Source organism: Sus scrofa, chromosome X (genome assembly GCF_054392235.1).
Source record: "Sus scrofa isolate SSC_HxYL_T2T_F1_AM1 chromosome X, Sscrofa_HxYL_maternal_Yorkshire_Landrace_v2.0, whole genome shotgun sequence".
Classification (NCBI taxonomy): domain Eukaryota; kingdom Metazoa; phylum Chordata; class Mammalia; order Artiodactyla; family Suidae; genus Sus; species Sus scrofa.
Window position 1 is genome coordinate 3,373,384 of NC_139401.1, and position 109,323 is coordinate 3,482,706.

Genomic DNA, 109,323 nt, shown 5'->3' on the forward strand with positions numbered 1-109,323 from the left:
AACCTGACTAGTATCCATGAGGACACAGGTTCGATCCCCGGCCTTGCTGAGTGGGTTAAGGATCTGGCATTGCTTAAGCTGCTTGGATGAGGCTTGGATCCCGCCTGGCTGTGGCTGTGGTGTAGACCTGCAGCTGCAGCTCTGATTCGACCCCTAGCCTGGGAACTTCATTGTGCCGTGGGTTCTGCCCTAAAAAGCAAGAAGATTAAAAAAAAAAAAAAAAAAAAAAAAGGTAATATTGACTTCTCTTCAAAGTCCAGAGGATGAGTTATAGGGGGCACCTTCGTGCTTTGGGGTGGTCCCCACTGGATACCCCAGATGGGGGCTTGCTCAGCAGACAGTGCATCCCCCGGTTCTGGAGGCTGGAGTCCGAGACCCAGGTGTGGGCAGGCTGGTCCCTCCCCTGTGTCCTCAGATCCGTGCAGAGACCTTTATATCTTTTCTTACAAGGACCCTAAACCCATCACGGGGCCCCACCCTCATGACCTCACGTAGCCCTCATCACCTCCCAAAGACCCCACATCCCAACATCATCCCCTGGGGGTTCCGGCTTCACCACACAAATTGGGGGCGGGGAGTGACACACACATTCAGCCCCCTAGCTCTTGGCAACGTTCCCAGCATCCCCTGGAGTTGACCCCACAGCAGTCCTGGGCCTCTGCCTGCCCCCCACCCAGCCCCGCTCTTCGTTCCTCTCCTCCTGTTCCCTCCCTCCCCAGCCTTTAAAATCAGCAGGGGGCCGTGACCCTCACCACAAGCCTATCTGATCAAGGTGAGGGCAGAAGCTCCCAAGCGCCCCAGGGCCCCCTGCGTCTCCCTCAACACCACGCAACCCTGAACTGCAATGGTCTCCTCCTCTGCGACCAGCGATTCGGTCCTTATAGCCCGACCCTGGCTCAGAACAGGTGCACACCAAATGTTTGTTGAATGAATGCATGAGCTCCTCTGATATCCCATCCTCAGAGCAAGGCGGAAGCTCAAGACTTTATCATCCTGGTGTGTCCATGCCCTTGTTACCCGGCTCAGGTAGAAGGCAGGTGAAACGTGCGTCCCTGACACCAACCTCCCTGCCCACAAACCCAAGTGAGGTCCCAGGACCTGGCGTGGCTCTTTATAGGGAACAGAGTCTGCTCCTTGCAGAAGTGGAGATTACGCCTGGGTCTAGGCCCTGATCTTTGCAAGGACCCAACCTCCCTGCCCAGACTGATGGCCCCGCCACCCACACACCTAAGTGAGGTCCCGGGACACCACATGACTCTAAGGGTACAGGATCTGAACTTGCAGAAGCAGAGATTAAAGTGGGGCCCTGCGCTGCCCTTGGCCGTGGCCCAACCCTGGGGCCGGTGCCGCCCTGCAGGAGGGTTGCTGGGGAGGACCCGGGTGGGGGTGGCGGGGAGTGTCCGCCTGCGCGCAGGGCTGGCGCCTGTCATCTTGCTGCGCCTCCCTCGCCCGCGGGGAGCGGAGCTGCCAAGCAGGTGTGCCGGCTTCCCCAAGCCCCGGATGCTCATTGGCGCTGGGCGGCCGCCTGTTGCCCCATCATCCTGGGAGCCGGCTCCCCGGGACGGCCTTGGGCGTGCAGGCACTCGCCCCACGGGGCTCGCGGCTCTGGGGGTTGGAACTGGGCGCGGAGCCCGTTGGACTCCGGAAAGAGCGCGCAGTTTGGTGCACACTTTCCGCCTGGAGACGTTGCGGGGCGGGACGGCAGAAGTCAGAGCATCGGCGGGATCCTCCGAGGCCGGAGGACGCAGCACGGAGGATGGCGAGCTGGCGGGGCCTCTTCGGGCTCACGTTCCTGTGTCTCCTGATGCGCGGCCGAGGTGAGGGGGGCTCGGCGGGGGGACAGCTGGGTGCGTGGATGTGCGCTTCTCTCTGGTCGCTTTCAAGCGCCGCTTCCCAAAGGACTTCTGCTGGGGAAAGGGCGGGACCCTCCAGGCTGGGAGAAAAAAAGAGACAAGGCTGAGGGCCGTGATGGGAGAAGGGACGGGGCCCATTTGGAATCTGGGCACTGGACCCAGACGTGTAGGATGGGGGCTCACAGCCCTTGCGCGCGGGGGGGGGGGGGGCTTCCTGCTTTTGATCGCTGGGTGTGTCACCCTTGGAAAAAGGGAACCTCGTGGCTGGGGCGTGTTGGGATTTCAGTTCCTGTTTTAGAGCTACAATGTTAGTTCTGGATTTCCCCCCGGGCTCGGCGAATTAAGTATCAGGCAGTTGTCGCTGCTGTGGCTCGCGTTCGACCCTCACCCTGAGAACTTCTGCCTGCCATGGGCGCGGCTGGAAAATAAAATAAAATAAAATATTGGTTCTGTATTTTCGGATGGCGAGAGCAGAGCTGAGTCAGGACTTGGTTTGGGGAACGGCTCACCCGAGGGGCTTTGCCCAAGGGCCACCTCCCTTCAGATGTTTTCATGTTTTTCCCTCTTTCTCCGGGTAGCAAAGAAAAAGCGTCGGAATTGTTTACGCTGCAAAGTTTAATCCAGGCTGCTGTCAGGATGCCAGGATTGTGGTTTGTTGAACGGGGACAGGGCGGGACCTCGTTGAGAAGCTGTCATTAACCCGTGAAGTGTAGGTTGGAACAGCCATCAATCGGAAAAGCTCCTTTGGTCCTTTTCATATTAAAATTCTCGGGGATGAAAGACTGTGAGGTATTGAAGAGTGAGGAGCAAGGTAGGTTAGGAATGAAGATTGGATGCCAAGGTCACTGTCATGGCATTTCCTGTTGGTCCTGTTTGAGGATGGCTGTTTAGGGCCAGGTGAGGTTTGGTGACAGATCCTGGCACCTCCCCCAGGGCCTTCCTGCATCTTCCTGGCGTGGGGGTCACGCAGTCTCTTTGCAGGGAGATGTTGGTCCCTGAACTGACCACAGGGCTTCGTGAGGTGAGAGGACCGCACTTTGGTTTTCTGGTTTTTCAGCTCTGGTTTTCCCAGCGGCCAAGCCAGCAAAACACGACCGTCTGTCCGAGCGTTTGTTTCTCTGCAGGGAGAACTATGGGTTAACCCATGGCCTGGGACCACTCACCCCTACAATGCACAGTCTAGAGGTCCTTGGGGAAGCCTTGGGGATCGGATTCCCTCCAACGTCGTGATGTGGGTTAACAGATGTGCTGCAGGAGGGAGAAAAATCAGCCCGGCTGATGTTGGCCACGTTGTTTTTAGGACCGCACCCGCGGCATATGGAGATTCGCAGACTAGGAGTCAAATCAGAGCTGCAGCGGCCAGCCGGCACCACAGCCACACCAACTCAGGATCTGAGCCGCATCTACAACCTACACCACAGCTAACGGCAACGCCAGATCTTTAACCCACTGAGTGAGGCCAGGGATCGAACCCTCATCCTCATGGATCCTAGTCGGATTCGTTTGCGCTGCGCCGTGATGGGAACACCCTGAGTGCATTCTTTTGATGAGGGAGTCCCTGCCGCATTCTTTTGATGACCGACTCACTTCCTCCAGGCTCTGCTGGGGGTGCCGTGCTGGACGCCGGTTTATGGGTGGGTACACAGAGGCCCAGAGAGGTTCCATCATTTGTCTGAGGTCAGATTCCTGCAAAAATGCACGGGCGGGTGGGTGGGGTTGCAGAGGGACCAGGAAGAGAGGGAGCCCTGGCTCGAGATGATGCTGGGTAACCCAGATGAGCAGGCTCCAGGTACTTGGGTAAAAGGGTAGACAGTCCCCCCAGCCCCAATCGCCACCTGCTGTCAGACTGAGTGAGTTCTCAAGGGCCCCAGAAGAGTCTGCAAAGCCGTCGAGATGCGTGGACCAGAGGCTCCCAAAAACCACCCCATCCTAATGATTGAGCCTCGAGCAGACCGTTGTCGCGGTGATTAAACTGTGCGTGTAAAATAAAATGACAACAATAGGGTGAGATTCCAGAGGCATAGGGGTTTATAATTTGGCGGCTTCAACTTTCCAGTGCATTTAATTAGCTTTCGCTGTCAGATCTGGAGGGGCTCGAAGGAACGTGAGGCTGGACCACATCTGCTAAAAGCTGATCGAAAGAGCAGTGGGAATTCCAAGGGGCTGCTTGTAGTGTTTGCTCTGTTGAGGAAAAAATGTTTATCCATCTATGTATCTATCTAGCTAACCCTCTGTCTATCAACTGTATATCCATCCATCTTATCTTTTTATCATCTATCATCCATCACATACATCCTATTATCTATCCATCTATCTGTTTCTATCTATCTTTAACATAGGTATACATAACACAGAAATATATACATAGTTTATGTTGCATATATGTATGTATATCCTAATGTTTCCTTTCCCAATATATGTACATTGTATCCTGTATATATATATATATATATATTAACATTTTCCTGTATCTATATTTTACACTGGCTCTGAAATTCCTTTCCGCATCTGTTCCACCTTCTCTTATCACACAAGACTAAAAATCCGTGTGCTTTTAAATACAACCGCTTTTCCACCTGCAGACTGAAAAAAATACAGGCATCCCTCAGTATTCGAGCAGGATTCGGTCCAGACCTCCTTGGGCACCCAGATCCACAGCTGCTCGAGCCCCTTCCATAAAATGACACCGTGTTTGCGTGCAATGCACACAGACCTTCCTATAGACCTTAAATCACCTCGAGGGGGCTTTCTATACCACACACCGCTAAGTGCTCTTGAATAGTTGCCAGGATGTGGCAAATTCTAGTTTTGCAAAAACTCTCTGGATTTAAAAAAAAAAAAAAATCAGTCTCTTTGGCGTTCCCACCACAGTGCAGCGGGTGAGGGATCCGGCATTGCCGAGGCTGCGATGTGGATCCAAGCGGCTGCTGGGATTCGATCCCTGGCCCCAGAAGTTCCAGATGCTGAGGGTGTGGCCGTTAAGAAAATGTTCACTCTTTTCGATCCGCCGTTGGTTGCCTGTGCAGATGCCGAATGGCTCATCTGGAGGTCCGACTGTAATAAAAACTGAGGGTGATGTTTGCTATAGTTTTCAACACCCGTACGTATGTCGTGGTTCCCGGGGAGTGGAGGTCGGTCAGGTGCTGGGTGAGGTCTTTTACGCTGGTTGCTGCAGTTGTTTGTGTTTTGCTTCAGAGAATGCTCGTAGGAGAAGGGCATGGTGCTTGCCTGAGACAACAAGCCAACCAGCTAGATGCCACGAGACTCCAGCCTAAGCTGGCCTCTCCCCACGTCCCTCAGCTGAGCCTCTCTTGATTGTGCATCCTTCCTCATGGCCCCCTAAACACGCTTTGATCTAACCAATCTATGCGTGGGGAAGTTACCCCACAAACGGGCATGAAAACTGCCCTTGTCCAGAATGGCCGTCGTTAGGACGTCTACAAATAACAGCTGCTGGAGAGGGTGTGGAGAAAAGGGAAGCCTCCTTCGCTGCCGATGGGAAAGTAAAATTGGCACACCCACTGTGGAGAACAGGATGGAGGTTCCTTAAAAAACTAAAAGCAGAGCTACCCTGTGATCCAGCAGTCCCACTCCTGGACTTATATCCAGGCAAAATTATGCTTCAAAAAGATACAGGGAGTTCCCGCTGCGGCTCACTGGAAAGAACCTGACTGGTACCCATGAGGACTCAGGTTGGACCCCTGGCCTCGCTCAGTGGGTTAAGGATCCGGCGTTGCCATGAGCTGTGCTGTAGGTGGCAGACGTGGCTCGGATCTGGTGTTGCTGTGGCTGGGGTGTAAACCAGCAGCTGCAGCCTGAGAACTTTCATATGCAGCAGGTGCAGCAAAAAAAAAAAAAAAAAAAGCCGAAAAAGATACATGTACCCCTATATTCACTATTCATAATAGCCAAGACGTGGAAACAAACTTAAATATCCATTGACAGATAAATGGATAAAGAAGATGTGGTCCATATACACAATGGAATACTACTCAGCCACAAAAAAGAACAAAATAATGCCATTTATAACCATATGGATGAAACTAGAAATTCTGTAAGTGAAGTCAGTCAGAAAGAGAAAGACAAATACCATATGATATCAATTCTATGTGGCATCTAAAATATGGCACCAATGATCCTCTCTGCAGAACAGAAACAGATTCACAGACACGGAGAACAGACTTGGGGTTGCCAAGGAGGAGGGGGAGGGAGTGGGCTGGATGGGGCGTTTGGGGTCCGTAGATGCAAACTGCGACACTGAGAATGGATCAGCCATGAGGTGCTGCTGTCCAGCACAGGGAACTCTGTCCAGTCTCTTGGGATAGACCAGGATTGGAAGAGAATACGAGAAAGGCAATGGATATACCCTATGACGGGGTCACTTTGCTGGACAGCAGAAATGGACACAGGAGACAGGCCTCGGAAGGGACCAGCCCTGCCCACACCTGGACCTCGGATTCCGGTCTGCAGGACAAGGCGAAATCCAGTCTGTCGTTTCGAGCTGCCCAGTTGGCGGAATCTTGTTATGGGAGCCCCAGAGCCGAGACAAGAGGTCTTTTCCTGCAAAGTGAGGTGCAGGGATCTGCAGCCACAAAGTCTCCCAGGAGCTGGTGAAACGTGCCCCGTCCTGGACCCACCTAAGCCTGACGCAGAAATGTCTCTGTGTCCCTTGTGTGCCAAGGGATCGCTCTAGGAAGGCTGGTTTAGGACACGCCATCCAATGAAGCCTCGCAAGACAGTCGGCAGAGTTTTTCTCAAGGGTTCGTTCCGCAGCAGACGTCTTGCCTTTTTTTTTCAGGTCACAATGTCGTCCTCCGTTGTGACCCGGTATTTCTCTTCCTGGGGACTCCGGGAGCTGGTGCAGAGGGCCTCCACCTGCGATGTGCCAGAAGGGCCCTTGGGGGTCCGGGACCCCTGGTGGACCTTCTGGGGCGAGGCTGGGCGGCTCTCAGGGGCTGAGGTCAAGGAGGAGTCGCGGGGCGTGTCCATCACCCACTGTCTGGACGTTCCCCTTGAGCTGTGCAGGGTGAGAGCTGAGCTGTCTTTGAGAAGAGCCCCGCCGTCCTGCTGGAAACCGAAACATCAGGAGAAACTAGAAACTCTGGGTTTGCTCATCCAGCTGTTCCAGGAGGAGGAGTTTGAACCCCGCCAACCACACACCAGACCTGCTGAGAGCAATTCCCCCTTGAGCTCTCCCAAACCTGAGCTGCTTCCCCGGGCAAATGCTTTCCTTTCTCCGCTCCGAGACTCTCGCCATCCTGGGAAAGAGACGCCATCCTATGCTTTCTGGACACTTGCATGTATTTTTAAATTATAGGTTTGTTAAAGACAGTCGAACCAGAGGCAAAGGGGGAACTTGGAATGTGCCTGGAAGGAAGTCAGGATTTGTTTTCTGGGAGTTGCTGCTCCAGCTCGGTTGCAATCCCTCGGTGCAAGGCCTCAAAAGCAAGATGGTCCTGCAGATAGATGGCTCACGAAGTGGCTTAATCTGTGACAGCTGAGCCCGGGAGAATGAGTTTAAACTAACCCACACTTCAGGGAACCCGTAAAAGCCTACATCAAGAAATGAAAGAGGAGTTCCCATCGTGGCACAGCGGAAACGAATCCCACTAGGAACCATGAGGTCACGGGTTCGATCCCTGGCCTTGCTCACTCGGTGGGTTAAGGATCTTGTGTGGCCGTGCACTGTGGTGTAGGTTGCAGACGCGGCTCGGATCCCACGTTGCTGTGGCTGTGGTGTAGGCCGGCCACTGTAGCTCCAATTGGACCCCCAGCCTGGGAACCTCCATACGCCGTGGGTGCAGCCCTATAAAGACAGCGAAAAAAGAAAGAAAGAAGTGAAAAACAGTTGGCTTGATCTAGTCAATCAAGGGCAGCTGTTCCCAAATGGGTCAGCGATCCAAGGACACTGGTTGGAATAATGAAATCTCAGATCCTGTCTGCCTGCGAGGGGTGCCTTGTGTGTCTGATGGACCCACTCAAGGATAATTAAAATCAGCGATGATCTGGTCTCCTGGAAATGGCTGTAACTGGTGCCAGGGCTTTAGACGGGAATCACATCTTCCTCTCATCCTGCCCTCCACCCCCCACCCCACCCCCCGCCCCAGCCCGTCTCCGAGCTAGCCTGGGGCTGATTTTCTCCTTCAGATGCAAGTCAGCAAGCATTCAGGGGTTAGTTACTGGCAGCTTGGACATGTGTCTGTTCCGTGGTTCCCGTGGAGGCGTGGTGGGTGGGTGGGCTTTTTTTCTCTTGCAAAGTATCAGCCTCGGTGCTGTGTTAGCAAGAGTCCAAAATAGCTCTTCTGTTTGCTTTGGGGAAAAAAAAATAATAATTAAAAAAATAAAGCCCTTTGTCTGTTGGCTGGTGGGTCTGAAAGGCAGACTCCACTCAGGAGCATCTTCGAGTCTTGGCATCTTGTAGTTTTTGCCCTGTGAGGTGCATGGTGTCTAGAGAGGTAACAGCATTCCTCCAAGCGCCACTCGGGTGGTTTTAAAAAATCCCTCCGGAGTTCCCGTCATTGTGGTGCAGTGGAAACAATCTGACTAGGAACCATGAGGTTGTAGGTTCGATCCCTGGCCTCGCTCCATGGGTTAAGGATCTAGCATTGCCGTGAGCTGTGGTGTAGGTCGCAGATGCGGCTCGGATCTGGCGTTGCTGTGGTTCTGATGTAGGCTGGCAGCTACAGCTCCGATTAGACCCGTAGCCTGGGAAACCCCATATGCCATGGGTGGGGCCCTAAAAAGACCAAAAAAAAAAAAAAATCCCTCCCACATAGCCTTCTGGGGAGGTGCGGGATAAGGAGTCTTGCGTAGGATGCTGAGACGTATCACCCACCAGCTCAAGTTCTTTTAAACCCATGTCCCTGGGATGCCAGCAGTGGGGGCAGCATTCTGACTCCAGAAACACACACAGGGCTGCTTCCTGTCCTGGTGTTTACAGATCCCAGAACATGCGGGACTGATTAAAAACCACTGAGCTGGCTAAACAGAGCACATGAGAAACGGAGCAGAGGTTCCAAGTCTCATCTTGTGCTCTGGTTGCTGAAAGTTGGCCTCTGTCTCCGGGGGCCAAGGAGAAACGCAGAGACAGAGTTTTGGGCAAAAGAGAAAAAATAGCTTGATTGCTTTGCCAGGGAAAGGAGGGTCCCAGCAGGCTGATGCCTTTAAGACTGTGTGTTTTCCCTCCCCCCGCCCCGCCCCCTGGGAGAGAATAGATGATGATTTTACGGTTTGGGAGTGGAAATTAAGGTCACTGAGGAGGAACTGGGTACACGCGCGCGTGCATTCTTCTCCAAAGCTGGTGTTTCGGGGCTCACAGAAATGTTCTGATGATCTTTCTTTTGGAATGAAGAAGGCTTCATTAACATCTTGCATTTGGGAGTTCCCATCATGGCGCGGCGGAAATGAATCCGACTAGGAACCATGAGGTTGCGGGTTCGATCCCTGGCCTCGCTCCGTGAGTTAAGGATCCGGTGTTGCCATGACCTGTGGTTTAGGTCACAGACGCGGCTTGGGTCTGGCGTTGCTGTGGCTGTGGCTGTGGTGTAGACCTGCAGCTGTAGCTCTGATTCGACCCCTAGCTTGGGAACCTCCATATGCCACGGGTTTGGCCCTAAAAAGACAAAAGACAAAAAAAAAAAATACTTGCATTTGATGGCGGCTTCAGTTCTTTGGAAAAAATCAGATTATTGTTCTGTGTATCCCTCGAGGAGGAACCAGGACCTGCCCCCAAGCTGGACGGTTGTTTCTTTTTCTTTTTCCTTTTGTATAGTTTTTTTGAAAATTATCGTTGATTTTTTTTTAAAAGAGGGGATTATTTATTTTTTGGATTTTTATTCTTTCCATTATGCTTGCTTGGCAGTGTTGTCAGTTTCGACTGCACCGCATAGCGACCCCGTCAGAGCGATATATATTCTCGTTCTCACCTTATCCTCCATCGTGTTCTATCTTCAGGGACTGGAAGCAGGTCCCTGTGCCGCGCAGCAGGATCTCATGGCGTATCCACGCCAAGTGCAAGCGTTTGCATAAAAGTATGGTTGATTTTTTAAAAAAGTAGAGTTGATTTGTGCAGGGTTGTGTCTTGACGGCCCCTCTCTGGTCTCGGCGTCCCCTCCCTTTCCCGATTAGCCGCTGTCTGCACTCCGGGAAACATCTGGGAGGCTGAATAAATGAGGCCCGTTTCCCGACAAGCAAGAGGGGACGTAGGCTTTTGCGTCCAGGAGCCCCACAGGGCCGTGCTCGGTTTCCCTCTGGGTGGAACATAAAGCTCATGGAAGCAACTTGTCCTGAGAGCTGCAAGGTCCCCTCCATGTCCCCTGAGACGGAACCCCATCAACCAGCATCTTCAATCCGAGTGATGTTCCCAGCCAGACTGTTCCCGGAGGGGCCGGGACGTGAAGCCTGAGGGGCTTCCGCTGTTTCAGCAGAAACGCCCCTGGCGAGCAGAGGGGACCCAGGCCATGCCAGCCTCGCCCCGCTGCACTGGATGGTGTCCCTGCTGGGGTGGGGGAGGGGCAGCCTTCTGCTCTGAGTCACGATCGGGAGGCACCAGGAGTGCCCCACCGGTGACAGCCGGGGTCAGCTTCCTCCGTGACCTGTCCTCATGCATCAGAAGCCTCTCTGCATGGAAGGAGGCTTCCGGAAAGGGATGGGAGCTCTTAACGGGCTGGGGGCAGGCCTGGCAGGGCTCCCTCATCCCTGGGGATGGGGCCCAAGTGCCACCCACCCCTGGGGCAAGGGATGTGGGAGAGGCCGAGAGGAGACAGATTACAGAGGATTTGATCATCTCAGAGGGGGGAGCAGATGCGCTGGTTGGAGGAGATTGTTGGGTGTGGTCGGGACCCTGGACCTCCTGGGGCGGCCCCTGCGTCATCTATAAATCACCCCGGAGGCGATTGGAAGGCAAATTCTGCAGCTGCCGGGGGTGCTGTGAGGACGAGGTTGGGGCTGTACCCGTGTCTGTCCCTCTGAACGGGTCCGAGGCTCGGCCACACCCTTGGGAGGGTGTCCTCGGATTCTATGTGCCACTGCTGGTCCCGTCCCCTGGTCCTGGATGATGCCTCAGAGCACAGAGGGGCCAGCTTCTTCCCCAAAGAAGGATGGACCTGCTGGGGGCCGAGTGCCCTGACCAGCAGCCTCAGAGGCTGCCGTGTGGCTTCTCAGAGCCCAGGCAGGATGGGTCCAACCTACCTCCAGGCCCATTTGGGGTGGGGGGGACCCCCAGGGTCTAGGGTCACAGAGTCCCCCATTCCTGCCCAGCATCCTTCTGGTACCCGGGCTGGGATGGGGGCTCCTGGGGGATCCAGGTGCAACACCTGATGTTGCCCTTAAGCTCCCGGAAACCCAGGTCCCTCGGCTGGGGCACGTGCAGGGTGGGGACGCCAGCCTCCCCATGTGGCCTGAAGATGCTTGCACTGGGACTCGACACACAGCAGGTGCCTGCCTGATTCCTCTTTCTAAAGGCCACCTGTTAACCTTTGAAAGCTAATGGTTTAGAGATTTTTTTTGCAGCATATTCACAAGGTGGTATAACCATCACCACCATAGATTCCCAAACATTCTCGTCACCCCCAAAGCCGTCACTCCCGACCCCCCCAACTCCCTTTCCCTGGGTAGAACCAGTAAAAAACAGGAAAACAGACTCAACCCCCCTCCAGATCCCAGACTTCCTTATAGTATTTTCAGGGAGTTCCCGTGGTGGCCCAGCAGGTTAAGAACCCAGCTAGCATCTGTGAGGACGCAGGTTCGATCCCTGGCCTCGCTCAGTGCGTCAAGGACTCGGCGTTGCTGTGAGCTGTGGTGTATGTCACAGATGTGGCTCGGATCCGGCGTTGCTGTGGCTGTGGTGTAGGCCGGCGGCTGTAGCTCCCATTCGACCCCTAGCCTGGGAACCTCCATATGCCACGGGTGCGGCCCTAAAGAGCAGAAAAAAATAAATAAATAATAAAGGAAAAACGTGCCCGGGTTGGCAGAATTTCTGAGCACTGGGAGGAGGGGACCTGGTTTGAAATGTTTGGGAAAGGCTGGCAGGATGTCACAGAGAGGGAGCGGCCAGTTTTGGGTCTGGTCCTCAACCCAATTTGCATTCACGCCTCCTGGTAAGGAAACCATCTTCAAATGGCTCCCATGGCACCTCCTCCAGGCAGATCTCCAGGTCTGCTCACACAAGAGATAGACCTGCCGCCCCTGCCCTGTGCTCCCCGCTGCACCCTGTCCCCACCTTTAAGGGTATTCACGTGTGTCTCGTCCCTAAAGAACCAGGAGGCGGCGTTCGGGTCCTTCAAGGTCATATCCTCAGCACCCAACAGTGTGCCCCGCAGAACCATCCCTCATAGACGTTTGCAGAATGCGTGGGCTCCCTGGCTTCTCAACACATCTACGCATGTTGCTGTGGCCGCAGAGACCGTAGGATCTTCTCCCTCCTCTTGAAGACGGGGATGCCGGAAAAAATACGGAAACGATGGCGCCCGCAGCCACATGGGTGGCCCTGGAGATGCTCACACTAAGTGAGGGGAATCAGACCGAGAAAGGCAAACGTGAGCTCACTCACAGGCGGAATCTAACATAGGGCACAAATGAGCCGGTCTGCAGAACAGAAACGACTCACAGCCGTAGAGATCAGACCTGTGCTTGCCGAGGGGGAGAGGGGATCAGTTAGGAGTCTGGAGTTAGCAGATATACACTCTTTTTTTTGGTCTTTTTTGCCATTTCTTGGGCTACTCCCGCGGCATATGGAGGTTCTCAGGCTAGGGGTCGAATCAGAGCTGTAGCCACCAGCCTACACCAGAGCCACAGCAACACGGGATCCGAGCCTCATCTGCAATCTACACCACAGTTCACGGCAATGTCGGATCCTTAACCAGCTGAGCGAGGCCGGGGATCGAACCCGCAACCTCATGGTTCCTAGTCGGATTCGCTAACCACTGAGCCACGAGGGGAACTTCCCAGATATACACTCTTATATATAAAATTATCAAGGACTTACTGCACAGGGAACTCTTTGTGATATCTTTTAATAACCTATGCAAGAAAAGGACCTGAAAAAAATGGGTACGTGTAACCGAATCCCTTTGCTGCACACCTGCGGCTCACACCATATGTAAATCAGCGATGCTTCCATAAAATAAAAAAATACAGAGATGCAGGCATTTTCCTTCCGAGATCTTTTTGGGCAGGGGCGTCGGCTTGCCGGGAATGCCAAGAGGTTGGTTTGCCGAAGCAACGGGGAGGGTGTGTCTGGGGGCGGGCTGTGGGCGTTGATTGGCCCCTGCTGAGTTCAAGTGGGTGGCCTTGACCTTTGCCCTGAGGCGGGGCAACGTCAGGGCAGCCGGGGCAAAGGGCAGGGGGTGGACGCAGGCGCCAGGGGCTCGGACCAAGCCACCTTGCTGCGACTGACACGCTGCGTGTTCCCACAGGTCAAGGCGACTTTGATTTGGCTGATGCTCTCGACGACCCCGGTAGGTGCTCGCGTGTCTGCGGGGGGCGGAGGGGGGCGCCGGGGGGAGGCGGGAACTGCTGTGCGTTGCTTGGGTGGGGTCAGGATTGCGAACTCCGGGCCCTGAGAGCTCCCGTTGCTGGAGATGGACCCTAACCCCCCATCCTACGGATGCTCAGGTGCGGGCTCAGTCTTGCGTCCCAGGTCTGTGGTCCCCCGCCAGGGCTCTGAGCATAACCCAGGTGGCTTTTATGGCCACCACCTGTCCTGGCTGCTCTCTCCCAAGTCGATCACCTGGCCTGTGTCCCAAACCTCGCTCCACTGCCTCCTGCAAGGCTTTGCTGAAACTTATTTCCTAATGAGCTGAACGGACCACTCAGGAACTCTCTGCCCCTCACACCCTAATTCCCCGCATAGCTGCAGGGGACACCAGGGGGCATACCTGTTAAGGGAGTTTTGGTCCTTTTTTGCCCCTGAATACACAATGGAGATGTGCTCCTATCACGTATTTGTGCCTTGAAATTTTCTTTTCTTTTTGCCATGCCTGCAGCATGGTGCTGGGCCAGGGATCGAACCCGCGCCACAGCCACCACCTGAGCGGCTGCAGTGACAAACACCACATCCTTAACCTGTTGCGCCTCAAAGGAACGCCTTCATTTTTTAATTAGGGCATGAACGATGCTTTCTCGGCGCTGCACACCAATCCTGGCTGCTTATTGAATGTTCTGTTTTCTTTTTGTCCCCAGAGCCCACCAAGAAGCCGAGCTCAGGTGAGTGGCGATACCTGCCCGGGCAAAAGTGAGGCTGTAGCCGGGAGCTGGTGTATTTGAAGGGATGCCCGAGGGTGTTTAGAGGTTCCTGGAGCAGGCCAAGGATGGGCAGGTGGTAAAGGGAGCCTGGTCCTTGCGGAAATGCAAACAAGGTCACTGCGAGGCAGCATTCCTCCTGCGCCGGCTAGAAGCAAACAGTGGAAGATAACAAGTGTTGGCAGGGATACAGACACCTGTGGGACCCTTCGTGTGTCACTGGAGGGGATGGGAGGGGTGGAGACACAGCGGAACGCAGTCTGGCGGTTCCTCTGAACGTTTACATACAGAATTTCCTGATAACCCAGCAAGTCTACTCCCTTAAGACCCGAGAGACCTGAACACACGCATTCCAGGAGAAACACACACACTCAAGTTTATTGTATGTAATTCCTGCCTTTGTTCAGGAGAGAACAATGAAGAATAAAGTAAACTTGATTAAATGAAGATGAAGGTACATTTTTTTATTTTTTATTTTTGTATAATGATTTTTATTTTTTCCATGAGAGCTGATTTACAGTGTTCTGTCCATTTTCTACTGTACAGCAAGGTGACCCAGTCACACATACACGTATACATTCTTTTTCTCACATTATCCTCCATCCTGCTTCATCATAAGTGACCAGATATAGTTCCCAGGGCCATGCAGCAGGATCGCATTGCTTCTCTGGTCCAAAGGCAATCATTTGCATCTATTAATCTCCAATTCCCAGTCCCTCCCCCTCCCTCTCCCTCTTGGCAACCACAAGTCTGTTCTCCAAGTCCATGATTTTCTTTTCTGTGGAAAGGTTCATTTGTGCCATATATTAGACTCCAGATACAACTGATATCATATGGTATCTGTCTTTCTCTTTCTGACTGACTTCACTTAGTATGAGAGTCTCTAGTTCCATCCCTGTTGCTGCAAATGGCATTATTTTGTTCTTTTTTATGGCTGAGTAGTATTCCATTGTGTATATGGACCGTATCTTCTTCATCCAATCATCTGTTAATGGACATTTGGGTTGTTTCCATGTCTTGGCTATTGTGAATAGGGCTGCAGTGAACATGCAGGTGCATGTGTGTTTTTCAAGGAACGTTTTGTTTGGGTATATGCCCAAGAGTGGGGTTTCTGGGTCCTTTGGTAGTTCTATGCATAGTTTTCTAAGGTACCTCCATACTGTTGTCCATAGTGGCTGAGGTACATTTGTTTAAATGAACAATAAAGTTGATTAATTAAACAGAGAAAAATAAAGAATAAAATAAACCTGATTACATGAAGAATAAAGCTGATGAAATGAAGAGTAAAGTACACTTGATTGTGGAAATAGAAAAAAATGAAGAACAAACCTGATTAAAGGAAGAATAGAGTTGATAAAAAAATACACTTAGGTAAGCAGAGACAAATGAAGAATAAAAGAAACTTGATTAGACGCAGAATACAGTAATTTTGATTCGCTAAATAAGGGAAACCACTTTTTAAAAAAGAAAACAAGGGGAAAAAATACACTAGTTGGGATAACGTACCACTAATTACGGTCGAGGTAAAATGATTTAGTGACTGTTAAAAGACAAGGGTTAGAAAAAGCACTTTTAAATTAGTTATAGGCTACAAAACAAGGTGAAAATAATGTTTGGGGAAAGATGGAGAGAAATACTAACGAGAATCAAATGGCATTGCATAGCAGTGTCAACAAAAGAACCGTCAAGGAAAAAATGGTTGTGTGTGTGTATTTTTTTCTTTAAGTTCTAAATTTTGACTTTTTAGAAAAACTTTATTGGCGTAGGGCTGACTTGCAAAGTTGTGTTGATTTCAGGCGTACGGCAAAGTGAAACAGTGGTGCATACACACACGCACACACACACCCCTTCCTTTTCAGACTCTTTTCCCATATAGGTTTTACACTCTCTTGAATAGAGTGCCCTGTGCTTGCTATACAGGAGGTCCTTGCGACCGAGGCTTTATTTCTAGCTGCAAAGTGATTTTTAGCGGGTCGGTCGTCCCCTGTAACCCTGTGACCAGCATCTGTGAATAAAATGGGAAACCTACCATCGCAATGATGGTTTTGTTTTGGAGGCTGCTTCTCATGGAGGGACGTTTTTCTCTTCCAAACACAGACATCTACCCAAAGCCGAAGCCGCCCTATCCCCCCCAGCCGGGGCATCCTGGCAACAGCGGAGGTAAGAGTGCTCACTCATTTCAACATCTCCCTCTTCCTTTATTTATTTACTTACTTATTTAACTAAAAGAGTTTTCCTCTGGGAGCAGGTGCATCGATGCCAATTTTTGTATTTCCTCGTTGCTCAGAGACTCAGACAATACTCTGTATTTTGGACATGGTGCCTTATTGTGATAGAGGTTTTTTTGTTTTTGTTTTTTTTTTTGGGGGGAGGTTGTTTGTTTGTTTGTTTGTTGCATTTTAGGGCCACGCCTGCAGGCATATGGAGGCTCCCAAGCTAGGGGTCAAATCAGAACTACAGCTGCCAGCCTAGGTCACAGCCACAGCAACTCGGGATCCAAACCCCATCTGTGACCTACACCGAAGCTCACGGCGATGCCGGATCCTTAACCCGCTGAGGGAGCCCATCCTCATGGATCCCAGTCAGGTTCATTATCAGTGAGCCACAATGGAAACGCCTAAGTTTTGAGTTTTTTAAAAAGAATTTATCAGAGTAGGGCTGACTTGCAAAGTTGTGTTGATTTCAGGCGTACGGCAAAGTGAAACAGTGGTGCATACACACACGCACACACACACCCCTTCCTTTTCAGACTCTTTTCCCATATAGGTTTTTACACTCTCTTGAGTAGAGTGCCCTCTGCTTGCTACACAGGAGGTCCTTGTGACTGAGGCTTTATTTCTAGCTGCAAAGTGATTTTTAGCGGGTCGGTCGTCCCCTGTAACCCTGTGACCAGCATCTGTGAATAAGATGGGAAACCTACCATCGCAGTGATGGTTTTGTTTTGGAGGCTGCTTCTCATGGAGGGACGTTTTTCTCTTCCAAACACAGACATCTACCCAAGGCCGAAGCCGCCCTATCCCCCCCGGCCTGGACATCCTGGCAACGGCGGAGGTAAGAATGCTCACTCCTTTCAAAATTGGTTCTGATGAAACCTCCCTCTTTATTTTTTTTTTCTTTCCAACTAAGAGTTTTCCTCTGGGAGCAGGTGCATCGATGCCAATTATTTTATTTCCTCGTTGCTCAGACACTCACACAATACTCTGTATTGTGTAGCTGGTACATTATTGCGATGGCATTTTAATCAGGCTAGAGGACAAACTATTTTTCTCACTGTTTCCAGCATTTCTGATAACGTCCCATGCCAGAAAGCCCACTTGCACTGTGCATGTGATATCCTTTATCCTGTTTCTTTGTGTTTTGTGTTTTTTGGGGGTTTTTGTTTGTTTGTGTTTTTAGGGCTGCACCGGCAGCACATGGAGGTTCCCAGGCTAGGGGTCGAATTGGAGCTATAGCTGCTGGCCTACACCACAGCCACAGCAATGCCGGATCTGAGCCACATCTGCGACCTACACCACAGCTCGCAGCAACGCCAGATCCTTAACCCACTGAGCAAGGACAGGGATGGAACCCACAACCTCATGGTTCCTTGCTGGATTCATTTCCACTGTGCCACGATAGGAAGTCCTATCCTGTTTCTTGTTGTTTAAAAAAACTTGGCACGCACTGCTCCCATAAATTTCTTTTTTTAAAAAAAAGGTGGGAGAATGAAGTTCCTGTTGTGGCGCAACAGGTTAAGAATCCGACTGAGCGTCTATGAGGGTGCAGGTTCGATCCCTGACCTCGCACAGTGGGTTCAGGATCCGGCGTTGCTGCAAGCTGTGGTGCAGGTCACAGATGCATCTCAGATCCGGTGTTGCTGTGGCAGCAGCAGCTTGGATTCATCCCACAGCCCGGAAACTTCCATATGCCGCAGGTGCAGCCCTAAAAAGAAAAAAATATATATATATCTATTGGCCAATAGTCCATAAAGTTCCAAGCAATCCAACAACTCTAAAGACCTAAAATCGGACCAGGCAGACGTGCCCGGTGATGCTGACCCAGGCAAGGGCTTTCGGAAGCTTTCTGGAAGCCTTGCGATGGGTGGAAGCTCATCTCCTTGGCGGGTGGGGGTGTCTTGATAGTCAGAAGTGAGGTTGTAAGAAGCTGTTGCCTTGAACAGCAACACAGGACACTAACAGCCATCCTTGGAGGATGATGAAGTCAATATGTTTCATTTTGTTTCCTTCAGTTGCAACATCCCAGCTTTCCTTTCTTGCAAATACTCCTCCCAGCCTTTCTAACAAGTTACTGTCCGATGGAGCCCTGTTCCTCTAGGAGGTGAGGGTGGAAATGCCCCGTGAGAAGTTTCCTCCCTGCAGACTGTTTGGGAGCACGTGCCTTAAACAGGTGCCCAAGGGCTTCTTTCCTCTGCGGCTCCAGGGCATTTCGATGCCAGGCCTCCTGCAAGATGAGTCACTGGACCAGAGCGACTCACCCATCCTGGGGAGTGGGGGGTGGGGCGGGGGGCAAGCCCCAGGCCTGGGAAGTAACCCCTTGTGACTCAGGGCTCCGGCAGCTGCCGTGTTCCCAAGCGGGTTGCTTTCCAGCCTTTGTTTTCAAGCTCAGACTCAGCTTTAATTTTTTTTTTTTTTAATTTTTATGGTAACAGAGTTGATTTCCTAGGTCGTGATCATTTGTGCTGGACCACAAAGTGGCTCAGTGATCCCTCTCCACGCATCCACTGTTTTCAGAATTTTTTTTTTTTTGTCTTTTTTGCCTTTTCTAGGGCCACTCCCGTGGCATATGGAGGTTCCCAGGCTAGGGGTCCAATCGGAGCTGTAGCCACTGGCCTACGCCAGAGCCACAGCATCGCGGGATCCAAGCCACGTCTGCGACCTACAGCACAGCTCACGGCAACGCCGGATCCTTAACCCACTGAGCAAGGGCAGGGACCGAACCCGCAACCTCATGGTTCCCAGTCGGATTCGTTCACCACTGCGCCACGACGGGAACTCCTAGAATTTTTTTTTAATTCAAGGAATTTCATTATATTTGTAGGTGTACAAGCATCATCACAGCGTAATCACATCCATTCTTTCTCAGATTCTTTTTCCCACATAGACGATCACAGACGATGGGGTAGAGTCTCCTGTGGGCCCGTCATTCCATAGACCTCAGCGTGCTTGTGCCAATCCCATACCCCCACCTGTCCTCCCCCTTGGTCACCATAAGTTTGTCTTCAAAGTCTGTGAGTCTGTTTCTGATCTGCAGAGAAGGTTATGTGTATCCTTTTTTCAGATTCCACATATTCCGATTCCGCGTATAGGTGCTCTCATATGGTATTTGTCTTTCTCTTTCTGACTTCCTTCAGTTAGTATAAGAATCTCTAGGTGCATCCACATTGTTGCAAATGGCATGACTTCATTCTTTTTCGTGGCAGAGTAATATTCCATTGTGTCTATGGACCATATCTTCTGTATCCATTCATCTGCTGATGGACACTTGGGTTGTTTCCTTGGCTTCTGGGACTTGTGCTGCTGTGAACATGGGGGTGCATGGATTGCCATCATTCTCTTTGATTGGCTCTGTCACTGGATCATTCCTATTTAAGCCTCTAATCCCTTTAGAAAACAGTGTTTTTCAGAGTCTTTTCCCATAGGGGTTGTTACAGAATAGTAGGGAGGGTTCCCTGTGCTGGACAGCAGGTCCCCCGTTGGCCCGTCATTCCACAGACCTCAGGGTGCACCTGCCAACCCCACACCCCCAGCCCATCCCCCACCTGTCCCCTTTGGGAACTATAAGCTTGTTCTTCTCTGTCTGTGAGTCTGTTCCAGGTGGCTTTGAACGCTTTATTTAGGCTTAGGGATTTTGAGCATTTGTGGATGCGGTAAAGAGCAAATACAAATAAGCCGGAATGTCATGTTGTATGTCGGCCTCTCATGGCGTGGTGACAGAAGAAGTCATTCTTTTCCTAAAAGCATCTTGCTGTTTTCCAACAGATGTCTACCCCTACCCAAGGCCAAAGCCCCCTGTTCACCCGCAGCCTGGCTCCTATGACAACAGCGGAGGTGAGTCCTGGGTATGGCGATGCTCTCGGGAATCGTGGGAGGGGCTCCACGGACCCGTGTCCTTGGGGGAGAGGGGAGGAAATACAGAGGGTCTTTGACCAGGAGTCTTTCTGCTCCTCAGCAGCCCCTGGGTGGGGTCGCTTCACAGAGGACACATTTTGTTTGGTTTTGTTTGAGGCTGAAGACAAGATGCAGTGGAGGCGTTGCCTTTGTGGCTCAGGGGGTTAGGAATCCGACTAGCGTCCACGAGGGTGCAGGTGCAATCCCTGGCCTCGCTCAGGGATCTGGCGTTGCCGTCAGCTGTGATGCAGGTCGCAGGTGTGGCTCTGTTCGACCCCTAGCCTGGGACCCTCCATAGGCCTCGGGTGTGGCCATAAGAAGAAAAAAAGAACGCAGTGGGCTCCGAAGACATTTGCCGCCGTTACCAAGGAAGGGGAGCCTCTGTCTCCTGGAGTGCTGTTTCCATCTGGGTCTTCTGTGGAGTGTTGGTTCCCTTTGTGAGAGCCGGTGGGGGCCACAGCGCCCGAGTTCCTGCTGTGACGGTTGAGTGAGGTGTTGGGAATTCACGCACCACGGAGAGGACCTCTGGGGAAGGGAAGCTGCCTTGCGACCAGGGGACAAACGCAGGAGGTCCAAGATGCCGGCAGACACATGGGCAGACAGGTGGGCGCTGGGGCATGCTGACCTCTGCTGGGCTCTCCAGATTCCCAGCTCCTGTGGCAACAGGGAGTTTCTGCTGCTGCTGCCGAGCCTCTTGAGATTTCGCTCCAACCTTGAAGTCCTGGGGTGCACAACACGCTGGGCTGTGTCCCAGCGGACAAGCTTCAGAAAAAGCCAAGCGCCGTTTCCCCCGTGCGGGTTCCAGCTCAGGGGCGGTGTCTCCGTCTCTGAGACCCGACCCCTGATCCCCGGCTCCTAAACCCTGGTCCTTTCCCTGTGTTCCTCGGCCCTGCAGCCCGAGATGACGGTACGCTTTGCAACACGCAATGCCGTGCGAAGGTGTTGGATTTCTTTCCTTGTTTAGAATGAAAGGTCCACACAGGTGGGCAGGAATTTCTGCACAGGGCCCAGGGGAGATGCTGTATAGATCAAATCCTTAGCCGATTTTGGCCACAGAAGGGTCGTGCCAAGTCCCTTCACTGGGGGGCACAAACCCTCCACTCTGGGCTTGGCTTGAAAGCTGCAACAGTCCCCCCCCAAAGGCTCTGGTCTTGTGTTTTCCAGTGTCCCTAAGATGTTCCTAAGTGGCCCTCGTAAAGCTGTCCTCTGTGCCAAGGTGTTTCAGGACATACGCCTTTATTTGTTTGTTTGTATCATTTTAGGGTCACACCTGCAGCATATGGAGGATCCCAGGCTAAGGGTTGAATCGGAGCTGCAGCCGCTGGTCTACACCACAGCCACAGCAACACAGAATCCAAGCCGAGTCTGTGACCTGCACCACAGCTCACAGCAACGTCGGATCCTTCACCCACTGAGCAAGGCCAGGAATCGAACCCACGTCCTCATGAAGACTAGTCAGGTTCGTTACCACGGAGCCATGACGGGAACTCCAAGAGGTGTCTTTCAACACAGCAAAAGGCATCTCTCAAGCTCTCCAAAGCCTTCATCTATCTTCCTGAAGATGCTGCCGTGTGTTCTGCCTCAAACGTGTGTTGGGGGGCAGGACACGCCATGACACCCCTTCCCTGGGGGTCCCCGCGGCTCTGGGAAGGCCTCGCCAAGGCGGTGATCCTGGCTGAGAGAAAGCAGAAGGACCCCTGCCTGCCTTCTGCATCTTACGTTTTTTATTATGGCCACACCCGAGACCTATGGAAGTTCCTGGGCTGGGGACTGAACCCGAGGTGCAGCTGCGGCAACGCTGGATCCTTTAAGCCATCGTGAGGGCTTGGGGATCAAACCTGCACCTCTGCAGCTACCCCAGCCACTGCAGTCAGATTCTTAACCCCCTGCCCCACAGAGGGAACTCCAGCACATGGGAGGAGCAAAGCGTGGTGTGGAAAATGGGGGCCCCACTCAGGCTGGAGAGCGTCTGGCAGTGGGGGGTGGAGCTGAGGCTGGAGCGCCTGGGGGTCCGAGAGCGGAAGGGCCGGGCTTCCTTCCTCCCCGGCCGGCAGTTCCTCTAAACGCTCAGGTGGCCTGGGGTCTGTCTCACCGATGGCCCTTCCCGGGCTGGTGGCTTCCCCGCAGACCCCTGGCGTCTGGCCCCCGGCACCTCTCCAGGACCCCACTGTCATAGGCTGTCCCCGTGCCCCTTCCCACAGGCTGGGGTGTAAAGGGGGCCCTCAGCTCAGCGTCTTGGGATGTCCTGTGCTCTGTCCGCAGGTTTCCTGAATGACAGGGACCTCAATGACGGCCGATACCCGCCCAGGCCCAGGCCGCCTGCAGGTACATGGGGGCGTCTGTGACCTGACGGGACAGGGTCTGGGAGAGGCTGTGGCCCTGCGTGGAAACTGGGGTGCAGGCTCGCCCCTCAGCCCTGCACGGGATGGGGGGGGTCCCTGTGTCTGTCCACCCAGGGCTTGTCAGGTGGATGAAGGTGCCGTGGGACAGAGTCCAGTTCCATTTAGAAGCTAGTGTGGTCTCTATACACGTGTGTGTGCATGTGTGTGTGTGTGTGTGTGTGTGTGAGAATCTGTGTACACCAGTTCCTTTACACGTGGACATCTTTATGTGGCTTTACAGACCTGTGCCTCTTTTTTAGTCATCACGTTTGAAAGCCTTTATTTTTATTTTATGTCTTTTTATGGAGGGACCTGCGGCAGGGGGAAGTTCCCGGGCTAGGGGTAGTGAATTGGAGCTGCCGCTGAGACCGGCACCATGGCTCATGGCAACGCCGGATCCTTCACCCACGGGGCGAGGCCAGCGATTGAACCCGTGTCCTCATGGATACGCGTTAGGTTCGTTTCCGCTGAGCCTCCGAGACAACTCCTGTTTTTAGTTGTTTTACATTTTATAATATTTGTAGTTGCACAGCCATCATCACAACCCAATTTCAGCACACGCCTCACAGACTTTGAAAAACGTATGGTCACCAAAGAGGCAAGGCTGTACCTGTGCATCTTTACGTAGATACTGGGTCTGTACTGTCCTTTGCAGGTGCAGCTCTGTGGGGGAAGCATTTCTCAAATGCATTTTCACGGTGATACAGTGGCCGTATAAGATGAGGGGGGTGTCACAGGTCCAGACGCTTAGCCGAGGCGCTTCTCCCTGGCAGTGTGACTCCCACTGTGGCCTTTGCTACTGACTCTGTCTTGTCTCCTAATTACTGTTTCTTTTTTGGGAGCGACAACACTTACAAATCTAGTCTCCTCTCTGTATCTTTGTATTTGTGTATATATAGTTTATCCATATAGCCTCACACAAGTATGTACATATTATGTATTTATACAAACACACCCGCAGGTATCTTTCTCTCTATATATGTAGATAGCATGATGCATGGTACTTTCATAGTGTGTGTATATACCTATGCATACGTGTACCTTTATAAATGTATGGACACACATATACATCCTTTGTGTATACGTGTGTGTTTCTTTCTTTTTTTTTTTTTTTTTGTCTTTTCGCCTTTTTTAGGGCTGCACCCGCGGCATATGGAGGTTCCCAGGCTAGGGGTCGAATCGGAGCTGTAGCCACCGGCCTACACCACAGCCACCACAACTCAGGATCCAAGCCGCATCCACAACCTACACCACAGCTCCCGGCAACGCCGGATCCTTAACCCACTGAGCAAGGCCAGGGATCGAACCCGCAACCTCATGGTTCCTAGTCGGATTCATTAACCACTGTGCCACGACGGGAATGCCTGTGTGTGTTTCTATACATATCTTTTTACGTATGCTTGGGTACACACAGCTTTCTGTAGGTTTATGCATGTTAATCCATGTGTTTGTCCACGTGTATAAAATCTAAAACACATGAGAACATTTTTATAAAATTACATAAGGTGTATACCTTTTGATATGCATGTGTACGTGTGTCTTCTAGCTTCATAGAGGCACAGACGTGTATAACTCCATATGTGTGTGTACGTAGCTCTTTATATGTGTATTTATATCTTTATATAAGTAGATAGTTACATGAGTAAACACCTTTATATGTGCGCATATCTATATCTTTATGTATGTTATGTATCCTCATAGGTTTATGTACCTTCAAATATACCTTTATACACACACACACACACACACCTCTTTCTGTGTATGTATCATTGTGTCTCTATCTAGATATGTGTGTGTATAAATACATTGATATGTGTTCATGTCTACATCTTTATATAGGTATTGTATATCTTAAATGTATACCTTTCTGTATTTACACATAAAATTGTTATATAAAAATATATGCCTGCATGTATTTACACATAAAATTATTATATAAAAATATATACCTTTCTGTATTTACACATAAAATTATTATATAAAAATATATACCTGCATGTATTTACACATAAAATTATTATATAAAAATATACGCCTGCATGTATTTACACATAAAATTATTATATAAAAATATACGCCTCCATGTATTTACACACATATACTTCTGTGTGTGGATATATCATTACATGTTTATCTATCTATACATGTGTGTATATAAATACCTTTATATGTGTTCCTATCTTGATGTATGTGTATAGATCTTTATATGTTTATATCCCTTTATACATATACACATAGAGGCTTCTCTGTGTGCGTGTGTATATATGTAATTGTATGTGCATCTCTCTATACATGTGTATGAATAATTAGCTTTACGTGTGTTCATATCCATAGCTTTCTAGATGTATATGCTTTATATGTTTATATCCCTTTATATATACACACAAACTTTTCTCTGTGTGTATATGTATCACTACACATCAGTCAATCTCTATATGTGCATATATATGTTTGCACACACACGTATAGCTATTCTGAAACTTGTGGGGTGTCCCCCATCTAATTGGCGTGTGACCAGCTGCAGACACGCTCTGCTCTGCACGGAGCCGTGCAGACCGGGGTGCGGGAGGTGCCCCCGTGCCTGGGCGCCGGAGGGGAGGGGAGACCGCGGGGCTTTGTTTTCCAGCAGTTGAGGTTTCTGGCGTCTTTCGTCCTGCGACTTTCGTTGGGGAAGAGCTCGGAGGCTTGGCCCCCACTCCTTCCCCGGGGAAAGAGTCATCACCCAGGCAAGCGTGTGGCGTCCACTCATCTTTTCTCTGATTTTCTTTCATTTTTTTCAAGGCTTATTGAGGTGGAGGTGTGATCCTTTCTGCTGGGCAACAAAGGGACTCAGGGACCCATGTCAGCTTCTTTTCCCACAGAGATGAGCAGAGAATCCTGGGGAGCGCTCCCTGTGCTGCTCATTGGCCCGCCACTCCATAGACCTCAGGGTGCACCTGCCAACCCCACCCCCCCTTCCCCGTCCTTCCCTGCCCCCACCTGTCCCCTTTGTTGACTCTAAGTTTATCAGTCTGTGAGTCTGTTTCTGTTCTATGAATCAGTTCCTGTGCATCCTTTGTTTCTTTTTAAGATTCCACGTAGAACTGATTTCATGGGATGTTTGTCTCTCCCCGTCTGACTCTTCTGTGAGGCTTAAAGACCTTGAAGACACAATTGGTCTTCAAGGGACGGCAATAACCATCAGGGAAAAGGAAAAGTGCCTGCCCTCTGTTTTTTTATTTGTTCGTTTTTTGGCAGCACCCATGGCATGCATAAGATCCCGATCTAGGGATTGAACCCGTGCCCCACCTGTCACGAGAGCCACAGCAGTGACGACGCCAAATCCTTCACCCTCTGAGCCACAGGGAACTCTTGCTGAATGTTTAATGAAGAACATCGACCAGGAGTTCCCCTCATGGTGCAGTGGAAATGAATCCAGCTAGGAACCATGAGCTCACGGTTCGATCCCTGGCCTCGCTCAGTGGGTGAAGGATCCGGCGTTGCCATGAGCTGTGGTGTAGGTTGCAGATGTGGTTCGGATTCCACGTTGCTCTGACTGTGGCGCAGGCCGGCAGCTACAGCTCCGGTTCGACCCCTGGCCTGGGAACCTCTATATGCCGCAGGTGCAGCCCTAAAAAGACACACACACTCAAAAGAACATTGATGATAACATTGAAAATCAGTTATCCTTTAATAAAAACAAATAAATGCATCACAAAATACACAAACAATGGAAAAAGAAAAGAAAAGAATGTTTACGGTGGGGATTGCGTGTCGTCATCCTTCTTGCTTAGGTGACCCTACCTGGGTGTCTGCAGCGGGGACGAGTCAGCATTTACTCGGAGCCCTCGGGGGCGTGCGTGTTTTCTGAAGGCACAGGACTTTCTTCGGGCTCCCGGTGGCTGAGCTTTCCCGCCCCGAAGCCGTGACTTTGGTGGGGAGCCTCCTCTGAGCATCCCCCAGGCCCCGATCTTTGCCCCACGGGGCTCTCTTTGGGGTGACTCTCAGGCCTGGCTTTGTGCCATGGCCCACGTCCCTGGGCGGACACCGGCTGGAACCCAAACTCCACGGCTCAGAGCCTCTCACACCCATCTTCTCTCCCGCAGGAGGCGGTGGCGGCGGCGGCGGCGGCGGCGGCTACCACCCCAGTCACGGCGGCTACGGAAACCCATCCGGTACACCCAGCACCGGGGCTCGTGGGGGTGGTGGAGCTGGGGGGGCATTTCTGGGGCTCCCAGGTTTTTTTCTTGTTAGGGCCGAACCCAAGGCATAGGGAAGTTCCCCGGTTAGGGGTGGAATCGGAGCTGCAGCTGCAGGTCTATGCCACAGCCACAGCCACAGCCACAGCCACACCGGACCTTAACCCACTGAGCGAGGCCAGGGATCGAACCCGCATCCCCACGGCCACTGTGTCGGGTTCTTCACACGCGGAGCCACCACGGGAACTCGTCCGGGTGCCAGATTTCTTCTCCCTCGTATCGTCCTGCTGGGGTCTCGGGTGTTGGAGGTCTCTGTGCTGCTGCTTCTCTTCTGAGCCCTGGCTGCTGACCCTCTGCTGGGCCTCGCTCTGTCCTCCAGGAGGGCAGGGGCTTCCTACATACCTGTGTCCAGGTAACAAGAAACAGAGCAATGGGCTACGAGGCTCACCCCAGGAATTTGGGTTCTTTGTTAGGATAGTGGATTCTGCCAAGAAGGAAAAGAACCTTCCACAGCAGCGATAAACAGCTTGCTGTCTAGACCCAGCTTTTCTCAAAGCCATCCGTGGATCTTGGAATCTTTATTTTATTTTATTTTTTTTATGTCTGCACCTGCGGCATATGTAAGTTCCCAGGCTAGGGGTCGAATTGGAGCTGCAGCTGCCGGTCTACACCACAGCCACAGCAGCACTGGATCCAAGCCGCGTCTGCGACCTGTGCTGTCCTTGCATCGACACCAGATCCTTAACCCACGGAGTGGAGCCAGGGGTCTGCATCCTCGTGGACACTGTGACCGGTTCTTAACCTGCTGAGCTGCAAAGGGAACTCCATAATGCCAAGTGCTTAACCCCTGGGCCGCCAGGGAACTCCGAGATGAGACCTGTTAAGATCGACTCTCTTAGCAACTTTCAAACATCCCAGTGTTATTAACATTGAGCCCCGTGCCAGACAGGCCGTGCCCAGGACGTCATCATTTTGTAACTGGAAGTTTGGCGCTTTTGTCCCCCCCCCCCCCCCCCCCCCGCCAATCCATCCACTCATATGCAGAGTGTTCTTCTTTTTCCGTTTGCCATTTGTCAAGTTTTGAACACCTTCCGTGGGGTGACCAACTATCCCTTGTTTTTTGGGGTTTTTTTTGCTTTTTGTTTTTGCTTTTTAGGGCCACACCTGTGGCATATGGACGTTCCCAGGCTAGAGGTCACATCGGAGCTGCACCTGCCAGCCTACACCACAGACACAGCCACAAGGGATCCAAGCCGCATCTGCGACCTACACCACAGCTCACGGCAACGCCAGATCCTTAACCCACTGAGCGAGGCCAGGGAGCGAACCCACAACCTCACGGTTCCTAGACAGATTCGTTTCCGCTGCGCCACAAAGGGCACTCCTGGCCAGCTGTCCTTTGGCTTGAGGTTCCTCTATTTCATGCAGGGGCCACGGCAGAGTGAGGGATTGTGCCTCGTTTATTTGCACGGCAGGCTTTGGAAAAGACACACCCATGTGTGGTCTGGGTCCACCTGGGTGAGGCTGTGAGTCGGCTCTGAGCTTAGCAGTGAGGTTTGGGGTCACGCAGAGGCTGGCGGAGGCAGCCAGCTTCTCCCTGCTGACGGCACGACGTGTTTGGCGTGATCCTTCCTTAGGAAGGAGGCACAGGGCTAATCTCTGCCTGCCCGGCGGCTGTGCCCGAGGGCTGTCTGCTCCTTGTAAAGTGGAGAAAATGTTTTACGCATCTTTTCGAGGGCTGGCTGTCAGCGGCTGGTTTCCCTAACACGCGCTGCATGAGTCAGCTCGGGACCACGCAGCGAATACCCCAGACAGGGCGGCTTCCACACCAGGCGTGATTCCTCCCGGTCCTGGAGGCTGGCGCCTGAGCCCCCGGGGCGGGCAGGGCGGGTCCCTCCCGAGGCCTCTCTCCTGGGCGGGTCGACGGCCGTCTCCTCCCTGTGTCCTCACAGGTCATCCCTCTGTGTGTGTCTGGGTCCTGACCTTGTCTTCTTCTAAGGACCCCTGTCTTGGGGGGGTCAGGACCCCCCTCGTGACCTCAGCTACCTCCATTCATCCCCTCTTGAAAGACCCGTGTCCTAACACAGTTACATTCTGAGACCTGGGGGCCAGCGCTTCAATATATAATTTCATGGCAACACAATTCGGTGCATAAAAACCTGTGTCCCCTCGAAAGAGAACTTTTATTTTTTGTCTTTTTTTTAGGACCACACCCAAGGTACATGGAGGGTCCCAGGCTAGGGATCCAATCGGAGCTGTAGCCACTGGTCTACACCACAGCCACAGGTCTATACCACAGCCACAGCAACACAGGATCTGAGCCGCATCTGCAAGTTACACTACAGCTCACAGCAACTCTGGATCCTTAACCCACTGAGCGTAGGCCAGGGATCGAACCTGCATCCTCATGGACACTGGTCAGATTTGTTTCCTCTGAGCCACAATGGGACCTTGTGGCTCAGAGGAAACGAATGTAATAAAGTGAATTTATTAAAAAAGAGGCCTTTTTATTAAATGCCCCCTCGATATTTAAATAATACCACGTAAGCTATTTTGCTTCAAAATGAATCAACTTAGCACCATGTGTCTTGTTTTCATCCTAAAGCTGTGTTTAAAAATTGCTCTTTAGACGTAAGAAGGAAATCTTATTTCTTTTTAAAAAGTGTTATGTGGGGAGTCCCCACGGTGGCTCAGTAGGTTAAGAAGCCAGCTAGTATCCACGAGGACTCAGGTTCAATTCCTGGGCTCTCTCAGTGGGTTAAGGATCCCACGTTGCTGTGGCTATGGTGTAGACCAGCAGCTGCAGCTCCAAGTCACCCCCTACCTAGCCTGGGAACTTCCATATGCTGCAGGTGCAGCCCTACAAAGACAGAAAATACTTTTTTTTATGTGGCCTCACCTACAGCACGTGGAAGTTTCTGGGCTAGGAACTGAATCTGAGCCACAGCTGGGGCAACGCCGGATCCTTTAACCCCTGCACCAGGCCAGGGATCAAATCCCCCCTCCCGCCGTGACCCAAGCCTCTGCAGTCAGATTCTTAGCCCACTGCACCACGCGGGAACTCCTGCTTTATTTCTCATTAGCTGAGATGCCTGTTCATTATCTTCATTTCTGTGGGCTTCTCCTCAGGGGCTGGGCTTTCCCTGACTGAACGGGAAGCGGGTTTGGACCAGCTTCGGGCGAGCTCCCGCTTTGGTAATGCGGCTTCAGTGTCCTCTCCTGCCTGAGTTAGCAGACCGTGCTGGCTCTGCAGGCACTTGCCCCAGCTCTGCGTGGTCAGGGGACGCCCTGGGGTGCCCCTGCCCCTTCCCTCAGCTGGGGGACAGTGGATGCGGTCTTTGCAGGCTTCCACGGCCTCTGCGGGGTGGGGTGCCCACATTCCTGGTGGCGCTGCGTTTGGACATGTTGCTGAGATGTCCTGAGGCTGATCTTGCGTTTCCTGTGGCTTCTCTGTCCTGCAGGAGGAGGGCGGTACAGACCTGGCTCCCATGGGAGTAATTACGGTAACGCAGTTGTTTCTTAGAGGCTGCATGAGGACAAATTGTCCTTCTAGAGAACTTAACACCCGTGGAGGCACTGCTGGGAGGCGTGTCCTGTGGGTCCTGCGCCGCAGTTCCCCGGCCGCTTGGGTCCCTAATTTCTGTCCTCAGGTGTCACCGAGGCTCGGGGATGGGTTTTGCATGGGGGCAAATTGAAATCCTTTCAGGAATGAAAGCCTGCTTCCACACGTTACTGTGTGCATACGTGTGTATAGATGCACGTGCCTGCCTGTGCACACAGGCGCATGGCTGGGTGTACACTCGTGCACACGTTTGTAAACAAGCAGACATGAGCTCACAAGTGTATGCATGTGCCTTGCCTTGTGCATCCATGCATGTGTGCATGTGCCTTTGCTTGTGGTGTGCGTGTGGATGTGTGCACGTGTGTATCTGTGTGTGGCTCTTGCATGTTCATGTGTACACATGTGGTTGTGTATTGTGCATGTGTGTGTGGAGAAGTGTGTACGTGTCTGTGTCCATGTCCACGTGGATGCCTAGATGCATGTTTGTACGTGTGTGTGGTTGTGTGGACATGGGCATCTGCTTGTATGTTGCACTTGGATGCATATTGTGGGCTGTGCATAAATTGCACGGGTGTGCATGGATGTGTACGCTGGTGTGTGTGTTGCACGTGTGTGCATATGTGTGGGTATGGGCAGATGCTTGCATGTTGCGTGTGCACGCACATTGTGGGCGTGGGTGCATGTGTGTTGCATGTGTGTGGGTGTGAGCATGTGTTGCATGTGTGTGTGCGTGGACACGTGTCACACGTGTGCATATTGTGTGTGGACATGTGTGTGTGTGTTGCATGTGTGTGCACATGTGCATATCCCCTGAGCCCTGAGGTGAGAGCCACATCCCTTCTGCCCTCGTCACCTGTCCTACTGCCCCCTTAGACGTAGCACCCGCACCTGCCTCTCAGCACTGCCCATGCCCACCTCCCTGCCGGGAGGTCAGCTCGTGGGCACAGAGGTTTTCGTCTGCCCTGCTCGTGGCCGCGTCCCCGGCGTGCCATGTGTCTGGCTGCAGAAGGTAACGGACCAGCTCTTCCGAATAAACTCATGATGGTGTGCTTCTGCCCTTCCAGGTGGGGGCGACTACTCCACGTACGGGAACCCACAAGGTAACGCCCAGGGCAGCCCGCCCGACCCCTTCTAGGAGGAGCTCTCCATGTCACCGTGGCAGCGGCAGTGTAGACGTGTTATCATGTCAACCCAAGGACCTCCATGAAGGTCCACTCTTGCTAGGCTGCTTAGGAAGCTCCCGACAAATGCATCCATTCTGCAGGTTGGGGCTCCTTCCGTGGGGGTCAGTGGAGGAGAGTCCAGGACTATCCCAAGGCTGGAAGATGCCTGGGGGCTCTGAGAGCAGGGCTGGGGCTCTTGGACCTGCCACTGTCTCACCAGTGGTGTCTGTCACTGACCACTGCTGCCAGGCAGCCACGAAGCAGAGGAGAGGGGTTGTCGTGGCATCCAGCCCTGCAGAAGCCCCCAGAGGGCACTGCCGGCCCCATCGCAGGCCAAGGAGGGGAAGGTGGGCTTTCATCCTGTGTCGCTGGAAAGATGGGGTCCAGCCTCTTGGCGATGCAGCGTTTCTGCCTGCCTGACTGTGAGGCTTGCAGGAGCCACTGATGCTTCAGGAGAAGAAAGGGATGGGGGGGCCTTTCCCACCCTGAGGGTCCCCAGGCTGTGGGCCTTCCTGCGAATGGCACAGATGCTTTTCTTCTCAGAGGCAGCAGGTGGGGAAGGAGGGGTGCACCCAAGGCAAGAATCCAGGTCTGACACTCCGTTTGATGAGGTCCCACGGTGGGACAGAGGGACCCATCCTGGACCAGGCTAGAGGCAATAAGTCTGCTCTTGGAAGGACCGTCTTGAAGGCAGGGGCTAAAGGATGAGTGGGGGGTGCAGCCAGGACAGCAGAGAGAGATGCTGAGCTGGGTCAGGCTGGGTGTGTCCCCAGGAACACCAGTCGTTTGTGGCGTGTGATGGGGGGCGGGTGGAGGCTACACTGGAGACTGGCCAGATATGGTTCGTGAACCGTGGGTGTGTCTTCACTTTTTATAAGCTTAATTAGAAAGAGGCTGCCTCGATTTCCACTCTGTGATGCGTGGATCAGAGGACCAGCTGAGCATCATGAAGATCAGCCCTGAGGCCCTTTTTGTTCCCAGACTGGACAGGATGGGGAGCTAAATTAGGGTGTAGACCGTGGCGGTGGGGAGAAGAGGTGAGCTGAGAAGGTCACTGGGTCGTTACCACTGGGGTGATGTGATTCATTTGTGTGGGATGGCCGAGAGGAAAGAGGTGTATCCGTGAGCTGTGCCGCGTAACAAAAGAGCCCAAACCATCATGACGTATAACAACCAGCATGTCTTAGGATTCGGATTGTGGCAGGACGAGGAGGAGGAGGCGGGTTAAGTGAGTCAGCCTTCGATTCCCTCCTACTCTCAGAAGATTGTGAGAATAACAAAGCAAGTAACCATGCTAATAGACATTCAAAAGGCACTAAAAAACAGGCAGCCGTGTTCTGTTGGCCAAAGCCCCGATTCTGAGGATGCAGACCTGGGCCCCACTTCCCAGTGGGGACAGCCACCCTCTGCAGTGAGAGGGTCTGGACCAGGGGAGGGGAGCCCTGGAGATCAGGGTCCAGCAGGGGACAAGGTGAGACAGAGTCATCAGGGACCGACAGATCCCTGGGTTCCCTGGCAACGTTCTCCCGAACATCACGGGAGCCACATCCACAGCGTGGCTGTTTATCCATCAACCATGACACGTTGGGAATGTAGCCAGAGCAGACATAGGATGGGGACACACTGAATTTTGTCACACCAACCTTTCCCACCGTGATCTCTGTGCGGGAAAACCAACTCTTCCCTTAGGGCTTATGTCCCGAGTCCTAGTGTGCTTGGAGGGCATGCCTGTGGGGGCATTTTTGGTTCATTGGGGGTTTTTTTGGCATGAGTAACCATTTGACATCCAAAAGGATACAAATTCATCCAAATAAATGGGGACAAAAACCACATTAAGCCTGTCTCCCGTACGACACTGTAGGATGCTCTTGGCAGAGAAGATGTGGGTCCTGAGCCCACTTGGGTAAAAGCAGCATCCCTTCCTCAGGGCTCTTGTGTGAAATCTGCTCATTTTTCCGTGCCGCGGAGGGCGGGGAGAGTGAGGCATGTGACCGCAGCGTTATTTACAATACACGGGTGTTCCTGCTGCCATGTTTTTCTCAGACCACCTTGCTTTTCTTGCTCCTGCAGGCAACACGATAGCGAAAATCGTTTCTCCCATAGTGTCTGTGGTGGTGGTGACGCTGGTGGGGGCGGCAGCCAGCTATTTCCAGTATAACCGGAGGAGGAACTGTTTCCGGACAAATGGCAAGTTTGGCTCCCGATTTTATCTTCCTTAGGTGTCAAAAACAGAAGGCATGTAGCAAAACAGACAGGGACGGACAGATGAGGAAGACAACCTCCCCATAGCTGGTGGGGGTGGGGCAAGATGGGACGTGGGGGTAAGAGATACGAAGTACTGGGAGTTCCCTGGTGGCGCAGTGGGTTAAGGATGCTGCTTTACTGCAGCGGCTCAGGTTGCTGCTGTGGTGCAGGTTCGATTCCTGGCCCAGGAACTTCCACTTCCAGGTGCAGCCAAAAAAAAAAAAAAAAAAAAGAGAGAGAGAGACACAAATTACTATGTACAAGTAAATATGCTACAAGGATCTATTGTACAGAAGCGGGAATAGAGCAGACGTTTTATACTAACTATAAATGGATTATAATCTATAAAAGTATCGAATCACTGTGTTGTAAGCATGAAACTAATACTCTCCATCAACGATGCGTCAATAAAGATTTTCTTAATAAAATAGACAACGATGAAGACAACTTACCTCCGATAAGCATATCCTCACATGAATCGTACGAATCTAGGAAATTTGTTCTTAAAATGAAAAATCTAGTTCCCACTGTGGCTCAGCAGGTTACAAACCCAACATGGTATCTGCGAGGATACAGGTTCGATCCCTGGCCTCACTCAGTGGGTTAAGGATCTGGCTTGACCTTGGCCGTGGTGTACTTGGCAGTGCAGCTCTGATCCGACCCCTAGCCCAGGAATGTCCATATGCCCCAAGAGCAGCCGTTAAAAGACAAAAAGTGAATGATGAAAAAATGAAAAATGCCTCATTTTAGTTGCATTTTATTACTTTTCCAAAAGTTTTAAAAGTGGAAGCTTTTTAAAACATGGGACTTCAGGGTTGATTTGAAGGCAAATCTAAATGATGGCTTTTAGGATCTCTTTGTGTTATCAATTTTTTAAATGGAACTATAGTTGCTATACAATATTATATAAATTACAGGTTACAATATAGTGATTGACCATTTTTATTTTATTTTATTTATTTTATTTTATTTTATTTTATTTTATTTTGTTTTATTTTATTTTATTTTAATTTTATGTCTTTTTAGGACCACACCTGCAGCATATGGAGGTTCCCAGGCCAGGGGTCAAATAGGAGCTGTAGCCGCCAGCCTATGCCATAGCCACAGCAACGCCAGATCCGAGCCTCGTCTGTGACCTACACCACACCTCATGGCAACCTCGGATCCTTAACCCACTGAGCAAGGCCAGGGATCGAACCCATAACCTCATGGTTCCTAGTCAGATTCATTTCTGCTGCGCCACAACAGGAACCCCGATTGACTATTTTTAAAAGTTATACTCTAGGGAGTTCCCATGATGGCCCAGTGGGTTATGAACCCCACCAGTATCCATGAGGATGCAGGTTCCATCCCTGGCCTTGCTCAGTGGGTTAGGGATCTGGCATTGCTGTGAGCTGTGGTGTAGGTCGCAGAAAGACCTCTAGCCCAGGAACTTCCCTATGCCATGGGTGTGGCCCTAAAAAGAGAAAAAAAAAAAAAAAAAATTCCATAAACCTGCCCATGGCCTCCCTCTGCTGGTGGCTGAACCAACCTCCCGGCCAGGACAAGCCTTGGTCTCCATAACACCCGACCCTGCAAGTTTAGGAGGAAATGGAGCTTATGAAACACAACCTTACTTTCTAGACCACATGCCCTTATCACTACAGAGACACTGGGTGTGGGTTTTGCTTGCATCTTTGGCCAAAGTTTGTAAGCCCCTTGCGAACCTTGTGAGCTCAGGGCAAAAAGTGGGTAAGGAGAGCGAGGCTTCATCTCAGGCACAAACATAAGGAGGTGGAGCGGTGGGGGGGAATCCCAGGAAGCAAAGTCATCAAGAGAAACACTATTTTAGTGCAGTATTTAAAAAAAAAAACCATAGGCGTTCCCTGATGTCTCAGTGGGTTAAGGACCTGGCATTGTCACTGCTGTGGCTCAGGTTGCCGCTCTGGCACAGGTTTGATCCCTGGCCCCCAAACTTCCATAGGCCAAGGGCACAGCCAAAGGAAAAAAAAAACAAAACTGGTGAACTACAGCCTGCAGGTCTGCTGCCTGTTTATGTCAATAAAGTTTTATTAGAACCAAGGGCCAGGTTCAGGGTGAGGCAAGTGAGGGAGTGATATACAAATGCAAGACTGACTCCCGCCTTTATTTCACCTTTTGATATTGTGTTCATTGTGGACCTTTGGGGGCACTCGTGTTGATTTTTCAAAAAGCACCACCTTCGAGTATTATGACATAGCCTGGCTTCTGAGTTTTCTGGCACCTGCTGGAATGTGGTGTCCACCAACCTCACTGTACTTGAGTTTCTAAAGCAGATATGGTTGTTCTTTAAAAAACAAAAACAAAACACATGGCTCATGCCCTTCCCATTTATCAGAGGTGGAAGCCCTTCTCTGTCCTGGCTTGGAGCCTTTGGGGAACTAGGTAAATATCCTGCTTACTTGTTCAACTATATTTTAGCGATAGGAGTTCCTGTCATGGTGCAGCGGAAACAAATCCGACTAGGAACCATGAGGTTGCAGGTTCGATCCCTGGCCTCGCTCAGTGGGTTAAGAATCTGGCATTGCTGTGGCTGTGATGTAGGTCACAGAAGTGGCTTGGATCCCGTGTTGCTGTGGCTGTAGTGTAGGCTGGCTGCTGTAGCTCCCATTGGACCCCTAGCCTGGGAACCTCCATATGCCACGGGTGCGAACCTAAAAAGACAAAAAGACAACAATAACAAAAAAATATTGTAGGGATAACTTCACCAGGTCTGATGAGGATGGGGTGTGGCTGCCCTTCCCTTAAAGGCAGTGAGCTCAGGACACAGACTGATCTTTAGAGCACAGATACATGGTAACATCCTTCAGGCACTCCTCTGACTGCGGGCAGGACTGGGTCTCCACCATGTTGCTGGTTGTAAAACCCATCAACCATCTAAGAAAGATGAGTTCCCTCTAAGGTTTGGTGCGGATGTTGATGGCCAGCCAGCATCCCTGAATGGGGCCTGGGATATCCCGTCTCCCCTGAAGGATGCAGCTCTGAGGGCTGAGGGGCAGTGCACGACCTGTGCAACTGTACGCCCGCCGCAGCCCCACCCTGGAGCTTGTGCATCTTGTAGGGGCAGAGTGATGGGGGTGGGGCCGCCCACACGGTGACAGATGTCCCTTCATTCAAGGGGACTGTGTATGCATCACACTTCGCCTTGGTTTCGTCCAATGGAAATAATAATAACTCCCCCATTAGAGGTTATGAAGACTAATCCTACTCCACCCTCACAAATATCGGTTGTAGGAGTTCCAGTGGTGGTGCAACGGGGCGGGTGACATCTTGGGAGCACTCGGTTGCAGGTTCGATCCCCAGCCTGGCACAGTGGATTCAGGATCGGGCATTGGCTACCGCTGTGCTTTAGGTCACAGCTGCAGCTCAGATCTGATCCCTGGTCTGGGAACTCCATATATCACAGGGCACCCCCCCAAAAACACAATTGTTGCAAAAAAAAAAAGAAAAAAGGCCAGTCGTAACTGCAAAGATACAGTTACTCATTGCATCTGAAGTGTTCAAAACCCTTAATAAATGGGAAAGAGCAAAGCAAGAGAACAGTGCTTTCAGATCAGTCCCTGTTTTTGTTTTTGCTTTTGTTTTAATTTCCCAGCGATGACATCTTGTTGCCAATCTTCCTCGCAGAGCCACAGAACGTCTGAGGTCTTCGCAACTCCCCGGATCACGCTGAGGAAAGCTCCAGACAGACAGGACCCCCGCTTATCACCCCCCCGCTCCAACCCCGTGGACAGTCCCTTTCATTCTTGGCTTAACCTGTGGCCCTGGAGGGGTTTCTCTTCAACGTGCTGCCTGTCAACCAATTCTTGACTCCTCGGACACGTCGCCTGGAGTAAGGTAGACAGCCGGACCTTGGCTTGTAAAAAGATTGCTTGATGCATTGGCCTCATCGTGAATCCTGGACAGAGAGAGTCTGACTCTGGTTGGAACTGCAAAGCTGCCCCCTGGGACAACCACAGGCCAGTGGCCGTGGCCATTGTCCCCAGGCACAGGGGCGGCAGAATGGCACCGGGGCTGCGGTGGGAAGGCCGTGGGGTTCGCAGGGATGGAGAATGCTGTTGGGGTTTCCGGCGAGCTGGGGTGTGATGCTTGGCCGGGGTTAAGTTCTATCCTTAAGTCAGAAATCTGGACCTGTCCATGCAACCTGTGCATGGGGAGTGAATGGTTTCTGACCCTGACGGCCGGGTTTGAGCCTCATGGCAGCTCCCACTCGTCTACACTCAAAACTACCGTTACCTGCGGAAGACGAGGTTTGGAATTTTAAGTGCAAAATCGCTGAGGGGGAAGCCGTCTTGGGGCAGCGATCTTGGGGTGCTCTTTTCCTATGAAATTGTACAGTTTTGATATTTGTGAACACAGGGTAGAAGCCGTGCTGTGCAGATGTCAGGGCTTTTCCTGTTTTGTGTTTCCGCTTTGACTTTCCGTGGGTACCAGTGCTCGCAGCCACGGCAGTGCTTTTCTTGGTGTTTACTTGTCTTTGTACAGGTGTAGACAGTCTTCCAGCCGCAAACATCTGAAAGACCTACGCGCTGTTTGCTCCTATTTTAGTAACACTTTAGGGCAGAGGAAACAGGATGGTTTGGGTTTAAAAAAAAAAAAAAAGGAGTTCCCGTTGCAGCTCAGCAGTTAATGAACCTGACTAGTATCCATGAGGATGCAGGTTCCATCCCTGGCCTTGCTTAGTGGGTTAAGGATCCAGTGTTACCGTGGCTGTGGTGTAGGCCGGCAGCTGCAGCTCTGATCTGACCCCTAGCCCGGGAACGTCCATGCACCGCAGGTGCGGCCCTAAAAAGAAAAAAAAAAAAAAAAAGGGTGTGTGTGTGTACATATGCAGACCAGATGTACAGACATATAGACATAAATGAACTTAAGTGTTTTTAAAGGTAATTATCCATTTCCTGCAATTCTCATAGACAGGGTTTCATCATTTAAAATGCACATAGGAGGGAAAAAAATTGGCCTTGGTGGCTGTGTTCTCTTTTCTATGTTTTGCACATCAAACAAAAGACAGCTGTGAAAGGACTTACACGGCGGGAAGCCACAGAGCCCCGCCTGCATCTGCAAAATCCCTCTCTGGCTCCGCGGGACGGGTATCCCTGGAGGCATTCTTGCCCAGACGGTCCCCACCCTGTTCCAGCTGGACCCCGCAGAACCAGAGGGACACCTGTCACCTTCCAAAGGAAGAAATGTTCCCACTGGGAACATGTGCAGCAAGATGGGTTATGAACGCATCAGGGACAGTATTGCGCTTAGAGAAATGACAGGTGAACGTCGGGGAAGTGCCAAGAGGAAAGACTTCCTAAGGTTCAGCTGCTTTAGAATAGAAATATGTGACTCGCCACCTCTGGGGAAGCCTCTCTTTAAGGCATCACCACGACCACCTGGAGGTCCGAGGCTGAAAACAGGAGAAAAGGCACAAGGAGCTGCCCTGTGTTCTTGGAAAAAGGACTTGAGAGCATGGTGTATAGTGTAAAAAGAAACACTCATCTCCTCTGACGAGGAGGAGCTATGATGCGTCTCATCGTCAGGGGATGGACAGCTTCGTGTTCATGTTTACACTTAAAAAACGACACCTTGAACCCTCTGACACTGTAGGGGGGAATGGAAATTGCTGCAACCACTGCAGAGAACAGAATGGAGGCTCCTTACAAAACTAAACATAGAACTACCGTAGGATCCAGCAATCCCACTCCTGGGCATCTATCCAGAGAAAACCATAGTTTGAAAGGATACATGCATCCCTGTGTTCATTGCAGCCCTATCCACAATAGCCAAGACATGGCAGCCACCTAAATGTCCATCGACAGAGGAGTGGATGAAGAAGATGTGGTCCATAGACACAATGGAATATTACTCAGCCATAAAAAACGACAAAAGCATGCCATTGGCAGCAACACGGATGGACCTAGAGATTCTCATACTAAGTGAAGTAAGTCAGCCAGAGAAAAACAAATACCATATGATATCACTTCTATGTGGAGCCTAAAATATGACACAAATGAACTTATTTACAAAACAGAAATGCACTCAGAGGCGTAGAGAACAGAGGTTTGGTACCAAAAGAAAAGCACATCAAGGAGGAATAAATTAGGAATTTGGGATTAACAGATACATCTAGTATATATAAAATAGTTAACCAGCGAGGACCTACTGTTTAGCATAGGGAACTACACTTAATATCGTGTAATAACCTGTAATGGAAAAGAATCTGAAAAAAAATGTATAACTGAATCATTGCTATACATCTGAAAGGACCACAACATTATAAATCAACTACGCTTCAGAAAGACCACAAAAAAAGAGCACCCTTTTGTCCAAGTATAAACCATTGTAGACAAGGCTGATCCTTACTCTTGTAAAACCAGATTATCTCTCCCTCTCTCTCTGTTTCTGTCCGTCTCTGTCTCTCTCACACACACACTGTATTAATATATTGTTACAGGTTGCATTGCGCCTTCCTCTCAAATGTCTGTGTTGGTTGCACAACTTCTGTGAGCCTCCATCACGTCATCTAAGAAAGTGGGTATCCTAATAATACGACCTGCCTCGCCAAATGGCAGTGGGGGTGCATGATTCGGTGTGTGAAAAAAGCCCCCCCCCCCACGTTGTGCCTGGCAGGCGGCAAGGGGTGTAGATGGGATAGGGAGAAAATAAAAACAAGCTTTTTCTCTTCATGTGAGCAGAGGTCAGGTCGTGGCAACACATCAGACATCTCATAGAATCCGGTCAAAAGTGGAGACCAGAAAATCCAAGCTGCCCACGCGGACTGAAAACAGTGATGTTGGAGAAGGCAGAGGGTCTGCCCCCCATCCCCCCCTTTTTTCTTCCGTGTTCGGAGTTAATAACCCCCAAATCTTTCCATTTCCGCGCTACCCAGTCCGAGCGCATCACAGCATCCGCATCCTTTGGTGGGAGGTGTGGTCCCGTGACGGCTCTGGCCAATGGCGTGCCGCCTCGTTTTGGGAGCGGTAGGACCCTCCCGTGGTCCAGATACTAGCCCCTTCCAGCTCGGGCACCACCGATGGGTTTGTCCAGCGTGATCTTGCTTTGGGGGAGTGGTTGCTGCGTCAGGACCCAGCTGTCCTGACGTTCTCCCGTGGTCCTGACCTGTGGGTCCTCGAGTCCTGCTTCCTCTGAGCCATCCCCGGACCTCAGCAAATATCCTTTGCGGACCCCTAGGGGTAGAAGGATGGTTTCTGAAATTTTCCAGTTGAAATTCTCCCTCAGTCGTTTTATTTGAACAGATGCATGCATCTTCTTAGGATACCAAGATGGTTTTTTCTCACCCCACTGCATTCTCTAAAATCTCACGCTTTTCCGCTCGTGGTCATGGCTAAAAACCAAGAGGTCCTTCTGACAAATGCTGTGTGACCTGACCTCTGTGTGGAAATCAAAAACAGCCGAACTCGGAGAAACAGAGAAGGGCTTTGTTTCCAGGGGATGCCGAGCGGGAGGGGGAACGGGGAGGTAACTGGTCAAAAGCTATAAACCTCCAGTTAATACGATGAATAAGTCCTGGGGGTCTAACGCTACAGTGTGGGGACTCTGTGGTTAAAGATACTGCAGCATCTGTAGAATCCGAGTGGAAGTTGCTAAGAGAGTCGGTTTTAAACAGTCTCACCAGGAAAAGAACTGGTAATTGTGTGACAGAGTGGTGGGGTTAGCTAAGGCTAGGATGCTATTGCTATTATGTATACAGGTATCAAATCATTGCAGACAGCACCTTACACTGATACAATGCTGCACGTCAATCATATCTCAATAAAGCTGGGCAACAGAAAGAGTGATTTTCTGATTTTTTTTTTCTGCAAGCATTCTTGCTCACATTCTGTAGGCATCCAGCTCTCCACACGCCTGGATGGTCTTTTCAGCGGTTTTGGCAAGATTTTCTTCTTTCTCTCGACGGCACATTCACTATGATTTATATCCTGTGATAGTTCATTTTGCACACATATTATACAGATGTGGGGGCGTGCAGTTCACTTAATGCCCATCTGTTTCAGCTGATGTCATAGCATCTGGCTTTCAAACTGCGTTTTCTTCCGACGGCCGTGAAGCTTCTTCGTTGCCCAGATGGTTGCATAGGATCCGCCCGTCACCGGTTCTTTCATCTTCTTTCAGAGAATGTAGTGAGGATTTGGGGCTTTTTCTGGCAGCGGTTTTTGGACTCCGTGATTGGAGCACATGCAGTGGTTTCTCTGAAACTCCTTGCAGTCCTGTTTAAGAAGATTCCCAACATCTCAGCCAGTTGAAAGGGAAAGAAGGACCCTCCATCTGGAGCAGAATAGTTGCTATCTTCAGCAAACATTTTCTAACATGTTTTCTTCTTTTTAGGGCCACACCTGCGGCATATGGAAGTTCCCAGGCTAGGGGTCTAGTCAGAGCTGCAGCTGCCAGCCTACACCCCAGTCACAGCCACACCAGATCTGAGCCACATCTGTGACCTACACTGCAGCTTGCAGCCACGCTGGATCCTTAATCCACTGAGCGAGGCCAGGGATCGAACCCATATCCTCATGGAGACTGTGTTGGGTTCTTCACCTGCTGAGCCGCACTGGAAACTCCTAACATTTTGTTGATTAAATTCACTCATGCTCTCTCTGCATCCTTTGACTTCTCAGAAAAGCCACTTCACACACCCTGAAAGGGGGACGTTTTCATCCAAACCCTCTTATTTTTATGGCTGGGTTATGCGAGATAGTCATCCTTAAATCTCTCAGGTCTCTCTTTTCACTTGTTTTTGTTTTGTTTTGTTGTCTTTTTTTTTTTTTTTTTTTTGCCATTTCTTGGGCCGCTTCCGCGGCATATGGAGGTTCCCAGGCTAGGGGTCGAATCGGAGCTGTAGACACGAGGCCCACACCACAGCCACAGCATCGCAGGATCCGAGTTGCATCTGCAACCTACACCACAGCTCACGGCAACACCAGATCCTTAACCCACTGAGCAAGGGCAGGGATCGAACCCGCAACCTCATGGTTCCTAGTCGGATTCGTTAACCACTGCGCCACGATGGGAAGTCCTCTCTTCGCCTGTTGACAAGTGTCACGTAGACGTGTGTTGCAAGGCAGGGGGCGGATGGGGGACCCTGTTGTGTAAAACCCCCAGCCTCCTCCATCGGTGTCAGAAGGACTCTGCTCAGCAGGCAGCTCTTCAAGATACAGATTCTCACAGTCGCACCAGCCAACCATGTAATTTTTCCTCTCGGTGGGAATTCTTGCTCTGAACCCATCAACCTTTTTAAGACATGTTATTTCATTTTTCTCTGGTCTGTGAATTTTTCTTCTTCTTCTTCTTCTTTTTTTTCTTTTTTAGGGCAGCACCTGCAGCATATGGAAGTTCCTGGGCTAGGGGTCCAATCAGAGCTGCATCTGCAGGTCTACACCACAGCCAGAGCAATTCCAGATCCAAATCCCATCTGTGACCTACACCACGATTTGCAGCAACACCAGATGCCCAACCCACTGAGCGAGGCCAGGGATCGAACCCCCATTCTCTTGGATACTAGTTGGGTTCTTAACCTGCTGAGCCACAATGGGAATTCCTTCGATTTTTTTTTTTTTTTCAATTAAGCTCGCTCAGAGACTCAGAAACATAGTTAGGTGAGTCCCCCGATGCTATTTACAAACACACACACAAAAATGCCTGAAAAGCTCAGGCATCGTTTCTGAGAAAATTAGTCAATTCTTTTCACTCGTAAAGGCACAAAGAAACGTGTGTTCTGGAAAGCTGTCCGTTTTGGCAGACTCGGAATGCTGATCCCGCTGCCTACGATGCAGCTGAAACCAGGAAGGAGCAAGTCATTTGTCTTTCCTGAAGTTCACCCGTCGATGCGGGACTCAGGTCCGGGGAACAAGGAAATGATGTTTCTTGGATGTGCAAGTTCAGGGGACGCAGCCTTGATGAAAATGACATCCTCTGAGTGGCCCCAAATGCAGGCGGTCCTTTCAGAGGGTCCTCATCTCCTCCAGTGTTTGGCTGGTTTTATTCCCACTGGAGGGTTTTTGCTGCTCCTGGGGGCTGTCTGAACACGTCTGGTTAGGAATTAATTCCGTGGAGGGGAGGGACTGTGCCTGAGTCCAGGGCCCACTGTTGCAGGGGCAACGGCGCCCCAGAACTGTTCTCCACCTGTGGTCTCCGTGCCTCTCAAAATGCACCTCCAAAGGCATCTTCTGTGGGGTCTGGGCAGAAGGGATCCCTTGCCCGCCCCTCGGTCCACAACACGGGGTGACAGTTACCCTGCAGACTCGTCAAGTGAGAGATTCCGCAGCTTTCTGAGGATTCGGGTCAGCGAGTTAATTGCTTTTGGAGCCCATCCAGTGCTGCCAACTCTGGGCTCATGATAGAGTTACATTGTTTCGTTTTGGCCTGGCAGCCTCCTCAAGGCCGCCTGGTCTTAGCTCTGTGCAGAAGGAGTGTCGCCTGGTGGCTGGGTTTTAGTCCAGGGGACGACTTTTGCATGCAAATGAGATGCTGTGCACTGAGGAGAAGGGCGTGATGGGGCGGAGAATTCCACCTGCTGTTTTTCGATTCTAACAACTCTTTTGTAACGAGGAAACTACGTATTAATCCTGTAACGGTAGACACATATTTTCCTACAGGGAGTTAAGCCTTAGAGCTTTGGCAATATCGTTTTTTGCAATATATGATTCTTCGATCCGGAGTCTTAAACATCGTCGAAAACAACCTGCACAAGAATTTCACAAATTTGGTCAACAGAGGAAGACGTAATGCCTATTAGTTTTCACTAAATTTGCTAGTGGAAATCCTGAAAAATTTGCAAGACGGAGACAGTGCTCCAGTTCATATATTCCCCAAGAATATCGATTGATTGACGGATGGGCCGCACCCATGGCATACAGACGTTCCTAGGCCAGGGACCAAACCTGAGCCACAGCAGTGACAACACTGGGTCCTCAACGGCTTGGCCGCCAGGGAACCCCACCCAAGGATCTTTTCCAGTTCGATTTTCTGATACTGCCAAGCCCCATCATAATTTTATATGAAAGCATTCAGTTACATGGTGTTCCATTTTGTTTAGCTTTAGAAACAAGCACTTCCAACTTGGCAAAGAATGATTTCTTAGATTGTTAAGCCACGAAAAAAAATCCGTCTGAGGAGCGATTCTGAAAGTTCACAAAATAAATGGTGATTTGATTCTGATGAGAAACACCAAATGCCATTATGAGCAGCAGCTGTGACAATGTCACACACATATGTTCTATTTTAATAGGAAGATATATATATATATGTATAACCTTTTCAATAAGTTAAATATTTTAGGAGTTCCCATCATGTCTCAGCAGAAACAAATCTGACTAGTTAATATCCCTGAGAATGTGGGTTCGATCCCTGGCCTCACTCAGTGAGTTAAGGATCCGGTGTTGCCGTGAGCTGTGATGTAGGTTGCGGACTTGGCTCTGATCCCAGGTTGTTGTGGCTGTGACCTAGGCTGGTGGCTGCGGCTCCAATTGGACCCCTCGCCTGGGACTCTCCATGTGCCGTGGGTGCAGCCCTAGAGAGACAAAACAAAAAATATTTTACACGTGTATACATATATATGGGTGTCAACACAATAAACTGTAAAGATATAACTAGTCCCACAGGTAATGATAATGTATTGTAGTCCTTACCTTGAACGCTCCAAAGTCAAAACAGTAACTACGGGAGCTCCCGTTGTGGCTCAGTGAATTAAGAACCCACCTAGCATCCATGAGGATGCAGGTTCAATCCCCAGCCTCACTCAGTGGGTTAAGGATCCAACGTTGCCGTGAGCTATGGTGTAGGTCGCAGATGAGGCTCAGATCCTGTGTTGCCGTGGCTGTGGTGGAAGCCAGCAGCTGCAGCTCTGATGCAACCCCTCACCTGGGAACCTCTATATGCCCAAGTATGACCCTAAAAAGGCCAAAAAAAAAAAAGGACACCGGATGTCCCCTAACACCACTTTTCTCTGAGCTCCTGGTGAAAGGCGTGTGGGATTCGCTAGGAACATGAGAGAAGAGTCAGGGAAAGGTGACGAAGAAGGCCCAGGGGTCCAGGGGCCAGCCGCGTCCCCGGAACCCCAGAGGGCAGGTCGCACTCCTGAGGGAGTAGAACCAGCCCGTATGGCCTCACACCACACGTTCTTCTGGTTCCTGATGTGGAAGCGCTTGGGTGACGTGGGTTGGCCGCGGCCCAAGTCACATCTTCCTGACGGAGGCACGTCCCCCTCGGGTCCAAATATAAACGCACTGCCTTCCCCGCGGCACAGCCGCCTACGGGCACATCTGTGCTTCGCAGCCGTGTCCCTCTGTCCCCGCCCTGGCCACCCCCCCGCAGACAGGTGTGCGTCCAGCAGACCTGCCTGTTGATGAACAGCCAAGGGTGTGTTCAGGGTCCACGGGAAGACAGATGATGTTCCCAGTTCCCTGGAGAAAAGAGAAGCATGTCTGCGACCTTCCCAACATGTGATCTTTTGCCCCCCCCCACCCCAAGGTGAGGGGCAACTAATTAAACCAGGGATGGGAGCAAAATCCTTCACTATCACCTCTGGCTGTTGAACCAAGCTTGTTTTTATTTCCTTTTGTGGCCACGCCTGTGGCATATGGAAGTTCCTGGGCTAAGGGTCAAATCAGAGCTGCAGCAGCAGGTCTACACCACAGCCAGAGCCACACGGGATCCGAGCCATGTCTGTGCCCCATGCCACCCCTTGTGGCAATCCTGGATCCTTCACCCACTGAGTGAGGCCAGAGATTGAACCTGCATCCTCGTGCCATGTCAGGGTCTTAACCTGCTGAGCCACAATGGGAACTCCTGCAATTCTTTCTGGGTGTTTAAACCAGGTTTTTGGAGTTCCCTTGTGGCTCAGAGGGTTCAGGATCTGGTGTTGTCACTGCTGTGACGCAGGTTCAATCCTCCGTCCAGAAACTTTCACCTGCTGCGGCCAAGGCCAAAAGAAAAAAAAGAAAAAAGAAAAACTTGACCTTCGGAAAACACAGGGAGGCCGCAACTCCAATGGGAAACCAGCCTTCATGATGAAGTCACCCTTGAAATGAATGAATGTGCAAGAGAGAAGAAGGAAGGAATGGAGATGTTTTAATCCCCTTGGGCAGCTCTCACCGAACAGCACCGCCTGGGGGGTTCAGCATCAGGCCTTTGCTCCCCCCCCCCCCCCCCCCCCCCCCCCGTTCTGGAGGCTGGGAGGCTGAGTTCACAGTGGGGGGCAGATGAGTTCCGGGCGCGGCTCCCTTCTTGGGTGGCAAACAGCTGCCTCTGCTGAGTCTTCACCTGTTGGAGAGAGAGAATTCCCGTGCCTCTTCCTTTCCTTATAAGGACTTGAACCCCATCATGGGGGCCCCCCCATAGGACCTCATTTTACCCTAGTCACGTCCCAAAGCCCCCACCTCCTAATACCATCCCGCCGGGGATCAGGGCTTCCCCAGCAGAGTTTTGAGGGCACACCATATATTCAGTGCATAGCAGAATTTCTTGCTCAGGCTACAGCCTTCATATTACACAGGAGCTGTTGCCTCTGGTTATTCTGGCTAAAGACTTGTAGATGATGAAATGGACGAGAGAGATCCACAAACGGGAGGTTTTAAAAAATATATATTATGGGAGTTCCTGTTGTGGCTCAGCAGATTAAGGACCTGAAGTTGTCTCTCTTGAGGATGCGGCTTTGACCCTGACCTTGCTCAGTGAGGTAAGGATCCAGCATTGCTACAAACTGCAGTGTACGGGGCAGATGTGACTTGGATCTGGTGTTGCTGTGGCTGTGGCTACAGCTCTGATTTGACCCCCTAGCCTGGGAACTTCCATATGCTGCAGGTTCCGCTGTAAAAAGGAAAATTTTTAAAATATATATTTATATATATACATTGAAATAAAATGTGCCAGCATTTGGAGCATCTATCTCCACAGGACTCATACAGGATGTTGCAAAATCCTAAATTGGTAAAAGATTTGTCTGAAGTTCAAGATCAACTTGTGGATTTTAACTGTACAGAGAACACAATTCGTGATAGGTTTCCAGATTCTGTGCTGAAATCATAGCAGCATCAAGAAGCTAGCCATTATCAAGTTTTGGTGCAGCATCCGAGAAGAATGTCCCCAGTCTGTGTGAAAAGTTGATTAAAATACTCCTCTCTTTCCTAACTACCCATGTGGTTGAGGCCAGATTTTCTTCATCTGTTTCAACCTCAACTATTATTGCAGCAGAACAAATGGAGAAGCAAATGTGAGACATTGGTTCTGTTCTATTAAACCAGAAATGAGGACTTGCAAACATATAAAATAGTGCCACTCTTCTCCTCCCCCTAAATTTTTGGGAAAATATATTTATTTTTTCAAAAAAATACATTATTTATTTTAAATGGAATGGGTTTACCGTTGTTGTTACCTTTAAACGTAGTAAGTAAACAAATACCCACAATTTTCAGTTTCAATGTCTAATACAGAAAATATGGATATTTATAAATATCTAAATATTTCAGTTTTAATTTCTTTCTTTTTCCTTTTTTCTCTTGCCTTTTTAAAAAAAAAAAAACTTTTATGGCTGCACCCACAGCATATGGAAGTTCCTGCACCCACAGCACATGGAAGTTGCATCTGAGTTGCAGCTGTGACCTACAGTGAAGCTGTGGCAACACTGGATCCCTTAACCCACTGCACCAGGCTGGGGATTGAACCCAAGCCTCCACAGCGACCCAAACCACTGCAGTCGGATTCTTAACTCACTGCACCACAGCAAGAATTCTGAGTTTTAATCTCTAATACAGAAAATATGGATATTCATAAATACCTAAAAATTTCCATTTTAATTTCTAACAGCATATATGGATATTGATAAGCTACCCAAACAAAAGTTCTTTGGGTTGGTCATTAGTTTTCCCAAGGGTCAAGGACTCTAGTGACCAAGCTGTTTGAGGACTTCTGCCACATGATATAAATTAGGTTGCCTTTGTGCTACAGTAAGAGCAACCCCATTTCCAAATGGCTAAAATATAAAGATAGTAGCTTGTAAGGGCAATTCCTGAGGTTCAGGGCATGTGGATTGAGGGTAATTTGAGGGTTGAATGTGGGTCTATTTGTGGCCAGGTTCTCTGTGTCTTTCGACCCTGCCCTTCGCAGGGCATTCACCAGCTTCACTCATAGCAGAAGATGGCTGCAGTAGCTCCAGCCATCACAGCTTCACCCACTAATATCTGGAGGCCCTATTAAGACCATTTCCTCCCTGTTTTACTCTTTTAAGTGAAGATCTCCAAGTTCCGGTTGTGGCTCAATGGATGAAGAAGCCACCATAGTCTCCATGATGACGAAAGTTTGATCCCTGGCCTCTCTCAGTGGGTTAAGGATCCGGTGTTGCCGTGAGCTGTGGTGTAGGTCACAGATGTGGCTTAGATCTGGTGTTGCTGTGGCTGTGATGTAGTCTGGCCGCTGCAGGTTTGATTCAACCTATAGCCCGGGAACTTCCATATGCCATTGGTGTGGCCATAAAAAGAAGAAAAGAGAGAAAGAAAAGGAAAGAAAGAAAGAAAGAAAGAAAGAAAGAAAGAAAGAAAGAAAGAAAGAAAGAAAGAAAGAAAGAAAGAAAGAAAGGAAGGAAGGAAGGAAGGAAGGAAGGAAGGAAGAAAGAGGAAGGAAGGAAGATAGATGGTATTTTAGGAGTCCCCTGGTGGCTCGGCAGGTTAAGGATCCAGCATCATCACTGCAATGGTATGGGTTTGATCCCTGGCCCAGGAACTTTTATATGCTGTGGGCGCAGACAAAAAGAAAGGAAGAAAGAAAGCAAGAAAGAAAGAAAAAAAAGGAAGAGTGAAGCGCTCCTTCCAGAAGCCACCAGCTGACCCCTCATTTCACCAACACACAATGGGCCACAGAGCCCCTCGCTAAAACCGGGGTGCATGAATCCTGGAGGAATGTGGCAGCTCTGTTGACAATAAGGACAAGACAAATGGTGGTGGAACGGCAACCAAGAGCAGGTGCTGTAAATGCTTTGCTTATTTTCACACCACCTGGCTCGCCCTGATCATTTTCTGATCATTTTCTCGTATCTCCCTGGGCTCACCTGATACAATGTGGAAACATAACTGCCACTGTGATGCCAGCAGACAGATACATACCCACACTGCAGGCTTTCTCTTCTCCTTCTCACACTGGCCTTTCCAGTTTCATAGGCCTTCCAGCGATCCGATTGGTTGGCATCTTTTTCTGGCTTCTGGCCTTGAAACACGTCCCCCAAAGGGTCCTGTTCACTTTCCAACATTTCTATGTCTGGGGTACCAACGAAAGACCCATTTTCTCTGAATGGTGTCTTGCGAGAAGGCAGCTGCCTTTTGCAGTTGGCAAACACCTTTGGTCAGGCACGCGGGGGTGAGATGCGCCCTCTGATGTCGCTGATGGCGCCCACAGCTCACCAGGTGTCCCCTCTCCCAGCTTCCTGGAGACCAGCACACACAGGAACCTGCAACGCCCCCAGGAGGATGCCTGCTCTGGGTTTAAAAATGGACCTACCCTTTGCCCGGGGCTCTGGGAAGATTGCCTGTGACTTAGTGCCTTATGCCCTGCTTTGAGGGCACACAGGATGGAGCTGGTGGGAGGGCTGGGGTGAGCGTGGTGCACAGAGATAGAGGCAGCCTGCTGGGGGGGAGGGTCCTCAATCTCTGCTTTCAGCATCTCTCTGGTTACCCTCATCCCTCTCTCCAGCTGCCACTGGCTTCCCACCCTCCCCAGCCACCCTGCTCCAGCTGTCACCTTCCCATCAAGTCCAAATGTCAGCCATCACAACCACGCTTCTCTGGCTTGAGGGTGCCTGGGTGGCGGTGCTTGTTAAGACAGGGGACCAGCTCTCTGACTCAGTTTTCTGACAGCAGGGGCACATCAAAGGGGAATTGGACAGGGTGCATTTCTCAGAATTTCCCAGGGGAACCTGATGCAGCCCCTGGTCCGGGGCTGAGCCAGGGTTCACTCTGGAGGATAAAGATGCAGGGAGAGCTGGGAGCCAAACACAGCCCAGCGTGCTGGGCTTGGGGAGGTGAGAGTTAGGTGATCCTCTTACAAATTTATCAACAGCTGGTATTATTACCCACCCTCCTGAGCGCTGGGTAGAACATGGAATTCCTAGGATTTTTTTTTTTTTTTCCCTTTTAAGGGTCGCACCCGAGGCATATGGAAGTTCCCAGGCTAGGGGTCAAATCAGAGCCACAGCCACAGCAGCACCCAACTCGAGACACATCTGCCACCTACACCGCAGCTTGTGGCAACGCGGGATCCTTAACCCACTGAGTGAGGCCAGGGATGGAACCTGCATCCTCACAGAGACTACGTCAGGTTCTTGATCCACTGAGCCACGACGGGGACGCCTTAGGATTCTTTATCAGCAGGACACGGTTTTGGGATGAGGTTGGAAGACTCTGCTTTCTCAATGTCAGGGTTTCGACTTGGCGATTAAGGCGCCGCCCACTTTGTCCCCAACCCATCAAGGCCATGCCAGGAACCACTGCCACCCGCACCCCCCGCCAGCCCGGAATGTCATTCTTGCACTTCCCTATGCCCTTTGAGTTGAAGAAACCCTCTTCTTCCCCCAGCCGATGGCTCCGTTTTAGCGACGTTGTCAAGATATCCAGAGGCTCAGTCTGGCCTGCAGACATTGTACCGCTGCTCCGCAAGGACCAGGCTGTGCACACAGCCCACGGGGGGCGGGGGGACGGGCAGAGAGGCCCGAGTCCTTTGCCTGCTGCCTTAGACCAGCCATATATTCATCGCCGAACAGATGTGCGTTTTGGAGACGGAGTGCCATGAGCTGGGGCCCTGCCCTTGTGTTTTCCAGCAGACCTCGCCCAGGTCTGTCACCTGGATGCGATTTCTTTTCTTTTTAAAGTCTTATTGGACTAGAGTTGACTTACAATGTTGTGTTAGTTTCGGGTATACAGCAAAGCACACCAGTCACCTCCATACCTATATCCATTTCTTTTCCCATCGAGGTTATCACAGCATGTTGACAGCACTTCTCTGGGCTGGACAGTAGGTCCTGGTTACTTATCCATTTTATATACAGCAGCACGCCTCTGTGAATTCCATCCTCCCAATTTTTCCCTCTTCCCCTCTGGTAACCGTGTAACCCTAACTTTGATTGTGTGAAATCTGTGAGTCTGTTTCTGTTTTATAAATAAGTTCTTTTGTATCATTTTCTATGAGAGTCCACATGAAAGGGATGGCAAAGGAGATGTCTTTCTGTGTCTGACTTCATTTGGTATGGATGGCTCTTGGTCCATCCTTGTTGCTGCAAATGTCATTTTTCATCCTTTTTCATGGCCCAGTAATATTCCGCTATGCATATGACCCACCTCTTCTTTATCCATTCCTCTGTCGATGGATTTGTAGGTTGTTTCCATGCCTTGGCGATTGTGAATAGTGCTGCTATGAACTTTGGGGTGCATGGGAGCTTTTTGAATTACGGTTTTCAGATAGATGTCCAGACTGTGGAAAGGAAGCCCACAAAAACAACTCCTGGATGAGATTTCTGCAACATCTCTGTGTCCATCAGTAACGGGCTGCTAAAAACACCTCCGGCATCTGTTCCCTGAGGCTGGCGGCTCTCCGTGGAGGATGCCATCCCCGTGAACAGATGTCCTGAGAATCTGGGGCCCCTTCTCCATGGCCTCTCCCCCTGTCACAGGAAATCCCTTTCTCCAACACACTCGGGAGTCCCTAGGGCTTTGAAGCCTGCCCAATCCCTGCTCCCCGTGGGGAGAATTCCAACAAAGAATCCCAGTCTGATGGGTGACGGGGGACGTCCACACTCTACGCCCTGATTGCTAATGAGGTTTTGCATTGGCCACGACCTCTCTCTCTTGGGCATTTAAAAGTTTTCCCCTGTCACTTCTTGAATCTAAATTGTATTGGTTCTCAAAGTGGGAGGTGTGGAAACCTGAGGTGGGGGGTTCCCCACGTTCAAGAGGTGCATGTAGGGCCAAAAGGGTTTTCTTTTTTAAAAAATTTATTATAGCTGACTTACAACATTCTGTCAGTTTCTGCTGTACAGCAGTGACCTGTTTGCACATGTATCATATATTCTTTTTCTCACATTATCTTCCATCCTGCTCCATCACAAATGACTGGATATAGCTCCCTGTGCTGCACAGCAGAACCTCATTGCTTATCCACTCCAAATGCTGGATCTACCAACTCATATGGAAGTTTCTAGGCTAGGGGTTGAATCCGAGCTGCAGCTGCAGCCTGCACCACAGCCACAGCAATGCAGGATCCAAGCTGCATCGGTGACCTACACCACAGCTCACAACAACGCCGGATCCTTAACCCCCTGAGCAAGGCCAGGGATTGACCTTCATCCTCATGGATACTAGTGGGGTTCATTACTGCCGAACCACATTGGGAACTCCCCAAACAGTTTTCCTAATACCACGAGGACCGCCTCAGCCTTCTAAAAAATGATGTTGCAGTTTGCACAGAGGGTGCAGAAGTGACATGGGGGGATCTGCTGGGGCAGCAGCCAGTGTGGTGGGGAGGTGACCCACTCCAGGACGCCTGCCCCCAACCCTTCAGGTGACATTTTTAGAGCAGGAAGCCCAGCTGTTCGGTTCCTGCAGAAGAGGAATGTCTAGTCCGTCTGTCCATACACCTCCTTAATCCCATAGGGTCCTGACAACGTGCTGGATGGAGAAGACGACAGATGGGAGAATTCCTGAAATAACTGCCGGCTTTCTCTGCCTCCTGGTTTTTGGTTTTTGGTTTTATTTATTTATTTTTGCTTTTTACGGCCGCACCCAAGGCATATGTAAATTCCTAGGCTAGGGGTGGAATCAGAGCCACACTGCAGGCCTGCACCACCGCCACCGCAACAGCCACACCAGATCTGAGCATCTCTACACCCCACCGCGCCGCTTTCGGCAACGCGGGATCCTTGACCCACCGAGCGAAGCCAGGGATGGAACCCACATCCTTAGGGATACTAGTCCAGGTGGTAACCCACCCAGCCACAACGGGAACTCCTGCCCCTTCGTTCTTGGCCTCTCCCCTGGCCCCTGCCTCCTCCCTCTGACCCGCGCCTGTCTCCCTCTCCCACGCTCCACGGCTCCCGGGCTCAGACGACGACTCACCCACTTAGGCAGGCACGCATGCGCACACTCCTGACCTCAGGCATCCACGCGCACGTGCACGCGCGTTTCAGAACCTTCACGCATCCACTGCTTCGGCCACCCCGTCCTTCATCCGCTCGCGCGTGTGCTCCGGAGCCCAAGCGCCCGTGGCTCCGGCATCCACGCACCATCCCCGCCCACGCGACCCTTTCCTGCCCCGTGCGTTCGCGCAACAAGATCACGTTCCCAAGCACGCTGGCTGGGACGTTTCCACCGCGGCCTCTGCCCCGGCGGCGCGCTGGCCTCGGGCCCGCCCCTGGGGCCCTGGCAAACATTGACTCTGGGGCTGGAGGGTTAAAGGTGGCACGTCCGCGTCTAGACGCCGCCGCAGCCTCCTGCGCTCGGCGGGAACGGGGGCCCTGGGAGGCACGGGGGCCCTGGCAGGCACAGGGGCCGCCGCCCCTTCGCGGCTCCCGCTCCCGGGCCCCCGGCGCTGGGCAGCCGGCGGGGGGCGGCGGCGGGCAGAGGGGTGCGGCCCGAACCCCAAGGCCGAGGGGGCGGGGCCGGGCTTCCGGAGAGCGGCGGCCAATCGCGGGCCGCGGGCCGCCCAGCGCGGGGGCTGCGCTCCAGGTATTGGTAGTTGGGGGCGGGGGCGGGAGCTGGGCAGGGGGCGCGGGCCCGGGCAGAGGCTCCCGGAACGCGAGAGGTACGCGGCGTACGCGGCCGGGGCGGAGGCGTGGTCCCCGGGCGGCGACTCCGGGAGGGCGGGCGGTGCCGGGGGCTGGGGCTCGGGAGGGGGCGCAGGCCCGGGCAGAGGCCCCCGTAGGGCAGGAGGTGGGCGCAGGCTTCGGGGGCGTGGAGGCAGCCTAGTTGCGGCGGAGACCGGGCGACGAGGCTGCCTGACCTCGGAGGACGTGTGGGAGGCAGGGCGCGGAGGAGGCGCCGGGAGAAGCTGCGGGAAGGCAGAGGAGGTCCTGGGCGCCGGGCTGCGCCTGGGTTGGGGGGCGTGGAGGCCGTTGGGCGCTCCGGGGGCCCTGGGAGCGGCGTGGGGGGCGCACCCACTGCGGGCGTGCGGAGGTGCAGGGCGCAGTGGCGGCCACCGGGTGAAAGGAGAACCGGGCGGGGGGCGCCGGGCCAGGCTGCAGCAGAGGCTGCCCTGCGCGCGGCGACGCCCCAAGGACTGGAGAGCGAGCGCTGAGGGAGGCGGGGGCGCGGGAGTTAGTACCGGGCGCGGCGGGGCCACAAGGACACCCAGCGGCCACGGGCCCGGGGACCAGAGGCTGCTCCGGAGCCCGGAGGAGACGTGGGGCGGGAGGGTGTCCCGGGCACAGCAGGGCGGCAGGTGACCCGGGGGAGGGGTGCAGGGCGGTGCTGGGTAGGGCCGCAGCCACGGATGCCTGGAATACTGAGCTGTGCCCTCCCGCAGGGTGCAGCTCTGCGCGGGTCCCCTGGAGAGACGCCTCCTCATAACCCGGCTCACGGCCGCAGAGGCGGCCCACCGCGTCCAGGCGCCCCCGGTCCCTCGGTGACCTCCAACCGCCGCGCCTCAGACCATGCCGGGTGAGTGGAGAATACGCCTGTGCTCAGCCGCCCTGCTCATGCTGGGTCGGGAGCGGGGGTGGGAGAAGGACCCCCCCCGCCCCGCTTTGCTTGCGAAAGATCGCCCCAAACCCTTCCTGTCCCAGAACGCCCCCCTCTCCGGGACTGCACAGGCTGGATGTCAACAGCCGGGAGGAGGCGCCTTTTAGTTTGGTCAAGGGGCGCTGAGATTTGGTAATTTTCCTTCTGTAACACGTAATAACCCTCGGCGATTAAATGGGCCATTTTCTTGGCAATCACGCAAGTGTGTGAGTGGCACAGTTGAGGGGACTCATGGGACTTTTATGTTCTTAAAACTCTGGGTAGAGAGAGCCTTTGGTTCTTCTGAGTTCAGACGTATCATTTGTGATTCCGGTACAGAGCCAGAGCAGAGCAGAGCAGCAGGCTGAGGATGGCCAGGCGGCTGGGGACATGGGCAAGGCCTGGCCCCCAGAGGCTGAAATTCGCTCCTGTCTGCCTGCCCTTGGGTTTTGGGGGATGTCTGCTTTAGCCTCGCAGTGTGGTGATCTTACCCTCTTGTGGTCTAGCCGTGGTCTGGGAGACACCCTCTCCTTGCCCCAGATCAAGCCTGATCATTCATGAATGCCCTTAAAAAAAACAAAATCAAGGGAGCTCCCGTTGGGGCTCAGTGCTAATGAACCTGACAAGCATCCATGAGGATGCAGTTCTGATTCCTGGCCTCGCTCAGTGGGTTAAGGATCCGGCGTTGCCCTGAACTATGGTGTAGGTTGCAGACACGGCTTGGATCCTGCATGGCTGGGGCTGCGGCGTAGGCCGGCGGCTGTAGCTCTGATTCTGGGAACCTCCCTGGGCTGGGAACCTCCATAGGCTATGGGTGCAGCCCTAAAAAACAACAACAACAAAAATTGCTTTTTATGGAGAGAGGCTGTTTTCCTCCTACGAGCCCCAGAGAGGAAAACCGGTAGGGTGGAAAAAGCCCCTTTCCCAGTGTGGGCTGTAAGATTCCGTTCAGAGAAGCAGCAAAGTCTGTCTGCTGCAGGGAGCGGTTTGGAAGGCTCCATCCAGGTCAAAAACCACGATTTCTGCAGACCTGCGAGGGCCCGAATAAGGGTGGCATTCAGACGCAGGGCCCCCGTGCCGGAATGTGCTGCAAAGATCCCATCTGGGTGTTCCACGCTTGGCGGGGAACAAAAAACACCTTTGAGTAAAAGAGGAGGACAGAGGAGGAGGCCAGCGATGGTATTTTGGGGTGGGGGCGGCTGGAAGGTGGGTGGGGTGGAGGGCGGACAAGGAGTGGAAGTAAACACGTCTTCAGACTCGTCATAAAACTGTCAGCCACCCCGGCTTCCGGATGGACCTGGTTTTGCAAGACTTTTTGTGTTTTTCATCCTGGGGGTTGGAAGACAGCGACCAGCTCTGTTTCTGTGTTCTCTTCCCCTGCGCCCACCCCACACGTGCCCTCCCCAGAGCCGCTTGCATGGACACTCAGCTTTTCCACGCGGGGGACCTTGGCTCGTTGGGGTGTTTTGGATGCCACGCTGAAACTCCATCAGTGGGAGTTGCTTGAAGGAAGCGACGTTCTCATCCTCTGAGACAGGAAAATCCGTGGCAAGGTCTGTCTTTGCACTTGCATTATATTTTCTTTTCTTATTTTTCTGGCTGCACCCGGGGCATACGAAGTTCCCGGGCCCAGGGATTGAATCTGAGCCAGAAGCTGGAAGCGATGCCGTATCTGCAGCCAACACCAGATCCTTAACCCACTGTGCCTGGCTGGGGATCGAACCTGCGCCTTTGCAGTGATCCGAGCCGTTGCAGTCAGATTTTTAAGGTGCTGCACCCCAGTAGGAACTCTGAGATGGAGACGTTATCCACGCCTGGTTTTGCAACATCACGCATGGGCCCCCCGGGGCCAGCCTTTGGAGGTGACAGTCTTTTTACCCAGATTGTGACACTGAGTCTTGGGGTTTCTGGAGAGCGGGTCTTCTCCCCAGAGAGCTGTCTTGTCATCCTGTTAACATGACCCAGAATGAGCAAATGCATTCATCTGATCCATCCCAAGCCGAGGGCGAACCCAGTGTTAGCATGAAACCCTGTCTACAGACGCAGCCCTCACTCTCTCCTCCCTGAGAACCAGAACCCGTGGACAGGTGCCCGGCCCCGCTGCCCTGTCACACTGGAGTCCACACAGCCCACGCCTCAGCCCTCTCATCCCCAAACCTCCTGGATATGGCTTCCTATCTGCAGACCGCGACAGTTCCACCCGCCCCAGGACCTCTCGGCTCCTGCCTGCCTTTGACGTTGGCGTTTCTCCTGCAGGAACAGCTGACGGGTCCCCACGAAGCGGTCAGGAGCACGGGGTGGTTGAAATCGTGCTCGGTCTGGTCACTGGCTCTAGGGCTCTCCGGTGAGGGAAGCCGACTTCAAAAAAAAAAAAAATCAGTCGTTAGGTGCAAAAATGTGCAGAGGCTTCCGACCGTTGAAAGGACCGTGGCAAATGCAGAAAAGCGTGTCTTGGGGAGCTTTTCATGTCTTTGCGTTGCCGTCCAGTTAGGAAGAATTTAATGCGCATTTCTAGATGAGAGATGGATAGATGAAAGATAATGGTAGGTAGATGGAGTGGTAGATACTAGACGAGAGGTGATGGGTGGATGGATGGATTAGACAGACAGACAGATGGATAGATGAAGAGATAGGATACATGGATGGACGGACGGATGGACGGACAGATGAATAGATAAGTGATAGAACCGATGATGCATGGATGGATGGATAGATAAGAGAAGAGATATCGTGAATGAATTGATAGATAGATGATAGAATAGATGTGATGGCTGCCTGGCTGGGTAGATAATAGAATGTGTATCTTGGATGGAGGGGTGGATAGATGGGGAGAGAGGTAGATGGTAGACTAGCTGTCATGGATGGGTGGTTGGATGGACGGGTAGGTAGAAGACCCACCCCTGATAGATACGCCGGCAGAGAGATGGCAGGGCGATGGAGGAGTCCGTAGGTATCTTTGGGTCTGCAGGCGTGAGCTGTGACACCTGCTGCCTGTAAAACTCAGCTCCCAGTGGAAATGCCAGGAATTCTCCCTCCTCCTTCATCCAAGAAGCCGCTCAGGCCTGCGTAGACAGAAGCGGGTTGTCCCAGACGCCCTCGGGCCTTGACCCCAGGGGCCTGTCAGGAGCAACAGCGGCAGCTGCAGGAAAGCAGCCCCCCACTCCCACCCTGCGGCCCCCTCAGGTTGCGTTTGGCGTGATGTCTGGGAGCCTGGCTCTGGGGACACAGGGGGGCTGGGAGGGGAGGCCGCGCTGGTCTTTGCCACTGAGTTCTGTGTGTTCTGGGGACACGCTGTGAATTCTGATTTCTGTAGACGGCACACGGGCAGTGGCCCAAGGCTCGGGTTTCTGGGTCGTGTTGTTTCTATGCTGGCAACCAGCTCTCGGGGCCCCAGAATCCTCTTGTTTAAAAGTCCCTGCAAGGTCAGTGGCACGAGTTGCCTGGACTCAGAAGGCCGTCAGTCAGTCAGCGGGAGCTCCCGCCCTGTCCCGAAGACATCGGGAAAGAGGACCTTAGGGTGAAGGCACCCGCAGCTTTCCCTTCCCCGTCTCCTCAGCCTCCCCGAGGTGACGTCTTTCCGACACCCGGGTGGTGTGGAATCTGATTGATGGGTTGGCGTGGCTGTTGCTGCTCAGAGTCCAGTTTTTGCCAGCGGTGCTGGCGTCCTCCAGCTGAACTCATGATGCAGCCTTTGCATCCTTCTTTCACGTCCGTTCCCCCGAGACTCGGATGCTTTGCGTGAGTTTCTGAGACTTGCATGGGAAGTAAGATCAGGGGTTTGAGCTCGGCCCCTCTCCCGGGGTGTCGTGGCACCAGGAGGTTGATCTATTGAAGTAGAGGTGCTTTACAATGTGGTGTTAGTTTCAGGCGAACGGCAAAGGGACTCAGGCAGAGACCCATATTGATGCTTTTTCAGATTCTTTTCTTGTACTCGTTACGCAATATCGAGCAGCGGTCTCTGCTATACAGGAGGTTTTTGTTGTCTTTCTGTTTCATGCATCTGATAATTGCAAACTCCTAATTTATTTCTTGTCCCATTCCCCTTGGGTAAGTGTAGGTTTGTTTTCTGTGTCTGTGAGTCTATTTCTGCTTCTTCTTTTTTTTTTTTTTTTTGTCTTTTTAGGGCCATACCCACAGCATATGGAGGTTCCCAGGCTAGGGGTCCAATTGGAGCTACAGCTGCCGGCCTACACCACAGCCACAGCAATGTGGGATCCAAGCTGCGCCTGCAATCTACACCACAGCTCATGACACCACTGGATCTTAACCCACTGAGTGGGGCCAGGGATCAAACTGGCATCCTCATGGATACTAGTTTGGGTTCGTTACCACTGAGTCACAATGGCAACTCTTTTTTTTTTTTTTTTTCTATTGCTATTTTGTAAATGAGGTTTTTTGCATCATATTTTAGAATCCACATATATAAATGATATCGTATAATGTTTGTCTGATTTGCTTCAGTTATATGGTAATCTCTAGGTCCATCCATGTCACTGCAAATGGCATGGTTTCATTTTTCATGACTGAGTCGTATTCCATTGTGTCTAGGTACTGCATCATCTTTATCCATTCCTCTGTCGGTAGACATTTAGGTTGTTTCCATGTCTTGGCTTTTGTGAATAGGTTGCAATGAATATAGGGGTGCATGGATCTTTTTTCTTTTCTTTTTTTTTTTTTGGGCCCTGCCCACGGCATGTGCAAGTTCCCAGGCCAGGGATTGAATCTAAGCCATAGCTGCAAGGGCCTACACCACCGCTGTGGCAATGCTGGATCCTTCACCACCTGTGCTGGGGATCGAACCTGTGCTGTTGCAGAGACAAATGGCTCCTTAACCCACCGCACCCCAGAGGGACCTCCTGTGCTTGGAAATTTTAATCATACTCTGCTTGGCCTCGTCTTGTGTTGGGGATGTCCTCTTACTTTCGTGTGTGTGCGTGTGTGCACGCACACACACGTGTGTTTTGGTTTTTTGGTTTTGTCGAAGACACATTTGGGGGTTTTCCTTTGACGTGAAGGGGTGCACGTGAAACGTTCCCGATGCGTGTTGTAGACACCGAATGGTTCCTCGGTATGAGCCGTGAAGCTGGAGAGGGTCAGAGGTCACCATGCAGCCTGTGCTCCCCTGAGAGCCGCCAGGAACCTAACCCTGATGTTTCTGTCGCTGCCCACAGTGTCTGACCAGGCGTTCGTCACGCTGGCTACCAATGACATCTACTGCCAGGGGGCCCTGGTGCTGGGGCAGAGTCTAAGGAACCACAGGGCGACCCGGAGGCTGGTGGTGCTGGTCACTCCTCAGGTGTCCAGCCTGCTCAGGTAAGCTGCAGACACCCGCTGAGTCTTCCTCCCCTAGAAGCAGGTTTTCATGGGTCTGGACCAGCGGCCGTCCTGGCGGGCTTCGGACACTTCCCAAATCCTTCTTAGAGTCAGGGAGGAGTTCCCGTGGTGGCTCAGTGGGTGAAGAACCCCATGCAGTGTCCGTGAGGATGCAGGTGCGATCCCTGGCCTTGCTCAGTGGGTTAAGGATCCGGCTTTGCCACAAGCTGCTGTGTAGGTCACAGATGGCAGCTCGGATCCAGTGTGGCTGTGGTATGGACTGCAGCTCTGATCCGAGCCCTAGCCTGGGAACTTCCATATGCCGTGGGTTTAGCTGTAAAAAAGGAAAAAGAGTCAAACTGGGGAATCTGCCAGGTGTATGGTTGATCGCAGAATCCTCACAGACAACACTGTGTGTGGCTCCTGTTCCTTGTCTCAACTATGGAAATTCAGAAGCCGGTTATTTTTTGTGTGTGGTGTGGGGGGGGGGACTTTGAAAAGCAGTACTCCTGGAACTCCCTGTGTAGTGCAGGGGGTTCATGATCCAGCTTGTCTCTCTGGAGGTGCTGGTTTGATTCCCAGCCTGGCACGGCGGGTGAAGAGGATCCGGTGTTGCTGCAGCTGTGGCGTAGGGCACAGCTGTGGCTCGGATGCCACTCCTGCCTGGGACCTTCCGGGTGCCCTGGGTGCAGCCAAAAAAGAAAAAGAAAGAAAAGAAAAACAACTGTCCTGAGCTAGGTTAGCGATTTGTTGGACCTTTTTATTGACGCATAGGTGCCTTTCAGGGTCGTGTTCACTGCAGGTGTACAGCAAAGTGGTTCACTTATACGTAGCCATCTACTTGTTCTTTTTCAGATTCTTTTCCAGGCCAGCTGATTACAGTATATTGAATACAGTTCTCTGTGCTGTCTAGTAGGTCCTTGTTGTTTGCCTCTTTTATATGCAATAGTGTATGTTTGAATGCCAGCCTCCTAAATTATCCCCCCCTTCCCCTTTGGCAACTACAGCAAGTTAAAAATTGAAGCCCCCCCCCCCCCGTCTCTTTGTCCTTGCACGTGTAGAATAGAATAGGCTTCCGTTTCCTGTTGCATTTTCTGTTTCCTTTTGTTGTATTTCTCCCTGTGAAGGGACGTACGGGTATGTGCGGTGGCCGAGCCGTGCTGTTGCCTCCCGGTCTAGGAGTATGTGCGGCAAAGGGAGCTCCCAGGCCAGAGATCAGAGCTGAGCTGCAGTCACAATCTAAGCTGCAGCTGCAGCAATGCCAGCTCCCTAACCCACTGTGCTGGGCTGCAGATGGAACCCATGTCCCAGCGCTCCCAATATACTGCCGATCCCCTCGCCCCACAGTGGGAACTCCTCTTTTTTTTCTTTCTTTAAAGTGTTATTGAAGGAGAGATGCATGGACGCCTGTGCGTGTCCTGAATGTGCCAAGAGATACAAAGTGAGGCAGGGACAGCTGTGCTTGTCTTGATGGTGTAAAAAGAACAGCTGGTGGAGGGCACTCAGCAGGGAGAGGGACTGGAAGGGCAGTGAGGACAAGGGGCCGGCTGGATGTGTGATGGGAGGCAGAGAAAGATGCAGAATGGAAGGGACCTGCTGACCACGTGGCCTGGGTCCTCAGAGCTGGCATGTCCTGGGCAGCCTGATGGCAGGCAGCTGGGTGGAGCCACCAAGAGCTTCCTGCATGGACTCACTCAGGGGAAAGCTCAGCATCCTCCTGGGTGTGTGGGGTGTTCCTGCTGGAGCTGCTGGCCTCCCCCTTTCCCAAGATCCCCAGGCACGGGTGGCCAAGCTGGAGCCTTTGCCTCTCAGCATCCCACATACTACCAAGAGGAGAGCCTATGAGTTCTTGTAAGGTGTATGCGCCCTGCAGAGGGTCTGAGAAAGGACAGGGGAGACCCTGGGATGGCGGGGGACAGAGGGGTTGGCAGGGCCCAGGCTGAGTGGGACACCCAGGGGCATTGCGTCACCCACCACTGCAGCAGTCACAGTATCTCTCCAAGGGCAGCCTTGGCCAGCGGGGACCGGGAAGGGTCCTGCCAGGAGGGGTCCATGCCTTGTTTCCTGGGTAAGCTGAGTGCCACAGAGGGTGGGAGGGAGGGGATTTAGGGTCTGGGAGGCACGTGGACATGGCTTAAAATCACCAGGCAGGGTTCACCTTGGGAGGTCACAGGTGACTGTAGACTCAGGTAAGAGAGATGGTGTTGCCGTGATGCTGTGCATGCCTGGCGTCAGGTCACCAGGGAGACCATGTCTTCCTGCTGATGCTCCCTGGTGACCGATGGCCTTGGGAGTTAGCTGTCCCTGTGGAGAGTGAGGATCTTAGTGGAGGAAGAGAGAAGACAGTGTTACTTCTTCTTCTTTTTTTTTTTTTCATCAAGCGAATTCTCAGGAGTTCCCATTGTGGCTCAGCAGAAATTAATCCAACTAGTATCCAAGAGGATGCAAGTTCAATTCCTGGCCTCGCCCAGTAGGTTAAGGGTCTGGCGTTGCCGTGAGCTGTGGTGTAGGTCGCATAGGTGACTCGGATCTGGCTTTGCTGTGGCTGTGGTGTAGGGTGGCAGCTGCAGCTCCTATTTGACTCCTAGCCTGGGAACTTCCATATGCGGCACCTGTTTCCCTAAAAAAGCAAAAGAAAAAAAAGAGAGCGAGCGAGAGAATTTTGGAGAGGGATGCTTTAAAATGGAGAGGTACCTGATCTATAGTTCAAAGCACATGAAATTATCTCAACAAACAATGGTGTATTTGGATTAAATTTACCAAGTTGAAGAAACACCACAGACAATGGGTAACACCCAGCTTGAGAAAACCAAATAAAAAAAACATATACATACACACATATATTCATATATATATATATATATTTATATATGAATTTTTAAAGTTGTAGTGGTAACAATTTGGATACGCATCCAAGATGAACAGAAGCAAGCTTGTCTGCAAGAGGAAAAAAATCTAGATTACCTCCCTACAATATTTAAGGTCAGAAAAATAAGACATAAAATCATGGAGCCATAGTTTAGCATCTCAGGAGTTTTATACCCAGCTAAGTGTGTCAATGGAAAAAGAGTCTCAAGCATGCAAGTACGTAGGATATTTGCTGCTGAAAAAAAGTGGTCGGATACTGACCAAACACTATATGAAAATACAGAATTTAATAGGAAAGCCCTTTTTAACAGGACAAGGAGCAAGTAAAAACCTAATATGAACAGTAAATAAGGGCTGTAAATGTATGCACAAAACTATGTACACTTAAAAGACTATGTATTACTCACAAGTATTTATTTCATAAAGGATAGACAGAGAAGTATCAGATAAGGCCTAGAGGAGAGGAAAAAATGGATCATGACACTGTTTTCTGAGTATTCAGGTAAATGATGCTGGATGATGAGAAGGTGTGGCATTCATATTCTCCTTGCACTGGTCATGAGCCTTTATGCGCCAGCAATCATTAGATAAAACATATAAACAAAACCTAGTAGGTACACCTGGAAATGCAAAGAATGATATTGAGACACTCCCGTTTCGTCCTCCTGGACTTTAACTGACGGATAAAGCAAACACACAAGCAAACTGGCCTATGAATAATCTATAAGATCGCTCTTAAAATGCCATGCATTATGCACGCAGCGTCTTTTCTCTCATCAACCATGGACACTTAAAAAAATTGATTTTGCATCAAGGGTACAAGGAGGCTTTTAATATGTTACTTGGAGCAAGAATTGAATGTTGTATTCTTTTTTTTTTTTTTTTTTTTTTTTTTTTTTTTGCTTTTTGGAGCCATACTCACGGCATCTGGACGTTTCCAGGTGAGGGGTTGAATTGGAGCTACAGCTGCCAGCCTGCACCATGGCCACAGCAAGGCCAGATGGGAGCCTCATCTGCAACCTAGACCACAGCTCATGGCAGTGCTGGACCCTTAACCCACTGAATACGGCCCAGGATCCAACCCATGTCGTCATGATGGATACAAGCCGGCTTCGTTTCTGCTGCGCCATGACGGGAACTCCTAAATGTTATATTCTTCAAATGTATATAAAATAAATCTAGATGTTAATAGTGAAACTAAAACAAAAGAAAAAACAAAATCTGTGTTCCTTGGGACATTTTAAAGGAGAGATTCTTTCCTAAAGAACTTGAAGAGTGAACCAATGAAAGGTGGAATCAAGTATTTTTAAAACGATTGTACCCGAAACTAAAAATCAAGTATTTTTAAAACGATTGTACCCGAAACTAACACAACACTGTAAATCAACTATAGTGCAGCTAAAAAAAATGATAATTGCACTGTGGATGCTTCATATACAAACCAAAGAGGACAGCTAGACTAGCTGAAATCAGTAAAGAAATCATCCAGTTCAAAAAATTTTAAATTAAAACAAAAGATATACTTAGGACAAACAGGAGGAAGCGATTCATAAAGGAACATACAAAAATGAATAATTAGAAACAAGAAAAACAGCCAGTTGTTGGATCATTTAAAAATAAACTTTCAGGAGTTCCCGACGTGGCTCAGTGGAAGTGAAGCTGACGGGCATCCATGAGGACAAAGATTCAATCCCTGGCCCTGCTCAGTGGGTCAAGGATCTGGCATGGCCGTGAGCTGTGCTGTAGGTCGCAGATGTGGCTCGGAGCCCGCGTTGCTGTGGCTGTGGTGTCGGCTGGCAGCTGCAGCTCCAATTCAACCACAAGCCTGGGAACCACCATTTGCTGCAGGTGCAGCAAAAGACAATAATAAATTCAAGAAAACATAAAAATTAAAAGGCAGTCATTTGGATATAATTTAGATTTTAAAAGCAGCTACCGTATGGAACACTTTGTTGATAATATCGAAGGCAGTGATGAAATACTTGATCCTTTCAGCATAATTCAGATGATCCACACCCAGAGCAGAGGAAGCAAAAGACAGGTAACAGTGGGCGAAATTGAGCGTGTCATCCAAGGCTTATCTTGTGGAAAGGCCCCGGGGCTGGGCTGTTAAGGGAGGTTCTGTAAAATCCGGCACAGTGAATTAATTTGCACACAAAAAGAAAGATCTCAGAGAGGGATCATTTACAAAGAAGAAAGTACAGCCCTGGGAGCTGTGTCTCGTCACTTATGATGGAGCTTGATCATGTGAGAAAAAAGAATGTATACACGTCTGTGGGGCTGGGTCACCTTGCTGTGCAGCAGTAAATGGACAGGACACTGTAAACCAGCTATCATGGAAAAAATAAAAAGTATTATAAAAAAAAAGGTGTAAGCATTCACAGTAAAAAAAAAAAGTATGATACCTGTAGAAAAGGAAAAATCAATCTATAAAGGACTCGGTTCAGATATATCAACGATTCTATTAAATATGAATGGATTAAAAATCTTTTTTAAGAGGGAGAGATGTTCACCTTGGGAAAATAAACATAAAATCCAGCCATACACTCTACCTGTGCAGGAGACAGCTTGCAAAAACTTGAAAATCAAGTGGTGTGTGTCATACTGTATATTCTGTTGTCCAGTCCAGTCCTGGACCCCTCCTTCTATTAGTGGTCATGGTTCTTCTAATCTCTTCCCATCTATAAGGGGTTTTCCTTTATTATTTTATTGTATTTTGTTTTATTTTATTTTATTTATCTTTTTAGGGCTGCACTAACGGCATATGGAGGTTCCCAGGCTACGGGTTGAATCACAGCTATAGCCACCAGCCTACACCACAGCCACAGAAACACAGGATCTGAACTGCATCTGTGACCTACACCACAGCTCAGAGCACCACCAGATCCTTAACCCACTGAGCGAGACCAGTGATCGAACCCGCGTCCCCAAGATTCGTTTCTGCTGTGCCACGACGGGAACTCCAGTTCTTCCTTTGTTTACTTGTGATGATCCTGACTCTTTTAATTGAAGTATGGTTGCGGTACAACAGTCTATAAGTTTCAGGTGTACGACATACTGAGTTTTTTTTAAGTTTAAAGTTTTAAAGATTATATATTTATAGTAATGATGAACTATTGGCTAGATCCCCTGGGCTGTACTGTATGTCCTCGGATTTATTTTATTTTATTTTATTTGTAGGTAGGAGTTGGTACCTCTCGTGCCCCTCCCCCATCACGCCCCTCCCCCTCCCCACAGGTCACCACTCGTTTATCCTTTGGATCTGTGAGTCTGCTTTTTTGTCATTGTTGTTGTTGTTATATTCACTTGTTTGTTGTAATCTTCAGAGTCCACATATAAGCGATACTGTACAGTATTTCTTTCTCTTTCCGGCTGATTTCACTTAGTGTGATAATCTGCAGGTCCATCCCCATCGTTGAAAATGGCAACATTTCATTTATTTTTTTTCGGCAAGGTTTGTCCGGATATATGCCCAGGAGCCGGATGGCTGGGTCACACGGTGGTTCCATGTTTAGTTTTCTGAGGCGCCTCCATCCTGGTCTCCATCGTGGTTGTACCAGTTGACATGCCCCCCAGCAGCGTAGGAGGGTTCCCTTTTCTCCACACCCCCTCCAGCATGGGTGATTTGTGGGCTTAGGAATGCTGGCCATTCTGACGGGTGTTGGGTGGTATCTCGGGGTGGTTTTGATTTGCATGTCTCAGTGCTGTTGAGCAGGTTGTCATGTGCTCGGTGGCCATCTCCGGCTCTTCTTTGGAGACGTGCCTATTCAGGTCTTTGCCCGTTTTACCATTGGGTTGGGTTTTTTTTTGCTGTTGAGTTGTATAAGTTTTGTTTTTTTTTCAAATGGCTAAGTTGTAGGGCCTTGGCATATTTGAAGAGCACTGGTCAGCAGTTTCATAGAGTGCCTTTCAACTCGGGTTTCTCCAGTATGTTTTCGTGCTTGGATTACGTGCCTGCATCTTTGAAGAACAGTCCTCAGAAGTCAGGTACCATCTTCAGTAGATCCTATTACGGCGTCTGCGGTGTTAACTCCGTTTTGCTGTCAGAAACATTCATCTTGGTCCCCCAGGGGGTGTCGCCACTGTAAAATTATTATTTTTCTGTCTTTGTTGTTGATAAGTATCTCGGGGAGGAATGTTCAGACTTTGAAAACAAGCTCTTGCTCCTCAGAACCTTTACCCACTGATTTTGGGTCGGTCGGTGGATCTTGCCTGCAACAGCGAGAACCTGTGATATTCATCAAATGTGGTTTTTCTCTTTCCTTCATTCCTTCTGTATGTATTACCTGGATTCTCTCATAGCCAAGAGTTGCCTCTTCCCCTCATTCATGGCTGTGTCATGTGGGCGTTCCTGGGCCAGGGATGGAAGCTGTGCCACCGCAGCGATGCAAGCCACTGCAGTGACAACACCGGATCCTTAACCCATGGAGCCACCAGGGAACTCCTGAATATTCATTGTATATGTTGGGTGTGTTATTTGTTTTTTTGCCCAAACGGCTTCCGCTTTGGCTGCTGGGAGCTCCTCCTGAGTGGTTTTGAGATGCCCCCATCCTTTTTCTAGCACGCTCTTAATATTTTTGTCATCACAAGATATTCCAGGCTAAGATGAAATAGAATTTAATTACAATATTTTTTGAATGGAACAGAGGCAAATTTCATGTGGATGAAATGTACCCTCTTTCAAAATTTGAATCTCACACTTGTACGCAATGAGCAATGTAGGTTTGAATACATAAATTAAAAACTTTTTTAAACATGATTTTTTTCCACTTTCGTTGGTTTAGCGTTCTGTCAGTTTTCTGCTGTACAGCAGATTGACTCAGTCTCTCTCTCTCTCTCTCTCTCTCTCACACACACACACACACACACACACACACACACACACACACATTCTTTTTCTCCCATTATCCTCCATCAGGCTCCATCACAAGTGACTAGATAGAGGTCCCAGTGCTACACAGCAGGACCTCATTGCTTATCTACTCCAAAGGCAAGAGTTTGCATCTCTGAACCCCAGACTCCCCATCCATCCCAGTGCCTCCACCTCCCCCTGGGCAACTGCAAGTCTGTTCTCCAAGTTCACGGATGGCATTTGTCACGACTGTCAAAATGGTTTCTCCGGTCTCGGCATCTCCTCCCCGCGGACCGTACCCTTTGCAAAGAGAAAAGACCTCCCTAAGGGGTGGCCCGAACCTGCCGATGTTCAGATTGTTTAATATGTTTTGCTCTTCACGCTTGCCCAAGTTTTCCGCATGAACACAACGCACCTGTGGGGCACAAACGCCGGACGGTGAGGGCGGCAGTGACGGCGATGGGGCTTTGGGGCCGTGTTTCCCGCGCGTGCGCAGCGAGGGAGCGCGCGCGTCCCGTGTTAAAGGGTCTCCCGTTTTCCTGGGGTGCGGCGTGTCTTCTCACAGGGTGATCCTCTCGAGGGTGTTCGATGAGGTCCTCGAGGTGAAGCAGCTGGACAGCGCCGACGACGTGCACCTGGCGTTTCTGAAGCGACCCGAGCTGGGAGTCACCCTGACCAAGCTGCACTGCTGGACCCTCACGCACTACAGCAAGTGCGTCTTCCTGGATGCGGATACCCTGGTGAGTAGGGGGCGGGGGCGGCGGCCTTGAGGACCAGACGCTCCGCTTGATGAGGGGCGCCTCCCAAAGACCACGCCTCCCCCCCACCCCCTCAGGCCGGCTGCTCGCTGGTGCCGGTGGGTCCCTCGCAGGTACGGTCCACCTGTACCACCAGCATCACGAGATCCGCATCAGGGAGAACATACCTGCGAGCGTTGGGCCACACCCTCCAGGACCCGGGGCTGCTTGAGTTCCTTCCCTAGAATGGGCTTTGGTCCCACCTTGTTTCATCTGCGCAAAATAATCCACTTAGAAAAATATTCTGCCTGCATCATGTCGTGGATTATGCAGAGCTGATGGGGCTGGTGTACCTGGCTTCGTAAGGCCTCCCCCCATGGTCATGTTAGGGAGTGACTCTCACTACAGGAGCCCAGGATGGGCAGTTTCAAAATCAGCCAATTGGATGGGAGGTCCCACTGTGGCCCCGTGGAAATGAAGCCGACTAATATCCGTGAGGATGTGAGTTCGATCCCTGTCCTCGCTCAGTGGGCTGAGGATCCAGCGTTGCCATGAGTTGCAGTGTCGGCTGCAGATGAGGGTCAGATCTGGCATTGCTCTGGCCGCCAGCTGCAGCTCTGAGTCGACCCCTCGCCTGGGAACGTCCATATGCCGCAGGTGCAGCCCTTAAAAGAAAGAAAAAGGTAGAAACAAAACTCTCTGTTGATGTGTTTCCTGAAACCTGTGGGTCACCTTTGCCAGATGAAAGAACGTATAATTAGGAGCGTTTCATGGACGATCTTGAGAACCTTGAGATAATGTCATTTCCGAGATGGTGCTACTTCAATCCCTTGAAATAAACCAGGGGCCCGTCTTAACACGCACACGCTTTCTTTGCTGAATATAAGCCTGAGAAAAGCGTGGCTGTCATGCAAAACATTTGGACACAAGTTGCCCATCTCTCAACACTCTGTTTCCCAGCCTGTTGCTTTTCTCCCTCACGTACCAGAGCTTAAGACACCTGCTGTGATTTACCGAGTCGGAGCTCGTCCTGCTGCCCACAGGACGGGCCAGTCCCATGCCAGACAGGTGTTGGGGCGCAGAGGTGTGAATTGATTCAGAAAGGCTAAAGCGCTGGTGGACTGTGTATCCCGAAGAATCCCTGCGTTGAGTTAGAATTCAGGCTTCTTTTCTACAAAAAGGGGAGAGGGGGGAGTCCGGGTTCTGGTCAGAATTGCTTCCTTCCTGCACGTCTTTCACGCGTGGACCTGATGAGCATGTTGCCTCTGAGCCAGACAGAGGCATTTTTGCTTAACGCGCATGGTGTGGGAGGCAGTGTTCCCGGAGATGGGCCGCGATGTATACGTGATGCTAGAGGCCACGTGCCTTTCGTGATGAATGTGTGGCCAAAGCAATAGACTGCAAACATTCAAGTAAAAGAAACACATCAGCTCTGGCGTCACATTGGTTTTTCCCTGATTTATTGACGCTTGTGAGCAACCCCCCTTTCGTGATGAGCGTCTCCAGGTCGGGATGTTTCCTGAGAGCAAAACAAAGGAATGTTTGCCTCAAGCTCATTACGCAGGAGCCGGGCTCCCAGAGACCCGCCGTGACACCTGCCGCTTGCGGCCACATCCCTTTGGCCGTTAACTTGGAGCAAAGCAATAGAAAATAAACATTAAAGTAAAAGAAGCAGATGCAGTACAGAGTCAGATTGGTTCTGCCCTATTATTTATTTATGTATTGCTTGCTAGGGCTGCACCTGCCGCACATGGAGGTTCCTAGGCTAGAGGTTGAATTGGAGCTGCACCTGCCTGGCGACCCCACAGCCACAGCAACGCGGGATCCGAGCCACGTCTGCGACCTGCACCACAGCTCACGGCAGCGCTGAGCGAGGCCAGGGATCGACCCCACATCCTCATGCATACTAGTCGGGTTCCTTACCCCCTGAGCCACCAAAGGAACTCCCCTGTTACTCAGTGGGCCACAATGTGTACTTTAAGCTCCAGGCAATATCCTTTTAGTCAGTAATGTGGCGCAAAAGCAGTCGGATGCAAAGGCTAGAGAAGAAGAGACGGATGCCGTGCTGAGATTGCTTCCTCCCTGTGACACGCCGGCTCTCTTTCCCCAGGTCCTGGCCAATATCGATGAGCTGTTCGATCGGACAGAGTTTTCTGCGGCCCCCGATCCTGGGTGGCCGGATTGCTTCAACAGCGGGGTGTTCGTCTTCCAGCCCTCGCTGGAGACGCACGGGCTCCTGCTGCGGCACGCCGCCGACCACGGCAGCTTCGACGGTAGGCGACGGGGCCCCAGGTGACTGTGGGAGACGAGGGGGTCTGCCTGCATCTCACGGGCTCACCGGCACATCCCCGCCGACACTCTGCTGCTGTGATTGGCAGCTTGACACCAGTGAGAGAGGGGGCTCGAGGAACACGGCCAGGCAGGGTAACAGGAGGAAGTGAAGACGTTAGTAAGTGAATACACAGCAGAGAGAACCGCTGAAAATATCGTCAGTGAGTGTATGGAGGGCTCCTCCGTCCTGATCGCATGGCACGGGCAGACAGTCTTTCTCCAAAGGGCCGGATAGTGGTTGCAGCATCGTGGGCCGTACCACCTCTGTGGCAGGTACGTGTCCCTGCTGTTGTAGCGAGAAATCAGCCAGGGACAAGACGTCACTGAGCCTGGCCGTGTTCCAGCAAAACCTTCTGTACAAACACAGATGCGTGCTTTATTGGCCAATCCCGGTATAGAATAGAGGGGAGACTTAACTGCGAACCAACCAGAAACCAGGTATTTGCCAGATCAGGCATCATGGATGGAGAAGATGCTGTAGTTTTTATAATGTGCAAGAAAATACTAGACTATGGAAGAATTAGGATGTAAATTGGCGCAGCGCTGTGGAAACCGTATGGAGGTTCCTCAAAAGACAAAAAATAGAAACTACCATCTAATCCAGTAATTCCACTCCTGGGTATATCTCCAAAAACACAACTAAAAAACACTAATTAATTTGTAAAGATCCATGCACCCCAGTATTCACAGCAGCACTATTCACAATAGCCAAGACATGGAAACAACCTAACTGTCCATCGACAGAGGAATGGCTAAAGAAGATATGGTCCATATGGAATGGAATATTACTCAGCCACGAAAAAGAATGAACCAATTCCATTTGCAGCAACATGGATGGACCTGAAGGGCATTATACATAGTGAAACACATCAGACAGAGAAAGTCAAATACTGTATGTTATCACTTATGAGTGGAATCTAAAAAATACAACAAACTAGTGAATATCACGAAAAAGAAGCAGACTTGCAATACGGCAGACAGAGTGGTGGTGACCTGTGGGGAGGGGATTAAGAGGTGTAAATAAAATAAGCTACAAGGAGATATCATTGCACAGCCTAGGGAATATAGCTGATATTTTATAACAACTGTAAATGGAGTATAACCTTTAAAAATTGTGAACACCTCTTTTGTACACCTGTAACTTAACATAACAGTGAAGCAACTGTACAAACAAACAAACAAACAAAAAAAAAAAACAAAAAAAACATAGGCAGAAAAAGAAAGAAAACTTGGTTCTAGGTAAGGATGAGGAAGTTGACAAAAGTTGGCAGAAAGGATAGGGAAAGCAGTTGTCAGTACCTGGTAGAATTCGTTGAGCAGAAGGGAGAATTTGGGAGACCCTACGCGAGGTTATTAGCCATCGTTTGTGTCATCAGGGGGAATTCTGGAGAGAGCACTTTTTAAATGAATGCTGTGGGTCATCCGTCCCTTTTGAGATAACCATGGTGGTCAGGGAGCTGGGAGAAGGCATGCAATTTGTGTTTTCCCGCTACGCCCATCAGACACGTCTTGTGTCCTCTTGACGCTCTGCACCATTCGTGATTCACTTCTTTGGCTGTTTGTTGACTGCGTAGGGGCAGACCAAGGCTTGTTGAACAGTTTCTTCAGTAGCTGGTCCACGGCCGACATCCACAAGCACCTGCCGTTCATCTATAACCTGAGTAGCAACACGGCGTACACGTACGGCCCCGCTTTCAGACAGTAAGTTTTACATGGAGCCCCATCTGTCTGCCTGCCGCTGCCGGTCACGGGTTCTCTCTCTCAGAATCCGTGCCATCTTTTGGCACCTTGGAGGGAAAAATCCCCAGGTCGTCCCTGCACCTGCTTATTTATCCGTTTATGTGAGAGGTAGTCAAGGCAGCAAGGCTTAAGGAGAGTGGTTCCCAAAGTGTTGCCCAGGGAACCCCCAGGGGTTCCCCGCCACTCTTTCCAGGATTTGTGAAGTCAGTGACTTAAAAAAAAAATTAATTCTGTGGGAGTTCCCGTGGCGGCTTAGTGGTAACAAACCCAACTAATATTCCTGAGGAGGCGGGTTTGATCCTTGGCCTCACTCATCGAGTTAAGGATCTGGCATTCTGTGCCTGGGGTGTAGGTCGCAGACGTGGCTTGGATCCTGTGTTGCTATGGCCGTGGTGTAGACCAGCCCTGTAGCTCCGATTCAAGCCCTAGCCTGGGAACTTCCATATGCTGAAGGTTCGGCCCTAAATGCCAAAAGTAATAATAATTCTGAGATGTTATTTTTCCCTTTTTCACTCCCATTTCCTCATAAATAAATTTGCGGAAATACCACGATGTGATAAAGCATTGGGCTGAATGCAGGTGCAGATAAGAGAAACCAGCTGTCCCCTATTGAAACAGTCAAGATGTCACTCTTATAACAAATTTTATTTTATTTTATTTATTTATTTTTGCTTTTTTAGGGCTGTGCGCCTGGCATATGGAGGTTCCCAGGCTAGGGGTTGAATTGGAGCTACAGCTGCTGGCCTGCACCACAGCCACTGTCAAGCAATGCAAGATCCCAGCTGCATCGGTGACCTACACCACGGCTCAGAGCAGCACCAGATCCTTAACCCACTAAGCGAAGCCAGGGATTGAACCTGCAACCTCATGGATGCTCGTCAGGTTCTTAACCCTCCGAGCCACAAGGGGACCACCTGCCCATCTTTACAAGACCCTGGATGTATTCTTCCTATTTTGGGAAATGTTCCCGGGGAGTTATATTTATGTTTCTTATTCTATGGAAGGTGAAAGACTGGGGACATTGATTGATTAACAGATTAGTATAATTTTCTTTTCTTTTCTTTCTTTCTTTCTTTTTTTTTTTTTTTTTTTGGCTTTTTAGGACCGCACGTGCAGCATATGGAAGTTCCCAGGCAAGGGCCTGTGCCACAGCCACAGCCACGCCAGGATCCTTAACCCACTGAGCGAGGCGGGGGCTCGAACCTGCGTCCTCGTGATACTTGTCGGGTTGGTAACCCGCTGCGCCCCGCCCGGGACCTCCCGATGACAATTATTTCCCAGGACAGGAGGGACCTATGCTCTATGTTTCCTTGTCAGATTCGGCTCCAGGGCGAAGGTTGTCCACTTCCTGGGGTCCAGGAAGCCCTGGCACTACACCTACAATCCCGAGACGGGCTCCGTGTGCACGGACGGTGCCGGGGCGCTCAGCCAGCACCAGGCGTCCTTCCTTAACCTCTGGTGGAAGACCTTCCACCGCGGCGTCCTGCCTCTTTATGAAACTGTCCTGGAGGAGGGCGAGCAGACCCCCCCAGGACACACGGTAAGTACGCGTGTCCCTCACGGTCCGAGAAGGAAGCCCCCAGGGGGATACATGGTCCCTGAGCAGGTGGGATGGGTTTTTCTTCCTGTCCTTCAGGAGTCGGCAGCATGCACGCAGAAGGATGCTGCAAGAGGCAGGCACCCGTTTTGTTCTTTTCCTTTTTTGGGTGCAGCATCATGAATGGTTCATGAGCGGACCGGCTGCTGTGGTTTCCAGGACGGGTGCTTCCACGGGTGTTTCAATGAGCCCCTGCATCAGGGCAGCAACCACTCGCAGATGAAGTGGCTCAAGACGAATGGATGAGAAATGCGGTTGGAGGCGACATTTGCCACTTTCCTGTCCTCCCCTGAAGGACCAGTCGGGGGAGGCAGTGTCTGAAGAGGGTATTTTGTAACGTGTTGATTGGCACCCATTTGATTTTTTTTTTTAATTTATTTTTTGGGGTTCCCGTCGTGGCGCAGCAGAAACGAATCCGACTAGGAACCATGAGGTTGTGGGTTTGATCCCTGGCCTCACTCTATGGGTTAAGGATCCGGCGTTGCTGTGAGCCATGGTTTAGGTCACAGACGTGGCTCAGATCTGGTGTGGCTGTGGCTGTGGCGCAGGCCGGCAGCTGTAGCTCCGATTAGACCCCTAGCCTGGGGACCTCCATATGCCATAAGTGTGGCCCTAAAAAGACAAAAGATGAAAAATATATATATTTTTTATGGACGTGTGGTTGATGTACAGTATCATGTGAGTTTCAGGTGTGCAGCAGAACGATTCAATTATGCACATAGATTTATATATTCTTGTTCAGGTTCCTTCCCTGATAGGTTATGGCAAAATACTGGGTATGGTTCTCTGTGCTGTACGGTAGGTAGGTCCTTGTTGATTCTCTGTTTTATGTCTGGTCGTGTATGTATATTAATCCCAAACTCTTAATTTATTCCTCCCCTCTCCTCCTGATTTTTCTGGAGTTTGGGGTTAGCAGATGCCAACTCTGACGTTTAGAATGGATAAACAGTAGGCGTTCCCATTCTGGTTCAGCGGTAACGAACCTGGCTGGTATCCATGAGGGTGCAGGTTCAATCCCTGGCTTCACTCAGTGGGTTAAGGATCAGGCATTGCCATGAGCTGTGGTGTAGGTCCCAGACACGGCTTGGATCTGGCGTTGCTGTGGCTGCAGTGTGGGCCAGTGGCTAGAGCTTTGATTTGACTTAGAGCCTGGGAAGTTCCACATGCTGTGGGAGCGACCCTAAAAAGACCAAAAAAAGGAGTTCCCGTCGTGGCGCATTGGTTAACGAATCCGACTAGGAACCATGAGGTTGTGCGTTCAATCCCTGCCCTTGCTCAGTGGGTGAAGGATCCGGCATTGCCGTGAGCTGTGGTGTAGGTTGCAGACGCGTCTCGGATCCTGCGTTGCTGTGACTCTGGTGTAGGCTGGCAGCAATAGCTCCGATTCGACCCCTAGCCTGGGAACCTCCATATGCTGTGGGAGCGGCCCAAGAAATGGCAAAAAGACAAAAAAAAAAAAAAAAAAAAAAAAGATTAAAAAAAAAAAGGAATGGATAAACAGTAAAATCCTATTGTATAGCACAGGGAACTCTATCCAATCTCCTGCGATAAACCACAATGGAAAAGAATATGAAAAAGAATATATATTAAATATAAATAAAATATAAATAGATATGTTACATATAAATATTGCATGTAATATATCACATATCAAAGAATATATATATAAAGCTATCATTTCGCTGTATAGCAGAAATTAGAACAACATTATAAATCAACTGTACTTCAATTAAAAAAAACGAAAAGCCCTCCCTGCTCTCCAGAGTAGCGTTTATGCAGTGGATTTAACGAGGAGGCATGAGCCTGGCAAAACACCTTTTTTTTTTTTTTTTTGTCTTTTTGCCATTTCTTGGGCCGCTCCTGCGGCATATGGAGGTTCCCGGGCTAGGGGTTGAATCGGAGCTGTAGCTGCCAGCCTACGCCAGAGCCACAGCAACGCAGGATCCGAGCCGCGTCTGCGACCTACAACACAGCTCACGGCAATGCCGGAACCTTGACCCACTGAGCAAGGGCAGGGATCGAACCCACAACCTCATGGTTCCTAGTCGGATTCGTTAACCACTGCGCCACGACGGGAACTCCAAAACACCTTTTAAAATAAGGTCCGAGGAAACTTTCTTTCTTTGTTGATTTTTACTAGCACCCTTTACTGGTGCAGTGGAGTCCAGGGTCGGTCAAGGCACAGGGGACCTTGGAAACGATGGATAGTTTGGTGTTTTCTCTGGTTTGGGTTTGGGTGGAGCTGGGCTTTCCAAGTAGACGCCACCGTTTCCTGCTTCTGTGCACGAGCCAATAAGCATTTATGCCGATCTCGTCCCCGATGAGAAGTTGCGGTGCTTTTCTGCCCAGCAGGCTGCTGCATCCGCGATTCTATGCAAAGAAAGTAAGACTCAGTGGTTCTGAGGCTTTTTTTTTGAGATAAAATGAGGTCGGGCATTCCTCTAGCGGCTCAGCAGGTTAAGAACCTCACATAGTGTCTGTGAGGATGCGGGTTCCATCCCTGGCCTCGCTCCGTGGGTTAAGGATCCAGTGTTGCTGTGGCTGTGCTGTAGACCTCAGCCGCAGCTCCGATTCGACCCCCTGATGCTGTGTGGTCCCCACTTAAAGCGTTCATGCCTTTTCCCACCTGTCACCCTCTGAGTGTTGGATCCGAATGGACGCTGTCTTGTCACCAGGAGCCCTGTGGACCTGGGGGCCTCTCTGTCAGCCAGAGGGCATGGGAGACCTCGCCTCCGCCCAGAACACATACGGCTCACCTGCAGGTTCTCGGGGCACAGCATCACAGGAGCACATGGCATCCATTGGCCGTGCTTCTGGGTTTTTTTTCTTTTTGGGGCGTATGGAAGTTCCCAGGCTCGGGGTCTAATAAGAGCTGCAGCTGCAGGTCTGTACCACAGCCCCGGCAACACCGGATCCGAGCTGCATCTGCAACCCACACTGCAGCTTATGGCAACGCCGCATCCTTAACCCACGGAGCGAGGCCAGGGATGGACCTCGCATCCTCATGGACTCTGTGTCGGGTTCGTAACCCGCTGAGCCACCACAGGACCTCCCCACGCTTCTGTTTACTGAAATCGGATGGGTCCTGGGGCCCCAAGGGCAGTGGTGAGTTGCAAAGATTGCGAGAAACGTTGCTAAGCGTGCCCCCCCTGTTTTGCAGGCTCACCTCAGGGGCGCTGGGTCACCCAGTGCATGTTCAGGGCCCACTGCTGAGGGACCGGGTGTAAGTTCCGTGCCCAGCACCGGGGAGCCGGGTGCAAATTCTGCAGAAGGGCCCAGCCAGCCCAGGCCTGCCCGGGACCCGCCGGAGAGGACCGTGGTGGCGTCAGAGACCCCTCCTTCGCCTGAAGCACCTTCTGCGGAAGATGTAAGTGGGTGTGGTTTGCATGGCCCGGTGGAGCGGGAGACACGGGTTAGTCCCTGGATGTCCCTGGGCCCCTGGGGATTTAGAGAATTGCAGAATTGCCTGGCGCGGTACAGCCATCCACAGACACATCCTCACCTCTGCAAGCTAGACATGCTACCTTAGGTGGAAGTGGGGTCTTTGCAGGGATGATTGAGCTAAGATCCTCGATGTGGGCAGGTGGCCCTGGATTTTCCCAGTGGCCCCAAGGTCATCACCCGTGTTTGTGTAAGAGGGGGACGGAGGGGGAATCTGATGAGATGGGATGGCGCAGAGGTGGGAGGGGCAGAGATGGGAGGCTGGTGAGCTGCTGGCTTTGAAGATGAAGATGCCATGTGCCGAGGGAGCTGGGTACCACTTCTCGCTGGAGGTGGCAAAGAAACAGGTCCGTGCTGGAAGCTTCTGTGGGAAGTCAGCTCTGCCCACACCCACCCAGTGGGGCCCTCTGCCTTCCAGAACAGCTGACATCATCAGCCGGCACCGTTTTAAGCCACCAAGTTCATGGTCCCCTCTGTCACACAGCAGCCATGGAAAACTCATACCTGGAGAACAGAGGTTCAGTCTCTTCCAGAGTGTTGGGGAGTCCCCAGTTTTTCAAGTTCAAAAGGCAAAGCTTGGAGCTCCCGCTGTGGCTCAGAGGAAACAAACCTGACTAGTATCCATGAGGATGCAGGTTTGATCCCTGGCCTCACTCCGTGGGTTACGGCTCTGGTGTGGCCATGAGCTTTGGTGTCGGTCACAGATGTGGCTCAGATCTCACGTAGCTGTGGCTGTGCTTTGCAGCCTCCAGCCTGGGAACTTTCATATGCCAGGGGTGCAGCCCTAAAAAGTCAGGGGCAGGGGGGGCAAAGCTTTCTGGGCGCAGGAGAAGAGGTGGCAGGAATGTGTTTTACAGTGAGACCCCCTTGAACACGACTGTTTCAGGCGTTGTCATTGTACATTCTCACGTTCAAAAGCTGTTTTTCCCAATTCCTATGGGTCTCCCAAGAATTAACACGAATTTGTGGCTGGGGACGGACCTGGGGGCTGGAGGGAAGAGAAACTGTCCTTTTCCGTGTTTTGGGAATAACTCTGGAGCTGTTTCTCCAGGATGATAAGCCACGCCTGTTTCAAGTTTAGCAAATCTATCCATGGCAGGCAGGCTGCATCTTGCTTGAATGTGGGATCCATGAGGTCCAGGCAACTCCCTGCATTAATCATTTTTGAGGTGCCGTTTCCAAGCACCATCCAGACAAACGGAAAAATAAAAAAACCCCACCCACCCACGTTTGGACTGCCGGGGGTGGTAGAAGGCGAGCTTTGCCCAGCTTTTTTATTCCTCCTCCTGTTCCCTGAGGGCCTCTCTGCCGGCTCTGGGCCCCAGGAAGTGCCTTTTGAGAGTTAAGTTTCCAGGAATGTAAAGAATCTGTCAGTTAAGCTCTTAAATGACCCCTCGTCCCTGTGGTGCCTGGAGGAGCCCTGAGCCTGCAAGGATCTTTTTTCTTTTCTTTTCTTTTCTTTTTTAAATAGAGTTGATGTACACTGTTGCGTTAGTTTCAGGAGTGTAGCAGAGCAATGCAGTTATTATGTTTTTTTTTAAGATTATATTCCATAAATAGGTTATTGCCAGATACTGAATATCATCTCCTGTGCTCGTCAGTAAATCCTTGCTGCCGGGATTTTTTAAAAGTCAGCGTTCACACGAAATGTTTAACCCACACGTAAGACTCCGTGAAGGACCTCCGTGAAAACCCTTTCCAGCTCCGATGCTTATTTTGATGGGTCCAGTGGACCAGCCTAAAGGATGCAGAGATAGCGGGTCAAACAGTATTTCTCCGTGTGCCAGGAAGGGTGTTCCTGGCAGAGATTAGCATTTTGAAAAACTCCCATCAGCAGAGGCAAAGAATTACATAGGAGGGATTAGCAAGGCCCTGTGGTAGAGCACAGATGAAATAAACCATCCTGGAAGAGAGTATGAAAAAGAGGAGTTCCCCTGTGGCACAGTGGGTTAAGTACCTGGCATCATGGAAACAGCCTGGGTCGCTGCTGTGGTGCGGGTTCGATCCCTGGCCGGGGCAATTCCACATGTGGCAGGTGTGGCCAAAACAAACAAAAGAAGAACATGAGAAAGGATATACACACGTATATAAGTTTGCCGGAGTCACTTTGCAGGAACACAACATTGTAAATTAACTCTACGTCAATATAGTTTTTTAAAAGAGAAGAAACATCTCATCGATTGAATATTTGGTGATGAAATGCGTCTGTAAAACGATGACGTTCAAGTGTCCGTCGTGGCGCAGTGGTTCACGACTCCGACTAGGAACCATGAGGGTGCGGGTTTGATCCCTGGCCTCGCTCAGTGGGTGAGGTTGCGGGTTTGATCCCTGGCCTTGCTCAGTGGGTTGAGGATCCGGTGTTGCCGTGAGCTGTGCTGTAGGTCGCAGACATGGCTTGGATCCCGCGATGCTGTGGCTGTGGTGTAGGCTGGCGGCTACAGCTCCGATTGAACCCCTAGCCTGGGAACCTCCACATGCTGCAAGAACGGCCCTAGAAATGGGGAAAAAAAAAAAAAAAAAAAAGACGCCGTCACTGCCCTTTTAAGAGGCAGGGATCTTTGTAGTGTCATTGTTTTATGCGCCCAGGTATGAATTCACGAGTTAGGCAGCATCACCACCACCTACTGGCCGTACATTGAATGATATGCTCCCGATTCTTTCCTGGGGAATTGGGAACCCAATGCCCAAAAAAACATATTTTCATAACTCCCTGTAGCTGTGCAGGAGCTGAGTCTGGACCTGGGAGGCACTGTGGATGCGAGGTCTCCGTTTTCAGAAGTGAAGCTGAATGATATCTCATTTATTTCCCATATAAGTGCATGTGTAAGAGAGATATTTTTTGCTAGTTCTTTATTTTTGGCCACACCCACAGCACGGGTCAGTTCCCAGGCCGGGGATTGAACCCTCAATACAGCAGCGACCCAAGTCACAGCAGGGACCACGCCAGATCCTTCACCTGCCAAGCCACACAGGAACGTCTCTGTTCTTCGTTTTTTCTTTTTAGGGCCGCACCTGCGGCCTATGGCAGGGCCCGAGCTAAGGGGCTGCAGCTGCCGGTCTACACCACAGCCACAGTGATGCAGGATCCAAGCCGTGTCTGCAACCTACATCACAGCTCACGGCAACCCCGGATCCTTCACCCCACCCCCACCCCCCGAGCGAGGCCAGGGATCGAACCCGGATCCTCACGGCCACAATGTCAGGTTCTTAAGCTGCTGAGCCACAGCGGGAGCTCCTCTTCCTCTTTGGTTCGTGAAGACCTGTGCGCGTTTGTATTCTCTGCTTTCACCCCGACAGTGGTACGTTCCCAGGATGCCGGTCCATGGGACAGCGGCGTGTGTGTTCATTGCTGGTTCTAAATTTCCCTTCTTGGGGGGTGGTGGCCGGGAGCCACGTCTCGCCCTGTCCCGTGGCTCTCCCTTCCGTGCGTGGGTGATCTGGCTTCAGCATGTTCTTTCTGCTTCCATCTTTCTGGAGCCAGACGCCTTTGAGCCTCGGAATGCTGTCCATGCTTGGGCTTCTGTGTGTTCTTTGCGCCGAGAAGCCTCTGGATGTTTCTTCCCTTCCCATGCGTGTCTCTTTTCAAAGTTGACCCAAGCTTCGGGCAGCGGGTTGGGGGTACGACTTGGCAAAATGCTGATCGTTGAAGGATCCAGAGACGTGCCATCTGCACAAGCCCCGCGTCCCAGGGCTGCGTTCCCAAGCTCGCCGGCAAAGGGCTGCAAGGCTGGCTCTGAGCCCGCGATTGTCCTCGTCCGTCTTCGGAATTCCCTCCCTCTCTGTCGCTGGAAAGAAAGAGGGGAGTATTTATTATCCCTGTGTCTGCTTATATTTATTTCAGTTGTTAACGTGCATTTTTTGGTCTTTTTAAATGGAAGTAGAGGCTGTTTCCATTGTGGCGCAGGGGTTCACGAACCTGACTAGCATCCTTGAGGACACGGGTTCGATCCCTCGCTTCGCCCTGTGGGTTAAGGATCTGGTGTTGCCGTGAGCTGTGGTGTCGGTCGCAGACACGGCTCAGATCCAGCATTGCGGTGGCTGCGGTGTCGGCGGGCAGCTACACCTCCGATCCAACCCCCAGCCTGGGAACCTCCCTTTGCCACCAGTGCGGCCCTTAAAGACAAAAAAAAAAAAAGAAAAGAAAAAAAAAATTAGAGTTGCTGTACAGCGTTTTGATCGTTTAGGTGTACAGTGGAACGATTCACTTCCATATATATATAAATCTGAAAAAGACTATGCCTCAAAACATTGTCAGTACATATGTATATTCTTTTTTTATTATTATTATTACTCAGATGCATTTATCACATCTGTAGTTGTCTAATGATCATCGCTATCTGATTTCACAGGATGTCCATCCCACAGCCCAAGCGCATCCCCCCACCCCCCAACCTGTCCCCTCCGGAGACCACACGTTTTTCATTGTCTGAGTCAGCGTCTGTTCTGCAAAGACGGTCCGTCTGTCCTTTGTTCAGATTCCACTCTATGCATGTTCTTTTTCGGATTCTTTTCCACGATGGCTTATGACAGGGTTTTGAACGTCGTTCTCAGTGCCCTGTAGAAGGACTTCGTGGTTTATCTGTTTTATCTCCCTGAGCTTTTATTGGAGCCATCAGGATGCTCGTGCAGACCTGTTAGCATGACTTGCCGTTGCTGCTTCTCCTGAAGTGCAACTTGGGAGACGCTCCCGCATCTAAAGCCACGCCGGAGAGGGGGCTTATCGGGCCCTCCGTTCCTGTCAACTCTGCAGCCCTGAGTTCAGTCCCTTCCAAGGAAGGGGAAAATGTCACGACGCCCCACGTGGAATTTCTCTGTGTGTTCTTTGTGGAGAGACATGCAGGTGACAACACGGGCGTTTCGTCACTCCAGTTTGCCTCATCTTTTGGGGGGCACTGACTGTTTGCCAGGCGCCTGGCTTTCTTTGTCCGTGACATCAGGTGTCTGTGCCATGGGTTATTAAAGAAATAGCGTCTCAGAGTGGGGAAGGGATTTATCTGGCTATTTGTACATTTTTTTCTTAAGCGGGCGTCTGCATTCAAATCTAGAACATTCTGCCCCCCAGCCCTAACTGGAGAAGGAAATTATGTATTTGGATCGTGTGCATGTTGGTGTGATAGTGCATTTACCTCGTTCACACTGTTTTTGCCTCCTAAACGTTGTGGTAGTGTTTTGTAGAGCGAAGGGACTGAAGGTGCCTTCATGATGGGAGGTTTCTTGGGCTCGCAGAGGGCTGGGTGATCAGAGCAGAGCACGCTCAAATCCCCTGTCTCTCCTGTGTGACTTTGGCATCCTTAACCCGTGTCTCTGTCTGCAAATGAAACTCTTCCCCAGGCAGAGCAGGAAGCACACCCTCACAAGGCTGCTGTGCAAAGGAAAAGGCATGACATGGACGTTGAGGAGTGCACGTTAGGAACCGGGTTGGAACACGGAATGAAATGGAGCTGCTGTTAGCCTGGCCTTTCGTCTCTTGGATAACACGATCATTTTGCTTTCTCTCCGCATTCTTAGAAGTTTATGCTTGGATTTCACACCCATAATCAAGACTGGGGAGAATGAGCCGTATTGGGGGAGGGGGGGTTGAAATGTATTTTGCAAAAGTACAGTGGATTCGCCACGTTATGTCCACGTCTGCTGTACAGCAAAGTGACCCCGTCAGCCGTATACACACATGTGCCCTTGCGTGGTTTATCTTCCGTCCTGGTCTCTCCCAAGAGGTCCCAGTTGCTGATCCATTCTCAGTGTCCGGGTTGGCATCTACGGACCCCAAACTCCCCATCCAGCCCTCCCCCTCGGCAGCCCCATGTCTGGGCTCTGTGTCGGTGAGTCTGTTTCTGTTCTGTAGACAGGTGCATTTGTGTCACAGTTTAGATGCCACCTGGAAGTGATCTCCGAGGGTCTGTGTCTTTCTCTGTCGGACTGACTCACTTGGCATGATAATCTCTAGGTGCGTCCCTGTGGCGGCACACGGCAGGATGTCGTGTGTAGTAAAGAGCCCTTCTTTTACGTTGCACTTTCGAGCTGATTCAATAGAAAAATCAACATTAAAAAAAAAGAAAGCAACTTCATGAACATACTATCTTCTACAGTAAAATTTAACTGAATTTCACCAAAAATGGCCTTTTTTTGGGGGGGGGTGTTAAGTTTTGTGCAGTTTTTACAGCAAAGTTACTTCCGTTTCTTATCACCCTCCTTTACCTCTGCCTCAGGACATTTGCACATGCTGTCCTGTTTTGCTCAGCGTGTTCTCTTTCTCACCCCATCTCCCGCTCATCTTCAAGACTTCATTTATGGGACGAGTTCCCGTTGTAGCTCGGCAGGGTAAGAACCTGACTGGTATCCATGAGGATGCAGGTTCGATCCCTGGTCTTGCTCCATGGGTTAAGAATCTGGCGTCCCCACAAACTGTGGTGTAGGTTGCAGGTGCGACTCAGATCCTGTATTGCGGTAGCTGTGACATAGGCTGGCAGCAGTAGCTCTGATTCGACCCCTAGCCCAGGAACTTCCATATGCCACAGGTGCAGCCCTAAAAGGACAGGGGAGGAAAAAAGGTTCATTTCCCAAGTTACTCATTCAGGAGTGCTCCCCTCTCTCAACAAGATCGATCCGAGTTGTTACACCTGCCCTTGACCCTCTCTTGTCTTCCTTGGCAAAGGCTCTCATGGATGGTGAGCGCATGGCTGTTATTTGCGGAACGTCGATCTCTGTCCTTGGACTGTAGCCGACGAGGGTGGGGCGCCTGCGGATAGCCCACACCCCTGCCCATCTTCCCAGCTTTCCATAAATATCCAGGAATGCGCTCACAGCTGCCTCAGTTAATGCAGGGATTAATAGGACCTTTTCCAAATCAGGAAAGCTGGGGTCAGCAATCCAGAGCTGGGTGTATGCGTTGTCACCCTCACTCAAAACCTGTGTGTGTGTGAGGTGGTTTTGGACGCTGCAAGCCCAGGATAAAGAGTCGCTGATGCCTATCTGGCCCCTGCACTGAGGGTCAGCCCAGCCTCCACGATTTGTGCTGAGTGTTTGCAGGGGGGATGGTCAACTGAGTGACCAAGTTCACTGTCAACGCTGGCTGACACCCTTTCAGTTACACCCCTGGAGCCTTTGGACTTGGATGGACTCCAGCCTGGGGGCCCAGGCTGGCCTCCCAGCCCTGAATCCATCAGGGTGGGCTCGCAGCTGTCACTAAGTGCCCCCTGATACACACGTCTGTTTCTTGTCTGTGTCCCGTTTAGCCGAGTTGGCAAAGACACACTCGGCTCCACACCGTCACACAGGGATCCAGGATCCTGCCATGGCTCTGTTCTGTCACCTTCCAGGGTAGCATTTTTCCGAGGTGGCTCCATGAGAGAGGATTAGGGTCCCGTGGGGAAGCCATCCATTGCCTGTCATGCATGATGTTGTCACCTATGCCTCTGGGATGGACTTTGCTGGGTCTGATCCTTGGGAGAGCTGAGAAAGCAGCTGCTGGAATGGCTTTCTGTAGGGTTCCACTTTCTTGCGGATTCTAGCTGGAATTTGGAAGATGTTGGACATGGGGGGCACCTTACTTTTCACCCAACCTGTGGGGACAGAAGGTAGGAAGTGTCCCCATCTCACTGCCCAGTCTGGCGTGACTCACAGTGCATCTCAGTGCTGTGGGTGAGAATTCATCACACCGCCCTGCTCAGGTGCCAGGCCCCTTGGGGCTGAGCCAAGAAGCAGATGCCAGCGTGGGCGAGCAGGGCGCTCCCAGTCCCAGACCTGCTCCTCCTCCAGCTGTACTTGCATCATGGAGGCAGGAAAAAAAACCTGGGGGTATTTTTAATGTTTATTTTTTTATAATGACTTTTATTTTTTTCCATCATAGCTGGTTTGCAGTGTTCTTTCGATTTTCTACTGTACCGCGTGTTGACCCAGTGACACATACGTGTGTACATTCTTTTTTCTCCCGTGATCAGGCTCCATCAGCAGTGACTAGACCGAGTTCCCAGTGCCACCCAGCAGGATCTCGTTGCCCATCCACTCCAAAGGCAATAGTTTGCCTCTGTGAACCCCACATTCCCCGTCCATCCCCCTCCCCTCCTCTCGGCGGCAACCACAGGTCAGTTCTCCCAGTCCGGGAGTTTCTTTTCTGTGGAAAGGTTCATTCGTGCCCGGTATTAGAGTCCAGATATACGTGATATCATAGGGTATTTTTAATGATGGACCTGAAGCTCTGTCCTAACTTACATTTGCTCTTTTTTTTAGATGCTAGGTTGGCCTGAAGTGGAAGCTTCTGCTGGAGAGCTGGGTGACCCTGTGTCACCAGCCTCCCCCCAGTTTGCAGACCTCACAGAGACCCCAACCGGCTCGGTATAACTCCTTCCTACCTCTTGGGCACATCCTGGGTGTCTCTGTGCACCTGTGCCCACTGGCCCCTCTTGCCTATTGCTTCTCCGTCCCGTGACCTTTCTGAATGGCTCTTCCCCTTGTGTGGCAGCGAGTGGGTGTCGTTTCCAGGGGGCTATGAGCCCTGGCTGCCTGCTCTGCCTTTTCCCTCCTCCATCACTGGGCTTTGTGTCCGTCAGTCAGTCATTCTCTTATTTCTTGCTTTAGAGAGAATCAGACAGGAAAGAGATGCAGTGTCAATACTGCATGTACGTCTTCCTGAATTTTTAAAAAAATTCACGGCGCAACATTGAACTCATGTTTCTTATCAGTATTTGGGGATTTTGACTGTGCCTTTTTCCCCTAAATTTGCCCTCCTGAATCCGGGCTTCCGTGACTGTGCATCCCCCAGAAGGTTGAACCCACTCTTAACTCTCGCTGCAAGACCGTTTGAGTCAAATGCTTCCAGAGACGCTGGCTTTCAGCACGTTGAATCCGTCTCTGAAACGTGAAGCCTTATGCAGCGTGTGAACCCCTCAGCACCTCCTCCCAGGCAGGGAGCAGCGGGCGGCTGGCGGGACGTGCACAGTGGTCTCGGCTCAGGGGGTTCTTGAGCCCAACCCACCAGTTGGATCTTATTTCCCCGGGAAAAGGCATTCGCTGTCATTTCACTTAAGGCTGCGGAGCTCTGAAGCCCCGCAGCTGACTAACCAGGAAACGGTTGTGTTTGCAGCAGCCAGCGGATACGGCCGAAGGCGGCCCCTCTGAGGAATCCTTGGAACCAAGCCCGGTGCCCCCTGTGGATGTCACCAGGGACCCCAGACTCCAGGACGCTTTGGAGGTGGTGTCCTAGCCATTTGCTTGGTCCAGCTGCCCTGATGGATGCTGTGCGCGATCCGGGGGGCCGCCTCTAAACGTGCACCTGCCATCACTAAGCTTCGCAGCATCCCTGATTTAAGATGCGCGTGCGGCCGCTTCTGTTGCTTAGAGCCCTGTAGCCTCGCCCTGGCTTGTGCCTGCTGCGGTGGCCGGTCCCTGCTCCTCTCTGTCCTCAGCTCTGATAATCATGGGCCATCCTCTCTTTAAACACTGTTCTGCCAAAGTTAATTGAGGTGACGGGGCTGTGCTGTGTTTTCCTGCAGAGTCAGCATGGAAGCAAATATCAATTGTCTCCAAAAAAAAAAAAAAAAAATAGAACCTAAAAGCTGGGACATTGGGGGGTGAATATTTTCATCCAAATTGAGCATGCGTCGGGGTCTTCTTGAAGAAGGAAGAGAAGGATGCTTTCCTCCTGACCCTTCCTCTTCCGGATATTACGGTGCTAAACCTCAGTCTCTCTGATGATACGTTTCCTGCAGGCAGTTGCTAATTTTTCTCTCTAACATCAGTCTGATAACAGCTTCTGATGTTTAAGTAATAGCCAAGAAATCTCTAGAGGTGGGTGCTGGGCTTAGGATGAAAATTAAGGAGTTCCCTTTGTGGCTCAGCGGGTTAAGAATTGGACATAGTGTCCACGAGGATGCCGGTTCCATCCCTGGCCTCGCTCAGTGGGTTAAGGATCCGGCGTTGCCGTGAGCTGCGGTGTAGGCTGGCAGGTGCATCTTCGATTTGATCTCTGGCCTGGGAACTTCTATGTGCCACAGATGTGGCCATAAAAAGAAAAAATTAGTTTTTGGTTTGTTTGTTTTTTTTTTTTTTGCATTGTGGCTTGGTTTGTGGAGGCTGCTACAACAAGAGTGAGGCTGCTTCCTGGTTCCTAGATAGCATCTTCTCACTGTGTCCTCACAGGATGGAAGGGGCGAGGAGGCTCCCAGGTGTCTCTTTTCTAAGGGCACTGATCCCGTCCTGGGGGCTCCACCCTCATGACTGCCTCCCCAAGACCCCACTCCCCCAAGGCCCCACCTCCCCAAGACCCCACTTCCCCAAGGCCCCACCTCCCCAAGACCCCACTCCCCCAAGGCCCCACCTCCCCAAGACCCCACTCCCCCCAAGGCCCCACCTCCTGTCACCATCCCCTTGGGGGCTGGAATTTAACCTATGAGTTTGAGGAGGTGAAAACACACATACTCAGTTTATAGGAACAGATATGTAGACGCTGGCTTCCTACATAAACAGGTGTTAGTTTGCATGATGCATTGACCAGAATTTGCGAATTTGCTTTTTGTCTCTTGCTGGTCAGCATAGCACATGCCAGATGCTCTATCGTGAACTTAGGTCTAGCGCTGCTCGTGGAGGGGTTCTTCTGAAACGTCGCTGTGCAGCCTGTGGCATGGGAGCGCCTGCATGCGTTCAGCCCCTGCATGGTGGTTGTGGGCTCCCGGAGGAGGTGCAGAGTGTCTCGGGGGTGACACGGGATGAGTGGGAGTCTTGTTGGGCAGACCTACCATTGACAGCCCAGCCGCGATGTGAGCTTGGGACCGTGGGTAAGCACCTGTCCTCTGGACATCCGTGAGATGGAGACAAGGTGCCCACCTGGGAGAGCTGGCGGAGGACTCGACCAGGGGCTGGTGTGGAGAAAATCCTGGTGGGAGCCTGGCTCATGAAGATAAACTCCCGTCCAGAGTTTCCTGGTGGCCTAATGGTTAAGGATCTGGTGTTGTCACTACTGTGGCTTAAGTCACTGCTGTGTGAGGGTTTGAGCCCCGGCCCGGAAACTTTTGCAAGTGGCAGGCACGGCCGAAAAAAAAAATCTAGGAACAAGGGAACACAGGTACTGTTATCTTTTATCAAATTTCTGGAAAAGGAGGCAAAAAAAAGCATCGTCTAGTAAGAAGGTTCTATTTATTTACTTACTTATTTTGGTCTTTTTAGGGCTGCACCTGCAGCATATGGAGGTTCCCAGGCTAGGGGTTGAATCGCAGCGCCAGCCGCCCGCCTACGCCGCAGCCACAGCCACGCAGGATCCGAGCCACGTCTGCGACCTACACCACAGTTCGTGGCAACGCCAGATCCTTCACCCACTGAGTGAGGCCAGGGATCGAACCCGCATCCTCATGGATCCTAGTCGGGTTAATCCCTGGTCCACGACGGGAACTCGGAGAAGGTTCTATTTCATTCAGCGTGTTTTCTCCTAAATCGAAGGTCTGCTGTAGTCAGCAGGGCCGTGGTCCCCCCTGAGCCGTGAGTCTGCGGAACGGAATGCCAATCTGGGCAGACGCCTGGCGTATGGCTCAGGGTCCGAGGACAGTTTTTCTGAAGCCGTCTCCCGTGGGCTTGTGTTCCTTAGGTCGCCCTGGCCGTCTCCGTCTCCGCGCTGTCCATCCAAGAGAAGGTGAAGGCGCCGAGTCCCGAGGAGGAGCGCAGAAAGTGGGAGGAGGGGCGCATGGATTACCTGGGGAGGGACGCGTTTGCCCGCATTCAGGAGAAGCTGGACCGCTTCCTGCAGTGACCCGAGGGGCCCTGCCCCGCGAGCATCTCCAGGCCCCGCCCAGGGAAGGCTCTTCCGCGATGCGCCTCTGCGGATGGCGAGGCCGCCTGTCCATCCCGCGGTCCATCCAGAAGCCACTCGAAGCCCCGCCCACGGGGCCTCCCTGGCTCTCCCGGGACGTCACGTTTCCTTTCCGACGTGATGTGTCGGCCAAAGGGAGCAGGAATAACCTGGTCGACCCTGGACACGGTTCTCTGATCTTGCTGGAAGCAGCTCAGAAATGCTGCCTCCGCCCCGTGCTGCTGTATCCATCCTGCGTAGGGTTAGATGTCACTGCACAGCTTCTGTCCCAAAGCTCGGGACACTGGTATAGGGACTGCGAGTCCTGGGATCCCTCCGCGAGGACAAGCCCTTCCCTTTAAGACAAAGTCACTGTTCAGTCTTGAGGGTCGCTCTGGTTTAGGCTTTGCAGAACGTGGCTGAGAAACAGCACGGTGTGGTGTCTCTTGCACAAAACCCCACAGGACTTCAAAGGGCCATTGACAGAGGCCCCGTGTGGATGAGCCAGCGGTATTTGGAAGGCAGATTGCAGCTGCCTGGGGGAGGTCACGTCTCCGACGCTGGTTTACCTACTGGTTTAGGAGAACCAAGGGTTAACACCGAGGGATGTGTGATGGCGGGGACAGGTCACGCTCAGTACCTGGACTTGGAGGGGCTGCCTGTTTCGAGACAGGTGTGTCCAGGACGCCGGCCTGCCCTCTGCTGGGTCTCACTACCTCTCTTTGAAATACCGTGAGGCGGCATCGTGCTCTCCACGCCACGCCAGCGCAGCTCTTCGGGGCCAATGCTCCGTTTTGTGACACTGGACACTTTATTCTACCCGAAAGCCTCACCTTCAGAAGGGTCCTCGTCCTGGGAATGAGAGCGGTATGTAGGGGTCTCTCTAAGGGTCACCCTCGGTGGCCGTCACAAGGGTAATTAAAGCTGGACGTCGCCCGCTGTACTAAAGAGAAAGAAATCTAGTTTTCTTTGGCTGTAGCGGCAGCGTGCCGTAGATCCCTGGCCAGGGATTGAACCTGCACCACAGCAGTCACCATGCTGGATCTCCACCCCACTGAGCCACCAGGGAACGCCAAGAAATGCAGTTTTTGTAATGTTTGAATGGTGTATTTGTCATGTGTGTCCTGTGGAAAGTCGCGAGGGCATAGGGTTGGAAGAAAGTTGAGGCAGCTGTGGGCAGGGCGTCTGGCCCCATCGTGTACCCCCCCAGACGAGGCTCGCCCTCTGGGTAAGGGAATCTTCTTGAAGATTTGGTGCTCGATGGGGCAGTCGCTTGTTCGAGGTGAGACCTGTGGAGGGATTGTTTCTTTTTATCGATGGCTGGTGAATGGTCTGTAGTCCTGGCTGGTTTCACTCATATGATGCGTCAGGGATAGTCGGAAATAGCCATAGCGATAGAGCCTCGGGTGGGTTGGATGGGGTAACCCCAGAATAACCTCAGAGGAACCCCATCTGTCTGTTCCTGAGAAGGACCGTGTGCGCTCTGGGCCACGGTGTTGGACTATGACAAACAGAAGTCTGAGTCTGGCATCCAGATGTGCGAGAATTCCAGGCAATGAACATTGGAGTCCCGTCCAGCTTCTCTGGGAAGAGGATGCGTGCGTAAGGGCGATGACGCACCAGCTGAAGGTGTACGCTCGACCTCTTGTGCCTTCTAGGGTCTGTGCCTTCTAGGGTTTGGATGACGGCAAATGTATTGCAATTAAAATTTTAAAATGGTGATGGGGTCTCCTTCTGGTGTGTATTTGTGTGTGTTCTGAGCCATTGGAATAATAGGTATAGGAATGTGAGTGGCTTTGTCCTATTATAAATTTAAACAACCAAATGGGTTTTTCAGACTGGATAGTAGCAGTGAAACGAGTAGAACTGTTTACTTCTTAACTGTAGAAATCTGGTGAGGTCTCTCTAGGGATGCTGCTCACTTCCTAGCTTTGTCTTCTCCATTTCATCCACCCACCCACCAACCCATCCATCCATCCATCCATTCTTGCATCCATCCATTTATACATCTCTCCACCCAACCATTCATCTATCCATCCATCTATCCATTCACCCACCGACCCATCCATCCATCCATCCATTCTTCCGTGTATCCATCCATTCTTGCATCCATCCATTTATACATCTATCCACCCAACCATTCATCTATCCATCCATCCATCTATCCATTCACCCACCAACCCATCCATCCATCCATTGTCCCATGTATCCATCCATCCATTCACTGTCCATCCATCCATCCATCCATCTATCCATTCATCCATCCACCACCAACCCTTTTATCTATCCATTCTTTCATTCATCCATCCATCCACCCAACTCACCTATCCACCCATTCTTCCATCCATCCATCCATCCATCCATCCATCTATCTATTCATCCATTAATCCATCCACCCACCCACCAATCCATACATTCATCAATTCATCCATCCACCCACCCACCCATTCTTTGATCCATCCATCCATCCGCCTACCAACCATCCATCCATCCTCCATGTAGTTATTGAGTGTCTCCAAATGGCAGACACTCGGACATGTGCTAAATCAATACATGAGAATGTACAAGAACCTACGCAAACCTGTACTGACTTGTAAAGACACTAAAGAGAAATACTGTGATATTATTGCCTGAAGAATGCTGCTGCCAGACGCCGTGCTGCGTAATGTCGGGACTACAGAACTGTATACGCTGAATTCCTGAGGGATGTGATTTGGCCGATACTATCTCTAATATTTTGGTACACAGAGTTTTTAAAAAAAACATTTCATTGTTCTACAAACATCCAACTTGGCGGCGGGGGTGGGGTGGCCAGGATGAAACGGCATGGGGAGAAAAGTGTTTCCAGATGTGTTGACCTGGGCAGGTGGCTCTTGAGGAACCCAGCATAGTATTTTTGTTCCTCGAAGTTGCTGGGTCATATCCTGGTGGTTGCAGGTACCTGGACTGTCCTAAGGCTAATGCCTTTTGATGTGGAACCATGATTAAGTTGGAGTCAAATGGAGTATTTTTAGCCTCCACCCCTGGATTAGGAAAAGCAGACACGTTCTCGTTCCTGATTTCCTAGCCCTCTGCTCTTCACAGGGCAACACCCTTTGTACCTTTCTGCCTTCAGCTTCAAAACCAGATGTCGTGCATACCAACGCTGTCTGTCAGGATTCCTAAGAGACAACAATGGAATCTTCTTCTTGGCATGAACATCTGTTGGAAGCGTTTGATGCAGCTCCAGTGTATACCTGGCGTGCGACATACGCTTTGTGGATAATAACACATCATAAAAACGTCTTTTAAATTTAGTAGGAAGTTCATGTGGGGGCTCAACAGGTTAAGAACCCAACACCGTGTCCATGAGGAAGAGGGTTTGATCCCTGGCCTCGCTCAGTGGGTTAAGGATCCGGTCTTGCCATGAGCTGCCGTGTAGGTCCCAGATGGGGCTCAGATCTGGCGTGGCTGTGGCTGTGGTGCAGGCTGGCAGCTGCAACTCCAATTCAACCTCCAGCCTGGGAACATCCTTATGCCACAGGTACGGCCCTAAAAAGGAAAAACACCCCCCAGGTGGGGGGGAAGGGGGAACACATTATAAAGAGGAGAGTGGGTAGCGAGGCAGGTCCATTAGAAGCCTGGAGCGCAGCTGGGTACCTGTGGGACATTTTAGCTTTATGACCTTGAGAAAGCTGCCATGGATCAGCTTAAGTTCACGACAAACAGAATTTGCGAAAATCTCTGTGGATCCCCCAGCACGTTAAGGTGGCCCAAGAGTTTCCATCTTCAGAGGCGTCACGGGCCCACCTCGTTTGCCCGGTGGTGTTTTCAACCCTCACCCCATTCTTGGCCTCCTTTCTGACCCCTGGCCTCCTGCAGCCCAGGTGCCTGTGTCCCTTGGCGTCGTGGTGTCCTTGGCCCCAAGGACAACCTGGGCATTGAGATCGCATGGAGATTTGTGCATTTTGAGGGGGCTCCCCTCTCGGATGTTGGGTGGATGGGGGATGGAGTCAGAGAACAAAGGCCAACAAGAATTTGTAGCCGAGCGTCTGTGGCGCATCTGGGGAGACACGCTCTTGTTGGTGTGCTGTTGGCGGGAAGCTGATGATGGGCGTCTGGCCACGGGGCCACTTGAGGCATCATGGCCTTGGAAGGACCCTGTCGGTGTCACAGGACGTGGTATCTCTGGTCCGGGGCTTCTCCGGAAGGCTCCGTGCCCTGGGCTGTGGAGCACGTGGCTTCTGAGGAATGGCTTCAGCCTCTGGTCCTCCAGCAGGACCACACCTGCAGCCGTCAGGGCTTCATCCTCTCTGTCCCTTCCAGTGGCCGTCACCCTTCCCCCCAAGCTGACCTCCGTTCAGTATCTCTCCGTGGGTGGGTGAAGGGTCTTGCGTCTTCTCTGGGGAGGTGTCCCCTGCTCCTGCTCCGAGGACCTGATGCTGCTTGTTGGGCAGCCTCACCTTTGTATGGACAGCCCGCACTCCTGGACATTTCGCCACCCTGTGACGCAACCGTTGGGACCTTTTCAGTGGGTGAAACGTGTCCTCTGTCTCAGGAGGGGACTGTATGGCCGACGCCATGTGCTTACCTGGATTGCTCATGGTGGGATGCGGGATGCAGGATGGGAGGTGGTACAGAGATGAAGGGACAATTGAAGAGCGTGCGTGGTGAGGAGGTCAGACCGTGTGTGGGAGGCGGGTGGGGATTGGCTCAGATGCCTGCTGCCACCAGCCCCATCCGGGACCAGAATGCACATGAGAGGAGCCCAGCCTGGGGTCCCCCTGCCTTTGACTGCCCTTTTTAAAATCATTTTTATTATAGTTGACTTACAATGTTGTATCAATTTCTGCTGTACAGCAAAGTGACCCAGTCTACACACACACACACACATGCCGGTTCTTCTATTGTCTTCCATCCTGGTCCATCCCAAGAGACTGGATAGAGTTCCCGGTGCTGTACAGCAGGACCCCATGGCTTATCCTTTCTCGGTGTCACAGTTTGCCTCTGTGAACTCCAACCTCCCCGTCCATCCCACTCCCTCCCCCTCCCCCCCTGACGACCACAGGTCTCTCCGTGTCTGTGAGTCTGTATCGGTTCTGTAGATAGGCTCCTTTGTGCCATATATAGTTTTTGAGATTTGACAGCATATTTATAATCGCAGATTGTATCATTCTAGTGAAAACATGGGGTTTATTATAAAAGATGGAAAATAGATAGCAACATCCACTTTGATACAGGCCTTGGTTTTTTCGATATATGCAGTCATGTGTGCCTTATTTTAGATTCCACCTGTAAGTGGCATCATGTGGTGTTTGTCTTTCTCTTTCTGACTTACTTCTCTGGGTATGATCATATCTGGTTGCACCCTTGGAAAACTAAATATAGAACTACCACACGACCCAGCTGTCCCACTCCTGGGCATCCATCCAGACTCTAACTGCGTTTCCAAAAGATCCCGCACCCATGTGTTCATGGCAGCACGATTCACAACAGCCAAGGCAGGGAAACAACCTCAATGTCCTTTGACAGAGGCATGGATTTAAAGAAGACGTGGTCTCATGTACACAATGGAATATTACTCAGCCGTCAACTAAAACGAGAGGACATCTTAAAAGTTCTCCTCACCAAAAAGAAGGGGCATCTGTCTAACCTGATGTAGGCGTTTGCCGACACTGTGAGGGTGGCCATTTGGCAAGACATGTAAAGCTATGAAGTCACCATGTTGCAACCTTCAGCTCCCACCATTGATTAGGTCTCCATAAAGCTGGGGACAAAGAAAAATCACACGCCTTGGTGACTGGGTCCCTCAGCCTACGTGGCCTCCAGTCCCAGGCTGTACAGTATACACATGGCTTTCCTGGGTGGGGCTGGCTAAATCTGCCAGCCTATTGCTGCTTGTTATGCAAGTAATTTTTCTGGAAGGCCACTCCTTAGGATCAACGAGGGCACAAAAACAGGTCTCTGGCCAAGGGCTCTGTAGGAAACGTGGAAGGACATGCCCTTTTAGGGCAGTTTCTCAAGGAGAATTTTACCCACTCCCCCCGCCTTTTCTGGTAAGTTTTTGGAATGACTCAGGTCCCAATTCATCCAAGAACTATTTTTTGATCAGTCACTGGGCAAGGAATTAGGAACCACCACAAAAGATTTGTAAAAATATAACCATGGCAGCTTTGGGAGAAGATGATGGGAGAACAAGTCAGGAAGAAACGCCTGTATTGCTTTGTTTTCAAAGCCATTTGGTCTGACAGGGTGTCCTTCGAAGACACAGAAGAGACCCAGGCACAGAGGAGAAGCCACGGGGAGGGTCTGAGAGGAGGTCCTCCTGGATGAGGGGGGCCCTCCATCCAAGGACAGTGTCCTCCTAAGAGACACAAGAGGAGACCCAGACACAGAGGAGAAGCCACGGGAAGATGGAGACAGAGATGGGAGGGAGGTGGCCACCAGCCCAGGGCCGCCTGGAGCCCCCAGAAGCTGGAAGAGGCAGGAAGGACCCTCCCCTGGAGCCTCTGGAGGGAGGAAGCATGGCCCTGGGACCTCTCGATCTTGAAAGTCTGGTCTCCAGGACTGAGAAAGGATAATTTTCATTGTTTTAAGCCACCTGGTTTGTGGTCATTTGTTACTACCACCCCAGGAAACTCAAACACACACTGTCTGTAAGCTTGCGTAAATCTTAGTTTTTCCTCAAGACTCTTCACCTCTGGCATCCTCTGGAAAGCCTTTCATAGACTTCCAAGGCTTCAAGAGTGGGCAAAGACCAGGAGAGGAAACCCCCAGGATTGGGGACCAGCTGCATTCCGAGTGTTTTAATCTTCCAATACCCCCGGCGTGCACACCTACTCTTCTCCATGACGAAGGCAAGGGTTTAGCCAAGCACAGAGGCAATGCCTGGGAGAAAGGCCGGTCTTTTTGACCAAGGATGCTGAGACCATTGGATATCCATGGGCAAAAAGATACACCTTGATACGGAGTTCTCAGAACGCTCCTGTTGGTTTTCTTGAGCTGTCCTAACAAAGCACCCCAGACAGGGTCCCTCAAACAACAGACATTGATATCTCCCAGCCCTGGAGGCTGGAGGTCCGAGGTCCAGGTGTGGGGAGGGCGGGTTCCTCCTTGGTGAGGAGACGGCAGATTTTCCCAGCATCCCCAGGAGCAAAACTGAGGATGGCTGAGTGAGGTCGACCAGTTGCCTCCATGCCTGGTTGCTAGATGGTAGGAGAGCTGTGATTGGGGGGAACCAGGCAGAGGACACACATCATATTGTAGGAGACCCGTGATTGGGGGAACCGGGTAGAGGGCACACGCCCTACTGTAGGAGAGCTCTGATTGGGGGAACCAGCCAAAACGCACAGGACCCCTCTCTGTGCTATTTCTTGCGAGGAGGCGTGACTCTGTCACCGTGTCAAAATTTTAAAAGTTTCGAAAAAGAGAATACATTGACGCCCCGTGTTGCAGCAAGTGAAGTGGAGTTTCCGTCATCACCCAACAATCTGAGCTAGGAATTTGCACCCAAGACCGCTTGCTTCCAAACTCATATTTTTGTCCACGCTGCGGGGGCGAAGGGGAAAGCCCAATGGATGAGTGTTCCGACTTGCCTACTTTCTTGCCGACACTTGTTTTTTTTTTTTAATTTTTAATTAAAAAAATTATTGGAGTATAGTTGATTGACATCACTGTATTAGCTTCAGGTTTACAGCAGCGTGAATCAGTTGTACATAGACATATACCCATTTTTTTCCCCATCTAGGTTATTACAGCATATTGAGTAGCCCTCCCTGTGCTCTGCAGGAGGTCCTTGTGGTGTATCTGTTTTATATGGTGTTGCATATGTGTTAAATCCATCCTCCCAACCGACCCCCCACCCAGTTTCTCCTGCAAGTTTGATTTTGAAATATGGGGTTTGCATCTATTTTATAAATAAGTACTTGTGTATCATTTCCTACTAGATTCCCCATATAAGCGAGGTCCTGTGGTATTTGTGTTTCTCTGTGTGATTTATTTCACTTCGTTTGATCATCTCTAGGTTCATCCGTGCTGTTGCAAATGGTGTTATTCTTTTTTATGGCTGAGTAATATTCCACCGTGTGCACATACTGTATCTTTTTTATCCGTTCCTCTGTCAACGGACATTTAATCCTATTGGATTAGGAAACACCCTAGTGGCCTCGTTTTACTTTAATGAGCTCTTTGAAGACACATCTCCTGGAGTTACCATTATGGCTCATCAGTAATGAATCTGACCTCTATCCATGAGAATGAGGGTTCAATCCCTGGCCTTGCTCAATGGGTTGAGGATCCAGCATTGCCATGAGCTGTGATGTAGGTTGCAGACATGGTTCAGATCCCGAGTTGCTGTGGTTTTGGTGTAGGCCAGCAGCTGTGGCTCTGCTTCAGCCTCCAGCCTGGGAACCTCCATATGCTGAGGGTACAGCCCTCAAATCCAGAAAAAAAAAAACAAAAAACCCACACGCAAAAAAACACTAAAAACCTGTTTCCTAAGACAAGCACATTCTGAGGTTCTACAGATTTGTTTTTTCTTTCTTTTTTTCTTTTTTTTCTTTTTTTTAGGGCTACACCTGTGGCATCTGGAGGTTCCCAGGCTAGGGGTCGAATCAGAGCTACAGCTGCTGGCCCATGTCACAGCCACAGCAATGAAGATTTTCTTTTTTTGAAGTTTTATTTTTTAATTAAAAAATTTTGGGGGAAGTTCCCGTCGTGGCGCAGTGGCTAACGAATCCAACTAGGAACCATGAGGTTGCGGGTTCGATCCCTGGCCTTGCTCAGTGGGTTAAGGATCCAGTGTTGCCGTGAGCTGTGGTGTAAGTCACAGACACGGCTCGGATCCTGCGCTGCTGTGGCTCTGGCATAGGCCAGTGGCTATAGCTCCGATTAGACCCCTAGCCTGGGAACCTCCATATGCCACAGGAGCGGCCCAAGAAATGGCAAAAAGACAAAAAAAAAAAAATTTATTGGCATATAGTTGCTATATAGCATTGTATCAGTTTCATGTGTACAGCAAAGGGACCCAGTTATACATATCCATTCTTCTTCTCACATTCTCTTCCATCCTGGTCTGTCCCAAGAGACCGGACAGAGTTCCCCGTGCTGGACAGCAGGACCTCATGGCTAATCCATTCTCAATATCATAATTTGCATTTACCAGTGCCAAACTCCCTGTCCATCCCACGTAGGTATCTATTTTATATATAGCAGTGTGTCCGTGTGTTTTTAAAAACACTTATTCCAGCCTTGCGAGGGGGCGGGACGCAGTCTCTCCCCGTGGTCTTGGTTTGTTTCTCCAGTTATGAGTGACGTCCAGCCTGCGGGCACCTGCATGTTGCCGTTCCTATCATCTCAGTCAACTGGCTGGGAGCCTCTTTGACCCATTTCTCAGATCACCTGCCTTGTTATTGAGTTGCATTCTCTTCACATTGACTCCCAGCCTGCTGCTTCTCTCTTCATTTTCCTCAGGAGCGCTTTGAAATTTGAGACACACGCCACGTCCGTGTTTTTTAAATGGATTCGTCTCTTGGTATCTTACCTGAAACTTTTCATGCTAACTCTGGAAGGCAAAGGTCTTTTTCTATGTGGCCCTCAGAGAGTTTCATAGATTTCTCTCTTCTGGGTGGGGCTCTGGTGAATTTTGGGTTCTTTGTTTTTTGGTTTTTTTCTTTTGGGGGCCGTACCTGCGGCATATGGAAGTTCCCAGGCTAGGGGTCAAATCGGAGCTGCAGCTGCCGGTCTACACCCCAGCCACAGCAACACCCGAATCCAAGTCTTGTCTGCAACCTACATCCCAGCTCACGGCAACACCGGATCCTTAACCCACTGAGCGAGGCAGGGGTTGAACCCACAGCCTCAGAGACGGTGTTGGGTCCTTAACCTGCTGAGCCACCATGGGAACTCCTTCGAGTTCGTGTCTGTGCAGCCTGTGAGATGAGGGGCTAAATCCGTCCCCGTGGCGTGTCATCATGCAGTGGAGTGGACATCGTGTGCTGAGCTCGCCCTGGGAGGTTCACGAGCTGACCTCTGGGAGCAGCCAAAGCTGAGTGCGTTTGCGGACCCCACAGAGTGTGCCTTGCTTGGACATTCCAGTGGGTTCCCCAGACCCCACAGGGCTTAATGACACTTCTGCAAACTTCCATTGGGGCTGGGGGGACGCAGGGTGAGGGGATGGAAGAGGAGGCGGGCAGGCCGGCACAGGAGGTCGCAGATAACAGGTGCAAAGCACCCCATCGCTCTGTCCCTGCACCAGCAGCAAGGGCTCTGGGAGAAAGCTGGGTTTCCAGCGGCTCAGATGTTGGATGGGAGGGGTCAAGCCTGCCTCTGGTCACCCAGTTTGCAAGCTGCCTAACCCGTCAGGCGGGTTGTAAACGGGCAAATTCTAAATGAAGTAACCGGCCCGGGGATGGCTCCGGAGACTGTGACCTTTCCCCGGATGATTGTAAATCTCCCCCGGCGCCCCGGAGATGAAGCTGGAGTTTGTTCAGTCCAGGGTGACATTGACTCTGTCGCCAAGCCCTGCTCGGGGGGCCACCCCCCCCAGCTCGTCGCCGCCGCTGCCAGGACCTCGTGCAACTTCCTCACCCTTGGGGTCAGCGGGGAGCGCGCTGCTGCTGGCGGCTTTGCTCCCTTCCTGCCCCTCATCTACCTGCGGAGAAAACTCCCCGTTTTGCTCAGAATCAGTTTTGCAACAGGCTACCACGCCTCGAAAGCTGCCCCGGGCTCCAATCCCCGCCACGTTTCCCCAGAGAGGAAAGCAATTTGACTCTAAAGGAACGGAATGCCCCAGGAGCACCTCAGAAAGTTGTAAAAGATGAAAGAAAGAAAGGGAAAAAAAAGGCACAAAAGGTTTTCTGCAAATGTACAATGTTTAAAATAATCATATTTAAACAAATTGTTTTGCACAACATTGTGAATCAACTATACTTTGATTTTAAAACATTTTAGAAAAAGATAAAGTGTTCTACAAATGTAGCTGGAAGCTCGAAAGGCAAGCACACCTGTTTGCATCGTTGGTTTTTCAGAGGAGATGAAAGTTGGGGTGTTTAAATATGAGAACAGAGAGAAGATGGGTGTTAATGGGTATTTATTCTACAGGTTTTTCTTTTGTGCATATTTTCTGCGTGGGGAAGGCAGGAATTTTTGAAAAGAAAGAGAAACTTATCTCTCTTTTTTTTTTTTTCCTTTTTAGGGCCACACCCTCAGCATATGGAGGTTCCCAGGCTAGGGGTTGAATCAGAGCTGCAGCTGCCAGCCTACACCACAGCCACAGCAATGCAAGCAGGATCCAAGCCGCATCTTCGACCTACACCACAGCTCATGGCAACACTAGATCATTAACTCACTGAGCGAGGCCAGAGATTGAACCCGCATCCTCATGGATCCTAGCTGGGTTCTTAGCCCCCTGAACCACCATGGGAACGCCCAAAGGAACATATTTCATTCTTGTCTGCCGTTGCTCCCAACCAGTAGGAAAGCATGATTTTTTAAGTGCAGTTGATTTACAATATTGTGCTAATTTCTGCTGCACAGCACAGTGGCCCAGTCACACATGCACGTACATTCTTTTGTTTATATTACTCAGTGAATTTATTACATTTATAGTTGTACCATGATGATCACAACCACATTTTACAGCATTTCCGTCAGACACCCCCAGTGCGTCCCCCCACCCCCCAACCTGTCTCCTTTGGAAACCATAAGTTTTTCAAAGTCTGTGAGTCCGTATCTGTTCTGCAAAGAAGTTCACTGGGTCCTTTTTTCAGATTCTGCATGTCAGTGAAAGCGTTTGATGTTGGTGTCTCACTGTCTGAGTTCACTTAGCATGATAATTTCCAGGTCCATCCATGTGGCTACCAATACTGTTATTTCTTTCCTTTTCATGGCTGAGTAATATTCCATTGTGTATATGGACCACATCTTCTGGATCCACTCCTCTGTCAATGGACATTTAGGTTGTTTCCCTGTCTTGGCTATTGCAAATAGTGCTTCAGTGGACATTGGAGTACATGTGTCTTTTTTGAGTCATGGTTTTCTCTGGAGAGATGCCCAGGAGTGGGACTGCTGGATCAAATGGGAGTTCTAGTTTTAGTTTTCTGAGGAATCTCCATCCTGTTTTCCACAGTTGTTGCACCAATTTACAATCCACCAACAGTGTAATCGGGTTCCTTTTTTTCCATACATTCTTTTTTTTTCATGTTCTCTTCCATCATTTTGTACCCGAAGAGACCTTAACCCGCTGAGCCACAGTGGGAACTCTGTGATTATTTTAAAAGGACGGCAAGCAGGTGAAGGCCCTAGATAGGGCTGTGGGTGCTGTGGGATCTCAGACCAGGGCTGAGGGGTTCTGGCTGGAGATGGACTTTCCCTCAAACCCATCACCCTCCCTATTGTCACCAGATCTGGTGGGCTTCCCTCTGTCCCCCCCAAATGTGGGGAACAAGTCTCTTCCCTGGGTGTCTGGGAGGAGAGAAGGTCTTTGTTCCGCTAAGGTCTAGGAAGAGTAGAGAATTGGCTGGAGGTCACAGAAAGCCACCTGGGTCAGTGTGGTTGGCAGGGGGCCGCCCCATCCATGCAGGTGAAACCCAGCAGGGCCCTGTGGGCTCCTGGGCACATGTGTCCCCCATGTCTGGTTTCTAGGGAATACGCTTCACCCTCCAGGTTCTTCCCTGAGCCCCAAAGGGCAGGTGCCCACAGGTGCTGATCAGGGAAGGGAGGGGATGCAGAGACCCCGAGGGGCTGTCAGGAGACCACCGTGCCACCTGGGGGCAGGTCCTGGTCCCCCCTCAAGGGATACACACAGAACAATCTTTGAGGTCTTCTGCAGAATTAAACCCCCAACAGATGGAAGCCAGAGGGGAGGACCCCCAGGACCTGGCCCGGGGCCACTAAACACCAGCTCTGGAGAAGAATACAAGCTTGCACCCACCCTCATCCTTATCTGAGGCCTTATTTTCCATGCCCCAAATTATAAAGCCCCCTGCTAATCCCTTCCAAGGGGGGCACAGTCTTTGAGGCATGAGCCTGCCCTGGCCTCCTTTGCCTGGCAAAGCAATAAAGCTATCTTTTTTCTCCTTCCCCCAAAACTCTGCCTCTGCATTTCTACTCACCAACCGCAGACAGAGGCTGAGTTTTGGCAACACAGGGAGGGTGGGGGTCCCCAGGGGCCAGTCGTTCCCTAGCTCAGGAAGCAGAACAGACCTATGGGGGTGACTGGGGACCGTTCATCCTGAGCAGGGGGGTGCAGAGCTGATGGGGACAGAGTACCAGGCCAGAGGAGGTGAGGAAATAGCCAACCCACTAGGGGATTGTAGGTAGGGAAGAAAAGCATGGAAGTGAGTTAAGGGTCACTTGAGAAATCAGGCTGGTTTAGCAACAAAACCACGCAGGCTGGCTTAGCAACAAAACCACACAACAGAAGCATGCGATGTGACCCCAGACAATAAAACAGTGGTGAAATACACCCACATCCTGCCCCGTGAGGTCAGCAAGTTAATGATTCCTTTTCTTTTATTTTGCTTTTTAGGGCCACACCTGCGGCATATGCAAGTTCCCAGGCTAGGGGTTAAATCAGAGCTGCAGCTGGTGGCCTACGCCACAGCCACAGCAATGCCAGATCCAAGCCGCGTCTACAGCCTACACCAGAGCTCATGGCAACGCCGGGTCCTTAACTCAGTGAGCGAGGCCAGGGCGCAAACCCACATCCTCCTGGCGACTAGTAGGATTCCTTTCTGCTGTGCCACCCTGGGAACGCCAGCTAATGGTCCTTAAGATGTGCTTCTCTGCCTGCACTCAAAACAAAAATATCAGGAGAAGTGACATTCTGGTGGATCCTGAGTTGATTCACCTTATTTTCATGTTACCGCCTTTTTGCTCATCGCCACTGTGCGTGACAGCCCGAGTCTGACAACAGGCTCCTCCATCTGGACGTGGAGGAGCTGCTGACGGAAGCTTGATGTCTACTGAGAATGAGGGAGATGGCTCTTCGCCCCATCCCACTTTTCCTGCGATGATAATCCTGTAGCCACTAAGGTCTCTTGGGCCTCCCACTTGTACCCTCACAAGCATCCAGCACCTCTTTCCTTACTGGTCACTCTGCCTCGAGCTGAATGCTTTCTGTGCCCAGCCAGGAGATGCTCTACCTTGCTAAGCCCTGAGATGCAGTCTGTGGGTTTCAGAGTCACGCTGGACAGGAGTGTTGACTAAAAAAAATGCACAACCTAAAAGTTGCGAGTTAAGTTTTCTTTGGGGCAAAATGAGGACTGAAGCCTGGAAGGCAGCATCTCAAGGAGCCCTGAGAAACCTCTCTGAGGAGGTGAGGGGCAGCTAGGATAGAGGAGTTTTGGCAACAAAGGACTGGCAGTGGAAACAAAAGGTTTGCAGAAAACCTGTGCCCTCTGAGTTAAAGAATTTAGCGCTTTTCTCTGGAAAGATGCAAAAGGTCAGTGAAATCATTCCTTTGCCATGCACCTCAGCTAGGGGGCCGGTGTCCTGTGTTTTCACAACCTGAGTTTCTGCGGGGCTCCTGTTCAGCGTGGCTGCAGTCTGCTGGCTGCTAGATGGCAGGTGTGCTTTGTTTCCGTCCTGAGATCCCTCAGGGCTCACCCGCTCAGCCTTGGGAGTGGCTGCACTCTCCCATGACTGTGACATCCTTTGTTTTTTGTTTTTGTTTTTTTAAATAGCCAGAGTGGTCATATTGCAGGGCTCTGAAAGACTGCTCCAGAGAGGCAGGGGGAAGGTCAGGATCTATGTGAAGAAGGGGAAGGGGGAGGTGCCTGCAGCCAGGCATACATTCTACAGAAGGGCGCTGCTGGTCCCGTGAAGGTCACTACGAGTCACGAGGAGCAGATGTCACCATGAAGGATGTTAGCGCTTTTCTAGATACAAGGAGATGCAAGACCTGGGCACGTAAAATCTTCTCCTAAGAGGTGTATCTATCTGAAGCCCTGTTCTGCTGGTTTTCCCAGAGCACAAAGCACCCCACTCCTGGTCCCCACCCTGAGCTCCTTTCAGGGGGTGTGGAGGGTTGGCCCCTGAAGCGGCTCAGGATTCAGTCTGCGTTGAGGCAGATGGCATGTGATGGCAAGTGATCACACACAAAGTTCAGTGTCCCAGCATCACTGGGGACCTGGGCAGGTGCATGCAGGGCATGTGTGAGGTTCCTCTTACCGAGGGAACAAGTCACCACGACAGAGCAGCCCCAATTAGCACCAAATGGTTATCTTACTAGTTACCTTCCAGTGTCAGACCTCTGACCCAGGTGTCACTGGGCTAAAAGTGAGGTGTCACCATGCCTCCCCATTGCCTAGTGAGGGGGACAAACCACAGAGGTGAGTGTGGGCACACACGCAGAATTGACTTACAAGAGACATCAGTCACATTGCAGGCATCTGAGGAATATAAGCTGCTCCCACATCTGGCTCCGTGCCTGACGTTAAAATGTTCTCTCTGCGCCTCTGATCACCATTTGCTAAATTAGTCTTTTAATTGGGCAGTAAGACAAGGCACCCCAAAGCTTGCTCAACTCCATAAAGGTTCTCTCCCCTTCATGGTGATGAGTCAGACTCTGCTTTTGTTCAGGGCAGCCCATGTGCATTTCTCAATTTCCAGTGGTTTCTGTGGACGACTGGTGGGGGCAGGATTTCTGGGTTCAGGCTTCCAACACCCTGCAGCAAGACAGACTCAGGTGGGAGGAACATGCTTCTGCTTCCATTCCTTCCTCCTTTCTGCTGCCTGGGATGTCTGCGTATTGCCTGGAGCAGTGGCAGCCATGCTGAGGCCACGAGGTGAAAGATGGCAACACAGGGAGTTGGAAGGAGGCTGCCAGCCCTGGGTTGCTTCCCTCAGATGAGGTGGGATATAACATACTTCCTGCTTGTTTACAGGATATTTTTTATTGCTGGTGTGTGTTACTAGTGGCTCAAAACACTCTCTAACCAAAGAAATGAGGACACACGGGCAGTGGTCCTATATTACCTGAAAAGAGAAGGTACGAATGCTTTTGCCTGCCATTTCATAGGGCTATTTGTGGAGCCAGTGAGATCCCAGATGAGCTTTCAGATTGATGGGCGGGAGTTCCCTGGTGTCTCTGCAGCAGCTTGGGTTGCTCCTGAGGCAAGGTTTTGCTCCCTGGCTTGGGAACGTCCATATGCTATGTGTGATGCCAGAAAAAAAAAAAAATGGATATTGGCATGCCAGAGCTCTTCCTCTGTAAATTTCCTGTATGTCAATTAAAAATAATAAAAGTAGGAGTTCCTTTCATGGCTCAGTGGTTAACGAACCCAACTAGGATCCATGAGGATGCGGGTTCAATCCCTGGCCTTCCTCAGTAGGTTAAGGACCTGGCGTTGCTGTGAGCTGTGGGTGTAGGTTGCAGACACAGCTTGGATCCCGAGTTGCTGTGGTTGTGACTGTGGCCGGCAGCTGCAGCTCCCATTCAACCCCTCGCCTGGGAACCTCGGTGTGCGGCTCTAAAACAAAATAGTAATAATGCAAGTAATAATTCCTTGGGTGCATGTGGGACCATGGGAATCTTGGAAAATCTGCTTTTTTTCAGTTTATTTATTTATTTATTTTTATTTATTTATTTTTTGTCTTTTGTTTTGTTGCCATTTCTTGGGCCGCTCCCGCGGCATATGGAGGTTCCCAGGCTAGGGGTTGAGTCGGAGCTGTAGCCACCGGCCTACGCCAGAGCCACAGCAACGCGGGATCCGAGCCGCGTCTGCAACCTACACCACAGCTCACGGCAACGCCAGATCATTAACCCACTGAGCAAGGGCAGGGACCGAACCCGCAACCTCATGGTTCCTAGTCGGATTCGTTAACCACTGCGCCACGACGGGAACTCCCTTTTTTTCAGTTTAGTTTAAATTTTATTTTGCATTGGAATATCCGTCCTTTACAATGTTGTGGTCATTTCAGGCGTACAGCAAATGACTCACTTGTCTATACCCATATCTATTCTTTTTCAGATTCTTTTTCCATATAGGTGATTGTACAATACTGAGTAGGAGTTCCCGTTGTGGCGCAGCGGAAACGAATCCGACTAGCATCCACAAGGATGCAGGTTCCATCCCTGGCCTCACCTCACTCAGTGGGTTAAGGATCTGGCATTACCGTGACCTGTGGTGTGGGCTGCAGACACAGCTTGGATCTGGCATTGCTGTGGCTGTGGTGTAGGCCGGCAGCCTCAGCTCTGATGCTACCCTTAGCCTGGGAACCTCCATATGCTGCAGGTGCCTCCCTAAAAAAAAAAAAAAAGACAAATATATATATATATGCACACACACACACACACATATATGTACATATATATGTATATTGAGCAGAGTTGCCTGTGCTATGGAGTAAGTCTTTGTTTATCTGCTTTATATATTGCAGTGTGTATCTGCTAATCCAAAACTGCTAATGTGTCCTTCCTCCCACATAGTTCCCCTTTGGTAACCATAAGTTTGTTGTCAAAGTCTCTGAGTCTGTTTCTGTTTCGTAGATAGAGTCATTTGTATCATTTTTTAAGATTCTACATATAAGTGATAGCATATGACATTTGTCCTTCTTTCTCTGACCTACTTTACTGAGAATGATCATCTCTAGGTCCATCCATGTTAGTATAAATGGCATTCGGTCATTATTTTTCATGGCTGTGTAATATTCCATTGTGTCTATGGACCACATCTTCCTTATCCATTCCTCTGTCAGCGGACATTTCATTTGCTTCTGTCTTGACAACTGTGACTAGCGCTGCTATGAACACTGGGGTGCATGGATCTTTTTGAATTATGGTTTTCTCTGGATAGATGCCCAGGAGTAGGACTGCTGGATCCTACGGTAGTTCTCTGTTTAGTTTTGTAAGGAGCCTCCATTCTGTTCTCCATCATGGCTGCAGCCACTGACATTCCCACCGACATTGTAGGAGGGGTCCCTTTTCTCCACGCCCTCTCCAGCTCTTTTTTTTTTTTTTTTTTTTTTGGTCTTTTTGCCTTTTTTTCTAGGGCCACTCCCACGGCACATGGAGGTTCCCAGGCTAGGGGGTCTAATCAGAGCTGTAGCTGCTGGCCTCCACCACAGCCACAGCAACGCAGGATCTGAGCTGCATCTCTGACCTACACAGCTCACAGCAATGCTGGATCCTTAACCCACTGAGCGAGGCCAGGGATCGAACCCTCAACCTCATGGTTCCTAGATTCAATAACCACTGAGCCACGACGGGGACTCCTCCAGCACTTGTTAGCTGTAGGCTTTTTGATGACGGCCCTTCTGATTGGGAGTCCTTCACACTCCCTAAGCTTTAGCACATGCTTAGAAGGGAGATTACTGCGGGTCCACTGGGAGCCTGTTGTTTCTACAGAGGAGAAAACAGACCCATTCCCTGACTACCCATGCCATGCCCCTAACCCTAACCCTAACCCTAACTCTAACCCTTTCCTCTGGAAGGGGAAACCAAAGCTATGACTGGGCTGTAGATTTTTTTTTTTTCAGTCCCATCACCGACTCCTGGACTCTTGGGTCCTCTCCTCGTCTTGGGGGAGCCGTTTCTATCCCTTTTTTTTTTTTTTTTGGAAGTTTATTCTCCAGGTGTATTGAAGTATCATTGACACATTGTATCACTTTCAAGGGTACACAGGGATGGTTTGATCCATGGACACTGTGACGTGCTCACCCCAGGGTGTGTCAGTGTGCACACCCATCAGTTCACATCTTTAGCTTTTCTGTGTGTGTGTGTGTGTGTGTGTGTGTGTGTGTGTGGCGAGAACGCTCAAGATGGGTCTTAGCAAATTTCAGGGAAATAATACATTGTTGTTATATCTGCGGTCACCCTGCTGTACAGCGGATGCCCAGAACCGATGCATCGTCAAACCAGAGGTGGGTCCCCTCTGACCATTTTCCCACTTGCTCCACTCCACCCTCAGTGGCCACCATCCACCGAATCTCTTCATCTATGACTCGTTTGTTTGTTTTTTAAGATTCCTCAGAGAATGGAGTTCTTGCTGCAGCGCAGGGGGTTAGGAACCCAACCGCAGAGGCTTGGGTCCCTGTGAAGGCACAGGTTTGATCCCCAGCCCGGTGCAGTGGGTTAAAGGATCCGGCGTTGCCATACGGATTCAATCCCTGGCCCTGGAACATCCATATGCTGCAGGTACAGCCCTAAAATTTAAAAAAAAAAAAATTCTTCACATAAGTGAGATCCTACAAGATTCGTCTTTCTCTGGCTGACTTATTTCACTGAGGACAATGCCCTCGAGGACCACATGT

General features: G+C 51.0%; 2 protein-coding genes and 1 long non-coding RNA gene across 25 annotated transcripts; 2 read left to right on the forward strand and 1 right to left on the reverse strand.

Annotated features, from left to right (window-relative positions):
* The first annotated feature begins 1,703 nt into the window (after positions 1-1,703).
* On the forward strand, positions 1,704-41,527 carry LOC110257720 (glycoprotein Xg-like). Its single transcript, XM_085007065.1, has 12 exons — positions 1,704-1,817; positions 13,268-13,309; positions 14,034-14,057; positions 16,191-16,253; positions 17,082-17,144; positions 20,072-20,140; positions 22,463-22,525; positions 26,667-26,735; positions 30,221-30,262; positions 31,386-31,421; positions 33,555-33,671; positions 37,374-41,527. The coding sequence occupies exons 1-12, from the start codon at positions 1,757-1,759 to the stop codon at positions 37,388-37,390; spliced, it is 666 nt and encodes a 221-aa protein (XP_084863191.1). The 5' UTR covers positions 1,704-1,756; the 3' UTR covers positions 37,391-41,527.
* Positions 41,528-44,312: 2,785 nt separating this feature from the next.
* Positions 44,313-54,030, reverse strand: LOC110257661 (uncharacterized). 2 transcript variants are annotated; one of them, XR_014834949.1, is made up of 3 exons: positions 53,840-54,030; positions 46,087-46,150; positions 44,313-44,430 (listed from the first exon to the last, which is right to left on the reverse strand). It is a non-coding gene; the product is annotated as an uncharacterized LOC110257661 (long non-coding RNA). The 2 variants fall into 2 exon arrangements; XR_014834950.1 differs by lacking the exon at positions 53,840-54,030 and adding an exon at positions 46,842-46,891.
* Positions 53,841-91,812, forward strand: LOC146394443 (glycogenin-2-like). Of its 22 annotated transcripts, none has more exons than XM_085007042.1 (11): positions 54,392-54,448; positions 55,245-55,378; positions 60,610-60,751; positions 69,037-69,211; positions 71,319-71,481; positions 73,114-73,240; positions 74,597-74,819; positions 78,037-78,243; positions 86,544-86,648; positions 87,397-87,504; positions 89,890-91,812. In XM_085007042.1, the coding sequence occupies exons 2-11, from the start codon at positions 55,372-55,374 to the stop codon at positions 90,049-90,051; spliced, it is 1,419 nt and encodes a 472-aa protein (XP_084863168.1). In that variant the 5' UTR covers positions 54,392-54,448; positions 55,245-55,371; the 3' UTR covers positions 90,052-91,812. The 22 variants fall into 22 exon arrangements, 20 of the variants coding, with proteins under 20 accessions (XP_084863168.1, XP_084863174.1, XP_084863183.1 ...); XM_085007048.1 differs by having other exon boundaries at positions 87,400-87,504; XM_085007039.1 differs by lacking the exon at positions 54,392-54,448 and adding an exon at positions 54,475-54,524.
* Positions 91,813-109,323: the final 17,511 nt, after the last annotated feature.

What these genes read in the sequence shown, in the direction of transcription:
- LOC110257720 (XM_085007065.1), top strand. Translation starts at nt 1,757, where the DNA reads ATGGCGAGCTGGCGGGGCCTCTTCGGGCTCACGTTCCTGTGTCTCCTG. An exon ending in TCTCCTGATGCGCGGCCGAG is followed by an intron (nt 1,818 to 13,267) that starts GTGAGGGGGGCT and finishes GTGTTCCCACAG; the next exon opens with GTCAAGGCGACTTTGATTTG. An exon ending in GCATCCTGGCAACAGCGGAG is followed by an intron (nt 16,254 to 17,081) that starts GTAAGAGTGCTC and finishes TTCCAAACACAG; the next exon opens with ACATCTACCCAAGGCCGAAG.
- LOC146394443 (XM_085007042.1), top strand. An exon ending in TACGGCCCCGCTTTCAGACA is followed by an intron (nt 73,241 to 74,596) that starts GTAAGTTTTACA and finishes TTTCCTTGTCAG; the next exon opens with ATTCGGCTCCAGGGCGAAGG. An exon ending in AGACCCCCCCAGGACACACG is followed by an intron (nt 74,820 to 78,036) that starts GTAAGTACGCGT and finishes CCTGTTTTGCAG; the next exon opens with GCTCACCTCAGGGGCGCTGG.